The sequence below is a fragment of the Lagenorhynchus albirostris genome, chromosome 1 (assembly GCF_949774975.1).
Source record: "Lagenorhynchus albirostris chromosome 1, mLagAlb1.1, whole genome shotgun sequence".
NCBI lineage: Eukaryota > Metazoa > Chordata > Mammalia > Artiodactyla > Delphinidae > Lagenorhynchus > Lagenorhynchus albirostris.
In genome coordinates this window covers 47,613,869-47,739,966 of record NC_083095.1, presented here as the reverse complement: position 1 = coordinate 47,739,966, position 126,098 = coordinate 47,613,869, and the positions used below count along the sequence as shown (strand labels likewise).

General features: G+C 39.5%; 1 protein-coding gene and 1 non-coding gene across 7 annotated transcripts; one reads left to right on the top strand and one right to left on the bottom strand.

Annotated features, from left to right (window-relative positions):
- Positions 1 to 5,341: 5,341 nt before the first annotated feature.
- FERMT2 (FERM domain containing kindlin 2) lies at positions 5,342 to 77,166 on the bottom strand. Of its 6 annotated transcripts, XM_060142506.1 has the most exons (18): positions 77,009 to 77,166; positions 76,439 to 76,604; positions 55,694 to 55,927; positions 36,464 to 36,598; positions 26,986 to 27,018; positions 26,427 to 26,652; positions 25,806 to 25,908; positions 24,331 to 24,438; positions 20,377 to 20,511; positions 19,613 to 19,662; positions 18,324 to 18,448; positions 11,837 to 11,943; positions 11,478 to 11,699; positions 9,429 to 9,452; positions 8,883 to 8,903; positions 8,106 to 8,230; positions 7,636 to 7,777; positions 5,342 to 6,636 (listed from the first exon to the last, which is right to left on the bottom strand). In XM_060142506.1, exons 2-18 carry the CDS (start codon positions 76,593 to 76,595, stop codon positions 6,463 to 6,465), a joined length of 2,121 nt encoding a protein of 706 aa, XP_059998489.1. In that variant the 5' UTR covers positions 76,596 to 76,604; positions 77,009 to 77,166; the 3' UTR covers positions 5,342 to 6,462. The 6 variants fall into 6 exon arrangements, with proteins under 6 accessions (XP_059998489.1, XP_059998497.1, XP_059998501.1 ...); XM_060142514.1 differs by lacking the exon at positions 9,429 to 9,452; XM_060142518.1 differs by lacking the exon at positions 26,986 to 27,018 and having other exon boundaries at positions 77,009 to 77,165.
- Positions 77,167 to 104,453: 27,287 nt separating this feature from the next.
- LOC132504521 (U6 spliceosomal RNA) lies at positions 104,454 to 104,560 on the top strand. The gene has a single exon (XR_009534926.1). It is a non-coding gene; the product is annotated as a U6 spliceosomal RNA (small nuclear RNA).
- Positions 104,561 to 126,098: the final 21,538 nt, after the last annotated feature.

Here is a 126,098-nt window from a genome sequence, read left to right as displayed (position 1 = left end):
TCAGTAGCTGTGGCGCACAGGCTTAGTTGTCCCGCGGCATGTGGGATCTTCCCGGACCAGGGCTCAAACCCATGTCCTGTGCACTGGCAGGCGGATTCTTAACCACTGCGCTGCCAGGGAAGCCCCGAGCCTTGAGCTTTAAGTTGATTTTCTGATTGAGCTGATAGATCTTTTCTTATCCAGTCCTTCATGTGACTGAGCCTGCCTGTTCACAGAATAGTGGTGCCACCCGTGAGCATGAAACAGAGCAAAACCAACTAGACCGCAAGGGGAATGAACCCCTGACCCTGGGCTCATTAGCTCCATTCGTAAACCAGGGCAGCCCAACAGTCAGCCAATTAGTGATTCACTTGGCAGGATGGGCCAGACCCATGTGCTGATCCAGTCCAGATCCAGGAAAGTCTATCAGAAGAATAGAGTGGCAGCTGTCAAGAGCAAGACTCGCTTACTTCCGTTTTTAATGTTAAAAAAATCTTGTACATTTTAAAACTTGAATCATACTATGTGTTCTGCAAGCTAGATTTTTGATTCATCATTAGGTTGAGATTCATCTATGTTGTTTTGTATTGGAATTTATTCACTATTTTGATTGCATTTTATGAATGTATCATATTTGGTCCGTTCTACCGTGATGGACACTTGATTTCCGGTTTTTTGCTGTTATAAGTAGTTCTGCTGTGCATATTCACGTTTGTGTCTTCTGGATTGCACGTGCAAGAGTTTCTCCAGGTTCTATACATACCTAGGAGTGGAACTGCTGGCCTATAGGATACATCTTTAATTTTACCATTTGATATCAAAGTGTTTGTGCAGGGCTCTGTTCCAGTTTATATTCCCACCAACAAGTATTCCAGTGGTTACACATCCTGGCCAATACTTGATATTGTCAGACTTTAAACATTTTTCCAATGTGGCATGTGTGAAGCTGTATTTTAGTTGTATTTAAAATTTGTTTCTTCCTCCATTTTCTAGAATCCTGGCAGAGTTGTACAGTTTTTTGTAGATTCACTGGCCATTCAGCCTGCCTCTTTTGTGAAGTACCTGTTCCAGTCTTCTGTCCATTTTTCTTTTGGCTTCATCAGTGAGCATGTGTACCAGATGGTAATGCTGTGTCAATTATGTGTTGCAAATCTCTCTCCCAGTTTGATTTGCCTTTTTACACTTTATAACATCTTTATAGTTCTCATTTGGACGGAACTGGTTTGTACTTTTTGTCTTATTAATACACAAGCTCTTTCCCCACTGTCATATAAATGCTCTCTTACGTTATCTTTGAAAAGTTTTATTCTTTCCCTATTTAAGTATTTAATCCATCTGGAGTTGACTTGGACTACTACATTCATAGATGAGGCTAGTGGTCTAAATTCCTTCCATAAAGATAAACACCAGCACCGTTTGGTGGGCAGTCCTTGTGTTTCATGCTGATCTGCAAGGCTGGCTTTTGGAAATCAAGTTTCCTTACGTGGGCGTGTTTGCTTCTGGGGTGTGTTTGGGATCTTCGATTATCCTATTTATCTCTGTGCCAACACCACACTTTCCGTCTAGTGTTATACGACTTCTTGCTGTCTGGTAAGGCCTCACCTGTTGTTCTCTAGGAGCATCTTAGCTATTCTTGGCCCTTTGTGCTCCTGGAATAGAAGAAATGCTGTTTTCTAAATGTTCCTTCTAAGAGCTAACTGAATTTGCAGTTAAGGAAGACAGAAACAAGGTTTAGATGTTCTGAACAGTAAATATCAGAGTAAATGTGTTTACTTGAATTTTACTTGGTCATAAAAATTAAGTTCATGAAATTTAGATTTGAGATGAGAATTTATGCTCAGAAGGTGTTTTTTTAAAAAATTGTCCAATATCTACAAACCATATTAATACAGATATGTTAAACCTGTCTGGTTGGTCGTGCTGTTTTTATCACAAATTTAATTAACATTGAACTTGGACTACTTCCCTGAGCAGTAATATAGATAGTGCTTGGCCAGTGAAGCCACATGAGACTATAACTAGAGCTCAGGAAATAGTGGTCTCAAATTATTTTAAGTGCTTATAATTTTTAGTAATATGCAGGCCCAGGCCCAGATATCAAAAGGGAAACTCAACTAGGGGTGTGTGTGTGTGTGTGTGTGTGTGTGTGTGTGTGAGCGTGTGAGCGTGCGCGTGTGTGTGTGCACACTCTGGTAACTGTTCAGTAAGGGAATAAATAGAGAATTTTAATGTACACATTCAGCCTGGGAAACTTTGTATTGTTTATTAAATAAAGCAGAGAAAGCAAGAGAGGAGTCAGCACAGCGGGAAATAAGGTCACCAGATAAGGCTTCTTTGCTACCCTGTTTCCTGTTCTGGATGGCTCTGCCGTCCACTCGGAGTTTCATTCCTCTTACCCAGCTTGACAATTTCCCATTTCCTGTCACTCTCTCTGTCACCTCCCCCATTCTTGAGCTGCCAAACCAAAGCAGTTCACACAGATGAAGACAGTTAATTTGTTGAAGAGCTTTCAGTAAACACCTTCTTCCTGCATAGTACTGTGTAGAGATGACAGGAGCTTTATCAGCAGAATGAGAACTGGATCAACTTCGTACTGTACATGTCTATTAGGTCTACACCCAGATAGCAAGTCAGCTCACCTCTGCCTTTCTTTGCAACTGTATAGCTGCAAAAAGAGGGAATGGCTACAGTAGCCACAAAAATGTTTTGGGAGGGGGTGGCAGGATTTTTTGGAATCAGTGTCTGCACTTTTAGAGTAAAGCAGAGCATAGACGGCAGCTGTGCAGGGTCATGTGTGGAGGAGAGGCATTCAGGAAGTATCAGTGATGATACTCTGTCACAAAGGGATGGATTTCAGAAAGCCTGAAAATTCAGAAAGAATTATCAAAGTGGTGAAGACATTACCATGTTTTGATTGATGGTCTAAGAACAGCAGCAGCCCTTGTCAAACTTATAGGGGGTAGAAAGAATTATGAAAGGTATAGGATAAGGACGCATTCCAGAGAATCAAAAAAGTTTTGAGTTTAAAACAACCTAACATTTTACTAAGAAACTACTACATTCAGTGTAGGTAGAGTTAACTCTGTGTGGTTTTTCCTACATAAATTAAGGGTCAGGAATCTAGGTTGGTCTGATCCCTCTACATCACTGATAACTAAAGCACCTTAATAAGACTTTTAACATTAAAAAACAACTATGGAATACAAAATGAAATACGCACTATCTGCTACAGTGTTGCCTTTTGTCCTGTGTAAGAGCAAGTCAAGAACTGCCAAGTGGCTTTCCTTCTACAAAGTTCATGTCTCTGGGGTTATAGATGTGTTAATTAGCTAGGTGGTGGGAATCCTTTCATAGTGTGTACCTACAGCAAATCACAATGTACACTTTAAATATCTTACAGTTTTGTTAATTATACCTCAGTAATACCGGGGAAAAATAAGTTCACGTCTCTAGGTACCTGACTTGAAGTTCAAGGTTTTGTAAAAAATAATTTGTACAAAGTGAAGATTCCTGACTTAACTACATCAGGGGCTTCCAGCTGGTCTCTAACCTCCTGATTGAAGAGTCAGAAGGGAGCTTAGTCTCCCATCCCCTGAGCCTTCACGTCCACTTAAAGCTGAGTCACTGAGCAGAAACCAGAAACTATGTTGCTGCAGGCCCTGCCAGTGTTCTTTTCATAGACTGGTATCATCTCTGTAGAGAGATCACCACCAATAGGGTTCCCCAGGATTCATGAAGGCTTTGTTTTTAATACCACTGGACAGGGAGATGGAAACCAGGGTTCCACTTCTAGCTCTGCCTTGGCACTTGTCAGTTACAGCTGTGTGACTTCAAACAGGTCAGTTGGCCTCTCTGAGCTTCACCTATAAAATGAGGTTGAATTGCACGAATCTTTAGATAACGTATGTGAAAGCACTTAGCATGCCTCTTAGTGCACAGTTGGTGTGCCAAAAATGTTTGTTTCCTCCGTACTATGCTGAGGCTGAAAAATTCTAAGATGTAATAATTTCTTGATTTCCAAGATGGCCATCACTATATTCAATAAACAAATGTATGTTAACTGATCCTGGATAGAAACCATGAGGCTCAGATCCAGTCCTCAAGGAAGTAATCATTTATTAGGGGCAATAGGATATACTCAATAAAGATGATTGCTCTTAAGTTCCAAAAAGGACCAAATTCAATGGCAGTTCAGAGTTAACAGAAAATTTTTGGCTACAAGGAAACTTGGAAGTATTCATGGAAGAAAGAACACTTGAGCTCTTTCTAAAATGCTACAGAATGCTGAGATTTGGACAGGTGGAGACTAGAAGGTTTGGGGATGAAGACATCCCAGGTTTGGGGAATGACATGGAGATGGGCAAGTGCAAAGTGTGTCTGCCGCTGCCCAGTTTGAGTGAAGTATGTGGAAGACTGTTGGGAGATAAGGGTGAAAAGATGTGACCTGGGAAACAGGCCACAGAAGACCTCTGAGCACTTAACTGGGGACTTTTAGCTTTTATGCTATAAGCAACCAAGAGTTATTAGAGCATAACCTGTTGCTGTGCTGGGGCTAAATTAATCTTGAAATCACTGGGAGGGCAGTGGGGCAACCAGAGGCAGGGAAGTCAGCACAGAGGCTCCTCGCTCCCTTGTGGGGAGGCCATGGGACCATCAACGACTCGGGCACGCCATAGACTAAATGTATTTTAGGGCTTTTAGCAAGAGACTGTTCAAGTTGGTGATCTGTACTTAAGGGAACATATTATTACTTTTTTTTTTTTTTAAATGGGAAGGAGCTCTTAAATTTATGTTATGACCTGGCCTTAGAGTACAAAGAAAAGCCATGGAGAATGTGACACAGACCAAAGACCTGAATTCAGGGGATGGTGAGAGCAATGACAAATGAAAGACACTGGGCTGCATGAGGGAAATATCAACAAGGGCTTGGCCTGATTAACTGCACGGGGTAAAGGAGAAAAGTCCAGAACTGAAGTTCTGAGTCTGAATGATGATGCGATAGCAGTAACAATACGGAGTAAATTCATAAAAATTGTACTTTTTGAAACTGAGTCATTTTGTTGTTTAAAACCAGTTCTGCCCAAGTCAACAGTGCGGTTCATCTGTCATATTTCTGTTTATAGCTACATGTCTAACATATAAATATTTTACAGTTCATTCCTAAGTAGTAGGAAAAATGAGGGGTTTCTATTTAAGTGGAAGACTCCATCTTAGAGATTAAGTATGTCTGTCTGGTGACACTACAGAATACTAAGCAAGCTGTTCTCACAAGATGCAGGTAGAGCACTTCCAAAAGGCAAAAGATCACTTCTACAAAGTTAATGCCATGTAAACAGTAAAAACAAGAAGTACAAAAGAAACATTAAATAAAAGATTTTGCTTTTATTTAAAATAAAATGCATTTATACAGTCTTTAAACCATGGATTATTGAACAATACTGGTAATCTACCCCCTCCCTGGCACCCTTTTGGGCTACGTGAGCTAGGAATCTTCTGACTAGCACCAATGCGGATTGTAACAGCGCAACAGACTAGAACACAGCCAGTCCAGGCATTCGAGTTAAGGACACTGTGGCAAATCATGACTATAATGAAGTCATCCTTAATTTAGCAGATATTAAAACTGCACATTAATTATATTTTAAAGAGCATTTAATTAATTGCAAAGATGCAACATCCAAGCCATTTGCTAGTTGTGAGTAGTTTTTTAAAAAACTGTACAATCTTATAAAATTTGTGTTTGTACATTAGTTACACAAAATGCATACTTCATAGACCTTTACTTCATATTGTAATGCAAAGGCTGCATATTTTAGGCAGACAGTGAATATGCTGGTGAATACTAAAAGTGTTGTAATACAATATGGTGTAAAAATAAAAACACAAGACAATATACATACATGCTTATTCAAGGACAAAAACAAACCAGGCATGACGACTAACAGCTATTTCCTTCAAGATCAAACGACGACAGTATTAAATATCAGGCACCTTCTGCAGGCCTGATTTATTTTGGGGGGGGGTTGGGAGCAGACAGACGACAAATGGCGACCAGAAGTATAGGCTGTTTGAAAAATACGAGGTCAAATTAAACATACATTAAAACACATGCATTAAACATGATAAATAGACTTCATATAGTTTAAGCCCTGGATAGCTTTAAAGTAGATGGCTTGAGTTTCATACATACAGTTTGGCTAGCTTGAATCAGTGATGTTTTGTTTCTGACTTGCCCACTACTTCAGCTTTCAATTCATGGCCCTAAGGAACGTGTGCCATATTCAAGTCCATACATTGTATCATGACAGCGATTAATAGTCGTGCTTGTTAGTGCACAGATTAACTGGTCTGGTAAGGCAAAGATGTTTTCATGATAAAATAATAAATTTCAAGCTTACTTTATTAAGCAGCATATAACAAACAACAGCTTTTAAACTTAAATAACTGTTATGGCCATGGAGCTTCATTACACAGCGTTTCTGTTCACACCCAACCACTGGTAAGTTTGTAGAACATCTCTTCATCTAAACTCTCATTTTGGTCTTTTGCACGTGTTGAGAGAAATATGTAGCCACCAATGAATTCATGAACCACTTTGCAATCTACTTCAGTACAAATGAAGGACAATTGTAATTCACCTGCAAACTCTACAGTGACCTAGAACAAAGACAGAGAACGATCAGTCCCTGCAAAACTCCAGATGGTTGGGTCCAAGTGAAGCTACTGCGCTTAAGGTCTGTCCTTATCACAAAATACTTGCTGGTCCTCAAATATTTTTTTAATCCTAAACTAATAATGCCTTTAAGTCCAAAAGCATAACTAAAGTTTACTAGCCCCTCCCCTCCTCCTTTTTAGTTTTCTTGTTCTGAAAAGGAAGACAATGCAAGGGGGCTTAGGTCATTAGGTTCCCAAATGGTCTCTGGTGATTCAATTAATGAGAATGTCTCTCTTGAAGTCCTGGGAGAAAACCTACTTCCTGTGTTTAATATCTGCTTTAGATATTTAACCTTTAGGTTTCATGTTTGAATATTTCAGAAATACAAGGTTCTATGAAGTAACTGAAATCGATACAACAAACCCAGCGACCCTAAAACAGATGACTTACTAGTAAAACATCCTGTTTATTTTAAATGATAATCATGTACTCCAAGGCTAGGGGCAGCATGATGTGCCAGGCTTTAGAGCCCTAAGTATCCCAGTTTGAATCCTGATTCTGTTACTAAGTGTGTGGTCATGGACAGTGACGGCCCTCAGTCCTCTAAATTCTAGCGTCCTCATTTGTCAAGTGGGGATAATCCATCAACCTTACAGGGCTGAGGTGAGGTTTAGAATATGGTACAAACATAAAACATCTAGTATCATGCCTGGCACAGGCATTCAATAAAGAGTAGCTGCTTTTGTGAGTGGAAATATTTATTTCCACTCACAAATATTCATCTAAAGAGAAATATTTATCCGTTATAGAAAGATAACCTTAAAGATGAGGCAATGGTGTAACATATAATTATGTTCTTAGAATTTAATATCTAGGCTAGTTATGAAATAGGCAAGTTTAGGTAGGAAATGAATAGAATTTATAGGCCTTTTTCTTCTTAATTCATTCATTTTTAGCAGACGGACTACATACGCATTCAAGTAAGCATAGTTACAGCTTACCATTTTTATTTCCCAGTTTACATTCCACTGTTTCATGTTGCTGAAACGCCAGGTCTTAATTGCATCTCCTGTGCTGGCGTCCATCCTAATCAGTCTGTTGTATGCAATTCCAATAAGTTCTTCTTTTTTGCCCCCTTGGAATCTACAGCATTAAAAACATAAATAAATGTTTTAAAACATGTTGGGGGTGGGAGGGGGACATGTTGGTCTGTTTTTCTTCAAGACACGTGTGTTTTAATTCTAAAAAAAGTGCTATTCTTGCACAAACAGAAATGCAATCATTTTGAATTTCTGATGAAACAATTTTAAGTATAGAAAATACATTCCAACATTCTTTAAATTTTACTGTGTAACAGGTTAATGGGTCTCAGGAGGTAGCTTTAAATGTTCAATATCTAATTATATGAAGTAGATTAAGTAAAAAGGCACAGATTATGGTTTACACATAGGTGCTTAGTAGAACCACTGACCTTGCAATAAAGTGTGTGATGCCGAATTCTGGTAATGACTGCCAAGCTTGAATAAATCTCATCTTGGCTTCAATTAGACTCATCTGAGCTACATTCTGATGGGCCTCCAAGATTCTTGCTGTTATCTAAACATGATTAAACATCATCTTTACCATTAGGTATTACTCTTTCATGGTAGAATCAAGGCAAAAAAGATTAAAACATTGAATTATGTGCCCCACCCAAAATTATGTATTGCAAGAGTTGGAATTAGAAAATATCTGAAGCTACATTTGGGAATTTTAGTAAAATAATGACTTTCCAAAATAAACCTCAATATATATTTTTTCTTAATTTTAGTTTCCATATGTCAAGAAACTGAACTATTAGGACTGCATAACTGCCATTCTTGAGACATATTCAAGTACACATACATATGATACTGCATTACAAAACTATATTTTCTAATCCTCATATACATGACGGGTTTTAAATTCAGCACCAAGATAATATGATCAGAATGAGTACCTGGCATACAAGTTTCTAGCAGGAATAATATATATTTTTAGCAGCTTTAAAGTACTTGAAATCACCGTAATAACTTTAAAATTTTTCTAAAGGAATCATTAGAAAGGTTAATTTTTTAATTTAAATTATACTCACTTTGGGATGACTATTCCCTCAAAGAGTAGAAGGAAATTAATCCATGAGGGGAGATTGTAGCTAGGGCTTTAAATATTTTTAGTTATTTCTTTTCTTTTTCTTTCTTTCTTTTTTTTGTAAATATGGAGAACTTACCAAATCTCTTATATAGCCTGGCTGTAGATGGCAATGCGAGGAAAAGAAAAAGGAAGCAGAAAGAAAAAAAGGCAATCAGAAAAAATGGCAATGAAGCAAAGAAAAAGTTGCGGTAACCTGCAAACCAAAATTCCAGCCAAAAACCATGCAAAAAATTACTTTAGATGGAAACCAAGCAAAGTAAATGCAAGCATGAAAATGAAAATGAGAAAGCAGCGATTACTTTCCATTGAGAACACTGAGAAACACTTCCCATTATTTTAGATTGTTAAGTGTTACTAAAATTAAGGGTAGAAATTTGTAGGGAGAAAATTAAGAGCAAATAACCTTTCCCCCTTCATGTACCAGTTCTTACTGGTTAGGGTAAAAGCTAATTATTTTAGTAGCAAAATAAAAATTAATATTCAAAAGCCTTTAATGTTGTCTCATATTGAGTCAGATAATATGTCCATGCACTGCTTTTCAGAAATAAGCTGAAGGCATAAAATAAGTGCAGTGACCATACTGTTTTCTTATTTACACAAGAAAAGCAAATCCCTCAACTGCCATCTGTTTTTTGCATCCTTTTTCCTGGAAGGGAAAATAAAAATATGCCATACACTACAGTAGGAGTGGTGGCTATAAACATATTGGTCCATTTCAATTTGGATTAACATGGATAAGACGTAGAACAATTCTTTCCTTTAAAATGTTAAAATCCAGTTTGGGAGACATCTATGTAAAAAATATCCATAGCAAATTTAATTAATATATAGTTTTTAGGAATTAAAGTAGATTAACTATAACAAAGGCTATATTGATGGACCCAAAGACTTTATGCCCTGGTAGGGCTGAATGACCCCATGGCCTGCACGTCTTAGACCTACCTGAGCCCGGAGTGCCACTGGATCATACAGTTTAACAAACAATTACTGAGCAATATGTCCAACGACTAGTACACACCTGACACAACTAAACTAAACTAAACTGAACTCCTGCTTATCAGCACTTACTAGGTGTCAGGGCAATAATATGACTCAACCTCCAAGTCTAGTTAGGGAAAGGAGAACTCAAAAAGAATGTGCATTTGATAAGATGCCAATGTGGAAGACAGGGCTAGAAAGATCCTTAATCTCAGACCACACACATACTGCCATCCTGCCAGTTAAAGACAGTCACACATTCTCTGTTCTCAAGAGAATTTTCAGCTGACATCTATTCAAGAACTCACCAACAGAAAAGTACCTTTTTAAAGCAAAAACTATCATTTTAAAGGCTTCTGAGAAAACAATACCTGTCTGACAACTAAACCAACATTTGGCAGTCTTCACAATTATACTTTAAGATCTTTTTTTCCTAATACCTGATCGTGAAATGAGATTGCTAAAGATCTGAAACTATTCATTGACTTTGAAGGCAACTGAATCCACTTTTAGAAACAAGTCTCTTTATAAATAATTTTTAAATGAATTAACTAAGAATAAAAAATGAAATTAGAACTCGATTCACTTTCCCTTTTTAACTTACAATCTACATTCCACAAAGCTCCCCAGGGCAGCATTTCCTCCATTCCTCACTACTCCCACTTCATATGACCGTGGGACAGACCATTTCCATGCAGTTTACACAACCTCTGCAACTTAAAGATGAATACTTGGTGATTAAAACTTCTGAACATTTCTAGCTAAGTGATTTCAGATCCATATGATAAAGACTGTATTTAAAGTTAAGAATTAGTAAGTGTTCTGGATGTATCATTGGGCCTTTCCAGTAATGTTTTAAAATTACTCCTTAACAAAAATAAAAATGAAACTAGATAAAAATGAAATATTTATTTCAAAGTTCTTCTTCACTCCCCTCCTAAACTGGAACCTTTTCCTTTTATGGCATGATGCTGGGTGTAGAGAATACTGGGGGCTATCCCAAGTGAAACTCCCCTGGCAAAGAACCTTTTACGTTGTACCAAAGAACCTTTTTCCTAAATAGCAATCCTCTCATGGTATTAATTTCCAGGAAACGAATTCTAGACAGACGGAACAAAAGCAGTGAGTTTCAATGAAAATTTACCAAACTTTGTCACATTACGCAAATGTTGCCTAGGTTTTGCCTGTTAATGTTAAGAAAAGACAATGTTCAACGTGGACTCTATCTACCCTCGTAAAGTTTATTTCCAAAGCTGAAAAATTCAATTTTGACAGCAAGAAGAGTCATCACAGATTTGGTTGGGAAATGCTGGCTGTGCTTTATATCACTTACTTTATATAAGGAATAAAGCTGCATGAATTAAGGAACACAATGCCGTAAGACCATATTCAATTTCCTGAAAGAACATCCTGTTAGCAGAGTGATTTCCTCAGGTTGTTTAGAATAAATATGCTCCCAATATTCCACCTCATTATCTTTCATATTAAAATAATAAGGCTTTTCTTAAACGACCAATTTAAACTGACTGAAAGCTATTTATTTCTTATTTTATGTTTTAACCACCTGATACGAAATTAAGACTACCAATTAAAATGAAAAAGTTGGGGTTAAGAAGGGGAAACTAAAGTATATGTAGAAAGTTATAAAACAAATCAGCAGAAAATAGCAGATGAAGTAAAATGAATCAAGTACCTGCTTGTTCTTGTACTTTTTTAGATAGCGAGGGGACACCAAACATTCAGGATTTATATCGGTTGTGATCTGCTCTGGTATTAACTGAGGATCTGGATTTAAATGCTGCATCTTCAGAAAGGAAAGAATATTTTGAACTTCTAAGTTATAGGAACTGTCCGCCATGGTCTTGCCTTTGGAGGCCAACCTGCAGGCTGCCATCCAGTGTGCATACTGTTTTTCCTGTTGAAAAGAAATACTGAGGTTTGAAATCTATCCCATGATGGGGTCCTTTGAGTATAAAATATAAGAATGAATGGTCAACTCACTAAGTAAGGAAGCAAAGAACACTGATTTTTACTTTTAATCAGAAAACTTACATTGTCACAACGAAGCCAGATTTCATTCATGCCCTCTGCAACTGGAATGAGGAGTTTAATGTTAAATTTTTGGCCTGAAATGTTCACATCTGGGGTAACTTCACACCCTGTAAAAAAATTATTAAAATGATCAAATTTACTCTTAAGAAATCCCAAGCCAATATAGGTAGCCCTCATTTTATGCCATCTTAACATGTTGAATTTGCTGTCGTGGAATCTATAAATCAGGGAATAAATTCTTTATGCTCAGTAATTTTGTCCGGGGGTGGAGCAAAGAATCAGATCTATATAATATACAAGAGATTTAACTGCACAGAGTTTGTGGCCCTTGATTGAGAAGAGAAGCAAAGAGTCCTATTAAAAGGATATTTTACCAAAAACACTTGCACTCCATCCCACAAGTTTTATATGTATTGTTTTAGTATCATTCAGTTCTTTGAATCTTAAGTTATTTGGGATTTTTTCCCTAGGTTTCTAAATGTACAGGGATTTTTAAATATCTTTCTATAATTAAAGTCTAACTTAATTGTGTTTGGGTCAGAATAAATGACTTTTATGATGCTTTTTAAAAAAGGCATGTTTCGGGTGGATTACCCAGTTTGAGCTAGAGTCCTATCATAAGGGCCTCCTTAGGACCCCACTGCTCCCTAACTCAACTGCTCTCCTCTCCTATTCCTGTGTGGAAGCAAGAAGCTTAATGGCACAGGGGAGGGGAGGCACAGGATCTCCTGATTCAACTGAATGCTCCTGGGCACAGGCCTCCTTCCAAAACTCCAGGGTGTTGGAATACTTAACAAGTAGTTCGATTCAGAGGGTGATCATCTGAACAAAAATAGTTTCTTAAGCATTTCTTTGTACATATGAAAAATTAACTGTAAGCACAATATATTAGGAGTCCATCTGGTACAGAAGGTAACATAAACTTATATACATGGGAAGTCAGTATGAAAATAAGTGGCATGCAGAATTTCACTCTACTGGCAAGTTTTCAGGAATACATACATTTATGGATTATAAAAATCCATGTAATCAACTCTGTTAACCATGAGCTGGTGGCTTTACAGAAGAGAACACAGATTTATTGAATGTATATACCCAGTTAGATAACGGGACAATGGTCAGCATAAATTAGTAACCAGTATAATACAGTGAAGAAGAGCTCTGCAAGCAGACAGATTTGGGTTCCAGACCCTTCTCAGCCATTTCATAATCATGTCCAATTTATTTATGCCAAATATCCTGACCTTAAACTCGACCTCACAGGGATGCTGTAAGGATCAATAAGATAATGAAGATGTCAAAGCTCCCTAAAGAGTATTCCAAGTGTTAGTACTTAGGTCATGTCACCCTCAATACGTGTTAAGACCATCCAGTAGGCTCTATGAGGAAGAATGTAAACTGTTAGCAGGGCCTGCTGTTGCCTTTCTCCTTGTACTGGAGCAACTTCTCCCGGCACAGAGAATACAAGGAACAAGATAATAAACCTCTATGTATCTTATCACACAAAAAGAACATATGTTTAAATTGTCATTTTTTTCCCCATCACATAAATGTTTTAAGTATCATATAAAAGAAACACAACATGTCAGATAAAGGAGAGATCCTCTCCTCTCCAGAATTAACTTCTATCATTAATTTGATGGACCTTCTCCCCTCTTTGCTTTCTTTTTAGAATATTTACTCCACATAAATAGCTACCACATTAACTCCTATACAGTCATTAGAAACAATTAGGAAGTTGTGTGGCAATATGTTTAACCTGCAAAGTTAAAACAAAGAGATGTCTGAAGATACACAATCTTTGCCACAAATTTCATTAATCATGCAAGTAGATTTAAAGTACCCAAGCCCATAATAATTAGACCTCTTTTTAAAGTAAAATGCCAAAAAAAACTAAAAAAGGAGAGACCAAGCGAGTGGTAACTCAGGCACTAGTGTGAGCACAGAGGCACTCAGTAGCCACATTTCAGACAGTATTCACCCCACGCCTCCTCCAAGCACAGGCTACCTGCTTCCACAGTAACATGCTGGACCTCACTGTAACCCAATTACTAGTTCTCTGAAGCATTAAATGCAAACGGCCCACTCTGATCACAATCTTCCATTGAGAGACCCAATCCTGTGACCCCATCACTTTCTCCCCATCATGTTTCCACCTCTTCCTTCTCTGCAGTCCAGCCTGGACCCCGCTGCACCAGCTGTCACCTCCAACTCCCCAGACTCACTGTCTTTCCATTACACACACTCAGCAAACCCTTAACCCTAGCTCAGCCCAGCCATCTACCACTTACTTGCCTCTGCTCTGGCTGCTGAGCACTCTATGAGGGAAAGGGGGAGAAAAAAAAAAAAAAAATCACAAAACTGAGCAGATAAGTTTCACCAGAAATTCGTAAATTCCCAACCTTAGCCTGCCCCTTGACACTGGCAAGCCTTCTGTGTTAGCAGACATTCTCAACAATGTTTATTTCACATCTTCTCAGGCCTCCTATGCCACTCACTCTCAGGGGACAACCTCACATGTTACTTTCCCAAGACGACGAAAGCCATCAAAAGTGAGGTGCCCCAACTTCCTGCCACCAAAGCAGATAAACCTGGCTGCCCTTGCTTCCACACAGTGGAAGAGGTGTCTCTCCTCCCAAGGCTCTTACGTCCGAGTGGGCTGAATTTTCTACCACCCGTCAGGAGCCTTGCTCCATCACAGGGCTCTTCTCCTCCCACCTCCCTTCCTTTCCTTCTACTGTGACGTTTCCATCAGCATTTAACTTCCTTGAGTCTCTCATCTTAAACCATAAAACGCCTCTCTCCTCTACCTTATACCTCTCTCTTCTATTACTGCCCTCTTTCCTCCTCCTCTGTCACAGATAAGGTTCATCAAAAAGCTATCTTTGTTTCCTATTTACCTCTCAATGACTGTACTCTGGCTCCCATACTTAAAAGCCCATTGAAGTCTGCTCAATCTGTTCTTTTTTTTTTTTTTTTTGCGGTACGCGGGCCTCTTACTGTTGTGACCTCTCCCATTGCGGAGCACAGACTCCGGACGCGCAGGCTCAGCGGCCATGGCTCACGGGCCCAGCTGCTCCGCGGCCTGTGGGATCTTCCCGGACCGGGGCACGAACCCGTGTCCCCTGCATCGGCAGGCGGACTCTCAACCACTGCGCCACCAGGGAAGCCCCTGAATCTGTTCTTAATCAAGGTTACTAACCACCTCCATGTAGCTAAATCCTATGGAGGCTTAATCTTACTTTTCTGTAGCATCTGACACTACTGACTACACTGTCCTTTTCGAAACACCTTTTACCTTAACTTCCATCATGCCTCATTTCCATGGTCTTCCTATATATTTTTTTTTGTGGTTTATTTCCCTTGCAAGTTCCTCCTCCTCTAATCTGCCCTGTCCCTTAAACATGGGTGTCCTGCAAGGTTCTGCTCTTAGCCTTTTCATATTGTAGACAACTATTCCAATGGCTACATCTACCATTAATGCTAACTGCCACCACACTGCTATCTGCAGCATGGATCTCGCCCGTGCTCCAAACAGAGATCCCACCGGCACCTCAAATTTAAAATAACCCAATTAAATTAAGCTCATCTTCCTCCCCAAACTCATCTCTTCTATACTCTCAATCTCAATACCACCCTATCCACCCAGCTATACAAGCCAGAATCAAGTCCCTCCCCGAGCCTCTCCCAGGTCAATCACCCAGTCTGTTAATCGAACTTCCTCAGAATCTGATGAAGTTGTGCCCTTTTCTCCACCCATATTGATAAACGTAATTTGGATCACTATCACTGCTCTAAAATTACTCCTCTACACTGTAGCCAATATAAGTATGATAGATCCCATCATTTTCATAATAATCTTTCAGTGTCACTTCATTGCTGCCAGTTTAAAAAACTTAACAATTTTATCCTCCAATTCCTGCCAATTTCTTCTGCTATTACCTCTCATAGTTAGCAGGAATGGACTCGACAGCTAATAAGGAAGGGTTCATCCTCCCCGCTTAAACTCCATATCCCGGAAGCACAACCTGCCCTGTGACTGCGGATGCTTCTCTCCCCGCATCTGCACACCAGTCTCTTTTACCAACTCTCCTCCTTCCTTCCACAGATCACAATTTTCTCTTTTGGATCGTAACTGTGACATTATTTCCCCCATGAAGTCTCTTCTAATTCTCTCCAATGTCACTGAAGACTAACTGGTACAGCACCCTTACCTCTTTGCTCCTCTAATCTCTTGCTTACTTTTTAAAGTACTATTTACTGCCCGAATTGTAGCTGTTTATCTCCTGACATGCTCTAAAACATCTTGAAGGATGCGACTGTAATCTGTTCTTGCTCCTGTCTCTAGTACCTGGCACAGTTCATGGCAGGAGATCAATCAGCATCTGCTGAACTGCACTTTTTAGAACTGTGCATTTTAGATATCTTAGGGGCCTTAGAGAGCATCCAGTTCAACACTCTTATTACTCAGAGGAAGATACTAAGGTCCAGATAGGCTACTTTTCCAAAATCGCAGAGCAGAACAGAATCTAGGCCATTTGATTTAGTTTACTGGCAGAGCAGAATCTAGGCCGTTTGATTCTTAGTCTAGTGTTACCTTCACCAGTGTGATGTGCTAGAAAAGTGCTCCTTGGGAGAAGTGGGATTAGGACACCCTGTAGGCTGTTCTCCATACCGGGACTTAACTTCTCAGTTATAGAAGGAGAAGACTAAGGATGTAATAGGGACAGAGAAGACAGGGGCCAGAAAACAGATTAAGTCTCTAAATCAAGAGTGGACAATTGCAGCTGGTCCTGAGCAGCTACAAAGGGAAGCAAGAGGACAGCTGCAATAGATTTTGAGAGTAAAAAATAATGGTAAAGACTCAAAAGTTAAACTCGTGACTTAGAGAAAAAGACAGTGAGTCTAACTAAAAGTTTTAGGAAAATTACAGAATTTCAACACATGGGCACAGCAATCATCTACCCAGGGCAGAGGTCCTTCTATTTATTAAAATGTGTGTAACTACACAGCAATAGTTCGGATGACTACTGGGCAGAATAGAGATGGGGAGAGATTTGGACATCGTGTTGAAATATACTAAAAATATACTAATGCACAATTTACTAAGAAAAATTAAGAATACAGATCTACAGATGTAACTCCAGAGCCCGGAAGCACCTAACGCCTTTCTTAACTGCCTCTCCAACCCCTTAACTCAGGAATTCAAGTCTCACAAGAATGCATCTGGCTGGAATCTAAATCCCACTGGAAATGAGTCTGGAAGATGTATTTTAGTCTTGCAGCTTTGCTGTAAGGGAAGGCACAGTAGAAGGAGTGTGGAGCAGCGAGGAGCCAACCTGCCGCGTCCCCCACCAAGCATGCTGGGTGCCCGGGGCAGCGAGTGCTGGGGAGCCTGTGGAGAGCAGGCTTCCTGGAGGAAGTGGTATCTACACTGGAAGTGAGCTGGCAGTTTTAAGTAACGTCACCGCGAGTGAGAGGCTCATGAACAATCTGCAAGACCAGATGAAGGCTGCAGAGAATCACAGAAAGAGGCAGCAGGATGTCCTCCAGCCACAGAAGAACGAGACCAACCTGGAGAGGGAACTCTCCTACCACCTGAACCACTGCATCCAACAGATGAGAGTGGTGATGGAGCAGTGTGAAGGACCAACAGAACTCACTAAAACCAAATGAAGCTGTAACTCCACAGACCTGAACAGAAAAAAAAAAAGACCAAAACCAGCAGCTCTGACCCTTGGCCAGGCTCAGTCTGGGCCACAGGAAGCAAGCCCACCACAGCTGCCACAGGACCGCAGAAACAGGTCCAGCAATGTGTGCCTCAAGTACCAGCCCGTTCTGAGACAGCTTTGGATCTGAAGAAATAAGAGGAAACCAATGAGATTCAGGTTGTCAGCTAGGAGGAGCCTCAGAGGGGTATCCTGGGGCTGCCCCAGGGGCCAGGACGAGAGCAGTGTTGATGACGACGAAAATGTGCAGGGAAGAGGTGTTGGGAAAGGGGAAGAACTCAGCTAAACCCTGCAGGTGGCTAACCCACTGGTGAGCCAGAAAACCAAGAGACTGGGGGCCTGAGCTGGACCAGCTTGTTAGCAGTGAAGGTCAGGAGGATGCTGATGAGGAAGGGAGACCCCAGCAAAAACTGGGAGGAGATGTGACTACAGCACAGATGAGAATGAGGCAGACCCTGAAAATTAAGTGGGCAGCTCCTGCAGAATGAGGAAAACCTAAACGTCCTAATACTGAAGAACAGAAAAGAGACATCATACATTTACTTGGGATAAAAGTACAATCACACACTTCAAGTGAGGACTGCACAGAGATTACAACAAAACATTCATGTGAAATTGAATACTAAACAAAAAAGTACCTAAAGCAGCTAAGAAACTAAAAAACTAAACAACTTTATCCCCCAGCAAAACAAAGTTTATTGAATATTAGCTAACAGATATTCCACCATCAATATTGGTCATTCCAAGGCTTTCCTTACCTCTTAGGTTCATCTGATGAGCTGGTGTGCCACTGGATTCTTCTTTGCTCTTATAGCAAGAAATAGATGTGTCTTTAAAGGTGCACCAGTACTGCTTGTAACCTTTTAGAGTCAGCTTTTTTGGCCTATGTGTCAAACAGAATTAGAAGGAAAAAAAAAAACACTTTTGAAATAACTTTATCAATGCTATGTTTTAGCAGCAAAGTTTCACAATGTTAAAAGTCTGAGACCAAGTTTTACATATGCTGAATTCAGTTCCCTTTTGGCCAGTGTGTTATATTCAATGTTGCTCTTACTGGATTTGCCCCTCCTTTCTCAATCTACTCAGGAAGATCTTACAGTGAGTGGGCAGAGGAAGACAGTAAGGCAAACATTCCAGTATTTCTGTCAGTTGTAGCTGTCCCTATCACTAGCAGGTCACATGGAAAGCATAGGAAAATAAAGGTGAAGTAAATGTCAATGACTGGAAGGCTCCTAGGTCCTGTAATTACCTGCACGTTCATGATGTCCATAGGGCTGCCTTTGGAGCCTCTCTAAACAAGCAAGTTTACCTGGCAAGACTAAAGTGAGGGAAGTGCTTCTCTCTCAGGCATGTATTTCAGTGGTGACTTTAACTTGTCACTCCAATGTCAAACAGGAAGCATGAGGAAAAGTGCAGGTAGGTAAAAAAGGTGTGTAAAGGGAGAACAAAGTAGGGTAGGGAGCAGCATTTGAAATTGTGCCATTAGCTCAGAAATGTTCCATATGTGGAGGTGTTATATGTTCACCTACAGTAAATGGTTTATTCCAAAATGGCTTTATATCTTATATTGCACATCACCTCCTTTCCTCTTTCTGCCTTAATGCCTAGCGCTCTTGATTCTGTGGAGTATGACTAGATCAACAGTTTAAAAGTCTAGATAAGATACACTGGAACCTTGTTATAAAATGTCCCATCACCAAATGAATAGAATTCAATAGATTCTGGGGCTCTAAACAAAGAAACAGCCACTGACAACAGCAGTTCATCATGTAGTGCTTTCACCCAGACGGGATGCTTTATACTGATATGCCACTGTATGTTTCAGAATCTGTATGATGCAATCCATCTAGGTTTACACAATCTCCTCCCCCACCTTAAGGAAAATGTTTATCAGATAAAACAACTTAATAAGTACTGCAATTTTAATTTGGTAAAGATGGTTATTTTCCCTCATTTGCCAGTCAGAGTAAATTTCAAAAATGTGAACGTGGCTATAAAACTGACATTTATTCATTAATATTTGGAATTCCTCCCCTTTTGTACTTACTTGAAAACTTTAATATAGTCAGCAAGTTCAGGAATGGAAGTGATGTCCCCCTAGGAAAAGAATTAAATCATTTTTTTTCTCATGAAAAAAAAAATCTGAAACTCTACTGTTTAGTATCTGATATCAAGAACCAGCTTATTCAGTAAACAAGGAAAATTACATAAAATACAGATTATAAAGATTTTAAAGGTACAATCATATTATATGGTCACATAGTACAATGGTATTTTCAAATGGCATAAAAAGCTATTAAAAATTTGATCAAAATAGAAATTTATACAACCCACAAGAATATACTGTTGATTTTAATATAGCTAAAACTGCTTATAGCTGCATATGGAACTTTTATAACTCGTAACAGTCCATAAAATAGTGTTTCTTCTGTAATAACTAACACCTAAGCATTTAAAAATTTTCCTGAGATCTATTTTTCTCTTCTTTTTGTCATATTGCAAATTTGGAGATCACTAAATGGATTTTACCATGACTTGAGATTAATTTTTCCTCTGAAGAAATATTCTCCCACTACTTGTAAGAGAATGTGCAGACCGTCAAGATCTATCTTTACTGTGTTGGAAGCACTAGACACTAGAACAATATTAATGTTAAAAATTTCCCTGAAAGTTTCTGGAAAATTGATGTCTGTATTTTCTAAAGCACTAAATATTTCTCTGTATCCCCCAAACACTGCATGAAAACCTAATTCCACAGAAAGGTATAAACATCAGTTCAAACTAAATCAGTAGGTAAAAGATTCACCCTACCAAAATTGTTGATGTTTTACCCCCTTCCAAAGTAATCTCCAGGTCTGAAAGGGCAGCATCAACTTCATCCACTTCTTTGTCACTGTTGTTCAAATGATTCTCTGATGTCATGATCGACAGCTTATTGATATGATACTGAAACCAGAAGTGATATTTTATTTAAATGATTGTTCTAACTATAAATTTTAAAATGAGATATTATCTGTATCTATACTGAATGTCTTTCATCACCTAATCTGAAAAGCTAAACGTCTCTAAGAATTAGAAGGATAGGAAAATAATGGGCATGGCACCTGAAATCAATGTCCTAAACCTGCTAATAAATGTTTACTCAAAAAAGTAGGGTCCCTGGACAAATACAAATGAATTCAGTTTGGGTGTCCCTAGGATTTAGAGAGTTAACACCTCTCCCACTGAACTCTACATGAGCAGAGACTTTTTTTAAAAAAGAATAAATTTATTTATTTATTTTTGGCTGCACTGGGTCTTCGTTGCTGTGCACGGGCTTTCTCTAGTTGTGGCAAGCGGGGGCTACTCTTCGTTGTGGTGCACAGGCTGCTCATTGCAGTGGCTTTTCTTGTTGCAGAGCACGGGCTCTAGGCACGCGGGCTTCAGTAGTTGTGGCTCGCGGGCTCTAGAGCGCAGGCTCAGTAGTTGTGGCGCACAGGCTTAGTTGCTCTGTGGCATGTGGGATCTTCCCGGACTAGGGCTCAAACCTGTGTCCCCTGCACCAGCAGGTGGATTCATAACCACTGCGCCACCAGGGAAGTCCACGAGCAGAGACTTTTAAGTGTCTTTCTTCCCCCACTGCAGTATTCCACGTCTAAAACGCAGGCTAGAACCAACAAGTATTGGATGAATGAACAGAATATGCATAAAGTCTTCTGTAGAAATGGATTAACATTGGTTACCTTATATTACTACTATTATCCAGCAGAGGAAATTTAGTTATCACTATTATGTTGAAAACTAAAGTTCCACTTTCCCCCATCCTCAATTCAATGCTGAAAACCTGATCAGAGAGAGATGACATTTACCTTCTCATTCATACATTAGAATAAGGTAGAATATGTTTATATGGGAATACATATACCACCACTGACACACGTGAATACTCCCATATATATATATATATATATATGTATATATATAATGAGTAGTGATAACTCCTCCTATATGTAGATAGAAAGATCTTTGGGTACAGAAGTAGTCATGATTTTAAATACACTTAGGTAAGTGGTTTAGAACAAATATTAATGATTAGATTTTGATGCTAAACTTTAGAGAGGTTTTATACAAAGTTAAGCAGAACTTTTAAATCACTTAATCAGTTACCTTTCAAAGCACTAAGTAGCAATCCATATTTCTGAAGGATTCATTCACTGAATACAATCTATTCATGGGAACATTTAGTGAACTAATCCTGAGGCCAGATATCAACGTTCCTCTGTATTTGAAGATGTAGTGAATTAGTAATGACTACTCTCTGGCTATATCTTCAGTTGTGCTGAAATGAGATCCTTACAGTGGTAGAAATTTTCATATTCACAAATCATGAAGAAAAAGGCAGGGTGAGGCCCACAGGCAGTGGCCGCAAATATCAGAGCATATTAAGAAGCATATGGAGAGCTGGTTAAAAATATAGATGCTTAGGTTTGTTCACCCCCAGAGATTCTGATTCAGCAAATATGGGGTCCAGCCTGGAATCTGCATTTTTACTAAGTACCTTAGATGATTCTGATGCAAAAGGTCCTTCTGAGTTATACTGGAGAAATCCTGGATGTGAATGGGACTGGTCATAAAATCCAGTTTTGATTTCAAAGGGGCATGGAGTATCTGTTAAATGTTACAATACATGATTGGACCTAAATACTTGAAAAACAGTGTTACTAACTTACCTAATTTAATTTTTTTTATCCACAGCTTCTTACTTTGAATTATTTTGTTTCTTTTTACTATTGTAGACTTATTTTACACAAGGAACCAGAAGCTCTAAGGAGAGAATAGTTCAGATTGTAACCTATGTCTAAAATAAAAAACCCTAGGCGTCTCCTTGCCATACTTTTAGAGTTTCCCCCTTCTTGTACTGGATGGTTTCCAAGAGGCTTTGGGTCAGTCTCTTGGAAGGCTTCCAACAACTCAGGGGATTTGTAGTCCAAAATTGTCTCAATGAATCTATATTCTAAAATGGTCCAGGAAAGCTATGCTTTGGGGCATTCAGTCTCCATGAATTAAAATCCATGGTTCTGAGGTGTTTTTCACTGAATCGAAATGGAATATCTAATGTTTATTGGGTTGGGGTGGGAGTTGGGCAAAGCTGAAGAATAATCCCATTTCTGTGACAGTATGACTGTGTGTATACTCATTCAACAAATATTTTTTGAACACCTATGTGCTGGGATATATCTGTTGGCTTTTTAAAAAAATGCATTATTTTTATAATAAAAAGATAATACTATATAAGAAAACCTGTGGTTTTCCCCACATACATTTTACATGTATTATTATTCTGTCATTAGCAAAACTTTCACTAGAAAATTATGAGCCCATACTCCAAATGAGAAAGATGTAGAGAGAACACTATATAAAACCAAGTGAGAGGGCTTCCCTGGTGGCGCGGTGGTTGGGAGTCCGCCTGCCGGTGCAGGGGATGCGGGTTCGTGCCCCGGTCTGGGAGGATCCCGCATGCCGCGTAGTGGCTGGGCCCGTGAGCCATGGCCGCTGAGCCTGTGCGTCCGGAGCCTGTGCTCCGCAGCGGGAGAGGCCGCGGCGGTGAGAGGCCCGCGTACCGCAAAAAAAAAAAAAAAAAAAAAAAAAAAAACCAAGTGAGATAACTCTGAACAAAATTGCTCCAGAATTTAATTAAAGGAATTCTTCAGGTAGTCTGAATCACCCACAAACACAATATGAGAGTCTTAACTGATTAAGCATGTCTCTAGAAAATAACTAAACTAATTCATCTGTCATTACCAATTTTCCCTGTCTGAGCTTCATTTTGATTCCCTTCTTTCAGTGTGTAAAACTAAGGAGAAGTGAGCTGCTCTTCCTCTCTAAAGGACAACTTTTTTGAGTCTTAACTGAGAAACTCTTCTGGGTACATAAAAACATTTGGAAGATTGAGGGCATTTTTATCTAAGGAAAAAATTAAATCATTGTGATAGTGAAAGATATTCATAACTGAATGTCAACCTTGCTTCCAGTACTTAAATAGAATTCCACCATAATCTGAGAACACTCGCCAAAGCCTCACGCAGATATCTGAAACTATTAATCTAGAAAAATTAATCTAGTGGTCAATCAGACCTCAGTGTCTCCAAGAATGATTTGTGGATGCCACCTTAATATTACTTTACCAGTGGGAACAGCAGTAATGAAGTGGGCAATTAATTTTTTAATAAGCCCTACTGTAATTCTGAAACAGGTGGTAAGCAAGAACCACATTTGGAAAAATACTAGTTTAACATTAGCTACCTACTTCTTAAGGATTACCATTCTAAAAACTTATCTATGTTTAGTTTCACTAGTCTCTTAAAATTTTATCATCTTAAAAGGTATTAATTTCTGCCATAGCCCATTTTACAAATATTACCATCCCCAGTTATTTATCAAGTTATGCAAAGCTTCATCTCAGAAATCTGATTCTTAATATAGATTTTACTTCCAGGGGGAAATTGGACAGTTTTAAGCTTATATACATCTAGGGGTGGAAGGATATTTTTCTCCTACAGGATACAGAAAAGTAACTATTAAGTATACCACTAATCTCTTACATAAGACAGAAATTAAATTAAATTCACACATATTTTGCCTTCTAAGTGTCTGTTCACTTTCTACATAGCAAAAAGTAAAACACTACCTATCAGAATGCTACTGGAATTACTATGCCTCTTAACCATTTAAATAATCCCCTACCCTTTCCCCTGTAAAGTCCCATTTACCAATACTCGCCACTACCTGCAAGGCTGCAAACATCATCATTTCTTCTTCGGTGCATTCAATTTCTTCCAAGAGAATAGCCCATTTGGCCTGCTCATAAAGCTGATTAATTCTGATTGCATCATACTGCAGCAAAAGAGATACAATTCTTTTGTAATATATTACCTTTTACATTAACAATACGGGAAAAAGCTACCTATAGGGTTACGTATCCCTAAATATATCCACATCTAATTTTTCATTAAAAATGGCATTAAAATATGCCATAAGATTTTTACATATTCAGTATGAGAAGCAGATTCTGTATGTTATTTTCCAGGGAAAAAAACATTAGGTATTACAGACCTTAATAAAAGGAATTTAACTTGAAGACATTAAAGTAAGGTAGAACTGACTGTTTTTCAGTATTGTTGTTGCAATTTACCACACTAACATTTCATAATCAGACAGTAAGTTAATTATTTCAGGGAACATCTTGCTCACTGTGGAAAAGCATACCCAGACAAAGTGGCAGGTCCGTGGAAACAGTAATTATTTTAAGAATCCAAAATAGAGGGCATACACAAACACACATAAGCACACACACACATTTGTAGAAAAGATTTACTTAAATGTTACTGAATTATCCATTTAGTTACGTTAATAAAAATCAATAGTAATACTGTAACAATACTGTCTTAGAATGGTAACAAAATACATAGCCCCCTCCCACCCCATGCAAATATAACTATGTTCCCAGAACAGCTTTGGCTTTACCACAATTAGGTACGATATAGCCTAAAAAGGGATTAAAATGATTTTTTGTAATTCTACTATATACATTTTACTGTTGTATGAAGAATTATTTAAGCACATAATTTAAAATGATAAATATATACATTAAAATCTAGGCTATAATCTAGCCATGAAAAGGATGAGAAGCAGACAAGAGAGGTCCCCTCACCCGCAAGGATGACATGAAAGCAAAAGACTCAAATCTCTGTGCCATGTGTTTTCTGGGGGAAAACATTCCAGATCTCTACAGCAAATTTAAATCTTATCAGAAAGGCAAAGTACTTCAGTAGCACAGATGATGCCAACCATCTGATAGTAAAAACATATTACAATGTTTGGCTATTAAATTGAGAGAAATATAGACTTAAAAAGAATTTTTTTTGAAGCAACATCTTCTGGGATATAATTATGTACAGTTGAAGAGAGATGCTTAAAAAAAACACATAAACTAACTTTACCAATTCCATAGTACCTAACTAGTTCCTTTAAAATACAAATCAACCAAAAATTCAATTCTTTAACAAAAAGAAAAGGGTTTAGTTATGCTTCCAACTTACTAAAACAACAGACTACTTTAAAATACAGGTGTCTTTGTCCAAAGCTTTGAGTTTTTAATATTATTCAGGACTTGCTATATATATCCAAACAATTCCTTACCCCACCAACTTCCAAAAAGCAAACAAAAAGGAACAAAAGAGATCCCTCTAAACCCTCGGTACCTTTGGATTCAAATCAAAAAAGCTGTAATACTTGAATCGGAGCAGCAAGGCCTCATTTTCCTTCACATCCTGTTCCATGAGAGATCTTGAGGAATCAAGCCACCTGGACAAATTAACAATAGTGGAACAGAGCAAGACAAAATTAATTCTACCTCTATGTGGATACAGAAATTCTTAAATCGTATCTCTACTTTAAAACTTACTCTTGGTTGGGCGGGATAAATTAGGAGGCTGGGATCAACATATACACACTACTATTTATAAAATAGATAACCAACAAGGACCTACTATATAGCACAGGGAACTATATTCAATATTTTGTAATAACCTATAAGGGAAGAGAAACTGAAGAAGACTATATATACATATATACATACACACACATTTATACACACACACATACACACACATATGCTGTATGTATATATAGCTGAACCACTGTATATGTGTGTATATATATATACACACACACACATATATATAAGTGAACCGCTGTGCCATACAATTGAAACTAACACAATAGTGTAAATTAACTATAACTTCAGTAAAACAAAACAAAAACAAAAAAAAATTGTAAAGTAATTGGTAAACAGCAAGAAAAACAAAACAAAACAAACTTACCCTTGGTTGATTTTTGCTTTGTCAAGAAGGGCTTGAGGCTTGAACATTTTGGCCAAGATTTCCGGTGATGTTATTGGCTGACTGACAGCAAGTATACCAGGGTTGCCTTCTGACAAAGCACTGTCACCAAACCAAGCAGAAGTTGGTGACAAGGGGCTTCCATCATGAGCATCGTAAGTGGGGGTCATTGTTTTACTATAAAGTCCTGGGCTTGAATATATACTTCCTAATAAATAACATGAAAAACAGGTAGTAACTATGAAGTATAGTTATCTTAGTTTTCAGTAATACATGCTATAATGATATAAAGCATACTGAGAAACACAAGCTTCATTCTGGAAGGAAAAGCTTTAGTACATTATTTTACCTCTCTTAAAAACAAGTGAAATTAACTTTACTTGTATAACATTAAGAACATGTATAACAATAAGGTCAAAAAATATAACTAAGTTGGAAACTCTAGGGAAAAAATCAGTTCAGGAGAGTTAGAATATAAGTTAAGGATACTGCTGAAGCAGATAGACCAACACTTTTGTTTTTTAATTGTGCCAAGGCTCACCTTTCAGAGGGCCAATGTAAAGAACATCAGTGCCTATAGAAAAGGAAAGAAAGGAATTCAGAAGGTAAAGAAAGGCAATAATAGAAGACAGAAACAAAGAATGAAAATGAAAAGAAAATGGGAAGAAGAAAATACAGATTTTTTCCTAATTGTGAATCATAAACTGAAGTAAATATTCCAAGTGTATTTAAGAGTAAAGAACCTTAGAAGCTATAATCTAAGTAAAACAAGTTTTGTCCAATTCAGAACAATGAGGTTGGGCTTCCTTGGTGGCACAGTGGTTAAGAGTCCGCCTGCCAATGCAGGGGACACGGGTTTGAGTCCTGGTTTGGGAAGATCCCACATGCCGCAGAACAACTGGGCTCGTGTGCCACAGCTACTGAGCCTGCGCTCTGGAGCCCGCATGCTGCAACTACTGAAGCCCACGCACCTGGAGCCTGTGCTCCACAACAAGAGGCCACCGCAATGAGAAGCCCGTGCACCACAATGAGCAGTGGCCCCCGCTCATCGCAGCTAGAGAGCCCTTGCAGCAATGCAGCCCAATAAATAAATAAATAATTTTTTTAAAAAGTCATTAAAAAAAAAGGTTGTGCTCTAGTCATGTGTTAGTGACAAACATGTATACATTTAACTCCCTTTGAAATCACTGTACCCTGTTTTAAGATGGCTCAATGTAACTGAATAAATTCACATAAATTAAGGGAATAATTTTCTCAGTGAATAGCTAAACTGGCTCCAACAGATTTACAAATAAAGTATTCGAGCAAAGGGATATATAAATATTGCCCTAGAAAGAGGCTAACAAGGTGCATTTTACAATTAAACCCCTGAAGCTGTAGAGATACTGTCTTTTTAATCTGCTTTCTCAGTGTTAAAGGGCTAGGTATGTAGTAGAGGCAACATTAAAAAAAATTGTTGAATTAGTCCACTGATGATCTATCCTCTGTCATTTAGACTACAAAAGTTAAGAAGATTAAATTAAGACTTTAAAAAAATTCAGAACGACATTAAGTAAAAGCACCCCTTCAAAGTTCTAACTCTGTTAATATATTTTATCCTGTAGTCATAATTTTTAAAAAGAAAATGTGTAAATGGGTGTCACACTGTTAATGGATGATGTTAATGGAATGGCTGTTTTCCTTGACTAATTTAGGAATATGCTTAGGAATTTCTCTCCTTTCATCTCTAATGACATACCACCCCCAAACACACAATGATAGAAACAATTACCCATGAAAAAGTGGTGGTAATGCTAGAGATTTTTGAAGTTGTCAAGATAGAGTCTAGGAAGAGAACACAAAGTGGAAAAAAAAAAAAATCTCTTACTAGCCTCCGGTATCTGATTTGATACCCCTAAATGTATTCTCCCAATGGATGCTTAAAACAACTTGTAGAATGTGAACATTGTTAAATAAGCAACAAAGAAAGCTGTGAATGCTCCTTTTCAGCCTTCAAGGAAGAACACTGGGATATTTAGTTGTACCTTTAAAAGCAAGAACCTTAAACTACAAGGGCATTTTCTGAAAGAGTTACTTATTAAAAGGGCTGAAAACATTACTCCAGCTCATCTGGGCAAAGAATAATTCTGCTATAGGGAGTATACATGTAAATATGGTGTGGAAAAATAACATTACCTTCTAGGCAGAATCTTCTCATTGTTTATTTCAAAGATCTAGCAAACAAATCTTTTACTAAACATGTCAGAATACTGACTGAAAATTCATTCCTGGTATGAACTATAATTACTATTCAGAACTGAGTAAAGTTAGAATTGATTTATGAACTTCTTTATGAAGTTTCTAAAACAGAAAATATATTCCCCTACATTACACATCATTTAATAAAATCAGCCACCCAATCAATTCCCTTCCCTCTTATTTACCTATACTTTGTGTAATCTACACGTCGTATCTGATCACTTCATTTTTCCCGTTTGTTCTTTTTTGTTAGGCAATCTACAGTAATAACTCATTTAATGTTCCCAACAAACCTATTATTGTCATTTCAGAGGAGCAAACTGAGGCAAGGAGAAGTTAATATACATGTCCAATATCAAGAGCTATTAAGTTGCAGAGCCAAACTGTAAATCAGCAGTCTGACTGCAGCTAAATACACTGCCTCCCAGGTACCGTAACTTATTTAAGCCATTCCCAGTTGGTGTGCATTTATTCATTTTAGACTTTTATTATTGATGTCACCACTGCTATTGCAAACAGTGCCTTCCAATAAACAGTTCTGTACCTATTCCCCAATTCTAGCGGCATTGCTGGGTCAGAGGGTATGTGTGTTTAAGTCCCAGTTCAGTGATAATCCCAACCAGCCTGTATTCGTGATTGCCCAATTTAAGCCGTATTTGAAGCAGAAAACTAATACAGGGTAGGATGAAGTAGCAATAAAATATGAGTTTGGTGAACGACATGCAATGATAACTTAAAAACTATAAGGATGAGAAACAAAGACTTCAATAAGCACTACAGTCTTGGGACACCTACTATAAATATTAAAAACCCAATGTAACCTAATAGCTCCTGAGAGTATCCCTATATTTTAATACAGTAGAATCTGCCTCATAACTTAGTGATTATATACACATATATCCTTTTCTAAAAAATACTAAAGTATTTAATACACTTAAGAAATTTTTCCATCAAGGTATCTAGCTCATACCATACTTAGAAAACACATTACAGGTGAATTAAAAATATGAATATTGATATTACAGATAAAATACATAAATATGAAATAATTATAAAGGTATTAAAAGGAAATATAGAAAATTTTCTGTAATATTTGTGAAGATTTTATTAACACTGAAAACAGAGAACTACAAAATAAATGCCAGATTTGACTACATAAAAATGTAAGACTTTAGTATAGTAAAAAAGAGCACAGACAAACTTAAATACAGAATGCCAGTATAGGGAAAATACTTATCACATCAAAAGATTAGTATCACTAAAACAAAAATACACATAAAAGAAAATGGACAAAGTCCATAACTGAAAATTAAGAGAAGAAACAGGAATGGCTAATAAATATATGAAATATTATTCAACTATTGTTCACACTCAGTGTTTACCAGGGAAATAAAAAAGTAATTCTGAGATACCTGTCACACTGGCAAACATTTTGTAAAGATTTACAACATTCAGTATTGGGCAGAATGTCGGAAAAGGGGCACTTTCATATACTGTTGATGGGAGTGCAAAGCCGTCGCCTTCATAACTCTTTCTCGGAGTACAGTCAACCCTTGAAGAATGTGCAACCACATTTGAACTGTGTACGTCCACTTACATGTGGATTTTTTTCAATCCTAAATACTACAGTACTACACGATCTGTGGTTGGTTGAGTCTGTGGATGTGGAACTTCGGGTATGGAGGGGTAACTACAGGTTATACACATATTTTCGATTTCGAAGAAGGTTGACCTCCCAACCCCACATTGTTCAAGGGTCAACTGTATGTCTGAATCTTGGAGAAACTTTCTGGAGTATATGTGACAGAAAAATTAGATACTAGTTAGCTAGAGAAACAGTTAAATGTAGTTCTTCTACATGGAAAAATTTGACACTATATACAAAGAAGTAGGGAGACCTCTACTCTGACATACAAAAAGATCACCAAAACATACTGGTCAATGAAAAAACTCATACTGCAGAACAAATATGTAATATATATGTCTCTCATTAATGTTATAAAAACAAAACTAGACATGCAAGTAGATATAAAACATATAGAAAAGGTACTGGCAACTTGTACTCCAACTGTTTACAATATAGTTATACACAGTGATTAAGAAATGGCTACTTCCTGGGCTTCCCTGGTGGCGCGGTGGTTGAGAGTCCGCCTGCCGATGCAGGGGACACGGGTTCGTGTCCCGGTCCGGGAAGATCCCACATGCCGTGGAGCGGCTGGGCCCGTGAGCCATGGCCGCTGAGCCTGCGCGTCCAGAGCCTCTGCTCCGCACCGGGAGAGGCCACAACACTGAGAGGCCCGTGTACCGAAAAATAAAAAAAATAAAAAAAAAAGAAATGGCTACTTCTTGATAGGGAGTACCAAGGGAATAAACTGAAGTCAAATTTTCAGCTTTGGTTTAGTACATGTCCTATACTATGGTACTTTCATTTTTTATAATGAGGCTGTACTAATGTATAACTTTTGTAATTAAAAAATGATATAGGGGCTTCCCTGGTGGTGCAGTGGTTGAGGGTCCTCCTGCCAATGCGGGGGACATGGGTTCGGCCCCTGGTCCGGGAAGATCCCACATGCCATGGAGCGGCTGGGCCCGTGTGCCACAACGACTGAGCCTGCGCTCTGGAGCCCGTGAGCCGCAACTGCTGAGCCCGTGAGCCACAGCTACTGAAGCCCACGTGCCTAGAGCATGTGCTGCACAACAAGAGAAGCCACCGCGGTGAGAAGCTGGTGCACCGCAACGAGGAGTAGCCCCCGTTTGCCGCAACTAGAGAGAGCCCCTGCGCACAACAACAAAGACCCAACACAGCCAAAAATAATAAATAAATAATACAATAAATTTATTTAAAAAAATGATATAAAGTGCATTAGTATGTATCACTGAGTAAAAAAAACCACAAATTATAAATGCATGTATAACACAGTCCCACTTTCATCATTAAAAACAAAAACATAATTCTGTAATATTTGAATTTTTACTATGAGCATGCATTACTTTTATAATTTTTTTTTTGGCCACGTCGCACAGCTTGCAAGATCTCAATTCTCCAACCAGGGATTGAACCCAAGCCACAGCAGTTAAAGCCCAGAATCCTAACCACTAGGCCACCAGGGAACTCCCATTGCTTTTACAATTAAAGAATCGTTTTTAAAAAATTTTTTTTGTTTAAAATGGCAAATTCCAGTTAGGAAAAATGGCATCCTGCATGGTGATTTTCCTGACAGTGCCAAGCAAGTTAAGTACTGAGTACTGATCACTTTCTCTATTACTTTAGGACCCAGACTTTTCCTTTGTCTAGCTGCTTTTAAGATTTCTTAGGAAAGTTTCTAATGAAGTAATTTTCTATTTCTATTTACATAATAAATCCTGAAATTGGTAGTCTGTAAGTCAGTACTATAAAGTTAATTCTTACTTGGAAAAATTGTTTCCCCCAGACATGGGATCAGGCTACTTAAATGGTTCCCTCCTCACAGTTATTTGGAGATTAGATATTTACCTAGTTACAGCTATGAAGTGGCAGAGGACTCAAGAGTGTATCACTTGAGTACAGTCTGTAAGCAAGGTATTTAAAAACTGAGAGTTTTATCATAATTCTGTATAAGAGTTTGACTAAAGTCTGAGAATCATTAATTCACTCATGACACTTTACCTCTTGAAACATTACTTTTAAAAAAAGCTTTGTTGAGGTATAATTTACACACCAATATTTTATCAAATGTTTGTATTAGAATTCATAAAATATTTACTTTAAATGTTATAAATGGAGCAATGATGTTACATAATGGTTAGAAACATGAGTGCTAGAGCCAGAGCAACCTGGATTTGAATCCTAGCTATGTCCCTAATTAGCTTTGTGACCTTGGGCAAATTACTTAACCCTTGTAATGTTCTTTCCTTGTAAGTAAAATGGGGATAATGCCACCAGAATCACAGGTGTTCTGTGAGGATAAAATGAAAGATAATGTATGTAATAAATAATAATCATCACTTATTGAATATATACACACATATATGTAATTGTTAACCATGCTCACACTGAGATGGCTCACAATTCAAGAAGCACATGGGCACTAAGGGAAACTGAGCCTGTTTCCTCCTCAGTAAAATGAAAATTACACCTACTCCTTACCACACCCTGCAGTACAGGAACATCTGTGAAGCACTGAGCACAGTATCTGACACCCCGAAGATATCATAAACTGAGACATATGGACCTGTTGCTAGTTATTATGGGCACAACGTGCAAGTGATCATATTTCTCAGTATTTGCTCCAATACTTGACTAACATGACTGATAAATGATAAAGTCATGCAAACTAGATATTTAATATTTGTTTTAAAAATTAATCACGTTGGGGCTTCCCTGGTGGCACAGTGGTTAAGAATCCACCTGCCAATGCAGGGGACATGGGTTCAAGCCCTGGTCCAGGAAGATCCCACATGTCGCGGAGCAACTAAGCCCGTGGGCCACAACTACTTAACCTGTGCTCTAGAGCCCGAGAGCCACAACTACTGAGCCCGCGTGCCACAATTACTGAAGCCCGTGCACCTAGAGCCCGTGCCCTGCAACAAGGGAAGCCACCGCAATGAGAAGCCTACGCACAGCAACGAAGAGTAGCCCGCACTTGCCACAACTAGAGAAAGCTCACACGCAGCAACAAAGACCCAATGCAGTCAAAAATAAAATAAATTAAATAAATAAATTTTTAAAAAAATTAATCACGTTACTTTTCATGTGTATATGGGACTTCTTCTCTACAGATAATCAGTCCTCTACATGTCACTATCTTTGTGTACTTTCTTAGGATTTCACATCAACTCAAATGTTTTTTTTAATTAATTTTTTTTTTTTTTGGCTGCATTGGGTCTTCACTGCTGCACGCAGGCTTTCTCTAGTGGCAGCAAGTGGGGGCTACTCTTAGTTAACGTGCGCAGGCTTCTCATTGCAGTGGCTTCTCTTGTTGCAGAGCACGGGCTCTAGGCACGTGGGCTTCAGTAGTTGTGGCACACAGGCTCAGTAGTTGTGGCTTGCAGGCTCTAGAGCACAGCCTTGTGGCACACAGGCTCTAGAGTAGTTGTGGCGTACGAGCTTAGTTGCTCCGCGGCATGCGGGATCTTCCTGGACCAGGGCTTGAACCCAGGTCTCCTGCATTGGCAGGCGGATTCTTAACCACTGCGCTACCAGGGAAGTCCAAATGTTAATTAAACTGCTTGAGTGTAGAAATGTTTTTAATTAAACTGCTTGGGTGTAGACAAATAAAACCTTTTTTTTTTTTTAATTCTTTCACTGAAAACACAGTCACTTCACAGACACAAGAGAGCACACATAGTGTATGATTCCATTCACATGAGGTTTAAGAACTGGTAACACTATTCTGTGATGAGAGAGGCAAACAGTGGCTATTTGGGAAAAGGCATGCGAGAGGCCTTTTGGGGTGTCGGTATCATGCTATACGCTACATCAAGTTCTGGATGGTTACAAGGTATATACATCTTCAAATATTCATCTGTAATTTAAAATCTGTTCATTTTACTGTATGTAACACCTCAATTTAAAACAAGAAAGAAAAGAAACCCATAGTTACTTACTCTTAAAAGATTTGGAGCTTTCCCTTGTCTTAATTCATTATCTTTTGTCTTCAAATTGTATTTTCTTAAAGCACTATATAAAAGCTCTCACTTGCAATTCTAAGACCAATCCTGACTGATTTCAACCACTCCAAAATCATCCCATAAATATACTTTTCTATGTAGTTCTTTGTCTTAAGAATTAAATGAGTTTCCATTTAAACTAAAAAATAACTTAAAGCAGGGATTGTGTCTACTGTCAGATACCTTCATCTATATAGTCAAGTCTAAATCAGATTTTTTACCTTATTCTAATGACAGACACATTCTTGTATTCTCTTTCACCTCCTAATCTGTAGGCTTCTACCACTACTCTTTCCCCTCATTCCCTCCTCCACATTTTACTGGAATTAAATGTGATATTCTTTCTAAAATAACGATTTGTTCATTTTGTAACATGTTCAGAAACCAATGACTCTACAATGCACTAGCCTATATATTCCCCAGCCTGACATTAAACACCCTCCAGTGTGATCCAGAAGTTCCTTGGAGGTCTCTCTCCCATGAATTGGCTCAAATGGTTTATTTACGCGTCTTGTACTTTTCTTTTGCCAGGATGTTCTTTGTTAATATCATTCTTTCTACCAGGATTGTCTTTTCTTCCCATCAAAATCCTAGCCACTGGAATCCTAGCTAATTCACAAACTTACCTCCCCAATCCCAAAACAGAATATACCCTATTTGGAATTGCTTTGTCTTCTGAATTCTTATAACATTATTTTCTGCAACACTCATTTAACATTGATGTATTACCTCCTTAAATACAGTACCTGTAATTGTGCTTTTCAACGAGCCTATAAACTACTTAAGAGTAAGGATTGTCTTATTTCTTGGTATCTCCCAAATGTAATCAGTACATGAATAGTGACATAGAAGTTACAAGGTATGTAACCTTAGACATTCCTCAACTTACTGTGCCATAATATCTTCATCCTTATATGTGAGTAATAACATAATCCACCTCAATGGGTAGTAGTGAGAATTAAATGAGTTTCCACGAGTAAAGTGTATGAAATAGGTCTGGGCATACATAACCTCTATGTTCACTGTGTACTTTCATTACCATCATCATCACCCCAGAACTTAAAAAACCAGGAATGAACTGAATAGTAAAATTAGTTTACTTATTTGCTGCTGGGATCTATCCTAAGAAATGGATTTGTAAATGTGTGGCCAATGGAAACATGGGAAACTAATTTCCTGGGACTAAAGAACCATGTAATCTAATTAATTAGTCATCTAGCTTCTCAAAAGACACTGCCTTCGTTCCTATTGCATGCCATATGCTGAGTTGGGTCCTGGTAACAAAAAGGTAAGAAACAGTCTCTTCATGCAGGGGCTCACGATTATTAGGGGAGAACATGTAGTATAATACCAAACACAGAAAAGTCTGGTGGCTTATGACAGAGGGATAACCTAATTCAGGTCGGGGAGGTAATAGAAGGAAATCTGAGAAAGCTTCTTAAAGGAGCAACACCTTAAAGGGAAAAGAGAGGCACTAAGAGACCAGCATATGCAAAGCATAGAGACAGTTTTAAGTAACCTGATAAAAACAATAATGTCTTAACTAAATACTGGTGGTTTTCACAAAATACCCCAAAAATGGAACTAAATGCTAAAAAAAAAAAACTGTCCAATTTCCACAAAGCAAAGAACTGAGGCCAGCTAAGGTACTGTCTCCTTTTGACTCTCCCTGAGCAGAGAACCAGCTTTTCTTTTTATTGACGCGACTGCTACCACCTGACATGACGATCTGCACATAACAGACTCTGGTGATGATTTCAAGATCGAGGGAAAAGATGCTCAGGGAGAGTATTCTTTAACTTGACCACTCTCCTGGCCTACACAGTCCATTTATCCCGATATCAAAGACACAGAGGGAGACCTACTGTATAGCACAGTATATACTATACACAGTATATACTCAATATTTTTTAATAACCTATAAGGGAAAAGAATCTGTTAAAGAATATACATATTCTTTTTCTGATTTACACACACACACACGTGTATGTGTGTATAAATGAATCACTGTGCTGTACACCTGAAACTAACACTATATTGTAAATCAACTATACTTCAATTAAACACATACACACACAGAGGCATACAGTCCATGGTTCTCACACTGAGCCCATGCTTAGTCAAAGCCTTACCAGATCCGGGAGTGATAAGAGGTCCCTCTAATTCAAGTGCCTCATCTTCAGACTGGTCATCTAGCTTTTTCTTTTTTTTCTTTGTTGGATCTCTGGGTTTTTTTAATAGAGAAAGCTCTTCAGGGTGTCTGATATCTGTTAAAATAAAAAAAAACATTATTTTACTAGCATAACAGAAAATTTAAACACATTACACTTGGTAAATCTGTTAATCCATTCAAGAAAAGAATTTGTAATTTCCTTCTGTGTATGTGTGTGTTTGTGTTTTGCCAGATACTAATGCTATGCAAAAGATTGGAGTATGACACTTTTAAAGACAATATACCAAAGCACTCTTAATTCATAACAATCCAATAAATGTAGTTACCTCAAAGTGGAAAGATAATAATCTACTAGGGTACAGAAAGAAAATACTGGAACTCTTATTTACATATTTTTAAATACAAAACTGTAAGAAATTAAGGTTTATATTATATGGTAGCCCTCATTCATTCTGTATGCCATAAGTTAACACAAGATATGTGAAGTAAATGTAAAGAAAATACTTTCCCATCATTACCAAATCTCAAAATTTTAGTCGACTCAAACTTTTCTACCTTGATATCAAATGGCTACAAGTTTTTGTGTTTATTCTATTCATTTTCATGTGAAGAACCTGATGAGAAGCAAAATGGTTACAGGAAAGTTAACAAAAAGAATTAAAATGACCCAAATAAGTATAAATATCACATTACATATTATATATTATATACCATGTTCATAAATTGCAAGAATGGTTAAGAAGTCAGTTCCCCCAAAACTTAGCTAAAGATTCAATGGAATTCTAATCAAAATTCCAGCTTACTCTTTTGAACAAGTTGATTGTAGAATCGCTCTCATTTCCTTATAAATTTTATGAGTCAAAGCAATTTAAAATAAAGCTGGAAGACTTATACCACCCGATTTTAAGACATCATAAAACTACAGCAATTAAAACAGTGCAATTACTGGCTAAATGATAAGACATATAAATTAATGGAATAGAAGAGAGGACCCAGAAACAAACCCAGATACAGGCGGTCAATTATTTTGGACAAAGGCGTCACAGCAATTCAAGGGAAAAGGGAAATCTCTTCAATAAACAGTGCTAAACAAGAGATTCATGTATTTTTCTAAAAGAACGTTAGCCCTCACCTAACACAATGTGCAAAAATTAATTCTAAGTGTATCATAGACCTAAAAGAAAATTTAAGTAGACAAAGATTTCTTAGATAGGACACCCACACCCCCCCATAAAAAAACTGCCCTTTACTACAAGAAAACACCACCACCACCACCCACCACCACCCTGCTCCTTGAAAGACTGTTAAGAAAACAAAAGGCAAGCTGTGTATTGGGACAAAATATTCACAAAATATGCATATCTGACAAAGGAGTTGTATCCAAAATACATAAAGAACCCATACAACTCAATAATAAGCAGACCAGTGGGCTAAAGAGTTGGACAAGCACTTCACCAAAGAATACATAAGAATAAACAAGAAGCATATGCGAAGATGCTCAACATTACTGGTCAGGGAAGTGCAAATTAAAACCACAACACACATATACACCCATCAGAGTGGCCAACATTAATAAAACTGATAATACCCAGTGTTGGTGAGGATGTGGAAGAACTGGAACTCTCATAACCAGCTGTTGGGAATGTGAAATGAGAATTTTTGAAAACACTTAGGCAGTTTGTTATAAAGTTAAACATATACAACTCAGACACTCCACTCCTAGTTGTTTACTTAAGACAATGAAAAGCATATTTGTAAGCTTTACTCACAAAAGCCAAAACTGGAAATAACCCAGCTGGATAAACAAAATGTGATCCTTTCATATCAGTGGAATACTACTCTTACAATGTAACACAACTCATCAGGAAAAAGAAACAAACTATTAATACATGCAATAACCTGAATGCATCTCAAAATCATTATCTAAGTGGAAGAAGGCAATTAGAAAAGGGTATATACTGCATGATTCCATTCACAATATTCCAGAAAATGATAACAAATCTATAGTGACAGAGCAGAGCAATGACTGTTAGGCTAGAGTTTGAGAGCTAATGGAAATGTTCTATATCCTGATTGTGGTAGTTTCAGAGATGTAAGCATCTGTCAACTCATCCAACTGTACACTTTAAATGGGTGCAGTTTATTGTACATCAATTATACCAAAATAAAGTTAATTAAAAAATAAAGAGGGTAAGGAGAGGGAGAGCAAAGAAAAACAATAAAAGAAAAAAGCAGCAAAAAAAAGAAGCACTAGGTCGTATCTCACAGTGTTTGGCGGCACTATCCCATATGTCACAGACAACAAAATCCAAGTCGCTGCATAACTTGTAATGATGCAGACTGCTAAGTCACTGGATCAGAATTTGACAGGGGGTAGTTTGTACCTTCAGGAACCCACAGTACTCACTAGATTCAATCCAGCGTTACAAATTCAGGAAGCTTTTTATCAGTAGGGGAACTCAAACTAGGGTGGACCACACCTGCTGCAGCGCTGATGAGGCACAATTTGAGGCAGAAGCACATGGCCAAACTACCTGGATCTCAGCTCCACTATTTATGAGCTGTATGACTTGGGCAAGCTACTTATTAGCCTGCCAGCATCCAAGTTTCCTCAGCTGTAAAATGAGACTAATACTACCGCAGGAGGTTTTTTGTGAAAATTCAATGATTAATATGGGTAAAGTTTCTTGCACAGGGCCTGACAAGTACTTTGTAAGTATTAAGTATTAATGGTTTTTTCCTAATTTTAAAAAGTATACAATTATGGTATAAATTTGGAAATTATGAAAAAGTATAAGACATGTAAAATCTGTTCTTGAAAAATGGAATATGACTATGTGAATCAGTGATCATTTTAATAGATGTATAAAATTGTATTAATATAACATAATTTAACCATTCTTCTAATACTGTGCCCATTATAAATAATGGTTCTACAAACATCTATCTATATACATATTTTTCCACATTTTATTTCTTTAGAAATTCATTGGAATAGAGTTACTGGATCGAAGGTTATAATAATTTTAAGGCAAAAATGGAGGAAGATGGGCACTTGTGTTATTTTTTAAAGCTTTATTTTTAAAACAGTATGTTTATCTCGTTTTAATTTACATTTCTTTGATTAATACTGATGTTGTACACTTCCTCATGGGTTTTTAGCCATTTATATTATTTCCTTCCTTCACTCATTTTTCTATTAGATTTCTTCAAATCAAAGTTAAATTGCATATAAAGATTAACATGGTAGCAATCACTGCAAACCACACTGAACTTTCTTTTTAATTTTATTTTATATATATCTTGTACCATGTTTAAAAAAGAAATTCAAATAAATCTTTTAATAACTATATGGATTTTTTGTTTCTCTGCTGGTTATTTGATTTTTACTATTAGGAACACTCTGGTACACATTAGGTTTTTGTTTTGTTCTGTATATATTTTTTTTTATAAGTTGAGTCTTATTTTTTTAATATTAATTTATTTATTTAGGCTGCACCGGGTCTTAATTGTGGCACACGGGATCTTCGTTTCAGCATGAGGGATATTTAGTTGCAGCATGTGGACTCTTAGTTGCAGCATGCATGTGGGATTTAGTTCCCCGACCAGGGATCGAACCCGGGCCCCGTGCATTGGGACCACAGAGTCTTACTCACTGGACCACCAGGCAAGTCCCTTGTTCTGTATTTTACATGCAATTTTGGGGGGAATATTATTCTGAAACATGAAAATGGAATCAGCAGTAAAATTGTCCTCAACAAATACTTTAGCAGAGAATAGGTGAACGTAACTCCTCCTTACTTATTAATAAATTAATAAATTTGGGCTAAGTACGTCTTAGGTACTAAACAGCAGAAATCACGATAAAAATAAATTCTTAAATTCTGTCACTTTCTTAAAAGCTTCCCTGGCATGTCTTTTCCAAGTTAAAAATAGGACAGCATATTCTTTAGCTAAAGTTACAAAATTATGGGACTTCCCTGGTGGTCCAGTGGGTAAGACTCCCCGCTCCCAATGCAGGGGGCCCAGGTTTGATCCCTGATCCGGGAACTAGATCCTGCATGCATGCCACAACTAAGAGTCTGCATGTCGCAACTAAAGATCCCTCATGCCGCAACTAAGACTAGCGCTGCATGCATGCATGAATAAATAAAGTTACAAAATTAAAAATCACAGATTTTCTTCAGTCTTGTATATTCAAGTTGAGATAGGCTGGGACCTGGGACCCTTTACCAGAGTGCTTGCACCTGGACAAATGTCTGCTGAAGCAACAGAATACATAGAAACTATAAGGGACTAAAAATAGCTGCATGCATGTGCAGTTAGGGTAATTATGAACAATAAGATGCAAAAAGGCCACAAACCAACTGCCATTCTGGAGGTGTTGGGAAGCAAAACTAGGGTACTGAGCATGATCCCTACACACAGCACCAAGGGGTGGGCAGACCATCTAAGCCACCGCTCCAGCACAGCCCACCAACCTGCCCCCACCCTCACCCCATTTAAGGGACCAGCCCGCCCTCCTCAGAGAGCCAGCAAGGGAAACCGTTGCTTGTCTCTGCTCTCTTGTGCTGCAGCACAAGTCCCAGTAAAGCCTTGCTGAATTCCTTGTCTGGCCTTTTATTGATTTCTATTGATTAAAGAATCCAAGGGCAGAAGTCAGTAACAAAGTTAACCCATTTACCCTCAAAAGTAACTTTTGGGGTTTGAATCAGTAGCGCTAATTTCTATCATTATGTAGATTCAGAAACTCAGAAGATATTTCAAGCATGTCTTTTGAGCCATATTTATCTAATTAGCAGAAGTGAATCATCATTTCCTAGACTACTTTTAAAAGAAACAAGATTTAACATGCTAAGAGACCTAATGATTTACGGGTTGTACTTTCAATTCTCAGCGTACCCTCAGCTTTGCTATCACTGCCATGTTGGGAGAAAATAAAGGCTTTAGAAAATTCCTAGCTTCTGAATAATCATTTGTCCCCTCTGCTTCGGTATTAAGTGTGGGCAGGGTGGTAATCTCTCTCTCCACCCATTCATTTCCCCAAAGTAAATCATAAACTGGTACGGGGTGAAAAATCTAAAAAGTATGTAGGGACATAAAACTAATCACGCCTGAGAGATACGACACGCTTCTATCAAAATTTGCCATTAACAAGTTTAGCGGGCGAGGGGAAAGCAAGCATGTATAATTGGAAAAAGCCTCCTAAATGTTTCTGGTATGTCCTTTCTGCTTGAGAAACACTGCACTACATGATTCATCCTTTGAGATTTTTGTTCCTAGGTCATTTCCTGTCAGCTCACAAGCCAACTATTATTAGAAAAATGAGTATTGTTAACTAGCTTTTTGGTCAGTCATAGGCAGATGAAGCAGCTCCTAACTTGTATGTGCCCATGAGAATTGCCTGTGACGTAAAAATAATTATATTAAAAATATATGCTTACGCCACACCCCCAGATAATACTCTTAGTGACTCAGGGGTTCCAACAGCTTGTTTTATGAAAGTTCTAGTGATGGATGTTAACGAAACTTACTGTGGTGATCATGTGACAATATATACAAATACTGAATCATTATTTTGTACACCTGAAACTAATATAATGTTATATGTCAATTACATCTCTATTTTAAAGAAAGCGCTATCGGTAATTTTGATTCCAACTTTTCCTTGAGAACTAGTAGCTTAGGGAAAGGGGAGGAGGGAGAAGGACTACATCTTATTTCTCTAATTGGAGCAACGTAGCCATTGGCTACACACGAAGTCTGTGAATAAGTGGTTTTCATTTCATTACAACAATAACAGAAAAAGTGAAGTAAATCCATATAAAATACTATTTCATTGATACAGGAATTTAGGACTTATTATTTACTGTGTCTTATATCAAGGAGAAATTAAACTAGTGAATTTAGGAATCTGAATCACATGTGTAAGACTGGACTTCGGGAGGAGCATAAGTAATTAAACAAGGTTTATACTAAAATAAAACACACCTAGAGGACTATGAGTTATAAAAACTTTAAAATAGGCACACCAAAATACAGTGCTATCTTTCCTTTGTGCTAAATTATAGTTCAATAATAAAGATATACTAGCATTATGAGTCACTACACAAAGCAATGATCCAGGATCTATTTATAACAAAAGGATAAACTACATAGCAATAAAATTTAACGTTCAAAATCAACATAATGTTATCAAGTAGAATATAAATCTAGTGGAAGACAGACTAAATAAATTATATAATTATGTAATTATATATAGTACATATATATATCTCCAAAACTATGGGGCTGAGGAAGTGGGAAACTAAGGAGCAGAGAAGGGTTCTCAGGTAAAATAATAATCATTTTAGTTTAAAAATAAAATTTTCTGGAGCGTTTCCAGTTAAACATGTATGTTGAGTTTGTGCATTTACTTTCACTCCGTTCCAAAAATCATACCAAAATGTAAAGAAATAAAACATGAACCTAAAAGGACAAAAATAATAGGAGAAAAACATCAGATAAGCAACATCAGAAGAATGCTAAGACAAAAGTCAGATGGGAAAGAAGCAAATGACTTAGCAAAGTGGACAAATAGAAAATCAAGGTGTTTGCAGGAAGTACCAATGGGAAACACACTGACTCACTTGTGCCAAACATCAAGCATGTTCATGTACTGAAAACAGAGAGACAAGAAAAATGAATCCTGCCCCACATCGGATTACACCTACCCCCTTAGATACGCACCCTTTAGGATTCCTTACAGGAAAATCTGAAAAGCCCTAGGGAAGAGATCTTTTAGATACTGACATCTGAAAAAGTGTGCTCAATGTCTAAATACCCTGCAAAAGGGTGACAAGCTACACCCCGTTCAACTAGAGTTTCCTATTAGGTATATGTATGAATGGACAATTAGAATGGACAATCAATGACTGACAGACATTATAGAAAGGACTCTGTGGTAGGCAGAATTCTAGAGATATCTCCTTAAAATTCCTGTCCCTGGTTATACAATCATACGCTAATCTAGGGACTGCTGTGAAGAGACTTTGCAAATGGAATTTAGGTTACTGATAAACTGATTTTAGGGAGATTATCCAGAATTCTCTCAGTGGGTCCAGTGCAATCACAGGAAGCCTGCCTAACAGAAGAGAAAGGCAGAAGAGGGAAGCAGAGGAGAGGTCATATAGATTTGAGGAGTAAGAAGAGCTGGACTTGCTGTTGCTGGCTTTGACAAACGAAGAGACCACAAGTCAAAGAATTCAGAAGGCCTGTGGAAGCTAGCAGACAAGCCAAGGGGAACGTCAGTCCTAGAGCCACAGGGAACCCAATTCTACCATACAGAATTCTTTCTCAGGGCCTTCAGGAAGGAACAGAACCCTGCTGACACCTTAATTTTGGCCTTATAAAATTCTAAGCAGAGGATCCAGCTGAGCCATGCTGTGCCCAGACTTTTCACACAGAAACTGTGAGATAATAAAGGTGTGTTTTAGGCTGCTAAGTGTATGGCAGCAATGGAAAACTCACAGACCTTCCAATGTGAAAGAGAGCAAATGAAATGAAAAAGAACAACTTGCGGAAACAGAAATAATGCAAAGAACAGAATAGAATAAAACATAAACCTCTTAATTACAAATCTCAAAGATAAGACAATGGCATCCGTGAAAGATGGATAGGATGTTAAAAAATAACCAGAGGGACTTCCCTGGTGGTGCAGTGATTAAGAATCCACCTGCCAAATCAGGGGACACGGGTTCGAGCCCTGGTCTGGGAGGATTCCACATGCCGCGAAGCAACTAAGCCTGTGCGCCACAACTACTGAGCTTGCACCCTACAGCCCGTGCTCCGCAACAAGAGAAGCCACCACAGTGAGAAGCCCACTTACTGCAACGAAGAGTAGCCCCTGCTCGCCGCAACTAAAGCCCACACACACAGCAACAAAGACCTAACGTGGCCAAAAATATATAAAAAAAAAAAATTATTATTTTTAATTAAAAAAAACAGATAAGAAGGGGCTCTTGGATATTAACAAGGGGGAGGAAGGGTCCTTTCCATTTTTAAAAAGATTTTTTTCTTTTTTTTTTTTTTGTGGTATGCGGGCCTCTCACTGTTGTGGCCTCTCCCGTTGCAGAGCACAGGCTCCGGACGCACAGGCTCAGCAGCCATGGCTCACGGGCCTAGACGCTCCGCGGCATGTGGGATCTTCCCGGACCGGGGCACGAACCCGTGTCCCCTGCATCGGCAGGCGGACTCCCAACCACTGCACCACCACTTAACTATTTTGTTAAGGTTTAACTTATACAAAGTCTACAACTCTTAAACGTATTCATGAATATCTGGGTAATAAAGATCCAGATAGAAATATAAAACACTGAAAAATAAAATTTGAGAGCCACAATAAAAAAGCAACAGACAAAATATAAAGTCAGGTAAGAGGATCAATCCAAGAACTAATATCAGACTAATTACTAGCAACAAAAAGAAGAAAAAAAACACAGGGGAGGAATTAGGGCACATTACTATGAAATTTCAAAATGGCAGGGAAAAAATCCTAAAACATGCCAGAGAGAAAAAGCAGTCTACAAAGAAAGGATAAAAATTAAGAACACTATCAGGACTATAAATAGCAATACTGGAAGCTAAAACAACTGAACAATGAATTCCCAATTCTGAGGGAAATTAATTTTCAACCCAACAATTCCTATCAAAGGACAAAATAAAGACATTTCAAATATGACATCTCAAAAATTTACATCCCATCTACCTTTGATGATGGAGGATATAGTCCATCAAAATAAAAGAGCAAATCAACACTGAGGAAAATGCAAGGATCAAGTATGAGAGAGAAGACACTTTCCCTGGACAATGGTGGAGGGAAGTTCTGGGGCTATAACTGTACAACTTGACCTAGAAGCCATCTACTCCAGATTGGAGCAGGAGGATGGAGGGACTTCACAGTGTGTTTAGGAAGAAAAAAAAGGAGGGAGGGAGGAGATTATTATCAGATAATGTATTTGATCATGAAAATTATAGAGAATCTAGAATGTAGAAGAATCAACAACAGAGAAGTTTCAAAACTAAGTAAGTGATAAACAAAAAGGCATATAAGATAGAAAATAAAATATACACTTTGGTTCAGCAAGTAAAAATACTCACCTTGTTAAAATAATGCAAACAATGATACTGATTTAATAAAAAATTATAATAGTTATAATAAAGTGAGAAAGAAAAAGTTGAGAAAAAAGAAGTGAGCAGGTATCTAAAATGGATAAATCAAGAAATAACAGAGCTTCCCTGGTGGCACAGTGGTTGAGAGTCCGCCTGCTGATGCAGGGGACGCGGGTTCGTGCCCTGGTCCGGGAAGATCCCACATGCCACGGAGCGGCTGGGCCTGTGAGCCATGGCCGCTGAGCCTGCACGTCCGGAGCCTGTGCTCCGCAAAGGGAGAGGCCACAATAGTGAGAGGCCCACATACCACAAAAAAAAAAAAAAGAAAAAAAAAAAGAACAGCATAAGCACTTTATTTAAATTACGGAACTAAAAGAAACAGTAAAAAAGTAGAAAGTGGTAGGGAATGTGGTTGGGAAGAAATAGGACAGAAAAGTCATTTTATATTATATGCTTTTTTAGCTTTAACTCCGTTATCTATGGCTTTGATTAAAAAAATAATTTCAAAATATTTCTGCTTATTGTGTAAAGAATGAATTGGAAGGAACAAGGATGGATAAAGCAGACCACTTAGGAGGCTGCTGGAACATTCCAGAAGAGAGATGGTGGTGGTGTGGCCTATGAGAGCAGTAAGGATGGTAGAGATGGAAAGATGTGGAAAGATTCAAGATATATCTTGGAGGCAAAATTAACACTTCTGGGTGATGGATGAAATGTGTATAAGGAAGAGAGTGGTGCTAAGGACCACTGCCCAGTTTCTGACATGTATCTGGGATGGTGCTTTTACTGCTATGGAGACTTCTGAGGGGCAGAGTAGGAAGGGCAGAACACAGAGATTTGGAAAGGAATACCATGAGCTCAGTTTTGAACATGTTCAATTTGAAATTTCTGTGAAAGAAATGGTTTTGTTATTATAAATAATGCTTCAATGAGCAAATGATGGCTTTCTAAAAAAGGTACATGGCTAGAAGAAAATCGAGGATGAGTTAAGAATGGTCTCAACTAAGACGGAGTAACAAGAATTTGACTTACCCTCCTGCTTTATTTAAACAATAAGAAAGGAAAAGAAACTTTTTCAGGTATTAGACAACAAGGAGCACAGGAGAGAAGAGAAAAAAAAACAATGAGCTCTTTGACTGTACCAGCTTACTGCCTAGAAGTAGTTCGGGGTGGGGAGGGGACAAACAGAGTCAGGTCTCGCTGAGTTGAGAGATCTGAGGGTGGAATCCAGGCAGGCCAAGATGGCTAAAATTTGTGGGTCAGAGTACCAGAGAGAAGAGAGCTCCACAGAGAGATCTGGAGATCTGTAGTTATCCGCTGGGATCTGGGTGAATACTGATCTGTGCATTTGTGAGGGGAAAGTCTTCCTAATACACAGGATATTGAGAAGAATCCCCAGAAGGAAATTAGCCCTGGACTAATGGTGGCTCTGGACCTGCCCTAACAGAGCTTAAAAGCAAGTGTCAAAAGGATCCAACTGATTCCAAGTAATATGACTGAAAAATTTGACAAAAAAAAGCCAATGCTACTTTTTAAATTTATTTATTTATTTTTGGCTGTGTTGGGTCTTCGTTGCTGTGCACGGGCTTTCTCTATTTGTGGCGAGCGGGAGCTACTCTTCGCTGCGATGCGCAGGCTTCTCACTGTGGTGGCTTCTCTTGTTGTGAAGCACAGGCTCTAGGCACGCAGCCTTCAGTAGTTGTGACAAGTGGGCTCAGTAGTTGTGGCGCGCAGGCTCTAGAGCACAGGCTCAGTAGTTGTGGAGCACAGGCTTAGCTGCTCCGCAGCATGTGGGTCCTTCCCAGACCAGGGCTCAAACCCGTCTCCCCTGCACTGGCAGGTGGATTCTTAACCACTGTGCCACCAGGCAAGTCCCATCCAACGCTACTTTAAGGAATACAAAAAGAAATCCAGCCACCAACAATGAAAAATTAACAGACTCTAGCATTCAATCAGAAATTACCAGACATAAAAGAAGCAACCCATTACCAGGAGTAAAAGGGGGGAAAAAGTAGCAGAAGCAGAAATAACTACAATGATAGAATCAGTAATCAAAGATATTAAAATATCTATTATAAATACACTCCATATGTTTAAGAAAGGAGAGAAAAAGATAAAAATAAGGAAGAAAAAGTTGAAGATTTATGTATTTTTTAAAAGTCCAAAATCAAACTTCTAGTGATGAAAAATACATCTGAAATGAACATTGGATGGGATTAACAGCAGATCAGCAGAAGACCAATGAACTTCAAGACAACAATGGACACTATCCAAGATGAAACACAGAGAATAAAGACCGAAAAAAGGAAGAGAGCATCAGTGATCTATGGAAGAATAACTGTTGCTCTAACATATATGAAACAAGCCCAACAAAGGATAGCTGTGGGAAGGGACACCAAAAATTATTTGAAGAACTAGTGGTTGAAAATTACACAAATCTGACGAAAACCGTAAACCCACAAATCTAAGAAACACCATGACCCTAGAACAGAACAGACCTAAAGAAAACTATGCCAGGACACACCAGAATTAAATGCTGAAAACCAGGATAAAGATAAATTCTTAAAAGGTTAACAGAGAAAACATTCAGAGGGGAAAAAATAGAAGAGCCATAACGGACTTTTCTGAAATTATGCAAACCAGAAGACAAGAGAAAGACATCTGAAAATTACTGAAAAGAGAAAAAATCTAGAATTCTTCACATAGCTGCAATATCTTTCAAAAATGAAGGCAAGATTTTTGTAGACAAAAGGTAAAAAAAAAAAAAAAAAATTATCACTAGCAGACCTGCACTATAAAAAGGTCATATGAAGTTCCTCAGATAGAAGAAAAAGGGTATCACATGGAAAGTATTCTTACAAAGAGCAGTGAAAAATGATAAATGCATGGGCAATTATAAAAGACCATTTTTCTTATTTTTTAATATTTAAAAAGACAATTATTGTTTTAGCGGAAAATAACGTTGAGTTTTAGCATATTTGAAAGTAACACATATGACAATAGCACAAAGAACAGGAAAGGGGAAATGGAACTATACTGTTTTAAGATTATTATACTATGTGTGAAATGGTATACTATTTGAACACAGAACGTGAATAAAGTTAACGTCATACACTGTAACCCCAGAACAACCACTAAAAAGACAAAAGTGGTAATAGCTAGTAAGTCACAGGTGACAATAAACGTAACTGTAACAAACAAACCCCCCTCAATTTAAAAGAGGGAAAAGAAAAAAAACAGAGCACATAGAAACCTTAAAATAAATACCATATAAAAAGCAAATACCAAGGTGACAGATTTAAACTCAACGACACTGATAATCACATTAAAAGTAAATGGTCTGGGCTTCCCTGGTGGCGCAGTGGTTGAGAGTCCGCCTGTCAATGCAGGGGACACGGGTTCGTGCCCCAGTCCGGGAAGATCCCACATGCCGCGGAGCGGCTGGGCCCGTGAGCCATGGCCGCTGAGCCTGCGCGTCCGGAGCCTGTGCTCCGCAACGGGAGTGGCCACAACAGTGAAAGACCCGAGTACCGAAAAAAAAAAAAAAAAAAAAAGTAAATGGTCTATCAACTGTGTTGCATGCCAATTTGATATTATCACTGTAAAGCAATATTACACTTAGAAACCTAATTGTTTTCCCATAATCACTGAATTCTCTGATATCTTTTTTCCAACTTCCTAGCATTTCCTCTCTGAAGTATCTAAATTAACTGTCCTGGATGAAGTTTCCTTTAAAAGGCAATGTCTATAAAGTCCTATGGCTTCAACATATTCAATTTTGTTTTGAAAGGTAATAAAAATAGTGAATTTCTATTCCTACATCTAAACCACTGGAAAAAAATAAAATAAATAATCTAATGGAAGCAACCTAAATGTCCATTGACAGATGAATGGATAAAGAAGATGTGGGGTGTGTGAGTATACGTGTGTGTATGTAATGGAATATTACTCAGCCATAAAAAAAGAATGAAATAATGCCATTAGCAGTAACAGATGGACCTAGAGATTATCATAGGAAATGAAGTCAGACAGAGAAAGATAAATATCATATGATACCATTTATATGCAGAATCCAAAAAAATGATACAAATGAACTTTCCATTTACTCTTAAAAAGGCTCGTCATTTGTAAAGCCTGCATGTCAGAACCCACCTTACATAAAAGAACTTAGCATGCTTTGCCAGCAGTGTTTCTTTCAAAAAGGAAAGGAAAATGTAACTAAAAACCTCATTTAATCATTACACAGAAGCATCTTCTTAAGCGTTATGTTATAAAAAAAATCAAGATACTTTTTACCAAATAAAAAACTTAGCAGTCTGCCAAAACTCACACAAGAAATAGACAATCTGAATAAGTCTATACCTATTAAAGAAATTGAATCAATAACTAATAATCTTCCAAAACAGAAAGCACTAGGGCCAGACAGGTTCACTGGTGAATTCTACCAAACATTTTTTCTAGTTTTACTGAGGTATAACTGACATACAACACTGTGTAAGTTTAAGGTGCACAGCATAATGACTTGACTTACATAATATTACCACAGTAAATTTAGTTAACATCCATTATCTCATACAGATACCCAAAAAAAGTTTATTTTCCTTATGGTAAGAACTCTTATGATCTACTCTCTTAACAACTTCCAAATACACCATACAGTAGTGTTAACTCTAGTCATCGTGCTATATACCACATCCCCAGTACTTACTTATCTTGTAACTGGAAGTTTGTACCTTTTGACTACCTTAATCCAATTCCTCCCCTTAGGCTGTTTCCATGTCTTGGCTATTATAAATAATGCTGCTATAAACATGGAGGTGCAGCTATCTCTCCGACACAGTGCTTTCATTTCCTTTGGATATATTCCCAGAAGTAGAACTGCTGGATCATATGGTAGTCCTACTTTTAGTTTTTTGAGGAACCTCCATACAGTTTTCCATAGTGGCTACATCAATTTACAATCCCACCAACAGTGCACAGGGGTTCCCTTTTCTCTACATCCTTGCCAGCATTTATCACTTGTCTTTTTGATAACCATTCTAACAAGTGTGAGATATATCTCATTGTGGTTTCAATTTGTATTTCCCTAATGATTAGTGATGCTAAGCACATTTCCATGTACCTTTTGAACATGTGTATAACTTGTTTGGAAAAATGTCCGTTCAGGTCTTTTGCCCATTTTTAAAGGTGGATTATTTGGGGATTTTTTGCTATTAAGCTATATGAGCTCTTTATATATTTCGGGTATTAACTCATCAGATATATGGATTGCAGATAATTTTTCCCATTCCACAGGTTGTTTTTCATTTTGTTGGTCATTTCTTTGGCCATGCAGAAAATTTTTTTGTTTGATGTAATTCTACTTGTTTATTTTTGCTTGTGCTTTAGGTGTTCTATCCAGAAAGACATTGCCAAAACCCATGTCAAGGAGCTTTTTTCTTGACATCTGAGGAAGAAATTATACTAATTCTCTATAATCTCTTTCAGAAGATAGAAGCAGAGGAAATATTTCCTAATTCATTCTATGAAGCCAGCATTACTCTAATACTAAAATCAAACAAAGCCATAACAAGAAAAGAAAACTACAGACCAATATCTCTAATGAACATAAATGCAAAAATCTTTAATAAACTATTAGCAAATCGAATCCAACAATGTATAAATAGAATTATACACCATGACCAAGTGGGATTTATGTCAAGTATGCAAGGCTGGTTCAACATCCAAAAATCAATATAACCCATCACATCAAAAGGCTGAAGAGGAAAAATCACATGACCATATCAATAGGTGTTAAAAAAAAAAAAAGCATGACAAAATCCAACACTTATTCATGATAAAACACAGTAAACTAAAATAGAGGGGAACACTTCCTCAACTTTTTTTTTTTTGGCTGTGCTGTGTGGCTTGTTATGATCTCCCTGGTGGTCTAGTGGTTAGGATTCAGCGCTTTCACTGCTGCGGTCCAAGTTCAATCCGTGGCTGGGGAACACTTCCTCAACTTGATAAAGAGTATCTACAAAAAACCTTCAGCTAACAACATACGTAATGATGAGAAACTAGAAGCTTTCCCACTAAAACAGGAACAAGGCAAGGATGTCCTCTCATTATCACTGCTTTTCAATATTGTACTGGAAGCCCTAGCTTATGCAATAAGACAAGAAAAGGAAATAAAAAGTGTACAGATTGGGAAGGAAGAAATCTGTCTTTGTTCACAGATAACATGATCATCTCTACAGAAAATCTAAAAGAAGTGACAAAAACTCCAGAAACAAATAAACAATTATAGCAAGGTAAAGGACACAAGGTTAATATACAAAAGTAAATTGCGGGCTTCCCTGGTGGCACAGTGGTTGAGAGTCCTCCTGTCAATGCAGGGGACACGGGTTCATGCCCCAGTCCGGGAAGATCCCCCATGCCGCGGGGCGGCTGGGCCCGTGAGCCATGGCCGCTGAGCCTGCGCGTCCGGAGCCTGTGCTCCGCAATGGGAGAGGCCCCAACAGTGAGAGGCCCGCGTACCGCAAAAAAAAAAGGAAATTGCTTTCCAGCAGTGAGCATGTGGAATTTGAAATGTAAAACACAATACTATTTACATTAGCACCAAAAAATAAAATACTTACATATAAATATGACAAAATATGCACAGGATCTATATAAGGAGAACTACAAAACTGTGATGAAAGAAATTAAAGAAAGAAATAAGGGGAGAGACATTCCATGTTCATGGTCAGGAAGACTTGATCTGTCAAGATGTCAGTTCTTCTCAGCTTGATCTATAGATTCAATGCAATCCCAAACAAAATCTCAGCAAGTTATTTTATGGATACTGACAAACTAATTCTAAAGTTTATATGGAAAGGCAAGAGACCCAGGATACCCAACACAATATTGAAGGAGAAGAGCAAATTTGGAGGATTGATGCTACCTGACTTCAATCCTTACTGTAAAAAGCTCCAGTAATCAAGACAAGGTGGTATTGGCAAAAGAACAGCAAATAGATCAATGGAAAAGAATATAGAGCCCAGCAAGTGACCTATATAAATATAGTCAACTGGTCTTTGACAAAGCAGCAAAGGCAACACAATGGAGAAAAGATAACTTTTCAATAAACAGTGCTATAACAACTGGACATCCACATGCAAAAAAATGAATCTAGACCCAGACCACACCCTTCACAAAAATGAACTCAAAATGGATCACAGACCTAAATGTAAACTGTAAAAGCCTTAAAAGATAACATAGAAAAAACTCTAGATGACCTTGGGTTTGGTGATGACTTTTTAGATATGATAACAAAGGCATGATCCATGAAAGAAATAACTGATAAGCCAGACTTTATAAAAATTAAAAATTTCTGGGCTTCCCTGGTGGCACAGTGGTTGAGAGTCCGCCTGCCGATGCAGGGGACGCGGGTTCGTGCCCCGGTCCGGGAGGATCCCACATGCCGCGGAGCTGCTGGGCCCGTGAGCCATGGCCGCTGAGCCTGCGCGTCTGGAGCCTGTGCTCCGCAACGGGAGAGGCCACAACAGTGAGAGGCCCATGTACCGCAAAAAAAAAAAAAAAATTAAAAATTTCTGCTCTGTGAAAGAAGCTGCCAAAGATAATGAAAAGATAAGCCACTGACTGGGATAAAATATTTGCAAGACATATCTGATAAAGGACTGTTACCCAAAATATACAAAGAACTATTAAAACTCAACAGTAAAAAAACAAAAACTTGACTGAAAAATAGGCCACAGACCTTAACAGATACCTCACCAAAGAAGATGTACAGATGGCAAATGAGCGTATGAAAAGATGTTCCACATCACGGAAATGCAAAATTAAAACAATGATATACCACTATACATCTATAAAAATGGCCACAATCCAGAACACTGACAACACCAAATGCTGGTGAGAATTCAAGAGCAACAGGAATTCTCATTCACTGCTGAATGTGAATGCAAAATGGTATAGCTACTTTGGAAGACAATTTAGCGGTTTCCTACAAAACTAAGCATATTCTTACCATATGATCCAACAAGCATACTCCTTAGTATTTACCCAAAGGAGTAAAAAACACATGTTCACAAAAAAAAACCTGTACGTGAATGTTTACAGCAGCTTTATTTATAATTGCAAAACTTGGAAATAACTAAGATATCTGTCATTAGGTGTGGAAAATAAACTGTGGCACATCCAGACAATGGGATATTATTCAGCGCTTAAAAAAATGAGTCACCAAGCTACGAAAAGACATGAAGGAAACTTACATGTACATTACTAAGCAAAAGACACCAATCTGAAAAGCTACATATTGTATGATTCCAATTGTATGACATTCTGTAAAAGGCAAAACTATGGAGACAGTAAACAGACTAACAATTGCCAGGGGTTGGTAGGGGAGGGATGAAAAGGCAGAGTACAGATTTTCAGGGCAGTGAAACTATTCTGTATGATATTACAATGATGGATATGTCATTATACATTTGTCCAAAGCTGTAGACTGTACGACACCAAGAGTAAACGCTAATGTAAACCATGGAGTCTGGATGATAATGATGTATCAATGAAGGTTTATCATTACAACAAATGTCCCAGTCTGGTGTGGGGTCTTGATAGTGGGGAGGTTGTATGTGTGGGAATGAGGGTAAATGGGAACACTCTGTACTTTCTGCTTAATTTTGCTGTGAACCTAAAACTGCTGTAAAAAAAAGTTTATTAAAAAAACTGATAAATGATATAAACAGGCAATTCAAAAAAGAAACTGAAATGGCCAGTAAAGACATAAAAACATAGTTATCTTTATAAACTAAAATGAAATACTGTATTTTTTCACTCAGAGAAGCAAACACTAAAAACTGACAACGTTCAAGTGTTAGTGACAACTTGAGGCAATGGGTTTTCACACACTGACGGTTGGAATGTAAACTGGTATAACCACTTGGGAAAGCAATCTGACGGTATCTGAAATGAATTATGTGTACACTTAAAACACAGCAATTCTACTTTCTACTTCTACACAAACACAAAAGAGAAATTCCTCCACACTCGTGCAAAACGGCATTAAGAAGATACCTGCACAGCAACTGCAGGAACATTTTGTTTTGGGATATACACACTCACAGATGTGGATACATGTATGTATGTTTACATATTTTCAAAAGTACTGGAAAGATACATATTAACCTTATGCAGTAGTTGCTTTGTGAAGGGAGATTAGAGGAGAATATGAATCAAGAACTTTACCTATATTATTTTGACTTAAAAAATAGTTTAGCAAAATGATAAAATATCAGCTATTAATTCTAGATAATAGGATTTAGGTAAATGTTACATAATTCTTTATATTTTTCTGTATTTTAATTTTTGTCTTAGGAATTCCATTAAACATAAAAAAAAAAAACCTTGTAATTTGAGTCATTAGAACAATACAGTAACGTCCTGTATCTCCCCCAAATCTATGGTACAATGGAGTTATGTACTAATGGTAATGACAATGGTTCACATTTTCTCTGATGGTTGAATATTTCCTGTCATATGACAGAATTGGGTCAGCCAAAAGTAATCTACATCTCATTTCAGAAAACATAAACAGAACTGCTACAAGAGTTTTCAAATTGTAGACTGGTTAAGGACGACAACACTCATGGTCATTTCCTTAGGAGCTGTGTCAGGCCTTCAATGAAGGAACACAATCTGCCTGAATCACTAAAATTGAATATTGACTTACGTTGAAGGAAATACTACAAAAGCTACATCACTCTGCAAATAATTGCCTGTTCTCTTTTCCTTCCCATAAAAATAAAGTCATCAGAATGAGGTATTAAATAATAATATATATTTCTAATAAGGAAATACTAGACACCTCCTGTTCTACCTTAACTCAACATTTCTTTACCTTAAAGTAATATAAAAACTTTGAAGAATAAAGTAATATTTTCACAAACACAGATAGCTCACCCCAATCCCTACTCCTTGAGATAAACTCAATGTCAGTCATCAGTCATATACATATCATGCAACTCATAATTTCATGAATTTATCTGATACTTACTAAAAGTCTTACAGATGTCAGAAACAGCTTTGAAGACTCTGTCAGAGAAATTCACTTTCACCTTCACATACTTCATGTTGGGAAGTTGCAGGCGGAGCAGCTTGTGCTGGGGGGTGAACTGAAGCTTAGCATCTGCCTGAACGCCATACTTGTCCAAGGTCCAATGTGTCTTGAGGAGCCAAGTTCTCTTCTTTTCCCACCACAGAGCGTGGTCAGACCAATCTTTTTTTACATCTATTAAACAAACAAACAAAACACTTCTAAAAATCATCAAGATCACCTTGAGAGAAATCATAAGCAGAAAACTAAATAACTGGGTATTTAATATGATCAACTAATTAAATACTAAGTGCCTGTTTTGTGATAGGTACAAAAGAAATACTAAATAGCTGAGAAAACATTCTGCCCTTGAAAACTAGTATAGAAGGGAGCTGAGGCAGAATACACAGGGTAACATAGTAATGCTTAAGGGGGACACACAATGAGGAAGAGAGTAAGTACTCTCTGTAGGCATTCCGAGAACAAAGAGAACCCTGGGGACTAGAATCAGAAGGATTAATGATGAGGCGGAGTTGGTGGATTCTGAGCCCAGCCTCGAGGAATGGACAATATTCTGATGATAAAATAGGTGAGAAGGCTGAGATATATGAGGCTGCAGAGGCATGCTGAGGTTAATGAGTGGTGAAAAGTAAGATGGAACCAAAGTGAACAAAACCCAATATCCTAGGTAAAGAAGAGACTGGAAAAGAAAACATCCACGAGCAACACTTAATAACTTATTAAGAGAAAACAAAAACAAAAAAACTACACTCCCAACCACACACCCAAATACATTCCAAGAAAAGTAACTTGTAAGTCACACTGTCCAACTTTTTTCCCCCAATATATTTCGGTACAAGAGAAAACATTAATATCTGTTATACTCTTTAACATCCTTATGCAATTAAATTAAATGAAAATAAATTTATACCAAATAAAGAGTATAATTTACACAAGATTTGGCTACCCCCAGATATAGCCGATCATAACAATAAACTTGCAAATAAAAGCCAACTTTAGCGAGTTCTTAAAGTAGCAATAAAAGTAAAGACTTTTTGGATCAATTATATGATAAACTAAGAACCAAAAAAGGGGGACAGGATATTTTTTTAAAAAAACAGTATTAGCCAAACAAAGCTTTCCAGGGGAAGAAAATAAAAATGAAAAATATCATGATTCTGATATAAAGTTCATCTTAATACAGTTTTAAAAAGAACTGGTCAATTTTAAGAAGATAAATTTAAAAGTATACACTAACCTGAAATTTCTTTTTTAGCACCTGTCTACCAGAAAGCTTCAGAGTAAAAAATCAAACCACCACACTGATTATGAGCCTAGAAACACTTTCTGTAACGGTGAAATTTACTTGATATAATTAACTTCTCCTCATTATGGAACAAACACATCACAGGTGGGAAAAAGACTTTCAATTCCCCCAGCCATTTAAAAAAAATATTTTAATTAGTAAGTACTTTAATGGGAGAACTGTAATTACGTGTGATTATATTGCCATTTTGAAATTTCAATATTTGTTTTGGGAAAGCCCAGTCAATTATGTTATTTGAAGTTTGGCTGCAGAAATACATATTTTACAACTACTTACTTAGTTGTGACACAATGTATATAGTACCCTGCATCTTAAACTATTTTCCAGCACAGAATTTATCAACTAACTTTTAGAAACAACAAATCTGATCTAGCTCATAAGAACACAACCAAGGTTGGGACCTTTTCATATACTATGAGGTAAATGTCACACACATTACAGATGGTTTACTTTTTTCTTCAGGAATAAAGAACCCAAGGCAGAAAAAGATAATTTGTAAAGAATGATAGTAACCAAGCAGAGCAAGGCTGAGCTGAACTGAACTAATTGTAGGTAGGTATCTAATACTTTCTTCCCCATATCTCAATCCATTCACTTCTGCTCCCAATATCAACCATTAAGGAAGCTACAACATATATTCCCAGTGGGGGGAGAAGAGAGGAAAAAGCTGTACACCGCTAATAATAATAATAGTTTTGTAAATACTGACTTAAATCATTTGGGTTCCCTTTGACTTAAATCAAAAGACAATCCTGAAATAAGAACTTCTGCACAAGTAGCTTATTTGGGGTGGGGGTGGGGGGACCCCAGGAAGCATACCTGAGGGGATTAGGAAAAGCAAAACAGAGGGAGAAAAGTCTATTAAGGATTCATTAACTTCTGTGGATAACTGGAGTTCAGTCCTGTGAGATATCCTCCGAGGAATTACATAGAACATGACTTAGAATTATCCCCCTAAGGAAAGAGAAAGCTGGGGCATCTATCCAATTCCTTGGTTGAGGGTTGCTCCTAGGGCCATTCAATTCCCAGCACTTCCCCAGCTGCCACGCATGGGCTGGCCACCCTACACTCAAGCAGTTAACTCACCAAGGCTGAAAATATTTACTACATGGACTTTTTACAGAAAGACTTTGTAGGCCCGGATGCAGTAAAATCTCAACTTTGCATCAATTAGGCTTCAAACGCTGACCTCAGAAACAGGTACTTCCCGTGATCTTCCTCTTTAAAAATTTAACCCTCCCCATCAATTCCACCTTGGTTTTTTACACCAAAGGAATGGCACCCCTGCATCCAATAAGAATAAAGATTGACAAGAAGGACATATAATCCAAAGACTGTGTACTAGAAACCTATGAATAGTTTGTTTACCCACAGAAAGAGAGAAAATCTTTTACTGACTGGCAACACTGGTAAAATCAGTCTTTTTTACCCACAGAAAATAGTAGATAAGTAACAATATAGGAAAGAAAAATTACCCCAAATAAAAGCAGAAACAGGACACCAGAAAAGATCTGAAGTGTTGATAGGGCACATGCCAAGAGACAAAAACAGAGAAAAGCAGGCATTCTGACAGCAAAAGAAGTAGTCAGTGTTAGAAGATGGAATGGTTGGACTATGGGAGCCTGTAACATATGTTCAAATAGTATAATTTTTGGTAGCATTCTTGAAGACTCGAAATACCAGCAACCTAATCAGCATTAATTATAATATAATCACTACTACAGAACAAGAACAAACAGCATCTATAAAGTATTCATTAATTCCACAAGTATCTACTGAACATTTACTGTGTGCCAAAAGACACTATTCTAGTGCTAGAGATACAGTGATGAGAAGAACCAAGTGCCAGCATCTTTGAAGAAGGCCAATATGACTAGAATTGAGGAGGTGAAGCATCAGAGAGCTCGGCAGAAGCCTTGTATATTATAAAGTCGTTTAGCTTCTATTATGTGTGTGAGAGAAGCCACTAGAGCAGTGTTTTTCAGCTTGTTTGGCATTAGAATTATCTGAGCAACTTTTCAAATAGAGTAATGCCTGGACTCAGCCCAAACCACTCTGGGTGTGGGTCTAGAAATCGATTTTAAGCAGGGGAGTGATTTTTTCCTCTTCTCTCTCACATCTTCTTTTGCTCAAGACAATCCCTCCTATATGAAATGATTATGTTCCAAAGTTCCCTTAAGTCTTAGAATTTAGATTTGCCACAAAGAAACATTATAAATAGGTTCCAAATCAGACTGTTACTCAAATCTAAAATAGCCCAAAGTATACTACTAGCAATATTACACTAAACTGATATCATAAGGCTTTTGCAGAATATATGGCTGATGTTCAACTAGAGATGTAAGGAAAACTGCTACGTTGCACCTGAAGACTGTGGGTTGGATGGAGAGGAAGAAAGACAATGTTGCTGTTAAGTTGTGAGGGAGACAAGGGCTTCCTGCTAAAGTAGGGCACTTGGCTACTCCCTCATCATCCTTCCATAAACGCCAGGAATTAACTGGCCTCCTTCCTCTTTCCCAGCTACAATTTGTTGTCTTAAGCCAAGGTTTCTTTCCTCTATTAAAGCTCCTAAAAACAGAAGAGCTTTACCTTCTGCGTTCCTCTCTAATTCCTGAAACACAAAACTATTCTGATGTTTCTAATGAAATGTTATTGCCAATAATGTGTAAAGACAAGGTCTACAAGTAAAATTAATGCTTAAGTTTAAAAAATTATCTCTATAATGTTATCCCTAATGTTTATTGAAATGTAAAGGACATTAAATATTAATTTCGCTTTTCGATCACATCATCTTTTGTTCTTAAGAACTCCTCACTCTCACTCTTTTAGGTCTCTCTCCTCCCAAACTCCTTTTAATTTCAGAGGTGAGGCAGCTGAGGATACTGCTCCCTTGTTTTTAGGATGTGCCCTCGTGTTCTTGTTTTTAACCACTCAGACCTTCAAAAAAGGAAATAGGCAAAATGGACGAAGTGTTGCTCTTCAGGTACACAACCAATAAATGAATCAATAAACATTTTCCAAGGACCTACCATATGCCAGACACTAAACTAGGCCATGGGAATATATAATTAGTTTCGTAAGAATTCCCATCAAAGAGTCACTTACAGTCCAAGTGAGGGACGCGGACAGTGGCAGAAAGGTCAGAATCCAGTTCTAATAGGTATCTAACTGATATCTCAACTGAAGAGTCAGCATGAGAAAATGGGCTCACAGACTAAATTTATGTTCACTCAGCTCTGCCCAAGGTTAACAAACTCTGTCTCCCAGGCACACAGAGACCTGGTATTTCCACTTTATTTAATAATTTCTTTACCTCCCTACAGATGTCCAATCTGTCCTCTTCCTCACTCCTAAATACCTATTTCCTATAAGACTGCTAGTTCATTAGGGTCTCAAAGAGCTACCGGGAAACAGTCACTCAAACCACTCCATTTCTCTGTTCCAATACTATCCATACTTTGGAATGTCAATTTATTTATATATAATGGACCCCAGTCCCCTCCATACACCAAGAAGCTAATCAATTCAAGATATATCCTAAGAAAGATAAGGATTACACTAGATAATTAAGGACTAGACCATGGAAACTGGGATTCAAGTGAGGGTTGGTTTCAAGAGGTCCTTCCTAGAACTGGCCAGCACTACAAAGTGACTCATCAGTTCACTCTCAAAACACCAAGTGTGAAGGAATATTTATATTATGCATGTCTTTAACGGATTTAAAAATGGCAGCTACAGACAATAAAACTCAAAAAGGTTATGGTTAGTAGCTATTTTACTATTTGAAGAATGAGTATAGTACTATGCAAAATTAAACTGAGTTCAAAATAAGTGAAGAACACAAACAGGTATCAACTGCAAAGACACAATTTAGAAAAATAATGTAATTAACCACTTTTGATTTTACATTAGAAACTAGAATTATATTATAAAATGAATACTCTATCATCTAAAAATAACCGAAATAACTTCCAAGTCATTCCTCTCTTCTTTAAGACTGTTCTACAGAGACCAGAAGTAAATTCCTCAATTATTTTTAATCTTATTGTAGAAGAGTAACCCTCCCTTCCAGACTACGCTTCATTCTAGAGGAATAATCCCCAACAGATTTTCAGCAGTGTATTCTATACTACATTACTACAAGGCTATCTATGACTGAATCAAAGTTACTATAATAGGATTATTAGTATACTAGAAAGAAGTATATTCCTGATTTTCCACAGCTATGAAAAGCAGAAACAGACTGCTTTAAAAAAAGTCCCAGAGCTAACTCAGCTGACATATACTTTTGTTAATCAATAAAAGGAAACACTAGCAATGAAGCATGTAAATATTCCATAATTCAGTAACTGTCCCCCACTCACCCCGTCCATTCAACAAATTAAGGGAGACTACACCAAGATCATATAAATAGTAATTATATTAACCTAATCTTTAAATCTTTAAAATTGAATATCTCTCTCCAAGGTCTAGTTTCTTCCTCAGTTTTTCTTTCTATCCAAGTACTATGGAATTTACCTCTCAAACAGCTGTTAAATTTGTCCCTTCCTTTCTTTTTATTACACTGCTTTAGCTTAAGTCCTCAGCATCTCTTGTCTGAACTACCATAATCCCATTTTTTACAAAACTATCTGAGTTATCTTTTAAAATGCAAATTTGATCATTTTACTTCTCTACGTAACTTTACAGGTCCTTCTGTTGCTGAAGTGTTTTATCACCTCTTAGCAGGTTACACAAACCTTAACCATCTGTGCCCCACACTGCTTGGCTATCCCCAGGTACAGCTCAGGCTCTGGCCCAGTTTGTGAAACAACTTGATGTTTTGTGCGTCCTTGATTGGATACCTTTCTCTTCCTCCCCTCATCAAGCTGACAAAATCCTACACAAAAACCAAATATTACCATCTCCAAGCCTTCACTGACCCTCCTGTTAAAGCAGTTACGTACATCTTAGCACTCTGAATAACATACCACACTTCATTATAATTGATTTTATGTAACTACCTTCTTCCACTAGATTATGGGTCTTTGATCTTATTTATCTTGTACCTCAAAGGCAGAGCCCAGGGACTTTCCTGGTGGCGCAGTGGTTAAGAATCCACCTGCCAATGCAGGAGACACGGTTCGATCCCTGGTCCAGGAAGATCCCACATGCCGCAGAGCAACTAAGCCCGTGCGCCACAACTACTGAGCCTGCACTCTAGAGCTCGCAAGCCACAACTACTGAGCCCTCATGCCACAACTACTGAAGCCCATGTGTGCCTAGAGCCCATGCTCCACAACAAGAGAAGCCACCGCAATGAGAAACACGTGCACCGCAAGGAAGAGTAGGCCCCGTTCGCCGCAACTAGAGAAAGCCCGCGTGCAGCAATGAAGACCCAACACAGCCGAAAATAAATAAGTAAAATAAATAAATTTTTAAAAAGGCAGAGCCCAGGGCCTGGCACATGGAATTAAACCAATAAATATTTGTAATATGCAGGCAACGTGTAAACTCTTAAGTGTATACAGGCAAATGAAAAAATAATAAAACTGGTATTTACTGTGCTGTAATTTAAAACATTAGAAATATTGAGAAGTGTTACACTTCTTTGTAAAAACTTACCAAGAGTAGTTTTATTCATTTATTTATTTTCGCTGCACCAAGTCTTGCTGCATGAGGGATCTTTAGTTGCAGCATGCAGACTTCTTAGTTGCGGCATGTGGACTCTTAGTTGAGGCATGCATGTGGGATCTAGTTCCCCGACCAGGGATCGAACCCGGGGCCCCTGCATTGGGAGCGTGGAGTCTTACCCACTGGACCACCAGGGAAGTCCCCAAGAATAGTTTAAATACTACTTGTCTATGCCCTGGAAAATTATCATACTCCTTTCTAGGTTTGGATCAATTTCCAACATTTTATCCTGCGTACTTTCAATGCCATGCTATATCTCCGAGAGTTCTTTTAATATGCAGTTTTTTGCTGGTGTCACTTCCTCTGAGACATCTTTGTCTTTTTTGTCATACCACTTAATCTCATTTATGTCAATAAGTTTGCCTTCACTAAATTCCTCTGGCTGTGTATCTAGAGTCTCTCAAATGGCAACAGCACCCGCATTCCCATGGTGAGCTGTTTCTTCTATAACTCCATTTAGTCTTGATTCAAATTTCAGTTCTGGCATCACCACTTTTTGGATTTTTCTGCTGCACATTTATCTTTGTTGGCCAATTCCCTCTTTCAGTTATCGATTAAAAAAAATCTCATGAGTTTATCAGGGGGAGAAAAAGAAGCAACACAACTACATATGCTGTCTTATGCATGAACACAAATATACAGTAACCAATCATGGACAGACTGAAATATGTGATATGACTGGTCACTGATCATGATACACATGTTACTGACACAGTGAATTGTAGACTGAAGAGCTAGAAGCAAAGTTGGTACTTTATGCAGTTACTCAAAGTATGGTGGTAACTAAAATGTGAACCATGTTGTTGGATAACTGGTGTTAACTAAACCATGATAACTGAAACATGTGCATACTGAAACTGTGCAAAATACTGATGGTTTCCAAAAATATGATATGTCCTTTTCTTAAAAAAAAGTTTTTCATCTGTTAGCGTAAGTAGTAAACTGCTTCAAACTTTACATATCATTCAAATTGCCAAATTATTTCAATTAAAGTACCCAATTCAATTTTAGCTTAAGAAAATTATTGGTTTACATTAAGACTTCAATGACTGGCTAAAGCAGATGCATCACCCAGTTTTCAAAAACATTTAGAAACTAAACTCCTGATTAAAAAGTGACTCACCCATGTTTCTTTGACATAGCTAACTTGATAGAAAATTAGGAATTCACTCATCAAAACAAAACAAAGTCAACTAAGTTTACAAATGGCCTTCTGAAGTTACTCACAAACCCAAAATAATGTTTATCAATTTCAATATCAATTATTTCCTATTATAAAATATACTAACTCAAAGTAGTTGAGGAGCTTTACCAGATGACATACATGCATGCAATTACAGAGTGCGCACAAACAGAAGTCATGTCAATTATTCATTTCCAGAGGGTGGGTAACTTTCTATCCAATCCAACGGCTTACTACTAATTTGGTTCAACTTGACTTAGTTCCTAGAAGACTGGACTCAGAGTCCATGCAATGTCAACATGTAACAAATTCTAAGAGAGTTAACATCAAGGCTGAATGTATCAGTTAGTATTTGACTCACAGAGGTAATATAACTGGATTTGTCTTTTAAAGTTGGTCAAAGGCACTAGCTATTCTATAGTTCAAAAATTAGTAACTTAAGAATATTTTATTGGCTTCGACATTTAAAATTTATCTCAGAAACAAATTCTAATACAGGACTGGAGTGCAGACTACTGAAAAAATATTTCTTGGAATCCAAGAGGCTTACTACTGCTTGTATCTTATGTTACTGACACATATGTACATGATGAACTCCAAATTTGTAAAGATCTAATGTCTCTTCCAATTTAAAATCTATTATTGGTACCTCACAGCTCTTAGTACAAGTGTTTTAAACCTGGTTTACAACGCACTTCAAGCACTTGCTTATTTCTTAAGCCTGTCAAGTCACGGGTTCCCCAGGACCATTCCTCCATCATCATTAGACTTCTTTCAGTTCCTCAAATGGCAGCCTTCCCTTGTTCCCATGCTCTCATGCTGGGACTTCTCATCTTCTCCCAACCTGTTGTTCTTTTATCCCATGCCCCCATGCTAAGATCCTCTGTCACTCTTCTGGCTAATTCCTACTCCACCGTCAGCCCTCCTTTTAAAAGTAATTTCCTCCAGAAACCCTTCCCCATTGACTAGGTCAGATTCCCCAGTACATACTCTCAGAACTATTTCAATTATCCTAACACTCATCACATTATAGCAATTACTTATTTAAAGACTGTCTTGCCCCTAAGACTACAAGTTGAATGAGTGTAAGGAATAAGCTAATTTTGTTTACTTCTTGTCTCTCTCATTCATAGTATGGTATCTAGCATTCAGCAGGTTCTCATTTAAAACATTAAGTGGGTGCGTGAAGGAATAATAGAACAGAGTATCATTTCCTCACTTACTTAACTATATCTTTCCTCTCTATAATTATTATCTTCTACTTCTCTAAGCTAGTCTCCAGAACACCATAAACACCGCAATCCTCAATCCAGAATGCCTTTCTTCCTAACTTTTCACCCTGGCCCTCTTTAAATAAAGCCAGTCTCTGTTCATGCTTCTAAATCTCCACCACCTTCCTGTACCACTTATTTGGCACTTCACAACCAGACTGTCAACTCAAAGCAATCTTCTGTTTCCATTTTTGTACTAGAAAGCTGCTCACGTTTTGAGTGGGGACTATGTCCCATTACCTAATATAATGGTTGGCCCTCCATAAATGTTTTGCTTGCTGCTACTACTGCTTGCTGTCAAGTTCATGTACCTCTTTAATCCCCACAAAAGTCTCATGTTATAAACCTCTCTAACCTATTGAAAACAGAATATGAGAGTACAGACTTTAGGTAGGAATATTTACATGCAAATGTCTCCTCTTGCTCTAAAGCCCCTCTTTCCTAGTCTAAGTTCTTTAAGGCATTTATTCCCCAAACTCATAAGGTGAGATATTTAATAGTGAGATATCCCAGAGGTCCATTAGGACCCTCAATAAAATAACACCAGTTACTCTAACAGAACTTACTATGTGCCACTATGTGCTTTACACATAGGTATTCATTTAATCCTCACAACAACCCTATGAGGTAAGTATACCATTATCTCCATTTTACTTGTAAGGAAACTAAGTCACAGCAATGCTAAATAACTTGACACAAGGTCACAAAGCTTATAGGGAGTGAAGCCAGTATTTAAACCCAAGGCAGTGTGGCTTCGGGGAATATATTCAGAGTTCAGAACCATTAAACAAAACTTCCAACAGCAAGAAAATAAGAAGGGGTTTCTGGTTAAGTACTACATAAATACAGTGAAAATGAATTAGCCTACTTCAATCCACAGTTCAAATTTATGTTTTAGGTTTACATAGTATTTGAAGGACAACTGAGGATAACATTTTTTTGAGCTCTTAATATAGGCAGTCTACTTATTACCAGGGATTCTGTTAATACTTTTAACACCATACTCAGTTGGTTAACTGAGTAACTCCAAGAAACAGGGAAGTAAACTAAGGTTAAGGTTAAATGAGACTAATAATCAGGAGAGGTTAAAATAACATGCCAAGGTCATATATAACTCGAAGTGGCATGTCTTAGACTTAAGTTCTTAAACACTAACGAAGTTCACCTTTTAAAGAAGGCACTTGCCTAAACAAGAACATTAAATTTATTGGAAATACCCTCCATTTAAGCATAGTTTATCTATAATTTTGTACATATTGAAGCATAAAATCTACTGCTTCTAAAACATGTTATACTTTTTAAAAATATTACCCATAGTGATGCAAGTTAGCATAATAAAGTTAAAATGCATTCCTAATATGGTAGAGGATAAATCAGTACTATTTGGCTTACCTTTATAAATGACACTTTCTCAATCTTTTATAAAATATTATTTCTCTAGCTCAGTAAAAGGGAACATCTTACACAGCTACATTTCATCATCAACATAGCTACACTGACAAAGGCTATTCTAAAACACTTCATATATATTAACTAACTGAATCCTTATACTAATCCTAGGATAAAGATACTATTATTATTCCCATTTTACAGATGAGCAAGCAGAGGCACAGACAGGTAGGTCACAGAGCTGCACAGCTAGAATATGGTAAAGTCAGGACTGTGACACAGTCAGGAGGCCCTCCCACAGTCTGTGGTCCACAACAAGGGCATTCTATCACAGCAACGGATTTCATCAACACCTTGCATAAAACCTTAAAATGATACAGCAATTGTTTGCTTTCTTCAAGTTATTTTTAATTTCAAAGGTTATGAAATTCAGGAGCTGCATTAAGGAACAATAAGCCGGGAGGCACTTATCCAACAGACATCTTCATCTACAATAAATAATGCTGGCACTTGACTGGTGTTTTATTCATAACCTTGAGCGTTCCATTAAGAAAAGATATCAAAACCATCAACACACTGATGCTTTAACATCACAACTGACCTTTAAAATACTTAATGTAGTTTTTAGTTACAGCATAATATAAGATAGGTAAGTATCTCAGAAAAGATTCACTACCAATTCCAAAGCAAATGTCACCTCCTCTGGGCCGAAGGTTATCGGCTCCATAACCTTGAAAACTGTATAAGGGTTGCCCAAGGATACACTGAAACTGGATGGTCCTTATACAACTAAATAGTAGATAATCGAGTCTGAAAACTGAATCGTGAAAGGAAAGGAAACTGAAATGTAAACTCCACATTTCAATGATTTATTGCTTATCTTCTTCTCTTAAGAACACTGATTCACTTAGAAGCAAAATTATTGAAACTGAGAGAAAATATCAGAAAATAAATTTTCAAAACATTTTACCACGTAACTCTGAGTCACTATGAATAAATAGTGTAGTATTCTCAATGAAGGAAGGTAGACCAGGATTCGAATAATGACCCTTTATACACAACAGTACTGTTTTAGCTTATCTTCTAGTTTAGAGAGAGATCATATTTGAAAAATTTTCAAAGAACTCTAATAACATTACAAAGGTAAGGGAACAAACATAAATGAAGGCGTATTCTGTGTTTATCTATATTGTACAAATAAGGAAACTGAGATCCTTAACGTGAAAACCCTGACTTAAAAAATTCTTTAAATCACACAGCTATTAAGTGGGATGGTCAGGATTGGAATCCAGACTTAATTCTTTCTATAACATTAAACCCTAAAACGTTTATTATTCAATGATGCTTTACTATAGATCTATTTTTATGACTAAAGTTCTAAAAAATCTAACTTTTCTAGTAGATCGATGGTAAATCAGTTTTCATTGGACTATTATTTTACACCTCAGATTCTACCAAATTAAAGTTGTAATTACATTATTTTAAATTGATATGATGCAATTATTTCCTTTCTAATACATTATCACTACTTTACCTCACATATTCCTCCTTATTAACATACAAATAGACAGAAGCTATACAACTTACAGGACAAAATCTTTGAGACCTTGCCTAGGCCAATTTCCTTGCATGAGACAATTTTTTAAAAGTTCAATCCAGAAAAGAAAAAACTTGATAAAATGGACTTCCTCTAAATTTTGCTCTTTGAAAGATACGATTAAGAAAATAAAAAGACAAGCCATAGACTGGGAGGAAATACTGCAAAACACATATCTGATAAAGTACTTGTATCTAGAATAAAGAACTCTTAAAACTCAGTAAGAAAACAAACACCACAATTTTAAAAAATAGGCAAAAGATATGAAGACTGTTCACTAAGATATACAGATGACATATAAGCATGTGAAAAGCTTCCCATCGTTAGTCATTAGGGAAATGTGAATTAAAATCATGAGATACCACTACATACTTTATTAGACTGACTAAACAAAAATAAAAACAAAAACACCTGACAATACCAAGTGCTAAGGGAGGACTGAGAGCAACTGGAACTCTCAAAACAATTTTTTTCAATTCTTATACCATGCTGATAGGCATGCAAAATGATATGGTCACTTTGGAAAAGCTGGGCAGTTTCCTAAAAAATTTAAGCATGGGGGATGGTGGGGGTGGGGGTGGTGGGATGAACTGGGAGATTGGGATTGACATGTATACACTAACATGCATAAAATAGATAACTAATGAGAACCTGCTGCATAAAAAATAAAATAAAATTCAAAAACTAAATTTAAGCATATACTTAGGAAACTACCCACCAATCCCTCTCCTTGGTAGTTATCCAAGAGAAATGAAAATACACATTCATGGAAATGTTTACAACAGCCCAATTCATAATCTCCCCAAACTGGAAACAACACTGGTAGACTGGAAACACTGGAAACAAGTGGTAGATGGACAAACTGTGGTACACATCCATACAATGAACTACAACTCAACAACAACGAAAAAAAACTACTGATACACACAAATCTAAAATGTATTATGCTAAAACTATTTTTTAAATAAAATAAAATGTATTATACTAAGCAAAAGAAACCACCCTCAAAGCTACGTGGTTCCATTTATATGACATTCTAGAAAAGGCGTTCAGCGGTTTTTAGAAGCTGGGGTTGAGGGGATGGGCTGATTATAAAGGAACACAACGACATTTTTTGTAGTGTTGGGAAAGTTCTATATCTTGATTGTGATTGTTTTACATGACTGCATGGGTTTGTCAAAACTCAGCACATTATACTAAAAAGTATGAATTTTACTATATGTAAATTATACCTCAGTAAGCTTGACATTAAGAAAAAATTAACAAGCAAAAAATGCAATAATTATGCAAAATTTTGTTACAAATGAATTATACTGGATATGAATTTGTAACCACAAACGCAAGTGTAGAATGTCACATCTCATTTAAAAAATTATTTTATAATATTCTTTTAGAATATTTGTTTACCTCACACTGGGCATATACCATTTTGTAATGTACAGTGGCATCAGCATTATTAATTTTTATTTCAGTAATATAAAATACTGAATATGGGGCTTCCCTGGTGGCGCAGTGGTTGAGAGTCCGCCTGCCGATGCAGGGGACACGGGTTTGTGCCCCGGTCCAGGAAGATCCCACGTGCCGCGGAGCAGCTGGGCCCAAGAGCCATGGCCACTGAGCCTGCGCGTCCAGAGCCTGTGCTCCGCAACGGGAGAAGCCACAACAGTGAGAGGCCCGCGTACCGCAAAAAATAAACCAAAAAACTGACTATGTTAGCTTTTTTCTTAAACCACTTTCATTAGCTTCTAAATGGGCTTAATGTTTTCATATGCCAAGACACAATTTTGTATCATTCCTTTGTTATAAGTGAATAAAAAACATACTACTGAGGCCTTCGTGGTTATAAATTTTTCAAATCTCTGGAATACCATCGTCCACTTGTTGGTCCATTCCATTTCAGAAATCTCATGAAAACAGTAGTTAAATAGCTCTTTGCTACATTACAGGGGCAGGTGTGTTTGGAAGTGAGCGAAAGAGCGGAATGATAGCTATTTTCCTTGTTGTTTAGGGGGTGAGAGCACAAAGCAGTCCCAAACTAGGCTCCTTCTGAGGAGTACAGTTCTCCACGATTAAAGCTAGAACCTATTAAACAGTCTAGATTATATCTTAACTCCTTTCAAAAGGAGTCCCTCCCTGATCCCCACCCCCAGTTCAGGGTATTCAGGGACTTTCAATGCCACTCTCATTTGTATAGCACAAAGAGTCCATGTAATGCATTTTCACATGTAGTATCTCTTTTCCCACCAAGACCTATGAGAAAGTTTTCTTAAATTTGCATTTTACAGATGTCAAAACCCACTCAGCAGACTGGATTAGCTGTCCAGTGATCACACAAACCAATATGTGGCAGAGCCAGAATATTGTTTATTATTCTATGGATGCATTAACATTTACTACAGTCTAAAGACAACCAACACTATGGGAAATCTATACCCAATGATGTCTAAAACTATTATCTATACCTTATCCGATAGAAAGCTAAGAAGAAAACTGAACTTTAAAGATAAAAGTGAAAAAAAAAAAAAAGATAAAAGTGTATGAAAAAGAACCTATAAAAATATCATTCTAGGGCTTCCCTGGTGGCGCAGTGGTTGAGAATCCGCCTGCCTTTGCAGGGGATGCGGGTTCGTGCCCCGGTCCGGGAAGATCCTACATGCCGCAGAGCGGCTGGGCCCGTGAGACATGGCCACTGAGCCTGCGCATCTGGAGCCTGTGCGCCACAACAGGAGAGGCCACAACAGTGAGAGGCCCGCGTACTGGAAAAAAAAAAAGCTAAGGAACTGTTCCACAGGGTGGCTATGAAGTCTGAAAACAGGTACAATTGCTTTACACGTATCTTAATGTAATATTAATAGGCCACATATTACATATTCTCCTATGGTTCCAAACTTGGTAGCCACTGTGTATATTAAAGGAAACTAAGTAAAGAGGTCAATTTAGTGACAGTTAAATGTAGAATGAAATCCTGGATGGAAAAGACAAAGGCCAATACTGGAACAACTGGCAAATCTGAAATATGGATGCATGTCAGACAATTAGTATTGAACATGTTAGACATGTTAATACTGAATCAATGTTACATTTCCTGAATTTGATAACTGTAATGTAATACCTAAGAGAAAGTCCTTGTTCTTAGGTGATACATATTTTAAGTACTTAGGGATGAAGGGTTATGATGTGTGCAACTACCTCAAATGGTTCCCAAAAAATGTGTATGTGTTTACGTGTACAGAGAAATCAAATGACAAAATGTTAACTGATGGTCTAGATGAAGATTATAGTGTTCACAGTTATTATTCTTGAACTTATAAGTTTGAAATTTCAAAAAATAATTAGTTGAAGGTAAAAAGCAAAACTTTAAATTTTCTTTTAATTTTCTTCAATAGCTAATAGACGTTTCCGACAAGATCTTTTCTAAGAAACTGAATAAAAAAGATATATTCTTCCTAGTGCCTCTATAAACAAGTTAACTCTAGTTGGAATCAAACAGTATTTGTTGATCTTTTAAAAACTGTGTATAAAACACGGGAGCAAACCACACATAATGTATCCAAGGAATAGCTTATACTTTATTAGGTGCTATGAGAATTTCAGTAAAATTTACACACTGCCCTTTATTTTAAGGAGCTTAAGATGTGCTGAGAAACATAGAATTCAACGTCCAGCTCCTGTGGATCATTAACAGTACTCTAAACACTTATAAGACAGTACACATTTAACTAAAATTTTCCTCACTCTAATATATATGATTTCACCATTAGGTGTTTCTCCCACCCCACTCCAAAAGATTTTCAAATTTATTTTTATCTTAATATATTTCACTACAAATGCAGTGAGGCTGCATCATGTAGACATTTTACTTCCATGAATTCAACCATAAGCTCTCAGGGGGAAAAACTGAGGATTTCAACAGCACAGCACCATTCCACGAAATAAGCATACCTTCCCCAAGGAGCACTAAGCAGGCGTATAAGGGAGCTGTCCAGTAACATATGTGTCTCTCCCTGTGTGCATCTTGCCAAGCTCTGATCCTAGTATTCAAAGCATTTTTGTGTAACAAAGCCCCTAATGCAAGCCAATTGCTTCATCTGGGGCTCAACTAAAGAAATTTATCTTTGGAGTTTCTGAAGGAAAAACTAGCTATTTTGCAATCCTGTGAAATGAATGTATGGAAACCATACTTCATGATGACTGTAAGGGATTTTTAAGGTCATCTGAACCAAAATCTTTTTTTTTGGGGGGGGGCAGTCATCACGTGTGCTAAATTCACAGTTTAACTCAATCTTAACATGCAACTCCAACGCAAATGTACTCTATTTCATTATTATAGCAAGAACATGACACACTTTAAAGCAAGGATGACTTCTTTCCAAACGCTACATCCAGAAACATATTCCTCAAATTTTCTAAGTCAACTCCATATATATTTTTTAGGTGCTCCTGAGTTTGCCAATTTACATTTTTTCCTCTGGATTATCATTTAATCTGATTTAACCCAACTTCTACATTCTTCCTACCCATAGAATCAGAGTTAGAAGAAACTTAGAAATCACACAGCCTATTCCTCCCTCCAACCTCATAGAGCTGTTGGCTGGAGATTTCCATTCACTAAGTTCCATGTTATAATAAATTCCTTACTCTCTAACTACCATAAATTTTTCTAGAAAATTAAAGATCTAATTGTACACAATTCTAAAAAGACAATTTTTATAAAGTGCTACTAAAATGCAGTGAAACAAAGCATCTCTCTGGCATTTTGAATCCTCAACACGTACTAACCTCTGAATCCTATGGAGTAGAACAGTTTTAATAATTCTCAATGATCTCCAGAGGAACGTCAGGGAATCCCATAAAATTGGGCCTCTTCCTTACAACATTTGTTTTTGAATACAATTATTTTATAATTTTATCCTCTGATGTCTTATTTTTATAATCCTTAACCCTGATGTCTTATATTTTAACTCTTTTCTTAAAAAAAAAAACCAGGGACTTCCCTGGAGATCCAGTGGTTAAGATGCCGTGCTTCCACTGTAGGGGGCGTGGGTTCCATCTCTGGTCAGGGAACTAGATCCTACATCCCGCCTGGTGCGGCCCCCCCCCCAAAAAAACAACTATAAGCTTTCAAAACTTTTTAACAAAAAGTACAATAAATTTTAAAAATTCTATTTAAAGCTTCTAATCTGGATTTTTTAAAAAATAAAGTGAAGTAACTTTTCGTTTTCAGAATGAGGTCGAAATTATTTGTCTAGTAGCAACCTAAAGTCACAGATGCAAAAAGTTTCTGTGACATCAGGATATAATTCCCTAAAGCCCACCTTTTCATGGTATACACGCTTTATTTTTTTGTAAAAGGTTAGTGCAGAATGACAAATGTGTTGTGTACTAAAATTTAAAAGGGATCGTTCAGATCTTTGAATGAAACTCATAAATCTAAGAATCATGGTTGAATGACCTTAGCTGAAGAAGCACACAAGTTCTTTATAAAATTCTAACTAAATACAAAGATATTGTTGACATTCTAAGGAACCATTACTTACTTTTACAGCTTGCTTAATTGAAGTGCCTAAGTCTGAGATGAACACTGTACCTTCAAAATAAGGGTGACCTTCAAGGGCCAAACCTTAGTGTTGTATCATAACCCTTTTCTTGATCACAGACCTCTTCGTGAATCTAATGAAAGCTAAAAAGCCTCTTCCCAGAAAATTTCACATGTGCACATACACACAAAATTTTAATACAATGTTGAGGGAAGGAGTCATCATGGACTCTATCCATCCCAGAGAAATAATTGCTATCGCTGATTATATGGAAGACAGCCTTAAAACATAATGCTTTGGTATTCATACACACTCTGATGAGAATAAGAAGGGTATCAAACACGCATCCGGAGTTTGAAAACGTAGGTGAAGGCTGTTCTGCGGCACCGTAAGTGTTCTGAGACCAGAGCACCCTGGTCCTGCTAACTGTCCATCCCTGCTCTGCAATCCCCTCCAACATGACACCCTGTCTCATCCCTACCATGACCTCCACCTCTTATCTACACTCGGCAAGCTGCTCTGATCTACTTCGTTGACAAGTAACCATCCAGTCTGCCCTTTAATACCTTCAGTAACACAACTTAGGGCTTCATAAGGCAGGCCATTCCAGTTTTAGGCAACTCTGAAGCACTATAAAGTTCTTTTCTAACCTGATTAGACTGGTTTGTAAATTTTAAATGCTGTCCTGAATTTCTCCTCTATTTATTTGCCAATAGGTAACAAAATAGCTTGCCATTCAAAGTATCTAATCCTAAAACCAGGAGCAAAAAATCATTTAGCCTTACTTTTTCCCAAACAGGAGAGTCAGAATTAAGCTGAAAAACACTTTCTATTTGAAAGTCAAAACCTAAGAGGATCAGTATTGGCTCAGTTCAAGAAAGATGTAAGGCTTTCACGTACACAACATCTCCTACCTTGTTGGGCTTCTTTTCACTGCATAAAATATTTAAAATGCATCAACATTAAAAGATTAAAATTATAATCACTGCAAATTAACATCAGTTCTGTCTAAAAATAGTTTCTTCTCTGTATTTCTATTTATGCCTGTGATTCTGTAATAAACAGCTCTAATCAATGCAATATAAATATAGAAGTCATTCCTTATCCATTAGATAAAGCCTGGCTTTCAAGAACTACAAGTTATCTCAGTCACCTTCAACAGGTCCTTTTTCACAATAAGAAATATCTCTTATTGAAACCGGAGTATTAATAAGGTCCATTTATCATATATAAAGCAATATCTGAAGAAAATGCTTGATTCCTTTGAAAACAAAGGAAATACAAACAATTATATTTGAAATTTTCTTCCTTAAACTAATCCCTCACTAGTGAACAAAAAAGGTTCAGAAATATTCTGCACAGTGATTGATTAATCAGATAAGAACAATGCTAACCAACAGTTAAGTGGATAAACACACAGCAAAATCTCATTTTCAAAGGGCCATGGGGGGGGGTGCTCTGTCCTGGGTTTTGTCTCAGAGAACCAAACAATGCACAGTCCTAAGGAGGAGGCTACCCTGCAAGGAGCTTCTTTATGGTCCTTCAATAATTAAAATTCCTGCAGGAATCCAAAGACGACCCATCTAAATGAATGCTGTCTTACACTGCAAACTACACTGGAGCACTATTTTGGTAAGTTTATGTGGTAGGTATACACTAATCCCTTGGTAAGAAATACATTTCCTGATAAATAACCACTTCTCTACTTTTCCAGAATGGCCAGAAGAAGGAATGCTGTGTTTTAAAGACACACACACACAAAGCCTAAAAAGATAATGCCATGCATTTCCACTTTTCAGAACCTGTATTACAAACAAATGGCACATTAAAGCTCAGGAACAGTCCTTCAAGCATTTCTCTTGTAATAAAAGCATCTATTGAATCATTTTAGTTGATTCTTCCAGCTGAAAATGTTTTCATCCATCACAAATGTGTACTGAAAAATTTTCTTACACTTCACATTGTTGGATACCCTATTATTTAAGACTGAGTCAGTTTTAAATCAATCAACACTTTAAAATCAATATATTTGTACCTAAGCAAATATGTCAACCTCGAGTAAGTTCAATAATTAATACAAAATTCTTTCACCAGCTTGTTATTCATATAAAATCGAACGCAGGAAATAACTTACTTAAAGCACGGACTACTATAGGTAGTCAAACACTGCCCTACCCCTTGTAAGAGTGGATGACTGCAACATTTTGATATACTCCATCACGTAGTAGTACAGCTACAAGACCTTCACATCAGCGCCAGAAGTTGAACAATTTCCAGTAGAATTTATTCTTAAATAGATTTTGCATCATCCTCAATACCAAACGTCACCAACGTCCAGGTACACTGAAGATAAGTAATTGATAACCACAAACCCTGTAATATAACCCTCTCAACATTCACTTGCGCACTCTTTCATTTCTTTTAATGTGAAATCGCTAAGTGTAAAGAATTAAGGAATCTTCTCCGTTTACTACGCAGTTGAGCGTATTAATCGGGAGGCTGGAATCACCAAATTATGAAAATTTCAGAGTAACAATACAAAACAAGATTCAAAGGGAAAAAGGTCTATTTGCTTAAATACTGAGAGAGCTTACATTTTTTAAAAAAGTATTTGCGGGATGCCAAGCAAGATTTCCAAAATCCACCCGTCCTCCCGCCTTAAGTCACCCCCCCAACCCCGCGCCCAGCCTGGGTAGTCGTTACTTTGACGCCGCCGGGATGCTACTCACCGAGTTTTTCCACTAACTTGAGCATCACCCCTCCAATGTGCACCTCCCCGGTCACTCTTAGGGTGACATCGCGGTTCAGGTCCGTCACATGAACGCTCAATTCCCACGTCCCATCCGCATAGCAGCCATCTGGCATCCTTATCCCGTCTAGAGCCATGGCTCCTTCCTGCAAGCACGGAGGAAATGGCTCTCGTCAGCGTCACTCCCCCAAAGGCAGGCAAATCCCACTGAACTCGCAGAGTCGGCCGCGAGGTGAGAGAAGGTGGAGAACGCGAGGGTTTCCACACGAACCCAAGGTCGGGAGAGAGGCGGCGAGACCAGCTGCAGGCAGGATCCTGCGCCCCTTCCCAGCGGCTGCCCCACGCTCCCGCCCCGCGGCGGCCCTCGGCGGACACGGCGCCGCCCGCCCCGCGCGGCCCCAGCCTAGCGGCCCTCGCCTAGCGGACCGCGGCGGGCTTCACCTGCCCGCCTGCTGGCCGCACCCAGGCTCGGGAGACGCCGCCTGCGGGCTCCACAGTCCTCCTCCCCGCCCACGCTACCCCTCGGTCCCCTCCGGGCCCGGCCCCTCACCGCGCGCTTCTCGCGCTCCCGGCCCGGGGCTCCCGCGGCAACAGGCGCGGGGCGAAGGCTCGCCCGGCGGCGGCGGCGGCTGTGGCTGCTGGTACCCTCCTCTGCGGGCGAAACGCTGCGTCCCGGCCGGAGCGACTAATGGAGTCCGGTCTTCGCGGCCCCTCGCCTCTCCCTCCGCGCTCCACCCCTCTCTCCCCGCCCCCTCAGTCCGAGTCCGGTTCCCTCCCCCTCGCCCCGCTAAGGCGCACGCAGCGGGTCTAGCCGCCTCGCCCCTCCCCCCGCGTCCCCTGCGGCCGCACTCGGGGCCGAGGCCCCGCGGACTCCCGGGCTGGGGGCGGGGCGGCGCGCGGCGGGGGAGCGAGCAGTGCCGGGGAGGCGGGGGCGCCCTCGGCGGCAGTAATCTCTGCCCCGCCGTGCCGCTGCCCTTTTATGGAAATGAAGGACCCGGCGTAGGGATTGAATCCAACATCCGGGCTCTCGGCGGCGGGACCTGAGGAGGGGGAGCCACGGGAGCGCAGCTGCCTCGCACCGGGGCGCTGGTGGGCGCCGGGCGCTGCGTTCCGCGCTCGCTTCTCTGGCTCAGCGAGGGCCCGCGACGGTGGGTGTCGGCGCCTCCAGCCGGCGGAGGGGGCTCGTCCGTGAGAAACGGCCACAGGAAATTCCCAGGGCAATGTCGTTTGCAGGGAACAAAGTCCCCCGCCCCCTTCCCGTGCCTGGAGTGAGCCCAAAAGTCTCAGGGCGGTGAGAGGGGCCGCACTCTGGGAGCTGGAGACAGAAGGTTGGGGACGTAAAAACTTTAAAAAGTAAATGCCCTGGCCAGCTCCGTGAACCTCCAACAAAAGAATGAGAAAACCCGGAGGGAGGTGAACCACAAAAATTGCTTTGCAAGCAATGTCCGGCACAATCAGCAACTCCTACTGGACTCCCAAGAGTTTGCTTGCGCTCTTAACCCATTCGGAAGCTCCAACCAGAAGTGAGTCATTTAGGTCTTACGATGCGCTTGTTAGAGGGGAAAAAAAAATCAGGGCAGTGAGTTTTACTCGGAAACTGTTTTTTCCAGCCTTTTCAACTCATTGTACGTATTTGTGTATTTTTATGTGCAATTTAGCACTAACAGCCTACTAAGGCATTTAGATGGATATACATCCTCAACCGCACCCTGAGCCACACCTTGAAGGAATTTTAATAGCTCTGGACCGGTGCCAGCAGGTACGGGCAGAACTAAAGAATGTTACCTGTGGAGACTGACCAGTGATGGAGAACGGTCTTCCTGCTTCCCACTTTACTTCCACTTCCCCCTTTTACTGGCGTACTCTGTGGAGAGGGCTCCGGTCAGAAACAGCTAGCCGGGGAAATTGCCTCGCTGGCAAATGCATGGCTCGACGAATTTAGGTCAGGAAGATGCAGATAAGATATCCCAGATCCCACAAAAGACCCCAGTTTTAAAAGTCTCAAAGTCTTCTTGAACTGTGTCAAAAAGACGGACCTCACCACCACCACCCCCCACCCCGCAAATAACCCTGTGTCCAGCAACACAATTGGGAAACGAGGTTAGAGGCCTCAAGTAAGGGGTGGGACCCATAAAGGAGTGAAAGAAAAGCAGCGAAATTTAGTCAGATGCCAGAGGTTTGGCACCAAAAATAGGGAAAACCACTACAGTATTTTCAGCTAGTCATCATGGAGAAATTGATGCCTCGAGTCTGCAGTCTCTCCACTCTCCAATCATTTCTACTCATGGAGGGTCTAAATAGTGCACTTGGAAGCAGTATGAACTTCCTGAGAGGAGGGAATGTTTTTGTAAATTATGGTGTTGGAAATATATAGGAAAATGTTTTTAATAAAATAGAGAATAGCTTGTTAGGGTAAAAAAAAAACTGTACAGAACTGTACATGCAGCTGTAAAATCACAAGCGTATCTAGTCCTAAATATTTAGAGAAAAAATACTGAAAGGAAATACACCAAAATGTTAAGAAGCTCTCTGGGTGTTGAGATCAGGAGATTTTTTTTTCCCCCTCTATTCTTTATTTTCCGAAAGCTCCAAAGCTTTGCATTCAGGGCTTGTCTGTTGCCGGCTTTAATTGCATCCAGCATCTCGATTTCTCTGGGCATGCCATTACCTTCACAATGATAGACACAACTGATAGAGCAGCTGCTGGACACCTGGACAGGACTTTCAGAGGTTTCCTTTTGTGTTTTTTAATATTCCCAAATAAAACGAGTACTTTGAGAGCAGGGACTTCAAATTCTTTGCGTTGCCCACAGATTCACAAATAGCTTGGCACAAAGAAAACGGAAAACGTGCTGGTACCAAATCAACACAAATGTCAAGGAAACACTAGGTCTGCCCCAGGGAGAGATTTCATTTTGGGGGAAATCCTGGCTTTTAAATCTATGTGGTTTATTTCCACACCTTATCCTCTAAAGACTTATGGCAACGTATAAGATGCATAAACTGTGAGATAGCATACATTATAAAAGGTACAAAACAACAGGAAAAAAGGTGGGAAGTGGAGGGTTAGAAATTTCAAATAGAGCCAGGAATGAGCTAAGAACTGTACCTTAACAACCTTCGCAAGTGCTCCAGTAAGCTCTGAATGACTATGGCTTCTCAAACATGCCTTTATAGAACCAAAAATATCCATGTCCTGTCTGAATGTTCCCTTTTGTCGAAGCCAACTGTCGTGTCTCAGAAACCCACATTCTAGTTCTTGTTTTCTCACTCTCCAGTGAGTTACTTTCTGAACAACCTCCCACCACAGTGCCCACTACTCTGACTGCTGCCCACTTCTGTGAATGATCCCTATATAAGGGACGGGGAGCTGGAAGGGGAGATGTTAATATTGCAAATTACCAGCCCCATTTCTTAGCATTGGAAACAGCTTGACTATATCTTTATAAGAGACTTTACTAGCTTTAGAAAGTCAGCAGTTTGTGTTTGAGCAGTATAAAGCAAAGGAAGGCAGTGACCCTCTGAAGGAACCACTGGAGGAATAGTTAGGCTGAGATGGGTGCAGCTGGTCCCTTTAGGCCTTCTTTTTTGAGTATTTCAAGCTGTTGATTGCTTTGAAGATTAAAGAAGAGTCAGACTTGAATCTCTGAAACTGGGGATTTTTTTCTAGATTATCGAGTGAGACCTTCAAGTGCATTTCTTAGATGTTTATTTCCACCTAACGTTTCGCAGTATGTTCAGATGTGGAATCTTATCTGAAATCCCCCACTAGAACCTCTAAGACAATGCAATACTTCTGGTACTTACATCATACTGAAAAGTAGCCGAGAACTCCAGTGTTTGGAAGAACAGCTCAAGCATTGAAAGCAGCAATATCCAAATAAGGTACCAAGCACTGGGCTTAGGTTTAGACCAAATGATACCTCACAGATCGGCCGTCTAATGCAGCCCTCCCTCCGGCTTGGTTATCCACAGGTTGACTTCAGCTTTTTCTCTCAGCCTACTTAAACTGTGCTTTATATTCTTAAAAGGTTAATACAAAATATAACCACTGAGTTTGAAAGAAAGAGAGGTTGGGGGAGAGGAGAACATAAGGGAAGGTTTGTGTGAGTGTGAATGTGTAAGGGTAGTTTAAAATGCATGTAAAAATGCCATATGAGGCCAGCAAGATGAAATGTAATGAATTATTCCTGTCAAATACCAGGTGAGCAGGATTCCTGTTTGTCTCAGGGATTACCAAAAATGGAGCCCACTGGTAAAGCTACTAAGGGGGTAGAAATCAAGGAGCATATGGAGTGTGAACTAAGAATGGGAAGGAAGGTTGCAGGATCCACTTTTCTGATAGAAGTGGATACTCACGGTAAACAACAAGAAAAGGCCTGGCAAACTGAGCAGCAAGGAAGACTTGCTTCGGAGTGGGGCTGTTTTGACACAGATCTAAAGAAAGCCTCTCAGATAACAATGAAATCTCTACTTCAAGGGGAAAGAAATGCACTGCTTGCATTTACTGGTCTAGATTATAGAAAGCTTTTCATAGAAAACCATGCTGGGTGATACTTAGAAAACAATTTTTGAGCACCACGTCATCTTGTGAAATGTTCTGCCTCTGACAAAAATATGAACGATTCACACAAACAAGGCAGCTCACTGTGTGTGTAGCACAGTGCAGGGTGCTGAGACACATGTGTCGATGTATAGCACACGCCACAAGCGCTTAAGGAACATCTGTCTAATACAGGAGACATATTTAAAACACCAGAAAGGATGTCCATATGCAAAAAGAGTCAAATTACACCGCTGCCTTACACCATATACAAAAATCAACTCAAAACGGATTGTAGACCTAAATGTAAGATCTAAACTATAAAATTCTTAGAAGAAAACATAGAAGTAAATCTTTGTGACCTTGGATTAAACAATGGCTTCTTAGATAGGACATCAAAGCCAAAATGATGAAAGAAAAACTAAGTTGGATTTTATCAAAGTCAAAAATGCCTGTATTTCAAAGGACAGCATCAAAAATGTGAAAAGAAGGAGGGAATTCCCTAGCAGTCCAGTGATTAGGACTCCACACTTCCACTTCAGGGGGCCCCAGGTTTGATTCCCTGGTCGGGGAACTAAGATCCCATAAGTCAAGTAGTGTGGCAAAAAAAAAAAAAAAAAAAAAAAAAAAATGTGAAAAGACCCACAGAATAGGAAAAAGTATTTGCAAATCATTTATCTTTTAAGGGACTTAAAACTAGACTATATAAAGAGCTATTACAACTCAACAACAAGAAGAAAAACAAGCTGATTAAAAATGGGCAAATGATCTGAATAGGCAGTTCTCCAAAGAAGATGTGCAAGAGGCCAATAAGCACATAATAAGATGCTCAACGTCATTAGGCGTCAGGGAAATGCAAATCAAAACTGCAATGAACTAACACTTCACACCCACTAAAATGATATGATAAAAAAAAGATGACAGTAACAAATATTGGCTGGGATGTAGAGAAATTACAACCCTCGTACATTGCTGATGGGAATGCAAAATGGTCAGCTGTTTTCAAGAAACAATTTGGCAGCTCCTTAGAACACTAAACATAGAGTTACCATGTAACCTAGCAATCCTATTCCTAGGTATATACCCAGGAGAATTGGAAACATATGTCCACACAAATACTTATATGCAAATATTAATAATAGCCAAAAGGTGGAAACAACCCAAGTGTATTTCAAGAGATGAATGAAAGACATTTGGGTTATTTCCATCTTTTGACTATTACTAATATTCATATAGAGGTATTTTTTTAGCGATTCATTAAAAAATCAGAAGGGAGAAAAACTCTGTTACTCTAAGGACTAAATTGTGAAGTACAGACCCACTCTGAAGATTGTGATAACCTAGCCTCTGAAAGAAAGTCATCAATGCAGTCATGGAACGTTTTATGAAGAAGATAAATCTAAGCAGATATGAAGTAGATGGAGTTTGGCCTTTCCAGGGGAGTGATATGTGAAATCAGGAGGCAGAAGTGAGCATGGCATGATCACCAGCCAGGGAGAAGAAAGGAAGAAACGTCAAGGAGATGCTCTGAGGAAGAGTGAGCATGGAGTGAGGCTGACGAGGGAGGACAGAAATTTAGAGTCTGCGATAGAAAATGGGGAGCCATTAAAAAGTTGGCGTATAGTAATAGCATGACGAAAGCAATGTTCAAATAAGATTAATCCAAGAAAAATATGCATGACGGATTGGAAGAGCAAGGGATTAGAATTCAGAAGGTAGGCTTGGAATGTGTTCATAACTTAGATGTAAGAAAAAGCCTTTGGCTGATGAGGTAAGTAATAGGGGGTGGGAGATGGAGGAAATTTCAAAAAAATTACTATTATCAAAAGCTTTTGTGCATTTTTGACGTTCTAAGTGCTATGCAGGGCACTTTACTTGTTCCTCACAACAACCTTGAGTTTTTATTATTATCTTTATTTAATGTGAGTTAACTGATAGGCAGAGTGATTATCTGGTTGTATAACTTGTTCTAAACCACACAGTTGGTACGTGGAAGAAGTGGAATTAAAACCGAGGTCTGAAAACAGAAGGTCATAAATCCTTCAAAGTTTTCACGTTTGGGTGACCAGGAAAAACAGTGGAGTTACTGAACTGGGAAAGGGAAATTGGGAGGAGCTGATTTCAGGGACCAAGGGAAAGATGAGGCTTTTAAAAAAAGAAATATTGAACTTGGGGTGAAAGCTGTATATCGCAGTGGAAACATTTAGATAAATAAGCCTGGCAATCTTGTGAGAGGATCAGATCACACAGAGAAAAATCATTAACAAAGAGGTGAGCCTTCATGGATGGCTCAACCCCCCAAATGAGACTGACCCTTGGGGAACTGCTCCCCAAAGGCAGAAGCTGGAAGAAGAGGCATCTAAGGCAACAGAGAAGAAAGGATCAGAGGTGGGAAAACAATCAGGTAAGTATAGTGTCAGACAAGCCAAAACAAAGAAAGAAACCATTTCAAGAAGGAAAGGTGGTCAGTAGTATCAAACGATGCTGAGAAGTCCAGGAGAATAGAAGTGCTTAAGAACACGAGGCTGGTGAAAATCATTGTTCACCTTGCAGAGACCACTTTATAGCTGACCGACCAAAGACAGAGTTCAAAGAGCTAAAGAAAAGGGAAGTTTATCAATGAAAGGAAAGCAAGAAATAGGATGGTGATTTGGAGGTGCCACAGGAGCAAAGACGCTTTTTTGAAACAAAGGAGACCTAAGCATTCGTAAAGACTATGGAAGAAATAAGGGGGAAATTGTTGCTTAACACTGAAACCGGGATTCCCTCCAGGATTATTTGGGATCATGCCAAAGATTCAGGGGGAATAGGAGCAGCCCTTGCCAGGACAGAAGAAATACACCTCAGGTTGCAAGGATAGAATTGGGTTATTGGAAGGCTGGAACCATCTTATAAGTGTGGAAACACGCCACAGGATACAACAAATCAGCGCGTAAACATATTTAAATAAATAATGTTTATAGTAGGCAATAAGAGGGTGGGGCCGGCTGAGTTATTGTGCTGCTCGGATGGACACCCTCCCAGGAGGTCAGATTAGGGCCAGGATGTAAGAAAGGAAGGATGTGATTAAGAGATTATTTCAGTACAACGAGGACAGAGATTCAGAGGCTCACAAGGGAAAACCAGTGTTAACAGAACAGATGCCAACTTGCCTGGCCCATAGGTGCTGCTGGGGATCAGCTGGCCTGGAGACAGTACAGCCATCCCTTGTAAATCACTGGAAGGCCACAGGCCAACGAGGCCAACCTCCAGAGCTGCCTTCATGCAGTCAATTCCTGCAACACAGCAGAAACTCCCACTAGATTAGTGTTTCCTTGTTAATGAACACACTAGACTCCTCCCAGATTTTCAGTGTTATTTACAGTCTAGCAAGTTCCTCCCTGTTTTTCCTGGCTGGTAAACTGCTTACTCCCAGCCCTCATTCTGAGAAAGGCTCCCTATCCTTTGTGCTTTGTATCACAATGTCCTCTTCAAATGCATAAACCCTGTATTCTTCCCAAACCAGTAGTTGCAATTCCACTAAAAGAGCCAAACCAGAAAGTCACCTACAATTCCAGTTGCCCTAAGGCCAACTCAGTTCAACCTGGAAGGACAAAAGTGCCTTTTATCAGCTTGCTCCTAGGCAGGTACTCAGGTGACAGAGGATTGACCTCAGCTGAACATCACCACCTGGTGCCTGGGAGGTGTCACTGCAAATCTTTTCTCTCCCTTGGCCTGGGAGGTGTCACTGCAAATCTTTTCTCTCCCTTGAAACAAATTCAACATAAATTTCAATGTGAACTTAATGAGCAAATGGAAAAAATGCATCTATTAAAAGATAAACTCTTCATTTTGGGATCCCATCCTTTCTTTAGGACAGCGCTCTTGGAGATATCCACCTATTCCTGCATCAGCAGTTTTTCCTGCTTCATATAATTTTCCCCTTGCTTTCTAGATCATTGCCATCACCATATAAACAGACTCTACCATCTCCCATTTAAAGAAAGAAAGAAAAATGTCTTTCTTGATGACATACACCCCTGCACTACCCGTTGCTGCTATGGTCCCTTTGAACTTAAAACCACTCAAATGAAATACCTATATGCAACATCTCTACTTCTTCAAGTCTAAATTACTTTTTAACTCACCCCCAAATTGGTCTCTGTTTCCACCACTCCACTGAAACTAATGGCCTCTCTGTTGCAAAACTCACAGTGCTTTTTCCATCCTCTTCTCACTCGACCTCTCAGCAGCATTTTTTTTTTTTTTTTTTTTTATGGTACGCGGGCCTCTCACTGTTGTGGCCTCTCCCGTTGCGGAGCACAGGCTCCAGATGCGCAGGCTCAGCGGCCATGGCTCACGGGCCCAGCCGCTTCGCGGCATGTGGGATCTTCCCGGACCGGGGCACGAACCCATGTCCCCTGCATCAGCAGGCAGACTCTCAACCACTGCGCCACCAGGGAAGCCCATCTCAGCAGCATTTGATGCTGTCTGCTCTTTCTAAATGCTCGCTCCTCTTGGACTCTTCTACCTCTCTGTCTTCTTTTTTCCGTCTCCCTTGCTGGATCCTTTGCCCCTAGCCAATCTCTAAATTCAGCATGGTAGGTAGGGGACCCAGCTTGGGACCTCTTTTCTTCTCTATATGCATTCTCTCTCTAGCCTACCTCCCTCTGCCTCGAGACTTTAAACACTGTCTCTATGCTGATGATTCCAAGTCTCTAGCCCAGACCTGTCCTTGGAGCTCCAGACCTGGAGATCCACGTGTAATAGATATTTCAAACTAACCTGTGCAACATGAGTCTGACTTTCCTACAATATCTATTCCCACTCCAGTGTTTTCCATCTCAGTAAATGACACCATCATGCATCCACTGGCTCAGCCTAAAAATCTGGAAGTCAGCCTTGATTTCCCACATTCCTTCACCACCCCTCCTCCAGTGACTCAGTTCATGCTAAGTCTGTCTCTACAGTATATCCCCAATTCACCCACTTCTTTACATCTCCACCATCACCCGTCTGGTCCTGGCCACTGTCTTCTCACTTGGATTATTTATTCAATAGCGGCATAAATTGTCTCTCTGCTCTTCCCCTCTCCAGTCCATTTCCTACACAGTACCTACAGTGATCCTTTATATATGTAAATCACAACATTTACTCTTTTTTCTTTAAATTTAATTTATTTATTTTTGGCTGCATTGGGTCTTTATTGCTGTGCGCGGGCTTTCTCTAGTTGTGGCGAGTGGGGGCTACTCTTCTTTGCAGTGCGCGGGCTTCTCATTGTGGTGCCTTCTCTTGTTGCAGAGCACCGGCTCTAGGCGCCTAGGCTTCAGTAGTTGTGGCTCGCAGGCTCTGGAGCGCAGGCTCAGTAGTTGTGGCGCATGGGCTTAGTTGCTCTGCGGCACGTGGGATCTTCCTGGACCAGGGCTCGAACCCGCGTGCCCTGCATTGGCAGGCGGGTTCTTAACCACTGTGCCACCAGGGAAGCCCCTACTCTTCTCTTAGAAATATCAACAGCTTTCCATTGTGCTTAGAATAAAATCGAAACTCCTTACGGTGTCTTAAAAGGCTTCACCAGACCAAGACCAACCTACCTTGCTGACCTCCCACTCACTGTCTCCAGTCAGTCAGGCCTCCTGGCTCTCCTGTCTTAGTGTTTGCCACTCCCCTGCCCCCAGGCTTTTCCCTGGCTCTTTCCATGACTCTGTCTTTCTCAGCCTCAATGTCATCAACTCAGAAAAGCTTTCCCTGGCCACACAATTAAAGTAGCCTTTGCCCCCGCCCTCTACTGCCCAGTTACTTTCTAATTCCTCATCTGCTTTTTCTCTTCAGTAAAATTTATCAAAAATTTGAAATTATCTTGTTTGTTTGCTTATTTGTCTCCTTCCCACCCAGCCTTCCCCTCTGCCATTAGAATGTAACCTCCTTGAAGGGAGGAAACTTCCAACTGCATCGCGATGCATGTGGGCACCATTCGTGTTGTAGTCCGTGGGAATGGAGGTCCCTGTGGCCACCTGCCCTCCTCGGCCTTGTGCACAGCCATAGCCCCCCAGCACCTAGCACAGTGCCTGGCACATGGCAAGTGCTCAATAAAAGGTTGTGGAACCAATGAAAGAGTGAAATGTAGTGAACCAGACGATCCCAGATGTACATCTCAGATCCAAGCCTCCAAGAAACGTACACTCTAGAAGACCATTAGAAGCAAAAGTGTAAACATCACATGTAAATACTGATGGGTTTCTTGGAGACACATGCATATTTAGTAGCATGGTGCCTCTGGTCTTTGAGCTATAAACAAGTGTATCAATGTAGATAGATGCTGTCCTCATCCTCACACAAGGAGAGTCCACTTGAGAAAATCAGTTTGAATTCAAGCAATAATTCTTTTCTCCAGTGTTTAAAAAAAAGTCATTCTCCAATCTTCTCCACTGTCCTTGAATAGTCAGCACTGGCCCCTTCCGTCCCAGCCTCCCTCCTCACTCTCCCACGTCTTCATCTCCTATCTCAGAGTGAATGTTGAAGCCATCAGGGTAGAACTGCCTTGACTTACATTACAAACCTTCCATCCTGCCTGCAGCAGCACAAGGTGCCCTCTCCTCTTTTGTTGCCATTAGGCAGAAGAGACATCCATGTTCTTATCAAAAGCTAATCCACCTGTGTCCCGCATCCCACTTCCTCCTATTCTTAATTCATCAATTCTCAATTATGCCTCTCCAGGGTCTTCAAACTCTCTCCTTAAACCGGAGACTTCTCATCAGCATTTTAATACACTCAAGTCTTTCCCAACATTTGAAAGGCCGGTGGAGAACAGGTCAGGAAGCCTTCCTGGACCTCACAGTCTCCCTAGTTGCTCTCCTCCCCTTCATAGAGAGCAAAACTTCTCAAAAGCATGTTGAACATTGTCTATATACTCACTGTCTCCCTTTCCTTACTACTCTCTTACTATGGAACCCATTTCATCCTAGTTTCTACCTCCACTGAAGTGGCTCATGTTGGGGGCACAATTATCTCCAGGTCATTAAACTCAAAGGCAGTTTTTTAAAATTAATTAATTAATTAATTAATTAATTTATTTATGGCTGTGTTGGGTCTTCGTTTCTGTGCGAGGGCTTTCTCTAGTTGCGGCGAGTGGGGGCCACTCTTCATCGCGGTGCGCGGGCCTCTCACTATTGCGGCCTCTCTTTTTGCGGAGCACAGGTTCCAGACATGCAGTCTCAGCAGTTGTGGCTCACGGGCCCAGTTGCTCTGCGGCATGTGGGATCCTCCCAGACCAGGGCTCGAACCCGTGTCCCATGCACTGGCAGGCAGACTCCCAACCACTGCACCACCAGGGAAGCCCTCAAAGGCATTTTTAACCCTCATCTTACTTGATTTCTTGGCCACTCTTTTTAATAAATTTATTTATTTTATCTTATTTATTTATTTATTTTGGCTGCATTGGGTCTTCGTTGCAGTGTGCAGGCTTCTCATTGCAATGGCTTCTCTTGTGGAGCACAGGCTCTAGGCACGTGCGCTTCAGTAGTTGTGGCACACAGGCTCAGTAGTTGTGGCTCGCTGGCTCTAGAGCTCAGGCTCAGTGGTTGTGGCGCACGGGTTAGTTGCTCCACAGCATGTGGGATCTTCCTGGACCAGGGCTCAAACCCATGTCCCCTGCATTGGCAGGCGGATTCTTAACCACCGTGCCACCAGTGAAGCCCTCCTGGCCACTCTTTAACACTGGCAATCACCTCTGCCTGCAACACTTCCCTTGCCTCCTGTCACACCAGGTTTTCCTGGCCCTTCCTTGCTTCTTCTCAGACTCCTTGGCCGGCTTATGTTCCTCATCGTGTTCATGATTTGTTGGAGCCCTTGAGGTTCTTTCTGAACCCCTTTCTCTTCTCATGCAAGGATCTCTTTCTGGGGTCTCACCCTGGCCCACGGCTTCAAACACCAGCTCCATGTTAATAACTCCCAAATTAAATCACCAGCCCAGAGTGCTCTCTGAGCACCAGTGTTCTATACCTAATTGCTCATTCCAGATCTCTACTTGGATGTGCCACATGGACCTCAAACTGAACATGCACACAAGTGAAACCTGGGTCTTCTCTTGCCAGTGAGATTCATCAATTCAACTGTATAGACCAGACACTTTGGAGACATCTTTTATGCATTCTTCACCTCTTTCCTCTTCTTTTTTTTTTAATTTTTAAAATTAATTTTTATTGGAGTATAGTTGCTTTACAGTGTTGTGTTAGTTTCTACTGCACAGCAAAGTGAATCAGCTATGCGTATATGTATATCCCCTCTTTTTTTTGGATTTCCTTCCCATTTAGGTCACCCCAGAGCATTGACTAGAGTTCCCTGAGCTATACAGCAGGTTCTCATTAGTTATCTATTTTATACATAGTATCAGTAGTGTATATATGTCAATCCAGTATCCCAATTCATCCCACCCCCGACCTTCCCCCCTTGGGGTCCATACGTTTGTTCTCTAAGCCTGTGTCTCTATTTCTGCTTTGCAAATAACTTCATCTGTACCATCTTTCTAGATTCCACATATATGCATTAATAGACGATATTTGTTTTTCTCTTTCTGACTTACTTCACTCTGTACGACAGTCTCTAGGTCCATCCACGTCTCTACAAATGACCGTTTCATTCCTTTTCTCTTTCCTCTTCTTAATCCATCACCAAGTTCTGTGGACTTTATTCTCCTACGTATTTATTAGATGCACCTACCTCTCTCCATCTTCACCGCCACCACATTAATCCAAGCCACCATCGTGTCCCATCTGGATTTGCAATAGGAGCTTACAGGGGTCCTCACACCCGCCTTTGCTCCTTCTCATGTTCTCAGCGCTGTAGCCAGAATGCAGATCTGATGGGCTCACTCCCCTGTTTAAAACCACTCGAAGCCTTTGACTTTCTCTTAGGAAGAAGAACAAAATCCTTCCCACACCCCAGGCCCTGACTCATCTGACCCCCGCACACTTTGCCAGCCTCATCTTGTTCTGCTCTCTCCCTTTTGGCACTACCTTCCAGTGGTCTAGCCACACCGACTCCTCCAGCCTCAGGGTCTTTGTAGAGGGGTTTCTCTACCTGAACAACCCTAGCTTCCCTCTCACCCTTTGTCTGCTTAGCGCCTAGGATCCCTTAGTTCTTAGTATGTGGCGGATACTCCTGATGCTCTTCCCCATAGCTGGTCTGGAGCAGTGGTTCTCAACGTGTCATCCCTGAACAAGCAGCGTCAGCATCGCCTGGGAATCTGTCAGAAATGCACATTCTCCAGCCCCACCCCACACCTACTGAATCAGAAGCTCTGCGGTGCGGCCCTGCAATTTGTGTTTTATTCAGTCCTCGAGGTGATTCGGATGATTTGAGAACCACTGGCTTGTAGTGTCTGTATAAGCTTCCTACGTCCCTCTGCTTAAGGGGGTGGCTGCGAGCGCTGAGAATTGAACACCCCTGGAGTGACCCTTAACGAATGAGGAACGGGAGTGGGTGGATAACTATCCCAGTCTCATACCCCTTCATGAGACGTTCTTAAGGATGTTCCACAAAGTCTCGCAGAGGGTCCCCAGGAGAACTGAACCCTGGTTACTCATAGTGGCAACTTGCTCATTAATGGTTTTCCTTCCTTTCCTTACTCATTCACAGAGCTTTCCAGAATCAACTCTTAAATAAGTCACCTGTGCCCAAATCTTTGACTTAGGGTCTGCTTTTGGGGAAATGCAAACTAGGATACACAGTGCAGATACCCCATGTGAGGGAAGCTTTCCTTTACTCCCAAACTAAATCAGTTCACTCTGCCACATGCTCTTTTTAAGCCCTCTTCTTTTGCTTCATAGCACTTTCCACAGTTTATACTTAGATATTTGTGTGATTCTTTGGTTAACGTATGCATCCCCACCTTGAAGGAACAGTGTCTATCCCACCCTGTTTTATCCTCAACACCTGCCAGTACCGGGCACAAAAATAGACACCCAGTAAATGTCTGTCGAATGAATGACAATGAATGGATAGTACCCTTTCATTCATAACTTGCTGAAGGGCTAGCTGAGAAATTCTCAGGTTTTCTGTCACCTACATTTCAACATATTTTTCTTTTACATTCTTTCTAGTCTCCTTCTCTCTCCTTTCATAAAATTCAATATTTTTCATTTCATATTTAGGACAATGACGTTCTCCACATAATACTATGACTCTCCCTTAGTTTGGTCCAAGTTTATCTTTCAAAGTATTTCCTTTCCAACCAAAACATTTGTCCTCCTATTCTAACTATAGAAACGACTCCTTCTGTAATAAGACTTTAAATTTCAAATCACAATATTCCCAGGCATCCATCCTCAAAGCCTATAAAGGCTTTTCATTGAAGGCTTCCATGGGTTTTCACACTTCTACAGGAGATGAACATATGAATACATATTAAATAATTTTGCAATCCTGAGAATCAGCCTTCATAAATCATTTACCTTTGTGTGCGAGAAAATGGGAAAGGACACATCCCCCTTCTCCCCACAGCTTTAGGTCTTTGCCCACCTCTGTTTAGATTATGAGTTGGGGCAGTTTTGTTAACAGGCAAGTTTACTGTATGTTAAAGTTGGAACCTATATCCAGCATCTTTTGCATGGTAGGTATCCTCCTCCCGGGGCAGGCTCCGTGTCTCCTCTCTTCCATTCTATATGGCTTCCAGAGACTCAGGTTCCTCCTATTTGGGAGAAAGAAATGAGACCTCACCTAGACCTTAAGCAGAAGCTACATTCTCCAATCCAGCCAGAGACTCCCTCCCTCTCTGTGGGAGTATGAAGTGCTTGCTCAGATATTAATGAAGGAGAACTTCACTTTGCTCTTTGTTTTCATGTGGTCGAACCAACTGAGCATGAAGGATGCTTGGCAGTGCAGGATCTGGGCACGCCTAGGTCTCTAGACTAATACACTCAAAAAAGGACTCAAACCCTGCCTCCAACCTCTATGAAAATACTTGTTTTTTTCAGGAACTCTGAATAGCAATTTCAGAGCTTATGCCTGAAACTGAGCACGTGGGGTTTGCTTCTTGGCAGAACCTTTCAAATAAATAATAGAAAAGCCCCAACAAGTCTTCCAGTCTGTCTCCCCAAAACCAGAAGAGGATCATTTCCTACATTAGGCCTATCTAATGTTTTATCTGATTTAATTTTTAATATTTTGGATGATGACTTTCACAATTTCCCTGAGGAGACCATTTCATAATTCAATATTTATCTCCTAGACAGGGAGTGTTTCCAGTAATCAACCCAAATTTTTAAATTTCATCTTGTTCTCATGGAGATTATTTCCTCTCTGTAAGAAGATAAAATTTTCAAATATGGTATAAATATACCAACAGTTTCCCAGTAGGCAAGCTATTCCTTCAGTCTCTTCAATGAACTTAATACCTCTAACCATTTGTTTTATGAACACCTATCATTTTTTTCTATCCTTATCTATATGAACTTATTTTCTACTTGTAGTCTCATTCTTTTTTAAAATTAACTCTTTTTTTTTTTTTGCGGTTCGTGGGCCTCTCACTGTTGTAGCCTCTCCCGTTGCGGAGCACAGGCTCCAGATGCGCAGGCTCAGCGGCCATGGCTCATGGGCCCAGCCGCTCCGCGGCATGTGGGATCTTCCCGGACCGGGGCATGAACCCGTGTCCCCTGTATCGGCAGGCGGACTCTCAACCACTGCACCACCAGGGAAGCCCAAAGGTAACTCTTTTTAGTAGTGACTTCTTGGTGGTAAAATATACATAAGATAAAATTTACCATTTTAGCCAATTTCCAGCATACAGTTTAGCAGCATTAAGTACATACACATTGTTGTGCAACTATCACCACATCTGTCTCCAGAACTTTTTCATTTTCCCAGAGTGCAACTCTGTACTATTAAGCACTAACTTCCCATCCCCCCAACCCCAGTCCCTAGTAACTGTTTTGCTTTCTGTCTCTATGAATTTGACTATTGTAGGCACTTCATAGAAGTTCATTCTTATTTTTTAAAGGAAGTAACACCTCTAAACTCTAACAACTATGCTTTTAAGTGATGACAAAAATAACAATAACCTTATTACAGCTGTATTAATTCAAGGGTGACATTCAAAATATTTAACAACTGGCATGGCAGGGGCACTGGGCAATGAGAACAAAGCTCAGCTCAGGCAGAGTGGATGACGGATGTAAAGAACAGCACAGCCTGGCCAGTTCCTATACCTGCACGGCAACTTTTTCTCTCATATAACTCATGCTAATGTTGCTGTTTGTATTGTAGTTTTAGATATTTTCTTTTCATGTAATATAGTTGTGCAGCTGATTTTATTGACTGCCTAGATTTTTTTTTTTTTTTTTGGCAGGCCTAGTGGAGTTTTAGGTCCCCTAAAGTACTTGGGGGAGAGGACTAAACTACATGTCTCAAGGAGAACGCTGTCAGTGGTAAGGCACAGAAAACTCCCCCAGAGTCATCCCATGGAGGACAGGGTTGAAGCCTTGGTGTAAAAGAGCATTCTGATCTATAAATTCTAATAAGAGAATTTATGGTGATAAGCAAAAGGAATGCATTTTTTACAAAGGATACTAGGAGATGGCAGTCTGTGGGAAGTCACAGTATAATCTTCAAAAACATGAATTTTATATAAATGTATAATAAGCCTATGTCAAAAATTTATTTAACTTATTAATGAAGGAAACAGTACAATGGTGAAATTGATCCAGAGGGGATCTAGGAAGCTGATATATAGGATTGGTGAAAAAAAGAATGCTGGAATAAGATGGCAAAATTAGATACAAAACTGGTAGATGTCCTAAGGGCAGTAAAACCATCATCTTTGAGGTTATCTTATTGACTGGGCAAAAATCATTATCAATTTTCTATGTTAATATTTAACTTTACAGAGCCTAGGCTCTGATCAACAGTAAATGGTCAACCAAACAAAATTACCTACACAATCAGCCTTGTTAGGCAGTCTCATTAGAGATAACGCTCTAGTAGAATACTGAAAGGGCACACAGTACTTTCTGTTTTACTTGTTAAGTTTTGGGTATTTTTCTTTACAATGATGTGCAGAGAGCCAGTCTTCTCAAATTTCCCCAGTATCCTTTTACTAAAGGCATGTCTGTGTTGGTGGAAAATTCTTCCTAACCAGAATGAGGTCTGAAAGTTGGGAGAAGACCTGAGGGGGCGCTCACCAAGTTTTTTGTACTCCCCAGTCATGTCACCATGAAACTCTAGCATAATTACCTTAGATAGTTATAAAATCTGCCTTTAACAAGTCATGTCACCTAGTTCTAGCATTTGGGTTCCAGGTACAAGCTCTTATACTATGTCCCCTATGCCATAGAAAAATTGCAAGAACAGTACTATGAATACGCATATATCTTTTGCTTAGATTCACTAATTGTTAGCACCTTGTAAGTTTGCTTTATCTCTTTCTCTTTCTCACACTCCCACAAATATATTTTCTGGAACCATTTGAAAGTTAACTATACATATTATGAAATTTCACTCCTAAATACTGTGGCATATAGTCTTAGAAATAAGAACTTCTGGGTTTCCCTGGTGGCGCAGTGATTGAGAGTCTGCCTGCCAATGCGGGGGACACAGGTTCGAGCCCTGGTCTGGGAAGATCCCACATGCCGCGGAGCAGCTGGGCCCGTGAGCCACAACTACTGAGCCTGCACGTCTGGAGCCTGTGCTCCCAACAAGAGAGGCCGCGATAGTGAGAGGCCCACGCACCGCGATGAAGAGTGGCCCCCGCTTGCCGCAACTAGAGAAAGCCCTTGCACAGAAACGAAGACCCAACACAGCCAAAAATAAATAAATTAATTAATTTTTTAAAAAAAAAGAAAGAAGAACTTCTTTTTTTTAATAGTAGATATTATGATGCTTTCCCCAGATGCCCTTTCAGGGATGAAGAAATTATTCCTCCCTAATTTGGGAGTGCCACTGGCAGATAGCCCTTAGCTGTCCACCGTCCCTGGAAATTGTCTTAGCTGGGGAGACCATGTAAACCATGGCCACATCCTCCCCAGGGCCATCTGAATTCCATGAATGATTGATGTTAGTTATAAAGGCCTGGACTCCTTCCTGAATGAGGACAACTTGGAAAGGCCATTCCAGCTTCAGCCCCCCAAGGGGACATGAGGCCTTAGCTGAGACTGCATTGCAGCCCAAACTTTCTCTCTGTTCATTTCTGCTTTTTTCCCCTCTTCCTTTCTCTTCCATAGGTGTTGATTCCAAGAGCACTTCCCAGTGAAATTCCTGCACATTAATCTCTGTTTCAGAGTCAGCTTCTCAGGAACGTCAACCAGAGTGGTGCCGGAAGTGGCTTGAGAGAGCTGAGACTAATATTATCAGTTTTAGTGACTCATTCCAGAATTTTATCATCATGGCAGCTAAAAAGTACTTTCTCATGTTAGACTTAAAACTCTCCTGTTTCAACAGTCTCCAAGATACATTAACTGAAAAAAATTAAGATACAGAGTGTTGTATGTTATGAGCTTCCATTTGTAAACAAAAGAGAGGATACGAAAAAGGGAGAATACATTTACATATAGGCTTATACGTGCATAGAATATCTTTGTAAGGAAATACAAGAAACCTGTAATAGAGGTTGCCTCAGAAGTGAAGGTCAGAGGTCTGGGGGCAGGTGACTTACTTTTTACTGTAAGCCCTTTGATATTATTCTAATTTCTGTCATGCACTTTTTTCTGTATGACTTTTTTTTTTTAAGGCTGGAAACAAAATAAGACAAAATAGTAATGGTTACTAATTCTGGGTGGTAGGAATATGGGTTTTGTTGTAGCGGTTGTAATTTTCTGTAGTTTTTAAAAATTAACATTTCTAACACCAAAACTCATCTGTTTAAAGTGATTTCTTCTTGTGGATCTAGAGACCATCCTACTTACTGAAACACGTCATTTATTTGAATGTGTTCAGTGAATGAATGAATGAATGAGAGTTCATCAATTATTATACAAAGAGGGAAATACCCTATCATCGGATACAGGGCCACTGAAATTGGGCCCCCTGCCAGTGACACAAATGTGAAATGTCATGAAGCGCTTGTTAAAGCTGGCTGGATCCTCTCCCTTCTGCTTCCTGTTTGCCGAGCGTGCAGAAGGCAGGGCTTGATGAACTCCTCCACTGATGAAGAGCTAGCACAGCTTTGCACTCAGTAGATACTCAGTACACGCTTTTGACTCACTGATGACTATGGACACTATCAATGTATTTGAGTCTCTGGGAAGGGCCTGATGGTTTGCCTCCTGGGACGCATCATGAATTAGTTAAGGTCACAGTGGTGCTGCTTTGCTTGCAGCGGCTCCTGAGGACTAATACATTCCTGAAAACTGGAAAAAGGCCAACTTCATGTCTTTCTGAATGAGGGATGAAAGGGATGACCTTGACAACTATTAAGCTTGCGGCAATACCCTGAAAAGTAGTGCAATAAATCAGCCAAATATCAATTTAGAAATGCTGAGAAGAGAACAAAGCATAAGGTATGGTTTTATAATAAATGATCCTTGTCTGACTTGTTTAATTTCCTTCTAGGCAGAGGGATAAGCCTGGATGAAGGAAAAGAAACAATAAATTAAACAATTTTTAACCTATCAAAAAATTTCATTTTGTCTTGTATAACAAAGTAAAATGAGAAAATTATTCTAGGCAGATATACTGGTAAGCGGATTAAACTCGAAGAAGAATCATTGTCAACCTTACAACAAATGTGTTCCAAAGGGATTTCAAAGGGATCGAGTAGATACTGGCTCTACATCCATTTTAAGGAAGACATATTTATTGAACACTTACTACTTTCCAGCCTCTGTTCTAGATGCTGGGGACACAATATTGAACAAAGCAGACTAAAATTCTTGCCCCCGTGGAGCTTATATCCTAGGGGGAAAGAAAATATATACAGACACTATGTTAGATAAAGTTAAGACCTAAAAAGTAAAAAAAAAAAGCAGGGATAAGGGATAGGAAGTGTGGGGTAAAGCCTTACAATTTTAGATAGAATAGCTATTGGAAGGCCTTATGAGAAAATGATGTTTGTATAAAGATTTGAATAAGGTGAGAGAGAGTCATGCAGACATTTGGGAAAGAGCACTTTAGATGTGAAAATAGCATGTACTAAGCATCCTACTTAGAAAATAGCATGTACTAAGCATGCTTAGTAGGATGCTTGGTGTTTTGCATTGAGGCTACAGCAGAGTGATGCTGTAGGATGCTTGGTGTTTTGCATTGAGGCTACAGCAGAGTGAATAGGGGTTGAGGTCAGATCAGGACAATTTATTGACCCTCAGCCCCAACCTTTGAAGTGTAAAGGACCCTCTCCCCACTTCCTGGTCAATGAGGGAGCAAACAGACTGGGCAATTGATTGTTCTTAGGACTTGGAGCCATAAGAGAAAGAATCAAAGCCTTTGGCACAGGCATGGTGGCAGTAAGAGCCCCACGGCAGCCGTGTCACTGTGCAGTGTGTGCAGTGCCAGCAGTGGTGCCCCGCCCAGAGTGTCATGGTGGAGTCACTGTGGATATGCCTGCCACCCAGTCTTCCTTAGGTTCTGTCCATGTTCTGAGCCTAGTTCTCCAACCTTCCTATCTTCTATGAACTAACTGGTAAACCAACAAAAATTCCCTTCTGCTAAAGCTAGCCAGAATCACTTCCTGTGCCTTGGAACTGAAAATACTGATGGACACTCATGAAACTCAGGATTATAGTTCAAAACCTCCTTTAGAGCTGAGGTACTGATTAGTAAAAAGCAGACAGACACAGAGAGAAAACAAATAAACTAATACTAGAATCGTTACTACTGCCCACAACTATGGTTTATAGTGGATTAACAGCTAACATAAAACAGGTCTGTACAGTAGTTCATGGTTCCAAAGATTGCTGCAATGATATCACCCCTCCCACATGCTCTTCTGCATCGTGACCTTGCCATTCTCCCAATAAGAAGTGGTGTATGTTTCCTCTGTCTTTGAATCTGTGCTGGCTCTGTGAGCTATTTTGACCAATGAAATGTGACAGAAGTGATATGTAATTCCCAAGGCTGGTCTTCCATCTTGGAAGTCAGCTGCCATGTAAGAAGTTTCCTTGCTCTGCTGGAGACCAGTGGAGAGAGGCCTGAAGACACCTTGAACACTAAAGCACCAACCAAACTCCCAGCTGAACACAGTCCCATGAGTGAGCCCAGCCAAAGTTATATGAAGCAGGACCACCAGCTGAGTCCAGTCCAAATTCCTGATCCACAGACTCCTGAGCAAATAAAATGGCTGTTATGTTAAGCCTCTTCATCATGGGGCTGTTTGTTACACAGCAATAGATAACTGAAACATACAAATATTGTCACAATACAAAATTTTAATTAATCAATTGCATGAGGGTTCAGTCAGGAAGTTTACAAAGACAGGTGTGTGTGTGTATTTGTGTGTGTGTGTGTGTGTGTGTGTTGGGGGAAGGTCAAGGAGATGTCTAGGAAAATTGAAGGAGGAGGAAGAAGAAAAGGGAAAGCAGTTAACAGAAGGGCTCACCTTTCAGGACCATATTTTAACTTGAGAAGCACTGGAAACCAGTTTATTAAACTGACTTGCATTCAACTATTGATCATAAAAAACCATTTATCTACCACCCCACCCTTCCGTGGAGAAATTGGTAGAGACATGATTTCACTGGTTTTGCTCACTGATGCATCCCCAGGTGACTGGAAGGGGAACTCATAAGTGCTCACTGAGGACTTGTGGCAGGAAATAAACACACATGGAAACCATAATATAATTAAAAATTCTTACCTAATAAATATCAGAAATGGAATAGAGTAGTTCATCCAATTTAGGGTTTCCAACCTGACGACTGGTGAGATGGGAATAGGCGGAATGAGTTACTGGGAGAGAGTTCCAGAAACCTATAAAAGAGATATAATACCATTTACCAGAGGCTCAAAAGAGTTAGGAAGGCTCACAGTCAAAATAAAGCCAAGGTTTGTGAAAACTATTCATAAAAAGGCTTTAAAGCTATATTTTTCAGCAGTCGTTCTCTCTAATTTAGACCTCTGATTTTACTTTCATCTTTTTCTTTTGTTTCATTTTCTTAAATCAGAAAAAGACCTTCCCTTTGGAAAGTATAAAATATACACGTACAGAGATAAAGGAGGTGGAGCACTGCTTTAGATGAGTTTAGGTCTCTAGGCCCCAAAGCAAGATTTGGCAGAGGGTGGTGTGGCCCCACTGAGTGTCCTCAGTTGGTTCTGTCTCAGAGGGCCTGGAGGTCCAGTCTTCTTGAAGGGAGATGCGTCTCGTATTGAGGTTGGGTCTAAAGCTCAGACATTGTTTAGGCTGAGTAGCTTCATAAGACCCACGGTCTTTCTCTTTGAGGAAATGAGCTCCTACAAGCCTTTGGTAAGTTCTAGTAATATTCAGTTGGCCCTTTCCAGCCCATCACTGCCCTCCAGCAGATGTAGCATGTGCCATGCCTGAGGGCTCGCCTCATTAATCAACCCTGCCAACCAGCCACATAGGAGGGAGCCACTGGATGGAATGCCCTGTGGCCAAGTGGGACACCAGTCTGTACAGGAGCAGGTATGTACAGGATAAACATACAGAATCCCACACATGTCTATTCTGTACTGGGCAGTAGACAGGGAACCCACAACTGACCTCAGCCTTTGGAATGAGCATGGTTTGACACTCATGCATTATGCCTTCCTACAAAGACTTATGGTGCTCTGGACGGACACACTGAGTCCTTCCTCTTTTTGTAACTTCTGCTGAATACAACACAGTAGCATCCCAAGTAATATTAAAATATTACTGATCATCAAAAGTACAAGAATTATTAAGATTTTTCCCAAGGGGAATCCCAGAATGCTCCTTTGTCCAAATGACCTTGGCAGAAACTGCAAAGCTTACACATGTGCTGCCTGCTCCATTAAAATGAACTCATACTCTGCTATGTTGTCCAACATTCTTATGGATAAATGCCCAGAAATGAACTCATAAAGTTAAATAACTTTTCCAGGTCATTGATTTGTGGTTTAACCTTAATGTATTCTTTAGCAAATGTCATGTATTGATGGGCCCACAGATGAAAAGTTTCTTGAAATAAAGTATAAAGTCAAAATGTTAAAAGAATTATACATTGAATAGTATAGCATCATGTCTAGATTAGATGTGCATCATTATCGTAGAAAACAAACTCATGTTTACCAAAGGGAAAGCAGGGGAGGGATAAATTGGGAGTATGGGATTAACAGGTGCATACTACTATAAATAAAATAGATAAACAAGGATTTACTGTATAGCACAGGGAACTATATTCATTATCTTATAATAAACTATAATGGAAAAAAATGAAAAAGAGTATATAGATATAGATATAGATATATGTATAACCAAATCACTTTGCTGTACACCTGAAACAAATACAGGATTGTAAATCAACTATACTTCAATACAAAAAAATAAATTAAAAAAATTTGTAATGTGCATCATTATAGGTGTTACAAAAAAAGACTAGAAGCAACTCAAACGTCTATCAATAAAGGTTTAGTTAAGTAAATTATGATGCGTTCACATACTGGAATATTGTTCAGCTGTACAAAAGAATGAGGAAACAAGTTATGAACAGGTAAGGAAAGGTTTCCAAAACCTGTTAAGTAAAAAACAAAACAAAACACAGTTCAAAAAAGTATGGCATGCTTTGGTAAAGAAGTGAGAAATATAAGAATGTATATTTGAAATTTGCTTGTATTTGCACTAAACAATTCTGGAACTAAGTATATGTAAGAAATTAAGAAGAGTGGTTACATATGGAGGGTAGGAATGGGGTTAATGGAAACATTGGTTGGATGAGGGGAGACATTTCACTATATAACTTTTTATACGTTTTGGTTTTGACTCATGAGGATGTATTACCTATTCAGAAAGTTAAATTAAAAAAAAAAAAACAAACCCTAAAAGTGTGTAACAGCAAAACTTGAGTAACTCAGGTCCTACTCAGGGAATCTGTGGTGAGTTGAACATGTTAAAGGCAGGGGTGGTGAGTTTTGTCTTCATTCCATGGGGAGGAGGGAAGTGCAGAGATGCTGGAAGAGAAACAGACTTTTCTCCCAAGTCTCCAGCTCTTGTAGCAGATGAATGGGGAGAGAAGAGGAACATGCCTCTATCTTGGTCCTAGCTTTATCCAGGTCCCCTACAGGAAGTCCAGTGCGCATGCAAGTTTTTAACAAAAGCCTAAAACCATTGGAGACATGCATTCAACAAACATGAAGTACCTACTATGGGCATATAGACATTAATAACAGTCAACTCTAGTCCTTAAAAGAATCATGATCCAGGAGTCAGGGGGCAGGAAAGTAAAGTGGTGTGAGACAGCATGAGAGGCGTGTCCTCCAGCCTAGGAAGACATGCACGTGTGTGGATGGGGAGAGGTGTGGGTGTAGGTGTCAGGATTGCCCCAGCAGAAGAGAGGTGAGCTGAGTTCTAAAAGACTACCAGGAGTTAAGTGAAGAGGAAGATGGGAGGGGATTCAGAGAGAGAGCTTGTGATGTGCAGAATCACAGAGGAACGATTCTCCCAGCTCATGGTATGGGGGCAGGGGGTGAGAGGGAAGGAAATGGCGATGATAATGCTGGAGAGAAGACAGAGACCAGATTATGAAGGGCTTTGAATGCTGGGCTAAGGTTCAGATTCTGGAGTAAAGGCTAAGGGGACTGACATATTAGGTTTAGGTTGTGGAGAGAGTTCCGCTGCCACTAAAGATGGAGATGGAATACTTTGCCTGGGAATTACTGCTTGTGATGGTTATTGTCCTAAAATGTACAATTGCCTTACTAGGTTCTGGTAATATGTACAGTATTTGCTACTATCATTTTTTGTGGTACGTGGGCCTCTCACTGTTGTGGCCTCTCCCGTTGCGGAGCACAGGCTCTGGACGCGCAGGCTCAGCGGCCATGGCTCACGGGCCCAGCCGCTCTGCGGCATGTGGGATCTTCCCGGACCGGGGCACGAACCCGTGTCCCCTGCATCGGCAGGCGGGCTCTCAACCACTGCGCCACCAGGGAAGCCCATGCTACTATCATTTTTGAGAGTTAAAACAAAGCAATATGGTCTCAGTCAGAGTGCTAACAGGAAACAGATGGCACATTCAAAGGATGATTCTAGGAGGGTTTATTTACAGAGGGACAACACATAGGTGTGGGTGTAGGCTAGGTGTGGGCAAGGGATGCCATGCTGACCTGGGTCTCATAGCAGTCTGGCTGACAACACACGCCTAGGCCTGTTATGGACTAAATGCCTGTGACCTCCCTACCCTTCTGCAGCCCCTAACCTCCCAGTGTGATGGCATCAAAGAGGTAATTAGGCCTTTGGGAGATAATTAGGTTTAGATGAGGTTATGCAGGTGGGGTCCCCGTGATGGGATTACTGCTTTTATGAGAAGGGACCAGAGAGTTTCTCTCTCTCTCTCTCTGTCTCTCTCTGTCTCTCTCTCTTTCCCCACCACGTGAGGAGGATAAGGCAAGAAGGCAGCTGTCTGCAAGCCAGGAAGGTGGCTCTCACCAGAAGCTCACCATGCAAGCCAGGAAGGTGGCTCTCACCAGAAGCTCACCATGCAAGCCAGGAAGGTGGCTCTCACCAGAAGCTCACCATGCAAGCCAGGAAGGTGGCTCTCACCAGAAGCTCACCATGCAAGCCAGGAAGGTGGCTCTCACCAGAAGCTCACCATGCAAGCCAGGAAGGTGGCTCTCACCAGAAGCTCACCATGCAAGCCAGGAAGGTGGCTCTCACCAGAAGCTCACCATGCAAGCCAGGAAGGTGGCTCTCACCAGAAGCTCACCATGCAAGCCAGGAAGGTGGCTCTCACCAGAAGCTCACCATGCAAGCCAGGAAGGTGGCTCTCACCAGAAGCTCACCATGCAAGCCAGGAAGGTGGCTCTCACCAGAAGCTCACCATGCAAGCCAGGAAGGTGGCTCTCACCAGAAGCTCACCATGCAAGCCAGGAAGGTGGCTCTCACCAGAAGCTCACCATGCAAGCCAGGAAGGTGGCTCTCACCAGAAGCCACCATGCAAGCCAGGAAGGTGGCTCTCACCAGAAGCTCACCATGCAAGCCAGGAAGGTGGCTCTCACCAGAAGCCACCATGCTGGCACCCTGATCTCAGACTTCCCAGCTTCTAGACTGAGAAATAAATGTCTGTTGTTGAAGCCACCCGGTTTATGGTACTTTGTTGCGGCAGCCGAAGCTGACTAAGCTGGGATGACCAATGCAAAGCCCACGTGGACGAGGGCAGGGAACTGCTACTTGAATCCGGAAGCAGTGAGACAGTCATGTGAAACAGCCAGATTGAGAGGAGTCGTGAACTCCGGTTAGGACCTCACAGGGAGCAAACCAGGGCCAGAAATATCCTGACCTCCCTACCCTTGCTCCCACTCATCTCCCAGGCACTCAGAGGGCCGAGAGGCCCAGAGATGGAAGTCAGTCTTCAGGGACTGAAAGCAGGGTATGGAAGGATGGAGCATGGGTTTAGAGGGGCAAATGACAGAGGCTCCGCACAAACATTATAATTAAATTTCCCTCAACTTGTCCCTTCTTGTGTGTCTCCTCCCTCCCCCAAAAAAGTAAGAGGGCAGAATTTTGCTAGGCAAGTGTATGACTTAGAAAAGGCTAACTACTGCAACAGACTGACCCTAAAATATATCATGTCTGAAATACCATAGAGTTATTTCTTGTTCACAGAACAGGACTGGGTAAACTGCATGGGTCAGTGGGGCTCCTTCTTGTGTATCATTTGGGCAGCCGAGCTGATAGAGGCTCTGCTGTCTTTAACCGGTGGCTTCCAAGGTGGTCCTGGGGGTCATCTGCCTTCCAGACAGCTGCAAGGGGCAAAGAGCAAGAAGGGTCAGCACGGGGTTTTCACGGGTCAGGCCTGGCAGTGGCACACACCAGTTTAACTCCTCCCACTGGCTGGGACTCAGTCACAGGGCTACTCCTGTCGGCAAGAGGGGAGCTGGGCCATGTGGTCTAGCCACGTACCCAAGAAGAAGAGGAGAAGCAGTTAGCTTCTCTGCCATAGAATGGAAATGATGTCCTTTTGCAAAACTGGTTCATACTAAAATATTTTCTAATTGAAAAAAATTAAAAAAAATTTTTCTAATTGTAAAATCAAGACTAAACTTTTGATAGAACCACACTATTCAAAACAGTTTTATAAAGTTTCTGTCTAGCTCCTAACAGTGAGAATTGTAAAGTGTAGTGCAGTGCATGGACCAAATCACTACAGTTCTGAATTAGCCAACAATGTCAAATTTTAATTGCAAAATGTATAGCTCCTTCATTTTATTTTCCTTACAGAGAAATCTCTCTCTGCTTCCAATTTATACCTCTTGTTTGGTCATCATCCTCCCATGACGTATGTGATTGAGCCCAGTGAAGTTCTTGACATTTGCTAAGAGCACATCAGGAATATACACTGCCAAGAATCACAGACATTCAGTGCTCACTTCGGTAGCACATACACCAGAATTGGAAGGACACAGAGAAGATTAGCATGGCCCCTGCGCAAGGATGACACAAAAATTCATGAAGCGTTTAAAAAAAAAGAAAGAGAAGAATCACAGTCATTCATAATATAAGACAAATAAACAATTCTGTTCAGATGGCCTGGTATTACAGTTATAGTATAGTAATATAGTCCATCCTGGAGCCATTAACAAAATTAATCATCTCTATGACTTTTACTGTCTGAGGTCTCCTCTTTAAGCTCCTCGCGGGCCCCTGGCATGGCAATGCACTCCTTTCATGTGGGCTGCTGTGTGCTATTACTGTACCCATCGTAGTGAATCATGCATACTCAGCTACAAGTCTGTCACCATCTTGAGAGCAGATTCCCTGCCTCATTGCTTTTGTCCTCAGCCTCTAACACATTACAAGGCACAGGCAGGCAATACATTTGAATGAAAGAAAGAAGAAATGAATATCAATGACTGCAGTTTTACTTTGGATCTCCCAAAATGCTTACTTATGGACAGACACAATGATCATTATCCTTAAATTTAACATTCACACATAAGCCTGTCTCAGCTCTCTGTATGGAAAAAAAAACACCCAAAACAAAAAATGGCCTATGTTCTGGGGTTGCTTTTCTTTTTTAAAGAGAATCCAGTGGTAGCAATCATCCAGCGTGCCCTCACTTTTATCTAACCGTATTGTGGAAGGTGTAAACATACCCGAACAGTCCAAAGCTACAACAAAGAAATTAAATAAGTGGAGGAAGACAAATTTGACTTGCCAACAGATTTCAGGCAGCAGCAATGTAACAAAGCACCAAAATCTCACAACTGTGCGCCAAACTGTTATTAGTAATATCAGTGTCCTTTTAAACAATATTTTAAAATTCAGTATGCTTGATATACAAAGAAAGCTGTACATATTTACCTGGATGAGTTTGAAAGTAAGTATACGGCCATGAAACTGTCACCACAATAAACACTGCCATAAACATAACTATCACCTCTAAACATCTCCTCCTCCCCTCTTTTTTGTGATTAGAACATTTAATACAAGATCTACATTCTTAACAAGTTTTGGAATATGCAGAACAGTATTATTAACTATATGCACTATAGTGTAGAGTGGATTTTCTAGAACTTACTCATCTTGCATAACTGAAACTATGTACCCTTCGGCCAACACCTCCCGATTCTCCCTCCTCTCCACCACCCCCCATAACCACCCTGCTTCTATCGCTGTTTTTTGTGTTTTTTTTTTTGCGGTACGCGGGCCTCTCACCGTTGTGGCCTCTCCCGTTGCGGAGCACAGGCTCTGGACGCGCAGGCTCAGCGCGCATGGCTCATGGGCCCAGTCGCTCCGCCGCATGCGGGATCCTCCCGGACCAGGGCACGAACCCGCGTCCCCTGCACCGGCAAGCCGACCACTGCGCCACCAGGGAAGCCCTCGATCGCTGTTTTTTATGTAAACAAATGAATAGTTTGATAGTTGTTTGTTTTTGATTAAGCAATTGTTGGCTAAAAGGTACTCTTACATAACTGTGAAAACTACATCCTAGTTTATAGAAGCAATAGGAATACTATGCTATTTTTTTCTTAACGGTGCGTTTGTATGTTAGGGAAAGGAAGGTGCAAGATGAAACCTCAAGTAGCACAAAAGCGTATATACTTCAAAATGTCTCCTTCAGTAGAGGCATCAAATGATACCATTTCTTATATATCCCGAAGTTAGAATTCTAAGCATATATAATAAGCGAGTTGTTTTTAAAAAGTTATATATGTAGTTGGCAATATGATTTTAAAGGGTTTTTATTTGGCATGTAAGTTATGAAAAATGATCTGAGTCATACATTTTTATGTAAGTCTTGGAGATGATTCTTCTTAATCACTTATAATCAGAGGCCCAAGGAAGAGGGTCTCAGAGAAGTGCTTAAATCCTGCATTAATTTCCTAGGGCTGCCCTAACAAATGACTACAAACTGGGTGGCATGAACCAATAGAAATGTATTCTCCCATGGTTGTGGAGGCTCGAGAAGTCTGCAATGAAGGTGTTGGCAGGGCTGCGCTCCCTCTGAAGGACCAAAGGGAAAATCCTGCCTTTCTCCTTCTGGCTTCTGGTGGCTTCGGGCGTTCCTTGGCTTACGGCAGCATAAATACAGTCTCTGCCTCTGTCTTCACTTGGCCTTCTTCTCCCTGTGTCTTTGTGCTTCAGATCTCCCTTTCCTCTTATAAGGACACCAGCCGTTGAATTTAGGGCCCACCCTAACTCCAGGATGATCTCATCTTGAGATCTTTAACTTAATTGCATCTGGAGATGCAATTGTGGCTGGGGGTGGGGGGTGTCACTGAAATGCTGACTCCTTCTCTCATTCAGGTCTCTTATTGAATGTGACAATAAGGTCACATTCACAGGTAGTAGGGATTAGTACTCGGACATATCTTTTTTTGTGACATAATTTAACCTATTACAAATTCCCACGGGTAGATAAGCCACCGGTTCCTTTCTGACCTGCCATCCGGCACCTGGGATTCCTATAGACCCAAGGGGCTGGGTTGGATGGATAGTTCACTCAAGACATGAACCAGGTCTCCATCTGGAAGACATTAACGACAGGGACCCCTTTTCTGGGATTCCCTTCTCCCCTTTCTCCTCTCTCCCTACAAGTATTTACTGAATGCTTACTATATGCCAGTCATAATTCTAGGGTACTGGGGATTTAACAGCAAGCAAAGCAAAGTTCCTACACTTATCAAGCTAATATTCTAGTGGGAAGACAAATTATAAACAAATAAAACCTAACGTGTCAGATGATGAGGGCTATGAAAAATAAACAGAGGAAGGGAACAGGGAATGATGCTGTTTTAGACAGGAAGGTCATAGGAAGCCTCTATGATGAGCAGAGACCTGAATGAGAGAAGGAGTCAGCATTTCAGTGACACCCCCCCACCCCCAGCCACAGCAGATGCAACGGGTGCAAAGTTCTTGTGATGGTTACAAAAAATATGTCCATGAATGCTTGGTGCTCTTTAAGAGGTGGAGCTTCACTCCCCTCTCCTGGAGCGTATGCTGAATTTGAAATAAACAGAATATGGTAAAACTGATGATACGTTACTTCTGAGATTAGGTTTTAAAAAGATTACAGCTTCCACTCTGGGTGCTCATTTTCTCTCAGATCACTCTCCCTGGGGAAGCAAGCTGCCAGGAGAGCTGTCCTCTGCTCTACAGAGAGGCTCACGCAGCAAGAAATTGAGGGCTGTGTCTGGCCAGCAGTCGGGGAGGAAAGGAAGCCCTCAGTCCCCAAATCCATGAGGACCTGAGATTGCCAACAACCTCGTGAATGAGCTTAGAAGTAGCCCCTCCCCCAGTTGAGCCTTCAGATGACACTGTAGCCACAGACAAAAGCTTGACAGCAACCTTATCAGAGACCTTGATTCAGAACCCCCCTGGCTTTCTGACCCTCAAAAACTGAGAAATAATAAAGCTTTGTTATTTCAAGATGCTAAGTGTTGGGATAATTTGTTATGCAGAAAAGTATAATTCATTAAGGCCCCAAGGCTGCAGCTTGCTTGCCAAGTTGAAACGTGGCTGGAACAAAGTGAACAGGAGGGAGCATGGCAGGTGATGAGGTCAGAGAGCAAACAGGGAGCCAGCTCCCATGGAGAGAAACAGTAACACTCTGGCTTCTAAGCTGAATGAGGTAAGGATCCAGAGTACAGAGTTTTGAGTAGCTTAGTGACATGATGAAAGGACAGGCTTGACGGGACAGACTGTACAGGGGAGTGTAGAATGCGGGAGACCAACTGGAAGGCTACTGTCATAGGTGACTGCTTGGATTAGAGGAGAAGACCTGGGATATAGAGGTAGTGGTGACAGTGCTGAGAGGGGACTGGACTCCAGATAGATTCTGATGGTGGAACCAGTCATGGAGGAAAGAATGGCGGAAACATTTCTGAAGAGGCTGCCCTCTTTGCTAGAATTCGGATAATTTTATGAAAGTTTAGGGGAAAAGATGAAGTAATAAAATTGGTTTCCAAAGCATCTGGCAGCCTGTTCTTTTGGCTTCATGCAGAGCCTCTTGTCCTCACATGTATTTTCATGTTCTTTTTCCTTTCCCCTTTTACCTACTAAAATCTCTCCCAGGGAAAAATCTATGGAACCTGTCCCCAGTAAGGTATAAATAATTGATGAGACAAAAATCAATAGCATTTCTTTACACTAGCAATAATAAACTAGAAAATATATAATAGAAAAATAAGACGTATTTCACAGTAGCAACAGACTATTAGAATATCTAGGAATTAACAAAGAATACACTAGAGCTCTATAAGAAAAAATTTTAAACTCCATTAAAAGACATAAAAGATCTGAATAAATGAAGAGGTATTCCACACTCATGAACAGAATGGCATAATATGAAAATGCAGATGCTCTCCAAATTAATCTATAAATTAAATTCAATCTCTGTCAAAATGGCAGGGTTGGCTTGTTTGTTTCTTGAGAAACACTGAAAATTTATCCTAAAATTTATTTGGAAACACAAGTCTATGATTTAGTAAGTCTACCTTGAGAAAGAAAGGCAAAGAGTATTTAAGAATACTACTAAGCTATATGATTCAAACATTATGGTACTGGTTCAAGAACAGACAAAATGGACAACTAGAACAGAATGACAGAACTCAGAGATAGAACTGTGTTTAGATTGGAACTTGGTCCCCACATATAAGTCTGAGAAAGGATGGACTGTTTACTAGATAGGAAAACTGGCTCACTATATTGAGAAAAATTAAACCAAATCCCTATCAATTACATAAACAAATGTTGGCTCCAAAAGGGTTAAAGACATATGTTCAAAGCTATCATGAAGCTAATAGAAAAATATATATATATACTTGTGACCTATGCGTGGGAAAGGACTTCTTAAAATGCACAAACCATGAGTGGAAACAAGATTTTCTTGACATTGTTGAGGTTGCCCTTTCTGCTCACCGTGGCAGCTGTTGAGTGCTGGGCCTCCAGGGTCACCCATTAAGACAACTTTATCTGAGCCAACCTGATAGCTCTTCAGAGTGGTCCACTCTGCTGATGGGTAAACTCACTCCCAGAGACACAGGCATTCCCTCAATCCCTTACCTGAGACACTGTGCAAATGGAGTCCCATTCCTCTCACTTCCTGGAAACCTGTAAAAGCTACCCTTTACCAGCTACCCAAGTTTGGGGAAATGCCTAGTTCTTTTTTTTTATAAACTTATCTATTTATTTATTTTTATTTTTGGCTGCGTTGGGTCTTCTTTGCTGTGCACGGGCTTTCTCTAGTCGCAGTGAGTGTGGGTTACTCTTCGTTGCGGTGCGTGGGCTTCTCATTGCGGTGGCTTCTCTTGTTGTGGAGCACGGGCTCTAGGCGTGCGGGCTTCAGTAGTTGTGGCTCGCGGGCCCAGTAGTTGTGCATGGGCTCAGTAGTTGTGGCTCGCGGGCTCAGTAGTTGTGGCTCACAGGCTCTAGAGCTCAGGCTCAGTAGTTGTGGTGCACAGGCTCAGTTGCTCCACAGCATGTGGGATCTTCCTGGACCAGGGCTCAAACCCGTGTCCCCTGCATTGGCAGGTGGATTCTTAACCACTGCGCCACCAGGGAAGCCCCGAAATGCCTAGCTCTAAGCTCAGCCTTATCCCATCCTCCTCTACACTCACTTAGATCAATCCTCCATGCTGGGCTTGAAGTACAAAAACTCTTTCCTTTTCTCTGGGAGAAGAAGAGTAGTAAGGACCACTCAGACACAATATACAACAAATTTAGCACAAACAACACAATGAGTAATTGAGGAAGAAAAACCCTGATGTAACATTTCCTCCTGCACTCCACCATAGTTACAGGTTCTGAAAATTCAGAGTTCTGATTTCGGTTTTTATACCTGGGGCATCCTAAGGGCTTTTGGAATTACTCAGAGATTTGGAAATGAACATTGGAGTGTTTTGTGCCTGGCACTCATTCTTAAGTTGCAGGTCCTATACAAAGACATTGGACAAGGAGAACCCAATCCCTGCCTCAAGCACCCCACACCCCACAGTGCGGGTGACTGGCATATAGAGAGAAAAATACAGTGGGAAGTGGGAAGTCTAAGGAGGCCTGTACACGTGTAATGCTGTGGGATGCCCCCTGCTTCCTTGAGTATGACAATTACTGCAAAGCTGAGCTTCCTTTGCTGCTCTGTGTTTTGAAGCTGATCATACTTTTCGATAGTTTAAAATTCTGATTGAACTAGTACAGTTCATGAAGGTAATTGAACTCCTGTTAGTTTTGAACATCCTCAAAACTAAGTGAAAAAGCTAAAACAATAAAAATACAAGATATATGTTTGACCAAACTAGGTAACTTCTTTAATTCTGTACTAATTAGGAAGCTTTTGACTGCAAGTAGCAGAAAGTCTGACTAAGACTGGCTTAAAAAATGGGAAAATGTATTAAGTCATATAACAGGAACTCCAAAGATATGTCAGGCTGGACAATATCATCAGTCACCCAGATTTTTTCTGATTCTTTTTGCTGTTGTCCATAGGATTCATCTGAAGGCTGGTTCCCCTTGTGTTCCTCTTGTGGCTGCCCATAGCAATTTGGGCTACCTGATTTCTTGTTCACATCCTCTAGGTGACAAAGTCATAAAAGTTCTGATGGGCCAACTTAGTTCACATGCCTGCCTCTGGATCAATAACTGTCACCAAAGGGATTGCCACGTGCTATTTGGCTCAAACCTCGGTCACTGAACCAAGCACAGGTGAAGGAGGGGGAAGAATTACTGAAATGGGTTTAGGCCAACCACAGCCCATTTCTTGACTGAGAATCCAGGGATGGAGCTATCTTCCCCTGAATCTCCTGGGCTGTGTGTGGGCATGTTGGATGCTTGAAAAAAGTTGGGGTTTTATTAGAAGGAGAGAAAAGGGGAATGGTACTGAATGGGCAGCCAAAGTGAAACTACAAGCCCTGATCTACAACAAAGAGGAAGTGATGCCAGATGCAGTGAGGATCAGTGAGGGCTGGTGCAGGTGCCAGGCAGAGGCCCGTTAGTGTGGATCCCAGACAGATTCCTCCGCGTGGCGTGCCTACGCCACGAGGGAGAATTCCACACTCCCTTGTCAGAGAAGGAGGCTGGCTTAGGCGGCTGCAGGAGTGCCCAGGTGGCACTGAGGAGCGGCAGGGTTGGGAGGGGTAAAAGAAAAAACACACACCCTTGCTGTGTGTTTGGAAACAGCCTGTCAGTGAAATAAGGTAGGAAAAAAATGCCTATGAATTGTGAATAGTCCCGCAGCTGTTGATCGGTCCTGACTGGGGAACAGAAAGGGCTAAAGCATCACACACACGCACACACACGTGCGCGCACACGTACAACTTTGTGTTACAAGGAACAGGGAAGAATTTTTGCCAGCTGACAACACCGGTTCAGTTCCTCCTTCCCTCAAACCTCCTATAAATTATTCTTCCAGGAATACTCATCTTATGTCTGACTCTGCCACTTACTACCTGCACGCTCTTGGAAAGTTATTTAACCTCTCGGTACTTCATTCTGCTCTTAGGTAAAATAAGGATAACAATAGTACTTACCCTCATCGGGCTGTTAAATAAGGGTTAAATAAGTTAATATGTGTAAAGCACTTAGAAAAGTACTTGGAATTAGTAAGCACGATGTAAGTGATAATGATGAAGGTGGTGACTAAAAGAGGAGTCATAAAAAATAAACGATATGTATTTATAAAGAAAGGAGCAGGAAAAAACAAATGCACGAAATAGAATAATATTGCTATTGAGCTATGGAAATTTTGAACAAACCCAAACCTGTGAGTTGCTATGGACAGTGACTCCTTTGCACACCCCAGTTTTCTCCCTTTTTGAATGGGAGTGGCTCTGGCTGGCATCCTTTGCCATCCCACCTCTGTATGTCGGGTATTTGGGCAGGTGACTTGTCCCATTAGTCTCACAGGTTCACAGGCAGAGGAGTTGTGCTCTGGGGGCTGGACTTAATGAACCACACCTGAGGCGCTTCAGCCCCACCTGGGACTGATTTAGACGTTGCGATTCTGGACCTCAAAGTGATGCTGTAATGCGATGAGACTTCTAGAGAACTTTAAAAGGTGGGTGCATTTTGCATGTGGGAGGGACACCAATCATTGGGGCCCAGAAGCAGACAGACTCTAGGTTGGCACCCAATTAATCCCTTGTGTAATCCTCTCCCCTTGCATGTGAGTGGGGCCTGTGGCTTTCTTCTAACCAACAGGCTACGGCATGGCTGATGGAATGTGGCTTCTGTATACTGTACGTCCACCTTGCTAGTGGACTCTGCTGACATTGCCCCTTGCTGGCACTGATGAAGATTCCTGCCATAGGAGAGGCCCACGTGGCAAGAAACTTAGAGTGGCCTCCTCCAGCCAGCCAGCAAGAAGCTGAGGCCCTCAATGTGACATCCCCTCAATGAACTGAATTCTGCCAACAGCCACGTGAGCTTGGAAGAAAATCCTTCCTCAGGCCAGCCTCAGATGAGACCCTAGCCCTGGCTGATACTTTACAGCTTTGTGAGAGACCCTGAAGCAGAAGACCCAGGTAAACGTGTGCCTGGATTTCTGACCCACAGAAACTGTGTGGTAATAAATCTGTGTTATTTTGTTCCTAAATTTCTCGTGATTTTTTATGTAGCAATAAAAAACTACTGCACAAATTTATATGGAAACTTAGTTTCTGATAGAGGTAGCATGGGTGAGGATTGGATTATTCAGTAAATGGTGCTGGAACAACTGGAGAGGCACCTGAGGAAGATAGAGATGGAGCCCTACTTATCCTGCCACTACAATAAATCCCGGCTGGATCAGATTAAAATGCTAAACATAGAATAACAAATCTTCAAGGAAATGATATGGGGGGAAATTTTGTCATTTCAGGGGACATACAATCTAAATGCTAAACTTTCTGGGTGCCAAGAATAAAAAGATAACTTCAACAACATAAAACTAAAGAGAGTTCAGTATGAAATAAACAATGTAAGTACAAAGGGAAGAGAAAAATCAAGTGGAAAAAAATTGTCCTGTATATACATTGACAAAGGACTATCTTCCTTAACATACAGAGTCCAGTGAATCAGAACAAATGATGCCATAGAGAATGGGCAGAGAATATAGTTCACAGAACAGAAAATGCCAGCAGCTCTCAAACATAGGTAAAGATGCTCAGCCTCATTTGTTAAAGAAGAAACTAAATGAAAATTACAACGAGATACCATTTTTTAACTTATCAATTGGCAAACGTAAAAAAGTTGAATAGGGGAAACTCTCATGAATGTGCATAACATTTGTATAATCTCTATGGAGGGAAATTTGACAAAATATCTATCAAAATGTCAAAATGCGACACCCCACCTCTAGAAATCTGACCTACATGTATACCTGCACATGATATATGTTCAAAGATATTCAATGAAGCACAGTTTGGAATAGGGAAAGATTGAAAATAATTATTAATTATTAATGCGTAATTATTAATGCGTATTAACAGGCTATTGTTTAAATATCTAGTTAAAAATCAACAAATGAACAGGGGAGTTCTATTTGTACTGATATGAAACAGTTTTCTAAGTTTATTAAAAACAAAGAATGGAACTTTGTGTAACATATACTCTTTGTACAAAAATGTACATATACCAGACATGCTGGTACATGCAAAAAACACTTCTCGAAAAATATGCAAAAAACAAATAACAGTGCTTGCTTCCAGGATGGAGAACTAGGTGACTGGGGTGAACACAAGTGAGAGGGGCATTACTTCTTATTTTACAGTTTTTCAAATATTTTACATGGATATTATGAATGTATTCTCTATTCATAATTATCAATAAAAACACTTAAAAGAGGGTAGTGTTTTGACACCAAAGGCTCTCTCCAGGACTTAAAAGGGAGGAGTGCTTTCAGACAGGAAGAAAGAGCCAGTGAATGCCCCCTCTGTTGGCATTAAAGGAGAGAACGCCTACTGCATTTTTAAAGAGCTTCTTAAAATAGTGTACTGCAAAGCTCAGTGGGCTCAGCCCTTTCTGGTTGCTGGTTAGAGAACTGTCAGGATCATTCTCCTCCAGCTACCTTGCAATCCTCTATATTCCAGGTTGTTTTTCCTGTGAAAATGTTTGGGGCTTAGAGGATGTGTCTGTTAAGAGCCCACAGCTCCATGCAGAGCAGGCGGGGATGCTTCAGAGGAGTGGTCCCTACACAGCTTTCCCCTGGTTGTTTTCTTTCATTTCAGCCAGTGCTGCCGCTCCTCTTTCCCGGTCTGGTCTTTGACACAAGCTCTGCAGTTGCTGCCACCGACCCCTCCTCCCTCGTTCCCTCTCTCAGTCTGGAACAACCCTTGCTGGCACCTCTGCAGCTGTGACTCATTGCAAATGCTTTGCATTCCGGGAGGTTCTGCAGGATTTGGGGTCTCCCCTGCTGCTCGAAGCATTAGGCAAGTTGAAAGGGAGGAGCAAAAGAGGTCCCGCAGCTGCCAAAACATTGCAAGGATGAGGGGAAAAATTGTTAGGGAAACTGCAAACGTTTTGTGAGAGCAGGACCCTGGCCAGCCGCTCCCTGGCGTGGGCCTGCTGGTAATTTGATCAGGGCTGGGGGAAGCCATAGAGGTCGAGTTGTAGGGAGTGGTTGTCCAAGACCCGGTGAGGCCCAATCACACATGCAAAAGCACCACAGGCCATCTGGAGACCACCTCCATCTGCCCAGGAAGGACCTGGGTTGAAGCCACTCTGGAAAGCGGAAGTGTGTGTCTCATCCAGAAATGTTTGCTTCCAATATGTTTACCTTTAATTCACTGGAATTACTATGTTAGCTTATTTCTCCTACCCACCACCTACAACTGTACACAATTTATGTTTATATTCAGGTCAACTGATATCTACTTTTAAAACAGTTGTGTTCCTTTTTTTTTCTTCCTTAAAGCTATGGAACCCTGTGTTGAAGTCTTTGTGTAAAAGAAAGAAATTCTAAACTGCCCAGATTAATTAAAAAGACATGGGTGGGGGCTTCCCTGATGGCGCAGTGGTTGAGAGTCCGCCTGCCGATGCAGGGGACACGGGTTCGTGCCCCGGTCCGGGAAGATCCCACATGCCGCGGAGTGGCTGGGCCCGTGAGCCATGGCTGCTGAGCCTGCGCATCCGGAGCCTGTGCTCCGCAACGGGAGAGGCCACAACAGTAAGAGGCCCGCGTACCGCAAAAAAAAAAAAAAAAAAAAAAAGACATGGGTGGGAGCTGGGGGAGGGGAAAGCCTTCCCCAGTGACCTTTACCTTCATTTCTTACCTGCTCCTCTATGCAGGCTCCAATAGGGCATAATTTAAACAAATCTTTTAAATAAACTTCATCAAGGTAAATTTGCATACAATAAAATACACCCATTTTAAGTGTACAGTTTGATAAGTTTTGGCAAATTGTATATACCCATGTGAGGTATAATTTGAAACCATTGGCTTAGTAGATACGAACACAATGAAATAAATGTACATTTTTTAAAGGGGAGATAAACTGTATTTAATATTCACCTGTATCGTCCTAACCCCACGGGTATAACATCATCTCATGTTAAGTCTCCTTTACTATCAAACAAATAATAGTATTTGATTTAGTTTCACTTGTATTTCATAGATGAAAACAACTTGGATTTCTTAGAAAACAAAATTTAAGTGCAAAGAATTGCTGAATTTCCAATAACTTTTTCTTCTTTATAAGAAATATTAGCTCCTAAAAGATCTCTTTAAGATTAAGAAGAGAGGGACTTCCCCGGCAGTCCAGTGGTTGAGACTCCACCTTCCAATGCAGGAGGGGTGGGTTCAATCCCTGGTCGGGGAACTAAGATCCCACATGCCATGGGGTGCAGCCAAAAAAAACTTTAAAAAAAAGATTAAGAAGAGATTTTGGAAGTCACTAAGCGCGTTTGAGTCACGTGTTTCAAATTCATACATTAGTTGACCCCTTCTATGAAAGATGGGGATAACATGCTCACATGGTCCCCCATCTTCACACCCTCTCTCCCCAACTTTTATAGTACTATCTTTATATGTTTGCAACAGTAATGTTCTCTTCAGTGGCAGTGCAACAGTTTGTACTGGTCTATATTTAAATAGATTTGGTGTTCACCAAAAGCCCTTTATATGGTTTCTCTGTTCCTTTTTTTCTTAAATGTGTCTCTTAAATCCTAGGATATCACCAAGTAGTTTTTTTGAGAGGCTCATGGGTGCTGTGTTTCCTGATTTTTTGCATGTTTAGGAAAGTCCATTTTGCCTATGTACTGTAATGACAATTTATTTGGATAAGACACTCTTGGTTAACGTTACTTTAGTCATTGTTCCTGTTTTCTGACATTAAATTCTGAGGTCAGTTCGTCCCCTGCAGATAATTTGATATTGTTTGTCTGAATGCCCAAAGAATTCTTTCTTACTTTTGAGTTTCAGTAGGTAAGTCATGATATGTCTCAGTATTGAATGTTCCATGTTGAAGTTTTCTGAAACACAATGTATTTTTTAATTCTGCAGATTCACTTTCCTTTGTTTCAGGGGTATTCTCTTGAATATTTTTAATTTGATGGGTTTACTATATGAAGGCCATCATTTGTGATTATATTAGATAATCTTTAGTCTCCATTACCTTCCTTCTTTCTACTTACTTTAGTCTTGGGTTTTTTTAATCTGTATTTACTGTGATTACTTCGAACTTTTGCTCTATGTTAGTAAATCAAGTTTGAGCTATTTCTACTCTGTTCCTTGTTGTTTTACTTTTATTAGTTTTATAATTATGTTGTTTTGTCCCTATTTTCTCATCCTGCTTTTTTCTTTTTTCATCACAGGGTATGTGAGCTCTTGTTTTATTTAATGCATGTTCTTAAAATGTTTTGTGGTGGAAAGCATTTGTAGGCAATTCCCTTGTTCCTACAGCTCTTCTAAATTGCGTCCTTTAGCTACCATGTTTATGTTCTTTTCTTTCTGTGAATTGTTGGAAAAGCAAGTATGTTTATAAAATTGCTTTGCAATTTTTGTTTTCATTTTGCTCACATTCTATCTAGATTTTATACTTTCTATTTGCTTTGAATCAGGATTCTTTTCCCTCTGTAAACTTCTGAAACCAGTTTGCTGCACTTTGTTTCCCTCTCTATACCTCTCTATATGGTTTGAGGGCTGGAAATTTTGTGTCTTCACACTGTGCTGTCTGTGACTTGAGGTGATGGTAGTGGATAGAGGAGATAGACATCAACTGAGGCAATTCTCAGTCTTAGAATATTTGAGCTCTGCTTTTCTGAAATGTTGTTAAGTATCCTGTACCAGCTTTCTTTCACCCAGCTGGAGGTTGCATTCTCTTCTTGGGGGTGTGGGGAGGAATATTTTTGAGTTTAGGTTTGAAAAACTATTTCCTGAAGATATACATGTGGTCCTCAAACCAGAGGGAAGCCTGGTCACAATGCTTACTTTTGATCCTATCCTGTGCAATCCTTTGACTGAGTCTGGAGAAACACAAAGGATTAGCTTAGAAAATGTGTAGCAGCAGAAACCTGGTAATGAAAACTAATTAACTGCATGATAGCACCATTACTTGAAAGATATTAACTTTAAGTTTGAACCCAAATTAACAAAATGAAAATTTATACCCAGCAAGGCTCTCATTCAGATTTGGGGAAATCAAAAGCTTTACAGAGAAGCAAAAGCTAAAAGAATTCAGCACCACAAGACCAGCATTGCAACAAATGCTAAAGGAACTTCTCTAGGTGGATAAGAAAAGGCCACAACTAGAAACAAGAAAATTACTAATGGAAAAGCTCACTGGTAAAGGCAAACATAGAGTAAAGGTAGGAAATCATCCACACACAAATATGGTATCAAAACCAGCAGTCGTGCGAAGAGGAGAGTACAAATGCAGGATATTGGAAATGCATTTGAAATTAAAAGGCCAGCACTTAAAACAATCTTGTTTATATATAGACTGCTATATCAAAACCTCATGGTAACTACAAACCAAAAATCTACAATAGATACACACACACAAAAGAAAAAGGAATCCAAACACAACGCTAAAGTGAGTTATCAAATCACAAGAGAAGAGAACAAAACAGGAAGGGGGGAAAAAACACCTACAAAAACAAATCTAAAATGATTAACAAAATGGCAATACAAACATACATATCAATAATTACATTAAATATAAACAAAATTAAATGTTTCAACCAAAAAACATAGACTGGCTGAATGAATAACAAAAACTCTTAGAGGAAAACATAGGCAAAACACTCTTTGACATAAATTGTATCAGTATCTTTTTCAATCCATAGGGTAATGGAAATAAAACAAAAATAAACAAATGGGACCTAATTAAACTCAAAAGCTCTTGCACTTCAAAGGAAACCATAAACGGAACGAAAAGACAACCCACAGAATGGGAGAAAATATTTGGAAATGATGTGACCAACAAGGGATTAATCTCCAAAATTTACAAACAGCTCATATAGCTCAATATCAAAAAACAAACAACCCAATCCAAAAATGGGCAGAAGATCTAAATAGACATTTCTCCAAAGAAGACATATTGATGCCAAGATGCTCAACATCGCTAATTACTAGAGAAATGTAAATCAAAACTACAATGAGGTATCACCTCGCACCGGTCAGAATGGCCATCATCAAAAAGTCTACAAACAATAAATGCTGGAGATGGTGTGGAGTAAGGGAACCCTCCTACACTGCTGGTGGGAATGTAAATTGGTACAGGCACTATGGAGAACAGTATGGAAGTTCCTTAAAAAACTAAATATGATCCAGCAATCCCACTCCTGGGCATATATCCAGAGAAAACCATGGTTCAAAAGGATACCTGCACCCCAATGTTCATTGCAGTGCTGTTTACAATAGCCAAGACATGGAAGCAACCTAAATGTCCATCAACAGATGAATGGATAAAGAAGATGTGGTACATATATACAATGGAATATTACTCAGCCATTAAAAAGAATGAAATAATGCCATTTGCAGCAACATGGCTGACCTGGAGATCATCATACTAAGTGAAGTAAGTCAGACAAAGACAAATATCATATGATATTGCTTATATGTGGAATCTAACAAAAATGATACAAATGAACTTATTTCCAAAACAGAAACAGATTCACAGACTTAGAAAACAAACTTATAGTTACCAAAGGGGAAAGGTGGGGGAAAGGGATAAATTGGGAATTTGGGACTGACATATACATACTACTATATTTATTTGTTTGTTTATTTATTATTATATTTTTTTTGGTTTGGTATTTTTTTGGTATTATTTTTTTGGTTGTGTCATGTGGCTTTTTTTAGTTCCCCAACAAGGGATTGAACCTGGGCCCACGGCAGTGAAAGCCCATGTCCTAACCACTGGACCGCCAGGGATTCCCCACACTGCCATATTTAAAATAGATAACCAACAAGGATCTACTGCATAGCACAGGAAACTCTACTCAATATTCTGTAATAACCTAAATGGGAAAAGAATTTGAAAAAGAATAGTTACATGTATATATATAACTGAATCACTTTGCTATACACCTGAAACTAACACAACATTGTAAATCAACTATACTCCAATATGAAATAAAAATTAAAGAAAAAAGATAATGTATATATAGTAGATATTTATAATATTGGTTGCCCAGTGTCCAAAAGCTTTACCTATCTGGGAGGAACCCTAAGATAATAATAGAGAAGCAGCCCCCTTCCACTATGGAGGCCAAAAGGGCTGTTAATCCCCCTGGGAGTATGAGCAAGGACAAGACCTAAGCACAGCCAATCAAATGCTGCCACCTGGACTTTATATCCTGAGGGGGTGACAACACAGTTCAGGCCAATTAGGGATGCTTCCTGGTGGCTGTGCAGGGAGGAGTGTCTGTAAGGGCAAAGTGCATGTCCAATGACAGTAGAACCCAGCACAAGGATGGTAGGTGTCCAGTGGTGCAGATACCAGTCTTGGGGTACTGAGTGCCCTGTCGGTGAGTGGCACGTCCTGAGCAGCCTGCCACTGTGGCGAGTATCTGATCCATTTCTACTTTTCTTTGCTTCTAGGAGCCACCAGATACCCATCCAATACATTCCATTTCTACTTAAGGAACTGTAGTTGGTTTCTGTTATTTACAACCAAGAACCCTGACAAGTATAATGCATCTGGGTTCAGGATTCAAAAATCAACTGAGAAGACCTGGATACTTGGCAATTCATTGAAACAGACTTCGGAATTTTTGTGCACCATGATATAATGGGTCAATAAAGTGGTGTGGCTGCCAGAGGCTACAGCGGGTAGGACAAAGAAGGTCAGAGGCCTGCTTCCTCATCCTTCTGCTCTTGTTAACTACAACTAGAGTGTATTTTCCTGTTTAAAGCATGTTATTTTAATGCAGACAGGGACAAATTAAAATTTGTCCAGTGGGAGAGTGATTAGGAAGGTGATGAGTCTTTATATGAAGAACCGGAGAAATTTAACTTAGAAAAGCCATACGGAGGACATTCTATGATTCTTTTAAATTATGTTACCACTGAGATAATTTTATAAAAATGTAATGGTAAAGAGAGATGAAAAATGGCCTTAAAAAACAGCACCCACTGTCTGCACCAAATATCGGATCTGGGTAGATATCACAAAAAGTGAGAGAAAATGAGAGATGAAACCTTCCAGATGGGACTAGGATGAGGAACGAGTGTTGTTTGAACAACTAACTTCCATCACTAGTAGAATGAGCCTGGAGGGACCATTTCCTGGTTCCACCCACTTTCCTCTTGGAGGCCCTTACTCATGGGATGCAGATCTCTTCCTCCCATAAAATGTTCATAAAATAACTAAATAACTGGAGTCCAGAGGCTCCAGATGAGTCACCTTTTCCATCATAGAAGAAATACAAGATCTAAATTTACTGAAATATTCCAAAGGTATACTATTGTACACTCTCATATTCTCACTTTGCTTTCTGGTTTCTAATGTATGAAAGTGAGTGATAAGCCCCAAATCCTGTTATTTCCTTGCAACTTCATAATAAATCTAAGGCCACTTCCATCATCAGTGTGTCCCTGAGGATAATGGTGATTATTTTGAATTAACTATTTCAAGTAAGAAATGATAAATATATCTCGGAAGTGCATTTATTACTTGCATATCTCCTCTAACTTCTATGTGGAATGTAAGAATTGAAATAATTAAGGTTATTTTGCATTTGCAAGAAATAAACATCTCTGAAGGTCATTAAACTCTTTTGCTAGCTTGTAGGTAAACTGGTTCTACCACTCTCAGGATCCACTGGCATCAGGAATTGAGAAAAGTTGTGGGGAAACGAAGGCCTCCCCCACCTTCAACTCTCCTTGGCAGAGCACGGAGGACCAAGGCTTCTCCAGGGGAAATACAATCTGGCGATTCAATACCAGCAGGATTTAGAGAGTCAAATAAGAGCTTCATTCAGGCTCATGAGGGCTGCTAAAAGCAATATTGCTGTGAGGATCCTTCTGACTACTGAGCATGCATATTAACCAGCCTAACTTTTGTTCCGTGTTTTTACAGTTATGGCAAATGATCTGGGTTAAGCCATCTCTTCTTCTCCCTGTCCTGTCTTGTGACACATATTTCAGCAAAGTCTGATTGAGGCTTAAAGAACAATCTGTACCAACAGAACAGGCTGTAAGCTCCTTAGGGGGTTGAGAAGGTGTGGAGAGAGGGAGGCTTGGCTTACTGAGTTTTCTCTCTCTTGCACTTAAGAACACTTACAAGCAGGTAGTAAAGGACTGCTGGATTGAATTGATCTAAAAGGAGTGGAACTAACTGGCCCATAATATCAAAACCATACACAAACAAGGAATATTTGCTAGGTAGCTAAACAATTAAATTAATAGATAAAGCAACGTTTTGGCAGGGAGAGAAGCTGGGGAAGTATTTTTCCTTGATCTTCATATTATAGCTTGACCCATTGTAGAATAATTTATTAAGAAATAAGAAAAGAGAGGAAGGCCATTTTAAAGAAAGTCAATAAGCATAGCATTTTTTTTTTTTTTTTTACTCCTATTGTCATATTAGATTTGCTACTTAGGAGAAATTGTCAACAATTCCAAAATTAAAAAATTACAAGACAGTTAAATTTATAATTATATTTACCTAAAACAAAGGAAAAAAATTATAATTATATTTACCTAAAACAAAGGAAAAAATTAAGGACTTTATTCCATTTCTCTTCACTAAAATTTAATTCTCTCTCTTTAAAAAATTCTTCATATGGAGGGCAATAGAAATGACATACTAATTTTTATTTATTTAAACAACTTCCAAAATGTTACATTAGGCATGAACTGGCATTATTGCACCTAGTACAGCAAAAGGAAGGAATGCATAAAGATAAAAGTAGATTTTAAAGAATTAAAAAACAGAAAAATAGTAATACTAATAAATAAATCCAAACCCAACAAAATTAATAATTAACCCTACTTTCACCAATGGACAGATCATCCAAAATGAAAATAAATAAGGAAACACAAGCTTTAAATGATACATTAAAAAAGATGGACTTAATTGATATTTATAGGACATTCCATCCAAAAACAACAGAATACACATTCTTCTCAAGTGCTCATGGAACATTCTCCAGGATAGATCATATGTTGGGTCACAAATCAAGCCTTGGTAAAATTAAGAAAATTGAAACCATATCAAGTATCTTTTCCAACCACAACGCTATGAGACTAGATAACAATTACAGGAAAAAATCTGTAAAAAATACAAACACATGAAGGCTAAACAATACACTCCATAATGACAAAGTGATCACTGAAGAAATCAAAGAGGAAATCAAAAAATACCTAGAAACAAATGACAATGGAGACACGACAACCCAAAACCTACGGGATGCAGCAAAAGCAGTTCTAACAAGGAAGTTTATAGCAATACAATCCTACCTTAAGAAACAGGAAACATCTCAAATAAACAACCTAACCTTGCACCTAAAGCGATTAGAGAAAGAAGAACAAAAAACCCCCAAAGTTAGCAGAAGGAAAGAAATCATAAAGATCAGATCAGAAATAAATAAAAAAGAAATGAATGAAATGATAGCAAAGATCAATAAAACTAAAAGCTGGTTCTCTGATAAGATAAAATTAATAAACCATTAGCCAGACTCATCAAGAAAAAAAGGGAGAAGACTCAAATCAATAAAATTAGAAATGAAAAAGGAGAAGTAACAACGAACACTGTAGAAATACAAAGGATCATGAGAGATTACTACAAGCAACTCTATGCCAATAAAATGGACAACCTGGAAGAAATGGACAAATTCTTAGAAATGCACAACCTGCCGAGACTGAACCAGGAAGAAATAGAAAATATGAACACACCAATCACAAGCACTGAAATTGAAACTGTGATTAAAAATCTTCCAACAAACAAAAGCCCAGGACTAGATGGCTTCACAGGCGAATTCTATCAAACATTTAGAGAACAGCTAACACCTATCCTTCTCAAACTCTTCCAAAATATAGCAGAGGAAGGAACACTCCCAAACTCATTCTATGAGGCCACCATCACCCTGATACCAAAGCCAGACAAAAATGTCACAAAGAAAGAAAACTACAGGCCAATATCACTGATGAACATAGATGCAAAAATCCTGAACAAAATACTAGCAAACAGAATCCAACAGCACATTAAAAGGATCATACACCATGATCAAGTGGGGTTTATTCCAGGAATGCAAGGATTCTTCAATATACTCAAATCATTCAATGCGATACACCGTATTAACAAATTGAAGGAGAAAAATCACATGATCATCTCAATAGATGCAGAGAAAGCTTCTGACAAAATTCAACGCCCATTTATGATAAAAACCCTGCAGAAAGTAGGCATAGAGGGAACTTTCCTCAACATAATAAAGGCCATATATGACAAACCCACAGCCAACATCGTCCTCAATGGTGAAAAACTGAAAGCATTTCCACTAAGATCAGGAACAAGACAAGGTTGCCCACTCTCACCACTATTATTCAACATAGCTTTGAAAGTTTTAGCCACAGCAATCAGAGAAGAAAAAGAAATAAAAAGAATTCAAATTGGAAAAGAAGAAGTAAAGCTGTCACTGTGTGCAGATGACATGATACTATACATAGAGAACCATAAAGACGCTACCAGAAAACTACTAGAGCTAATCAATGAATTTGGTAAAGTAGCAGGATACAAAATTAATGCACAGAAATCTCTGGCATTCCTATACACTAATGATGAAAAATCTGAAAGTGAAATCAAGAAAACACTCCCATTTATGATTGCAACAAAAAGAATAAAATATCTAGGAATAAACCTACCTAAGGAAACAAAAGACCTGTATGCAGAAAATTATAAGACAGTGATGAAAGAAATTAAGGATGATACAAAGAGATGGAGAGATATACCATGTTCTTGGATTGGAAGAATCAACATTGTGAAAATGATTCTACTACCCAAAGCAATCTACAGATTCAATGCAATCCCTATCAATCTACCACTGGCATTTTTCACAGAACTAGAACAAAAAATTTCACAATTTGTATGGAAACACAAAAGACCCCAAATAGCCAAAGCAATCTTGAGAACGAAAAACGGAGCTGTAGGAATCAGGCTCCCTGACTTCAGACTATACTACAAAGCTACAGTAATCAAGACAGTGTGGTACTGGCACAAAACCAGAAAGACAGATCAATGGAACAGTATAGAAAGCCCAGAGATAAACCCACGCACATGTGGTCACTTTATCTTTGATAAAGGAGGCAAGAATACACAGTGGAGAAAAGACAGCCTCTTCAATAAGTGGTGCTGGGAAAACTGGACAGCTACATGTAAAAGTATGAAATTAGAACACTTCCTAACACCATACCATACACAAAAATAAACTCAAAATGGATTAAAGACCTAAATGTAAGGCCAGACACTATCAAACTCTTAGAGGAAAACATAGACAGAACACTCTATGACATAAATCACAGCAAGATCCCTTTTGACCCACCTCCTAGAGAAATGGAAATAAAAACAAAAATAAACAAATCGGACCTAATGAAACTTCAAAGCTTTTGCACAGCAAAGGAAACCATAAACAAGACCAAAAGACAACCCTCAGAATGGGAGAAAATATTTGCAAATGAAGCAACTGACAAAGGATTAATCTCCAAAATTTACAAGCAGCTCATTCATGCAGCTCAATATCAAAAAAACACACAACCCAATCCAAAAATGGGCAGAAGACCTAAATAGACATATCTCCAAAGAAGATATATAGACTGCCAACAAACACATGAAAGAATGCTCAACATCATTAATCAGTAGAGAAATGCAAATCAAAACTACAATGAGATATCATCTCACACCAGTCAGAATGGCCATCATCAAAAAATCTAGAAACAATAAATGCTGGAGAGGGTGTGGAGAAAAGGGAACCCTCTTGCACTGCTGGTGGGAATGTGAATTGGAACAGCCACTATGGAGAACAGTATGGAGGTTCCTTAAAAAACTACAAATAGAACTACCATATGACCCAGCAATCTCACTACTGGGCATATACCCTGAGAAAACCATAATTCAAAAAGAGTCATGTACCAAAATGTTCATTGCGGCTCTA

Coding starts and splice junctions, on each gene's coding strand:
- FERMT2 (XM_060142506.1), bottom strand. CDS start 76,595: ATGGCTCTAGACGGGATAAGGATGCCAGATGGCTGCTATGCGGATGGG. Junction 55,928..76,438: donor CAAGTTAGTGGAAAAACTCG/GTGAGTAGCATC, acceptor TTTGTTTAATAG/ATGTAAAAAAAGATTGGTCT. Junction 9,453..11,477: donor AAAAGTACAAGAACAAGCAG/GTACTTGATTCA, acceptor TTTCCCTTCCAG/GAAAAAGGATGCAAAAAACA.